Raw genomic sequence first — 110,889 nt, 5'->3', positions numbered from 1 at the left:
GAATAATTTGCGCTATTTTTATTAATTTTCTATGGAAACCATTTTTGTTTTGGTTTCTTACACAAAAGGTCTTTATTATTATTTATTATAAAATGGTTAGTGGACTTACAGTAATGGCAAACCTTTAGGTCTGTTGGATGCAGATGTCAGTATAAAATAATACAGTCTTTTGTATGTACCCAAACACCAGCAGAAGACTACATACACAAAAAGACTCTTTCTAAGTCAAGAATTTTATTCCTCTGAATTTGTCACACAAGAATTATTCTCAAGTAACAGTGAAATGTAGTGTGCAAAGGCAGCCAACCAACATTTATTAAAGTTCTTGTTCTACAATTTAAAATTTTGGTACATATTAAGTAGATATCATAGAAACAAGAAAAGATAATTAAGTTGCCCTCATGTTTGGTTGTGACTGTAACTTGCCTCATGTATATTTCCCAAATGGACCTAAAAGAGAGGAAGGCAAGATAATGCTTATGACACCAATGTGTTTGGACGCATCACTTAGCAGCCACCAGGGTGTCTAACGCCTCTGATTATAATTGTTTACAGGTTCTTTTAATTAAATAGAAAGCTGGCACACTGCAAAACAAAGTAATTGCCTCTACCTTAATATGATTTACAAGAATGACTCTGGATTCACATAGACCAGAAACATATTTAGGTGGTGGGGGGAGAGAATGGATTATTTGAGCCAGTGCTTTGTTTGCAACTCTGTCTGACTGTTCAGGAAAAAAAAGAGAAAGAGAAAAGGTAAAAAGCATTTTGAGGGAAGAGTGTGGGAAGGAATTTTACCACATTGCCATCTGATGACAGAGGGTTTTATTGCTGATCCATCAATACAGTCACTTTGTGAGAACATTGATCAACATGCTCTCAGTATTTGAAATGATGGTCTATCCCTGCCTAAATTGTTTATACTGATGAATCCTTATTGGTATCATTAATATAAACACCTCTGGGGGAAACTTTAAAGGCAGGTTGTACTTGGCAAAGCCTAAGCTTTCAAGGAAAAACACCATCAGCTAGTTTTGCTGGATATATGCAGTGTATGTGCGCTTTTCTAAAATAGCAGTGATCTTTTCCTGCAATGAATTTGAAAAATATTTTCCAAATAAATCATGATGTCTGATATCTAAACACAATGTTATGATACTTTGTGTAATTGCTGGTAATATTTATGGTGCTTATACAACTGAATAGATTTAATAGCTCCTTGTAATTGTCCACATTCTACTCTAATGCTTCCAGCAATTAAAAATTGATCTATTATGTAATGTGTATAAATTGGGTTACTGAAGAACCAAGGTATTAGTCTATGTTCATATTAGTATATAAATATTATGAAAGCCACACAAAATAGTTATAAAACTTTAAGATGTCTTTAACTATGGCTGTTTGACTTCTATTTGAATTTACTCTCTAAGATGTTGATTATTAGCATATAGAGAGTAAAGGTCAGAAAAAATGAATAACCTCTGACATCCTTTTTCATTGTTGCCTCAATAAATTGTATTATACCTAACCTGCTGTGATACAATAAAAAGAGATAGTGCTGGTCATAAGAAATAAATATATATATTTATATATCTATATATTAATTTTATATATATATTAAATTTAAGAAATCAAGGTCTTTAATGTATACCAAGTTTCATATGCAGGCATTCTTGAAAACAAAACAGCTGCTCTCTATTTTAAAATTGTCTTTTAAAGTTGTTACTTAAGATTTGGCTAGGCTGCCAAAATATCCTTTCTTTAAAAAGGAAAAATGAGTAAAGGGGAGCAGACAACATATCCTTCCAAAAGCATATTGTGTGAAGGAAGCAAGTGCAGTGTTAACCATAATGAATTGGAAATGAAGTTCTAAGATGAAGTTTTGGCAATGTAATTTAAAGAAAAATCCAGGGCCTGCAAACAAACATTCTTTAAGCTCATGATCAGGCCAATTTTCCAAGCAATGTTCTCTTCTTTTAAGAGAACTGTTCTAAACTTCTCTTTAAATGTTACTTTGATGAAGCAGTTGTTACAGACTTTGTTACTAAAATATCTTCTGTGTTAGTTTGCTTGTCACTTTTATGAAGAACAGCTGCCAGCTCTGGGAACTGAGAGAAATAGTTTCTTGCAAGCATTTGTTTGTGCCTTACTCTGTGAATGAACACCTTTTCATAAGCCTGAAAGAAAGAAAAAATAGAAAATGTTTTGATTGGTTATATGTTGCCATAACAGATCCTTAAACTATGAGTGGCATTAATTTTTAAATTTAAAACTCTAGTAATTATTTTGTGTTTTAAAAAAGATAACTGTTAGGTTGATTAGCTCAGAGAGGCAATGCCATTTACAGTGAACTACTATAGATGTTAACAAATAGGTATAAGTTATTAGGATGTGATTAATTCCTGCTCAGTTTTTGTAAATGATTGGTTTGGAATACCAACGTTCCTGTTCAAAAGGCAACTGGACTTTCTTGGGTTTTTTTTTCCTTGAAGACATTTTACTTCTCATCCAAGAAGCTTATTTAGTTCTCCAGAACTGAAGCAGCTTTTTGGAGAAGCAAAACATTTTCAGATGTTTTCAGTTCAGTTCTCCAGAACTGAACAAGCTTTTTGCATGAGAATTATATAAGATAACAAGCTCTATCTGGGCCACTCTAATCATGCTTTTAGGGTCTGAGGCTGCATGGGCTATACTGGGAGGAACAGACTGAGCTTGACAAGATCAAGTGGCTGCAGATATTTGGGTCTCTGGGTTTGGGAATTATCCATTTTTGGTCCTAGATAGAGTTGACCTTCCCTGTTAAAAACTGTTATACAATCTGAGGGCTGTCTTTGATTCACAGCTCCTGCTTGAAGAATAGGTAACAGGTATGGTCATAAGAGCCGTTGTACAAATACATCTAGTGTGCCAATGTTTTCTGGAATGTTGACAGAGTTTCCTGGACCCGGAAAGCTGCAGACAGTTTCTCCTTAGTAATTTCATATAGTACTTTACATGGGGCTACCTTGAAGACAACTCAGAACATACAGCTAGTCCTGGATGCAGCAGGCAGGCAGTGATGGGCATGTTTTTTATGTCCTTGTGACCCCACGGTTTTTGAAGCTGTTCTGGTTACTAGTTGGCTTTAGGATATGATTTAAGACACCGTTTTTCCTCTACAAAGCCCTTCATAATATAAAGGTAAAAATTCCCCTCGCACATATGTGCTAGTCGTTCCCAACTCTGGGGGCGGTGCTCATTTCCGTTTCAAAGCTAAAGAGCCAGTGCTGTCCGAAGACGTCTCAGTGGTCATGTGGCCGGCATGACTAAATGCCAAAGGCGCATGGAACACTGTTACCTTCCCACCAAAGGTGGTCCTTATTTTTCTACTTCCATTTTTCACGTGCTTTTGAATTGCTAGGTTGGCATAAGCTGGGACAAGTAATGGGAGCTCACCCCATTATGCAGCACTAGGGATTTGAACTACTGAACTGCCGACCTTTCGATTGACAAGCTCAGCATCTTAGCCACTGAGCCACCACATCCCCCTATATTCATAATATAGAGCCTTGTTATTTGTGAGATTTACCTGCCTTGGGTTCTTTCTGTTCAGTGAGACTAGGCAGAGTAGCTGCCATTTGGGTCCCATTAATTAACCATGTCATCTAGTAGGATTCTGGAGGTATGACTTCTCTATTGCAGAGTCTGCCTTCTGAAATAATGTTCCCAGAAATTCAGATGGTTTCCATCTTGAGACGGCTATTAAAGACCTGGCTATTCTCCCAGGCCTGGGGGATGGGGGTGATAGTTTAGTCCCTGGTGGATAGTTGTTTTTCCTTTGTTTATAAATCTGTCTTCAGACTAGTCATAGTTTCTTCTCTGATCCTTTTTTGTATTATTCTCATTTTTAAATTGCAAGCCCCCCAGAGTTGTTGAAAGTCTAGGAGCTATTAAACTGTATTAATAAGTAAATCAACCAATTTATTTATTTTCCCATTTTTGCTCCTAAATACAAAGCAATAAGCATGCAAAACACTCAAAAACACTCCTAAACAACATGATATAAATGTATATACATGCAGAGGCTTCTACAGGTAGTCCTTAATTTATAACCATTTGTTTTCTGACTATTCAAAGTTAGCATGGCACTGAAAAAGGTGACTTACAACCACTCCTCGCACTTAGGACCATTGCAGCATACCCACCATCATCAAGTGATCAAAATTCAGGCACTTGGCAACCAGCATGTATTTTCGATGGTTACGGCATCCTGGGGTCATGTGATCACCATCTGCGACCTTTCCAGCTAGCTTTTCACAAGCCAAGTCAATAGGGAAAGCCACATGATGACCACATGTTTCACTACACTGCAATATTTGCTTAAGAACATGGCAAAAAGGTCGAAAAATGGGGCACAATTCACCCCAACAATGGAAATTCTAGCCCCAATTGGGGTCTTAAGACAAAAACTACCTGTATACATTCTAATCTGGAATGTCTTGTCAATCTTGTCAAACAATCTGCTTAACAAAACACAAATGTTTTGCTATCCCTGCGTTCCTGTGTACCTTTTTAAAATTGAATCTGAAGGATTTAAAGAGTACCATACTTGATAGGATTTCCAGAGGTAGGTTTTAGCAGGTTCTGACCAGTTCTGGGGAACCAGTAGCGGAAATTTTGAGTAGTTCGGAGAACTGGTAGTAAAAATTCTGACTGGCCCCTGCCCCCATCTATTCTCTGCCTCCCAAGTCCCAGCTGATCGGGAGGAAATGGGGATTTTGCAAGTAACCTTCCCCTGGAGTGGGGTGGGAATGGAGATTTTTCAGTATCCTTTCCATGCTATGTCCACCAAGCCATGCCCACCAAGCCACACCACGCCCACCAAGCTGCACTCACAGAACCGGTAGCAAAAAATTTTGAAACCCACCCCTGGGGATTTCTCCCCCTTTACTGGATTGAATTTATTTACTTAAATGTGTGTGGGGTGGCACATTTAAATCAATACCTTCTCAAGATCAGTTAGTTTAAGATGAGCTTCGGCTTCATCATCTTTGAGGAGAATAGTGTTCCAGGGAGACCATTCTTGCCACTTATTCCACCTAACCATGACCAAATCATACAGATCATCCCAAGCACTAAGAACTGACTGAGAACCCCAGAAATGTTCAACCATGTAGTGTAAGTCTTGTAGCTGCAATATAAAAACAAGAGGAAAAATTAATAAAAATTAATTTAAAAATTTATCACATTTATAAAGTTGTTGCTTTGAATGACTATTATTGCATGCCGCACACAGTCACTACATTTTAATTACAGATTAAAATGCTCTCAAGGAAACTATTTCTCTCCTCTCTTTCTTTCTGCAATGGCTGTGATAACACACAGTCAGTTTATTTATTCCAAGAGACACATTGCCTCAAATACAGGTTTTTAGAAGTTTATGGTAAGGTTTTTACGCAGATGGCTATTTCTGCTTCCTCTTTTGGCAGCTTGGGTGATTATCAACTTGCTGTTAGAACATTTTCTTGCTGCAAGCTACTTCCCAAATCCATGCTGTTAGTAAAGAATTAATGATCCGGAAAGCACAAATAGAAATCGTACTTAATTAAATACAAAGTTTGTAATATACTACTACTACTGAATTCCTCTCTTTTTTTGCAAATGTACTAAAAGTTTGAATTTCCAGGTTGGAACTCGGAAATTTTATATCTAAAATGGCATAATCCATATAAGCAATATTAGTATAGCTTAAATAATGTGGCATTATACTACAGTATATAAACAGCTGGCAAGTCACACTGGGTTTAAAATTATAAGTAAATAAGTATGATGATTCATGATGTATATTTTAGTTATAGGATTTTATTACTCATCATGAGAAAATGTATTGCAAATGAGATAATGATATTACATAGTTACATAGTTTGGCAACTATGTAATATCATAACATATAGCATAAGGTTGCCTTGAACTAGTGTACAATTACATTAATGAATGTTGCGATAAGGTATCTAGAGAATAAATATAGCCACATGATTTGAGCAAAATTGTATCTTAATTGATCTTCATAGGTTCAATCCATTCAATGATTCATAAATCATTGATCCAGCAATGTACTTATCATTACCAGTATCATTACCAGCAGATTTCCATTAATGTATAAGAGAAATTTGTTATGAAGAATATGCTTTAGATTCAAATATACTTTGAATTGAATCTTATATAGACAAATTTTAGTGACATCTTAATACATTGAAACAAGACTCATCAATGCAAAACAGAATCTACATTTTCCTGAAGCTTTCATAGCGATTCAATTTTCAAATGAAAACAAACCAAAAACAGATCAATTTTCTCCCCAGGTGTGAAGGAAAAGGTAAAGGGAGAAAAGATGTGATATAAAATGATGTGATTTATATCAAGATTCTCCAATCATAATACTTTGATTAAGGGGCATTGAATAATGTAAGACTATGCAAATATGCAATGCATTTTGCTAGATGAGTTTTAAGTGGAAAATTCACTTGGGACCAATTCATTTCTGTTTGTAAAGTGAAATAAACAGAGCTCATTCATACATATCATAGTGCCTTCTACAACAATGCACATCTTAATAAACAAACCTGGGAACATATTGCTATTTCTGGATATTAATAATTATTTTATATTTTTTGCACTCAGATACAGATACCTTTTCTATGAAAATGAGATTCCCAAATAATATAATTTCCTTTTTGAATTCTACATCATTATTTTCAGCACAGGACATTATTTTCAACTAAAATACAGCAACTTGCAATTCTGTTTATAACTGTGGATTAAATGCGTAATTGCTGTTTAGTAATACAATTTAATTCTGGAACCTCATCATCTAATCCAATTTGATGTTAAATTGTACTTAATATGTTTTAATTATTAAAGTTGTGTAGCAAATTTAAATTTGGTGAACATAGCTTATTATTTACTTTTTCATCCTAAAAATAAACAAAACCAAATAATGCTTTAAATTCACTATGATTCAAAATATTCACAAATATTTATCTAGTATAAAGTTCATATTGTCTTGAGATTTAAATTATGGTAAAGAGCCATTTATGAAAAAGTTAAGATAAATCTATATAGAAAGTAATGTCATCAGCTCTGATGTAAACCATGTGCAAGCAATTCTGGAACTACAAATGCTCCATAACCTTGAATTTCCTTATGTCCAGTAAAACTATAAGAGGCAAGATTCAGATTATTGTATTCAAACTATTTATTTATAATAAACAATAAAAATCCTACCAGTTTTATGTCTTCTACCCTTTTTTCTTTCATATATACGATACTTTCTTTCTATATACTGCATACCTGAAGTATAAAGGCAATCTTAGCACCGTCGTTGTATTTCATTTCAGAGTCTCTGAGATTTCGAAGCATCCGTTTGTACTTCAAAAAGGCTTCCCTCTTACGAGCCTCGTTATCCAGCTTGCAGCACTGACGACATCGGCCGATGGTGCAAGAACTAACAGATATGGCAAAACTAGTAGAAGGTAGATATTTTTTGCAGCCCAGGCAAAAATAGATGTTGTGATAAAGCTTCATTGGATCAGCTGGTACCTGCAAGAATGCTATTATGAGGTGTTTTTTTTTCTTTTCATAATGAATCATAAGCCTAGCCCAGGGGTTTCTAACATCATTGCTTTCAGTGGATGAAACTGAACTAAAACAGAAGATGAGCTGAAGGGTTTTTAGATGAGGAACTGATCTGGATTCATCTGCAAATGTGAAATATTGTGAAGATAACAGAGATGGGTTGCTCTGGTTTGGACCGGTTCTATAGAACCAGTAGTAAAACCGGCGGGAGGCTCCACCCACTGACCCGGATGTCATCATAGGCAATCTGCGCAATCCCATTGCGAACTGGTAGTAAAGGTAAGTAGAATCCATCCCTGGAAGATAACATTGAACTGCACTAATAAAATCTGTAAAAACTACACTTATACGAGAATTTGTGGTTATATTTGAGCACACACTAGGCTTCTGGATTGCAATGACTGAGACAAGCATGCTATTATCAGTTAGATAGCTAATCCTTAGTATGTAATACTTCGCGTCTTCAGAATTCACTTTTATTAACCATAATTGCAATTTCAATTAGAAGTAACAAAAATAAATTGTATAATTATTAATAGGTAACTTACCAACCAAGTTCTAATGATCCAAATTAACTGCTATCTCACTGTCAACCTTACAAATTAGTTGCTCTATGGATTTATTTACCCACCTTTCACAAATTATGAAGTGTACCTTATCTCTCAAACAATTACTGTGATGTAACACAACATAGTAAACCTAGTGATTAAGAACATACTTTAAAACTTTGGTATCTGTAGCTAAGTTTAAAAAAAAAGAAATATTCTTTATGTGAAACACTGTTTTAGGCTTAAATATATTTACCCTTGTAGTAGGTTGTATTGCTATCATCCTTCTTATCTTCTCATCTTTCTCATCTTTCCTATTATCTTCTCTTATTGGTATCGTATAATTTATCATTTGTTGTTTGTATCTTATGATTAATTATTGTAACTATGATTTATAATCTATGACCTATCATTTTGTTATTTGGATGTACACTGAGAATTTATGCACCGAAGACAAATTCCTTGTGTGTCACACTTAGCCAATAAAGAATTCCATTCCATTCCATTCCATTCCATTCCATTCCATTCCATTCCATTCCATTCCATTCCATTCTTTGAAAACTGCTTAGAGATATGGGTTAGTATAGGATACTGGTGTGTGTGTGTGTTTGTGTCAATAAATAAGCAATTGTCTTGAAAACCATGAAGGAGAGTAATACCTGTGTAGTTAAAATGCCCTATTCGAATTTTCTCTACTGTATTTTCCAAAGACAGCAACTACCCAGCACTCCAGGGCATTTTGAAGATACAATCAATGGTAGTACAATTGTCTTCATTCTGTTGATTTTGGAATGGACACAAATGCAAACCTAATCTTACATAGCTTCTTCTCCAAAAACATTATGGCTTCAGTAACAGAGTTGTTAATGCTTGGAATACACTACCTGACTCTGTAGTCTCTTCCCAAAATCCCCAAAGTTTCAACACAATACTGTCTACTATTGACCTCACCCCATTCCTAAGAGGTCTGTAAGGGGCGTGCATAAGAGCACAAACGTGCCTACCATTCCTGTCCTAGTGTTCCCTTTCATTATATCCAATTAATATAGTTATTACATACTCATACTTATATATATGCTTATATATTGTAGTTATTTCATGCTTATGCTTATATATACTGTGTGACAAAATAAATAAATAAAATAAAAAATAAAAAATACTCCCTTCAGGCAGCAATACAAATGCAAAAATTCCAATGAGTCTGTGCCCTGCTTCCAGATGAAGGAAATTTTTATAGTATGGGAAGAAGGAAATGCTCACAGAAAGGCGCATTTTATTCACTTTCACATAAAAAGAAAATATAAATGATTAGCCCCACTACCACTACTATAACCCCATGCTTTGCAGTGTGTACAAACCATATCTGGCTACTTCCACAAAATATGAGTATGGTATAATATATATAAATTTCACTAATACTGCAAATGATTGGATGACACTAATACTGTGATGAATGGACAGCCATTCAAGGCTGGTTTTCCTCATCATGTTTGCAGGTTTCAGTGCCCAGCCCTTAGGAGGCTAAGGTGAAAGGTAGTGTCCTACTTGAACCCAGAGAAAATAAGATAACATTGCAGTGTATGCTCCTTACATAAGCAAGAAAAATCAGCCCACCTATTTTTAAAGATGTTCTGATATTGAGAAGAAACTGACTGAAGAGTTAAGGTTGTCATTGAAACCTACTAGCAAGTTCAGGCAGAGATGAGGTAAATCTACTAGCAAGTTTCAGAGTCCAAGATGAGGCAAGTGTGGAATCTGAATGGAAAAGGGCTTGCCTCCAGGCTCACTTCAGATTGGAAGTTTTGCAATTTGACCTATGCTGCGCCTGAATGAGGAGGAGATAAACTTCAGTACCTGGGGATAGCACTGTGGGAACAAAATCAGTGGTGGGTTGCTTCAGGTTCACATGCTCCCATGAGCAAACCGGTAGTGGCTGAAATTGAAACCCACTACTGAACAAAATGATATAGTGTTCAGGCCAGATCAGCACAAATGTCATATGTGCAAGGGCTCTGGGTGTCATATTTACAATGTTTACTGAAGAATCTACCTGTTTGCCATAGTGCAAATAAAACTCTCTAAAAATGAACACTGAGGAAATTATTTTAAAATTCACTTAGTTACAGGACAAATAGTGATTCTGTGTAGAGGGCAGAGGGAATAGTCTTTAAAGAAAGGAGGAAGAGCCATTCCCAGGGCAATAGTCTCACAGAAGTGTCCTAAGCCTGAGCCAGGAATGTTATATGAGTAAATATCTTAGACAAGCCTCTCCCTAATTTACATAAAGATAGAGAGAGGGAGGGGAAAAGCACATTCTGACATGCTAAGATTTTGCTGCTATAGCTTTACAGTAAAAGTAATACTGACCTACATGGCATTGGTTTTCTAATCTGATCTACCTCAAAGTACTGATATTCTATACAAAGGCAACCATCATCAGGATCAAACTAAATCCAAAAATTAGATGGGCTCCTATTATGAAGTTCAAACTTCCTGTTTCCCAAGTATTTTTAAAAATGTTTCTACCTTTTCATTAGCTGATCTATAATTGCTTATTATGCTATTATTTTATTGTGAAATTTGTGTATGTCATTTATTTATTCACTTTATTGTTCTTTACTATAATGACATGTTAAGCATGTTGAATAACTACACTGGGGTTAAGATGAATCTTTACTTTCGTTAGCCTTCTTATAAGGCACTGTAATATTATAATCACAAGATCACATCAGGAAGAGAACTTAAAGAAATAGGGGAGGTGGGGAGTGTTTCGACTAACACAGAGAATAATAAGATCTGACTTTGATTTCACTGTTCACAATTCTATAGCAGAGATGGGAAAGTTGTGGCCCAGTAGTGGTTACTGATTTACAACTCTTTAGTTATTGTCTGTGCTGGTTGGGGATTCTGAAAGCAAAATTTGGAGCACTCTAATTCTTTAGCTTTGCTGTGTGTATTTATTGGCAAGCCCATTTTCTTCAAACACACTTATATGACGCAAATGCCATGTTATATTAGCATTATTTGAATTGTACTCAACTATTCTTCTTTCCTGTCTACTAGGTGGCAGACAACATCCTCCACCTGGCTGTAACAACTCATATTTGGCTTTCATGTCATTTTTTCATACAGAATACCCTCATCTATTCTCTTGTGTTTTGTATATGTATTTCTTAGTTAATCAATTGTACTCTACAACAATAATAATAATGGACAATTTGAGATACTTATTTAACTAGTATCATATTCTTGGCAATTTATAATATAATATAATGAACATGGTGACACAGTGGTTAGAATGCAGTATTACAGGCTAACTCTGCCGACTGCCAGCAGTTTGATTTTGACCAGCTCAAGGTTGACTCAGACTTCCATCCTTCCAGGTTAGTAAAATAAGGATTCATGTTGTTGGGGGAAGTATGCTGACTCTGTGAGTGTATAAGATGCATTCATGAACTGGAATAGACATGGTAACAGGTCAGCCAATGGGGACTGTTTGGTGACCCAGATGGCTTGGAGCCTGGGTGTGGCTTAGGTTCACTGATATTTATATATATGAGTGCTTCTGTGATGCTATAGCTTTTGTGATTATTGATTCTGTACTTCTGGATTCTGAGTTCTGGTTTCTGGCTCTAACAGACTCTAAACCAGGGGTCACTAACCTTTCGGACCTCAGGGACCACTAAATTCATAATTTTAAAACCGCGGACCACTAATATGATTTTTTTAAAAAAATAAATAGCATTTTTATGTGCCGAAGCGAGCACTATAAATAGTATTTAGTTCTATATAAAAAATGCAAATAATTCTTCTGTGGACCACCAAAATTTTCTCGCAGACCACCAGTGGTCCACCGACTACCAGTTACTGACTGCTGCTCTAAATCATTAAGAGAGGGCTGTAAAACACTATGAAATGGCATATAAGTTTAAGTGCTATTGCTATATAATAACATACAATAGTACTGCACTAATACAATATTAGAACATCTATAACAATATAAGAATGCAATTAAATTGCATCTGCCATCAATGGCTCCACAATATTTTCTCAAAGGCTTCAGAAATGCTAGGTTTTTGCCATTTTTTGGCAGACCATAAATGCAAGGCCATCCTTATCTGGGGGAAGTGTTAAGCTGTTTCATAAGAGGGGAGCCCCTACAGAGAATCTTGAGATCCCTTCCCATCACGTCTCCTAGTAGGAGAGGTACCATGAATATCTGCTTTCTGGCTACCCAGACTAAGGTGGTCATAATGTATCTGGGAAAGGAGATTTCTCCAAGCCCCAAACCATATAGGGCTTTAAAATTAGTGACCACTATGTTAAATTGCACTCACAAACATACTGGTAACCAATGTAGCCTTTACAACTTCTATGTAATTGTAACATGAAAGTATCAAGAATAGCCAGGAAAACTATGAGCCACTATACTCTGGACCAGCTGAAGCTTTAGGATAGTCTTCAAGTTGGCTCTATATAGATGAGAGTTATTCATCAATTGGAGAGCCAATGGACTATTTAAACAGAAAAGGAATTTCGTTTAGCTCCACATTGCATTACACATATATATGTAACAGAGGCGGAAAATACCTTGAGAAGTCGTGCAACCTCTGGATTGAAAAGTGGTGTTTTAATATACTGAAGAAATAATGTACAGATTCTTTGTCGAAGTCCTTGTAAATTACATTCCTTCACTGCCCTCATCATGAGGTCTGCTTCTCTATCAATTAATTCCACTATTTCTTGTGTGAGTATACATTCATGTTCCTGAAAAAATAAACAAAGTGATTAGCAAACCATAGGCAGACAGTTCCTTATACTGGCTGTAATTCTTAATAAGGGTTGCCAGTTATAATAGTTTACAGGCTGCAGGGCATCTAAAGTATCAGAGAATGGCTCTGAAAACAACAACTGAGAAAGGGTCAACAAACAGCCAAAATGTCAGATACTGTTCAACATTTCAGAAACCCTTTGCTTTTAGAAATGTGAATACAGTACTTTTTTCAGCCATTAGTTGTGATCTTTAAGCACCTGATTATCTAAACAGATAGGTTTTATAGTAAGCTACATGTAAAACATCTACCTTGAAATGAATAAAGAATTTTTGGAGTTTTTTTTTTTTACTCAGTGAAAATAGATTGGAGACAGGCAAATCTTAGGGGAGACACCATTCCAGAGGGCAAGGATCACTAATGAAAATGCATGCCTCCTACGTCCTGTCAGATGGCATGTTTCAGGGAAGAGGCCAGGAATGTGCCCACTCCATTGTAATGTGTGGGATGGCCAGAAATAACCAGACACAGAGATGATCCTGCAAATATTGAAGTTCTGGGAAATGAATGTGGTAACCAGCATCTTGAATTGCATCTGGGAGCTTACTGGGAACCACAGCAGCAAGCAAAGTAGAGGTGTTACCTCCACAACAAAAAGGAATAAAACATCAAATATTTATTTCGAAGGGCTCAAGGCAACATTACACAGTACCTCCTCTCCTATTTTCTCTACTACAACAGTCCTATGTGGTAGAGGAGAATGCTTGCTTGATATACACAATAAGCTTCCAAAACTGATGAGACAGCTGAACCTCAATCTTCCTGGTTTCCCTGGTCTTAGTCTGACATATGAATCACTACATACTGTTGATGTGTGACATCAGTGTGTGTGTGTGTGTTTAAAGCCTTGGAGAAACATACCTTCACTGTATGTTTCAGAGTTAACAGCACATCTAACCGCTCATCCTGGGGAATATCTTTCATACTAATGCTGCGGTAGATTCCAAGTAATTCCCTGGCCCGCAGTGTGAATTGTGTATCCATTTCTGTGGTTCTGCCATCAAATGCTTTCCATCTCTTTGGTTCTGCACACTGGAGAAACAATTTGAACCCATGATTATAAAACAAGGAGCAGCACATGAATAAATACAGTGACAGAAAGTTTAATGGAGCCTCACTTGTTGCTTTTACATATTTAGCATTTCATTTTAGTTAATTAAAGAATAATAATTATTCTAAGAAATCGACAATTACTAAAAAAAATTGATAAATTTTTATAAATAATTGTGAAATCCAGTGGTTTACTGTAAAATTGTCATTTCCTAATAAACCTAACAAATTCAAAGGACAGTACAAAAAATAAGAAAAAGACTTATTCATACATTAATAGATTTAACAGAATGCAGCTAGAACCAGTATCATCATATAATAACAGTTTATTAATCCTAATTTATTGATAGAAGAGAATAAAACATTTTTCAAAATGTATCAGGTTTGTCCAAATTCTTGAAATATGGAAGCCTTAAACTCTTTTCTGAAATAATCAACTACTCCTATAGTTTCCATATTCTAGATTGAAGTTTTTACAGATTTTCTGGCAATCATGCTTTTTAAAACATGGATGAGCAACAAATAAATGAAAATAATATAAATAAATAGAGCTTTAGGTTTGCAGTCAGATAGGGGAAATGGGAAAGACTGGGAAAATAAAATAGTGAGAGGCCATTAATTTCATGCAGTTGAGTTAAATCTGATGTTCGCTTCTCCTTGTCTTCGAAAGATTTTTTGAATCTGACTATTTAGCACCTTTTAGAACCTCAGTGGCATGATCTTCATTCACATAAACCAATTTTCATGATTCTTTTCATAACAGGAGATGCACAGCTGTGCACAAAAATTGGGTACAAACCTAGCATAACAATGACTATCCAAGTCCTGGAGCTTGGGTTGCTTAATGAAGCTAGGTAATTTTAGACTTTCGATTTAATAGTTTTAGATTTAATAGATTGGGTTTAAAAAAGGCTTTTTTCACACGACAGATATTGCTTGAGAATAAATGCCACTTTGATGCAGACAGGAATAATAAATTATTTGTAATTAATAAGTAAAAGAAAAGAAAAAGCAGCCTTAATAACATTTATTGCATTTAGTCAAACAACCAGAAGGAAAATAACATATTGCATTGAGTTACTGGGTTGCAGTAACCTGTTTCAAACCAGGAACTGACAAAGGACTTGTTTGTGGTTACACAAAATACAGGGCCCAGGTTTTGATTGTGCAGTTATGGCTACCATATTGGCTTTTTAGATCTCTTTCCATGAATGCCTTCGCATAGTTAGTAAGTTGAAGAGCCTTAATATCACTTGACCCCTGCACTTGAGTTATAAGCTCCTATACTTTAGATCTGTGGTCCATCCACACACTATGGATTCCACATAGTGGAGGAGAGAGAGTCATGCATATTAATTTTCTCTGAGAGAATTGGAGATAGAAGAACCATAATAAATTGTGAAAAAGTAACTCTCTCCTGATTTAATTTAATTTTTTTTTAGAAAAGCAGCCATGGCAATATTCCTATCTTTTAAAAGCTCCTTTTCAGTATGACTAAATCTTCAGCCTTGGGTTACTCCTTACTTCCTATGTAAATGCAAGAGATGGAATGAACATGGGTGGGTGGATATTAGGAGATTTCTAGTCCTGGCTTACGGCAATATTCTCTCTAACCTGTCTTGGCCTGTTTAATAAGCATCAGCCAGGGCAGATTAGTACCTTGGAGCTCTCTTCTAACTGCCTTGGCCCCCTCCTGCTGTAAACTATATGCTTGGGGAAAGCAAGGAACAAAGCTGACTGCGCTGTGTTGTTGTTTTTTTGAACTTTAGCAGTTCTGTTCCCTTAGCTCTATACATCTTCAGGAAGCGTGAATGCACAGGAACTGTTTGCTACTGGAAACAGAAGTCTGTACACTATTAAGAAACTTCTATTTTTCAAATTATATAAGCATTAAAAAATTAAAATAGAATTTCATAAATATGAATTTGGCAGATTTTTACTGGGTTTAGTTCTATAATTAAATGAAGTGCAGATAATTGGAACTGATGGACTGAAGCCAAAACCAATTTTGAAAATTGATGCAATAGATTTTTGCCTAAGTAAATAAAATTCTACATCTTTCAATTAGAGCTAGCAAGCACTTGACAGAATCAGAAACAAAATGTTGTTGCTCCAGCATAATTAAAGTTGTTTTAATTTGTTTTCTTGTGCATGCATGGTAACCCAAACCTTTTATATGTATCATGAGACACTGTAAGCCAGTATTATGACACACAGAGTAGCTAAACAGATTTAAAGTCACTGATCACACATTAATATTCCCTGTATACAAAACATTTTAAAGAATGTTTCCCAATCTGGTTTGCTCCACTCTAGGATCAGTGCTATATTCCCTATATTCCCAAATATCACGGGACTCCAGAAACACTCCTGCACCAAAGCCAGGTGGGTTTTTTGTTTGTTTGATTTAGCAAAAAAAGAGACCATGCTATAAAGTCAGCATTGCAGGATTAATATTGTAGCTGAGGGATGTGTAGTTTTCCATAGGTGGGAATTCTTGCCTTCTCCCAGAACCTCCTACTAAAATCAAGGTTCTGTGGTGGCTTGATATCATTCTACCTATGATTAGTAAACTGAACTTGAGGCTGCTATATTATGAAGAATTTTAGCAGGCTTTATTAAACCAAGTTGAAAAATAAAAATAATGGGTTTGCATATTAAGAAATCCATGATAGACTTATATAAGTGCAATTTGATATGTTCCAGAACCTCCCAAGCTCAACTCTGTAAGACATACAACGAGGCACTCTTAAATGTTTCCTAATCCAACTTTTCAATATGCAGAATAAATTGAAATCCAAAGAAATTGCTTGAACATCCTAAAATGTCAAAATTGCTCTATTTATGCAGTAACTACCCATCCTTTATTACAAAAAGATCTTACTGATTGCTCTTTCACACCAGCTTTTGGGCAGAGAGCCCATTTTTAGGATGCAGATGTGAACTTGATATACATTTGTCTGACTCCAAGCTAGGTGTGAGCAATACATACAGGTAATACCAGTATGTCAGATATATCATCTTTATGGTTATTGATTAAGAACTAAAACTTAGGTTACATAATGAACAAGAATATATTTGCTGTTTCTTGTCTCAGGTAAGACACATACACATGTGAAGTATGTTGGAAATAACATATCCTGAACCTAAATATTTTCATTTCTCCTAAAATATTTAGGGAGCATCTTTAAGAAGCAAGAAAGGTTTAAAAATGTATTCATTTTATGAATATTTTTACATATGACACTTAGTGTCGTAGATCAATCACAAGGAAAACTAAAAAGGACTTTAGTAATTTACAGCAAAATAGGCTAGCTTCTGACAAAGGAGTGAGAAAAGGGTACATTCCAGGGGTGAAATCTAAAAAATTTTCCCGACCAGTTCTGTGGGCGTGGCTTAATTGGTGGGCATGGCTTGGTGGTCAGGTGACTGAATGGGCATAGCCAATAATAATAAATAATAAAAATAATAAAGTGTACAAAACTTGGGAGTGCACCGGTCTATCTTCTTTAAAAATAGAGGCACTGATCTACTAGCTGCTTACAGTGCTGATCAGCTGTAGCAGCCCTTTGAAGCACCACGGCAGTCATTTAAGGCCAATTGCAGCTATATCACCACCAAGAGCTTCAGGGACAGAGAAGAGGAACAGCGAGGTGTGGGGGGGGGCAGGGATTTTTGCTACCGGTTTTCCGAACTACCTGTCCCCATTGCTACCGGATCGCACGATCTGGTCCGAACCGGGAGCATTTCACCCCTGGTACATACTCTCCTCTTATTTATTAAATCTATACAATGAATATAATGTGTGTGCGTGTGAGAGAGAGAGAATGAGAGAGAGAGAGAGAGATCAATTAACTAATTGCTTAATTATGTGCATGTATTTTAATGTGGAGTGGTACATGTATAAAAGACAGGCCCCAGCTGGAAAAAGCCTAGGGAAGTGAAAATAAGGTACATCAACCTAGGCAGTTGAAACCTTGAACCAAAGAGAGAAAGAAAATTGAACAAGATTCTCAAAATACGGTTTGTGATTAAACCACAGTCTTAAGTAGAATCAGTAAAACCAGAATGAGCTACCAAGTCATAAGAGAGTTCTTATTCATCTTGTGGAACCTTTGTAACAATTTAGAAGATGTCAGCTTTCACTGAATAGTATGTTTTTTTATATCTAGTTTTGTGTCAACTGCATATGTCATGAGCATGCTTTTCACTGTTTTGTTTTAAGCATTTATAACTTTTTAAGATAATATTAGACCTGACATTACTCAACACATTATTCTCCCTCCTGCTTGAAAAGAATCTCTTTATTCATTCCATTAGCCAGTGGCAATTCCATTGAACCTTTCTCTTTTCTTGCCCACATTTTAGCAGACATACCAATATTGAGTGTCAATTGTCAGCAAATTATAGTTAGATAGCTGTCTCTTGCACTGGGATGGGAAAGGGAGATTTTTATTAAACTAAAATATGATTTTTGCTGATTAAACTGAAGTTAACTACTAACTGCTTCTTCCATCTAATTTTCTCTTTTCAGCAGGGAATTGGGTTTAGAGCATAAACTTGGTAAGGTTTCCTATACATTTTCTCCTGATACAAATAGTCTCTAGCAGGGGAGAAGTCTTATGAGGGAAACTGAAGAACAGAATTGAAGCAATTTTAACATTAAGGAAAGCAGTATTTATGGATATTGTACATTATTGTATGCTGTGTATTTGGAAGCATCAAAGCTTCTAAGTTTATTTCAAATATAGTGTTGACTGCTAGTGACATCTAGAGGTGGATAAGCAATTTAAGACATTTACCCTAAAAATAATAATTTCTTATTCTTGTCTTTTTCTTATCTACTGCTCTATTGTTATTATTTAAATTTGAATTATTTGCTATTATTCCAAAGTAATGGTGAACTTATTTACTATCTCTACATTCCTACTTTTAATTTCAGTCTGAAGTTTCTTCTAATGAAGAATTCATTTTAATGTTAGAACTGTTAAGTTCATAAGATATCATTATAAGAAAACACTAATATAGAAATGAAATACTTGGGTGTTTAGTTCAAATCATATATGTGAGTAGATTCAGATGTCCTCTGAAACAAAAATCACACAGAATACAATGCAGAACAACAATTTAAATTTACACTTTACTTCCTTTACTTTTTTTGGCTTAAAGTATACTTGGTAATTAAGGGACACGGTGGCTCAGGGGCTAGGACGTTGAGCTTGTAGATCGAAAGGTTGGCAGCTCAGCGGTTCGAATCCCTAGTGCTGCTGTGTAATGGGGTGAGCTCCTGTTACTTTTTTTTTAAATTTGAATTTATATCCCGCCCTTCTCCGAAGACTCAGGGCAGCTTACACTATGTTAAGCAATAGTCTTCATCCATTTGTATATTATATACAAAGTCAACTTTTTATTGCCCCCAACAATCTGGGTCCTCATTTTACCTACCTTATAAAGGATGGAAGGCTGAGTCAACCTTGGGCCTGATGGGACTTGAACTTGCAGTAATTGCAAGCAGCTGTGTTAATAATAGACAGACTTAGTCTGCTGAGCCACCAGAGGCCCTTGTCCCAGCTTCTGCCAACCTAGCAGTTTCGAAAGCACGTAAAAATGCAAGTAGAAAAAATAGGGACCATCTTTGGTGGGAAGGTAACAGCGTTCCGTGCGCCTTTGATGTCTAGTCATGCCGGCCACATGACCACGGGGACGTCTTCGGACAGCGCTGGCTCTTCGGCTTTGAAACGGAGATGAGCACCGCCCCTTAGAGTCGGCAACGACTAGCATGTATGTGCGAGGGGAACCTTTACCTTTACCTTATACTTGGTAATTAGAATAAAAGAATCATAGGGCTGGAGCTAAAGCTCATTGCTGGCTCATATTTAAGTGGTAGCCCATCAGGACACCTAGATCCCTCTCAGGATTACTAATGTGGAGATAGGTACTGCCTTTTCTGAACCTGTGCATTTGGTTTTTCCTGTCTAAATGCAGGACCTTATTCTTCTCACCACTGAACTGTATCTTGTCGAAGAAGGCCCAGTGCTCATGTTTGTCAAGATCCTTGTTGGAGATTTGAAAAGGAATAGGCCACTGGAAACTTAAACACGAGATAAGAAAAGGATTTCCATTAATTATCTGACACGTTACAACTTCAAACTATCCAGCAGCAATAGGATCTACACAGGAAAGTCAGACCAAAACCAAATTCTTCTTGAAATGCAACTCTACCAGTTTCTTTACTTGAAGAGAAAACAGGATGATGGGTATAGATAACTTATATGATGTTATAGTCTTCCCCTAAATAGTTCCCCTCAATAGAAAATTTATTTTACATGTGAAATAACTAGTTTTCCTGAAAAGCCTTACACAAAATTTCAAATATATTTTCCTCCAGTAGAACCAAAGGGGTCTGGTGGTGTAACAGTGACAGAAATAAGATATTGTAGAATATAAATCCTGGTAATGTGAATGAAATTACTATAATAAATTTACCCCACGTGCCTATAATACAATATTAATTAAAGGTTATAGAGGGCATAGTTAGCATCGTTTTCAATAAGAAGATGTAATTAAGTAAATTAAGATTTAAGTGGTGGCTTCTCTGTACATAGGTGAAAAGAAATTCTCATCAAATTTATGAGTATACATAAAGACTTTTAATAACCATATCTAATGAGCCAATTTTACTGCCAGACATGCATAAAGCTCACAAATCATAACTCCAACTGGTAAGTTAATTACTATGCTTTTCTTCAATATGCTGTTAGTTTGCAAATGTTAATTTGGGTTTTTGAACTCTGGGTACACTAAGACAGAAATTATCTCACTGACCTTTTCCAGAAAGGACAGGATTGCTTTTTCGTGGTTGTCTTCTACTGCATTTAGTTTGTGTCTCCCAATGCAAGCAATCAGCTGGGTCTCTTTTTCTAGAAGTCCACAGAGAGCTGCTTTCCGTTCAGCTCCAGTGAAAGCGCTGTTGATACCCTCAAGTTCCTCTTTTCTCCATACTGTTTCAACACAAAAAAACTATACTGATTTTTTTTTTTAGCTTTCATTTTTTGATTAGCCTTCACCAAGCATTAATACAAAATGAATCTTTAAATAGTCAGGTCTTAATAAACAGAAGCCATGTGAGTTGCTATTTGGTTATTCTAAATTATTATTTACTAGTTAAGTGTTTTTGAGATACAACAGTAGAACTAGAAACATTTTCAGGTTATTCAGATCAACTTCATAATATGAGAAAGTTCTTCTGTAATATATACAGCTCTTATGTCATTAGCAATATGTGATAATGTAGCTAAAAACAGTGGTGGGATTCAAGTAATTTAACAACCGGTTCTCTGCCCTAATGATTTCTTCCAACAACCAGTTCATCAAACTGCTCAGAAAGTTAACAACCGGTTCTCCCGAAGTGGTGCGAACTGGCTGAATCCTACCACTGGCTAAAAAGAAAGCAGATATATAGGTTTCTTACTGTGGATAAATTAATTTTACCTCAATAGCCAGATTATGCTTCAAGTAGGACCAATCTATTTGCTTTCAAACCAATGATATTGATGATATTTCTATATGAGATTATTTGGGGAGGAGTGCAGAGTTAGACTAGGACACTTTTTTTGGTATTTGCTTCTTCATTATGGAATAATTTTAGTTCAGAGTCCAATGGCATAGTCTCTAATGATTTTTAGAAGTGCAGGCAAAATGGAAGTGTTCTGATCTACAATATTCCCAGGAGTGGCAACTAAACAGGCACACTAGTTTTAATGGGAGGTATTTTTTATAATTATAAATTTTATGGATATATGCTGTATTAATATGTGAAAACAGCTAGTATCATAGAAAGGCAAGGCAAGGCAGCTGTCAGTGTGTGGATGGCGTGGCTGCGGGGGCCCTGAAGTAACCCAGTGCGGGGTGTGTGGGCACCTTCAGCCTCCCTGCCTCGCGGCAGAGGCATTCGCATGCCACATGGCCTCCCGCAAGCAAGCAGAAGAAATGTGCTTCCCATAAATGAAAAAAAAAAAAGACACACCCTGAAAATAAGCCCTGGTGCTTATTTTGCCCCCCCCCCAAAAATAAGACCCAGTCTTATTTTCGGGGAAACATGGGTATTTATTTTTAGATTTATATTCTGTGTTTCAGGAGTTTAAAGTGACCTACATAACATTTCTTCCTCCCATTTTTGCCCAACACAGTTATCTTGTGTGATAGGATGGCCTGAATATAAATGACTGGCTCAAAGTCATTTGAGTTTTTATGGCTGACCTCATCTTCCCTGTTGCCAGTCCAGCATCGTACTGTTAAAGAAATGACACAATTTTTCAAAAGTTTGCAAATGTGAATCCTATGATCATGTGGCTCCAAATTGTTACACTTTCCCTTTCTAAAAAGAAGTATGGACAGGACACTTTATGATTCAATGACCAACGCACCTATCCTGAACTGAAGCATGTGATGATGAGTTAAAAATGTTGTCCACGAAATGGCTATAGTTGTTGTCTGTATTTGTGATAATCTCATTAGTGTTCTACCTTACAAACTAGGACAAGGTTGAAACAACTTCTGACATTAAAATACTTCTCCCTTTTTAGAATTATTTTATCCTTTATTACAATGTTTTTTTAAAATACTGTGCTACTAATGCATTGCTCATTTAAATAAAAACAAATTCTAAAAAAAATCTTTAAAGATCCACAACTTATGTTAAAATAAAACACATCATTAAAAATGAAGCTCACATTTTGGGAATTTGCATATAAAAAGCCTGCACCAAAGTCATTTACATGCTGAAGGACAAAAGCATAGGGATTTTTGTAACTTTCCTGGCCAATTTTAAGAGCTTTACACTTTAGCAATGTGAATTTAAAAATGATTAGAAAAGTGTTGTATAATTTGTCTTTATCATTGGGGTGGGGGTGGGGGACGACAAAACAGTAAAAAAACAGAATTTTATTTTCTATTCCCTATTATTTTCAATCAGCCTTTTAGGATACATTAAATTGTCAAAAAATTAAGTATTCCTACATTCCCAAAGTGCACCAAAGTCCAAAAATATAAATATATTACAATGCATTGGTAACAAATTTGCACTTTTAATTACAGCCCTTTTAGTTAGCATTCCTAAATAAATACTTACAGTATTTAAACAATATATATATATATATATATATATATATACAATATATACAATGTTACATTGATTTTTTTTAGTTTCAGCAGATTCTTCATTTGCTATAGTCATCAATCATCAAGTAACTGAAATGTTAGTGATGTTACAAGATATATTATCCTTTTAATATGTTTATTGATGTGCTGCATTTCTACTTTTTAAATGCTAAAAATTAGAATGTTAGCTCTTCATATGTATCATAAGCTTTGTGATCCTTACTTATAGCAATTTTCTTCCTTGCTATAACCACACAAATACTTCTAAAGTAGCTATGTTCCTAAACTGTTGTAAACGTCATATGTCAGAACTTATTAGGCTATATTTCACCAACTGTTGATGGTCAAATTATAGATAGCGTTCTTTTCAAGAAGCACTATGGAAACAAAACAGAGTAATCAATTTCAAGTTGATTTTGGTTGTCCTGAACTTATGCCTTGTTGGGATAACTAGTTTTTCTATAATTCTGTAACATAAATTTCATAGTTGCAAGGGTGAGAAGGGCATGGACTCCTTTGTCAGAGACAGCAAAATATCTCAGGCTATATGTTTGTATCTCTCTCTCTTGTTAATAGTATTTCTTAGAGGTTATTTGGAATAAGGGAAAGCAAAAAAATCTCTTTTCCTGTTCTATTGTCTGATCTAAACCACATTCCCAATCCTTTTGTGGTTCTTTTTATTTTTAAAGCAAACATGAAGACTCCCAATGCAGCCAATATCTTAAGACAAAGGATGTTGTCTCCTCTGTATGGTCCCATTTTGGGAGCACTACAAGTATGTGCCAGACTAATCATCTAGAACTTCTGCCATTCACCAAATTCCCCAACCGCAATATTTTAAAACAAATAAACTGAAAAAGAAATATAATCTAGATCTGCTGATCTGTGTTACATATACACTTATATTCTGGATATGCTTCTCATCCTTGGATCTTATATATAAGTATGATAAACACAGTTCAGCACTGATTCTATCCTCCTTATCAATGGATTCGTTTCTGATGCTCTGGGCAAGGTTTTACAGCCATCACATATGTGGAAATAAGGGGTGGCTCTGATTGATTTAATCATGTATCCTTTTGCTTGAAACAAAATAATCGAAAACAAGCTAAAGTTATAACCAACCATTCATCCATTGACAAGACAGCTGAAGTAATGACGTAAAGGATGGGAACTTGCAAACTCATAGTTTACACTAAGCAATGCTACATCGTAATATAGAGTGCTAGATTTTAATAACCAAGTTGGCATTCAGTTGAAAGTGTCTGACAGCCTATTATAAATTTATTTTTTCTGCTATCAGCAAACAATAAAGGCGATGTATCAGTGAAGTCAGGCAGATTATGTCACAAAGCAATATGTGCAAAGTCTCTCACAAACCACTTTCTCTTCCCAGAACCATGTGGATTACTAAACCCCATTTAATACACAAAGAATTGAAATCCAGTACTGGAAGTTTTTCAAAGATATCCAAGCAGAGCTGAACTGTGAAAACTGGAATGAATACACTGTCCTTTTGCCAGCTCTACAGAATGGGCCAAGTCAAGAAACAAGAAGAAAGACAATATAATTAATATTTGCTATAGTAACAGGATCTTGAAGCCTGGCAGCTTTTGTCCTTCTTTCACTCTTATATGAACCTTAAGACACAAGGGGGTTATCCTGACTTTCTCACTCCTTTCCAAGCAAAGTTTCTCAAAGTTATGACATAGTTTCTTCAAGGCTCTCTCCATACTGCTCTACCTATTATCAAAAGCATCAAGACCATAATTCTTACATGATTTTGAGAAGCTTTTAAAAATGCTAGTTTCAAAAAACTTCTTATTGAAATTCCATTTTCATCTAAAAACTGAACCATTCTTTTTCTTCAACCAAGTGACAAACAGATCTCTTACTGGTATAAATTATCAGGGTCCATGTCAGGATAGTAGTCACAATAATCAATCACTATTTATGAAGCAACAAGTTTAAAAAAACTGACCTTCAAGTTACAGGGAATCAGATTCACCTGCAAGCTATTTATATCTTTGTATTGCAATGAGTTACTCTGTCCCAGGAGTGTCAAACTCAATTTCATTGAGGGCCACATGAGGGCTATGGTTGACCTGGGGGAGGGGGGGGCAGGTGTGGCCGACTGGGCGGGCCAACTTGACACCACTCCCCAAACCTATGGGGAATGATCCATTGATAGATCACTGTCCCAGCTGTGTAGCTTGATGGCACTATAAAAATTTGAAAGTACTTCTATTAAGGTATCAAGTGCTTCCTTTAATTTAATGCTTTCTTATTTGAAGATAAAACAATTAAGTCACTTATTGAGGAAGCATCCAGAAAATAATGAATAAAAACAGTAGCAAACAATCTGAAGCAGCACAATTCAAATATCTTATTTCAAGACTGGTAGCTACTATTATGTATTCAACACTTTACACATAGCAATTGGATTACTGTCCCCATATCTTGTTTTAGCAGCAAATAAATGTTGCATCTATTTCTAGTAAGCAGACCACTAAATCTCTACAGAAATAAAATATGGCACTTTGAAGAAACAGGACAGAAAAAGTATTGACACTTTTGAACTTTAGGATTACCAAAGGCTCTTGAGAATACCATGCACAATCAAGACAGCCAATAAATAGACCAGAGAATAAAACCATCCAGAGTTCTCTCTTGAAAAACATGTGACCAGGTTCAAATTATTATATTTTAGACACACGATGCAAAGATCCAGATCCTTAAGAAGACCATAATGCTGCGAAAGAGGGAAGGAAAGAGAAAAAAAGAAGGCAATCAGCACCAAGGAGAACGGGTCTGATTAGACTAGTAATGGTGCAATTTTGGAAGACCTAAAGGATCGGATTGGGGACAGAGCAGTGGTGGGCTTCAAGTAATTTAACAACCAGTTCACCTATTGACTGGTTGGGTGGGCGTGGCTTGAGGATCATGTGACTGAGTGGGTGTGGCCAACTCAACATCACTCAAGGCAAAGTGGGGCGATGCAGGCAGGCCGATGCTGCAGAGACAGGGCGATTTCCTACATACCATTCCGAGCCCCTCCCTCCCCCCTTGGGCTGACAAAATAAAAGCCCATTTAAAGATTGTGACTGCCTGATGAGCCTGCTTGCACATGCTGGCAAAGGGATGCGCTCAATCAGGATGGGGAGCTGGGGGGGGGAAGCAAAAAGGCCACTCGGTCCATACGTATGACGCACCAGCATGATGGAGAATCTCTCTTCCAGCTCGCCGTTTTGGGCATTGGGAGCTTGAGGAGTAGATTGTGCAACCTGAACTCCATCTGCTACTGCTCCAAGTCTGGAGCCTGGCTGCAGCTGACCATCAGCCAGTTTTCTTCCAGCACTCATGCAAGGAACCTGTTGAGGTCCACCAGCAGCCAGCAGAGTTGGTAACAAATTCGGACAGTGAGGAGGTTGGGGAGGAACATGGGCATGTCCTGGAGTCTGGGGAAGGCTCTGATGAGGGGTCTCCATCAGAGGCAGAGAGGGGGCCAGGGCTGCATGCCAGTTATCAGCTGCCTTTGGAATCAGACATCAATGAGGCAGACAAACAGCTGGAGCCTGTTCCCAGTGTGCGCATGCACAGAGTTGCCAGACGAAGGGAACAGCTAAAGAACAAGGGTCGATTTGGGAGTAAGGCCACAGGTGGACAATGAATGTGTTGTGTCCCACTCCTCCGCTGACAGCCAGGTCAGGGAAGTCCGTATCAAGTGTGCCTCTGCAGCTCTGCCAAAGTCCTATCAGAGTTCTCAAGGCAGGCAGGAGACCAAGAAGTGACTTCAGCAATCCAAGTTAGACTTTGCCTGACTCAGAGAATGCCAGAAAGCAGATCCTTTATATAGGCCATGGGGTGTGGCTCCATGACTCAGCACTTATCCAGGCCTGCCCCTCCCTTCCTTTTGCTGACGTCGCCTCTCAACTCTCTAGAAGCGAGGATCTCTCCAGACTCCAGCTGTTGGCAATCCTAGCTCATGACTGGCTTCACATTCTTCAGGCTCACATGCTGTGGGGGAGGGGTTTAGTTGCTCCGTTTGCCTGGGCATGGTGCCAGGACTGGGGGCTGAAGGCACGTCAGGCCCTTCGTCTTGCTCGGCCTGTCCGGGCATGGTGCCAGGGCTGGGGCCTGGAGGCATGCCAGGGCATTCTTCCGAACTATCAGCGTCCGGCAGGAGATAAGAGGGTCCCGGCTGCGGCAGGGGGAGCGGGCGAGACACAACAGAATGGCCCCTCCCAGAGGGAATAAAAGAGGAGTGAAAGGAGAGTGGAGTTTGCAGGAGAAAATTAGTTCATTACTTCATTCTTGCCAAGTATTGTGGTGTCTGAAAGGTATCGGCCTGGCCACTCTCCAAGCCTGATAATGGTCGGTAATTGTAAACTATCTTGAAAGACTGTGGGAGAGGAAAGACTTTGCTGGAGAGGAATTCACTGTAAATTATATAAAAGGGGTTTATATAGGATTCGGCTTTGTGCTGCTGGGGAAGCCTAGGTCAGAACAGAACCCTGGAGGAGCTTAGTGGCAGCATATTGCATGCTTTTCACTCCAAGCAGCCCTGGAAAACGCATGGCTGGGGCAGAGCGGTTCCTCTTAACAAATTCCAAACCATTGCTACTGCTCCAAGCCTGGGTTCCCTGCATGAGTATTAGAAGAAAGGGAGTCCAATTGTGAGGACGGGCTTTTCCAAGGCTGGTCGTAGAGGGAAACACTTAGTGCACCTTTCCTTCCTGAGGAAAAAGTCTGGGGAAGGCCAGAGGTGGGAACTGATGCGTCCCCGAACCCAAGATGAAGGGTGAGCAGGAGGCATCTGCCCACAGGCCCTGGAGAAGACCAGAAGTGGGAACTGCCATCTTACCTTCACAGGCAGCTACAGTGAGCAGAGCAGGTGAGGTGCAGAGATCAGCTGGGTCACATGGTCTGGGCAAGCGAGCAAGCGAAGGCGCCAGAGTGTAGCTGGGTGTGGACATGACTCTAGCCACTGGCCAAGCTGGGCAAGGCGAGATAGGGCAGGGTGGGTCAGGGTGGCTGGGGCCAGCCAGTGGTGGGATTTGCCAGTTTGGCGAACTGTGCAGAATCATAACAACCGGTTCACCCGAACCAGTCCAAACCAGCAGCAGCCCATCTCTGGGACAGAATACTATGAAGAGAGTCTATCTATATGGACATTAGGACTCATCACTTACTTTATGACATTCGCACCTTCAAAGCAGTCTATATTTTACTGATATCCAGTCTGATATCTATAAATAGTGCTAAGAAAGACTGATAGAAATTCACAATGGCACTTTTTTCAGACTAAATTTCATAAAATTACTTTAGTACATTTTTGAATAACTCCTAAAAATAGAGCAATTGTTTTCATAACCAGGTCAATATTTTTCTAATTTGAAAAGATGAATGGTAGGTAACTGGTGCAGTAGGTAACTCTTAATTAAATTATCACTTCAAGGGAATAGTCTTCTAATTTCCAGGTAATACACCGCCTGCTGCCACCGACTACCTCCCACCGACCCGTACACTCTCACAGGGAGGGACTCCTCGGGGTGCCGTCCGCCAGGCAGTGCCGACTGGCGACACCCAGGGGAAGGGCCTTCTCTGTGGGGGCTCCCACCCTCTGGAACGAGCTCCCCCCAGGATTACATCAACTTCCCGACCTCCAAACCTTCCGCCGCGAGCTTAAGACACATCTATTTATCCATGCAGGGCTGGCCTAGGGTTTGATTTTTTTTTTTTTAATAAATTTAATTTTAATGGGGTTTTGTATTTTAACTATAGTTTTAAATTTGGCCTAATGGAATAAGTTTTTTAAATGTTGTTTTAACATGTATTTATATTATATTTTATGTTTTATAAGGCTGTAAACCGCCCTGAGTCCTTCGGGAGATAGGGCGGTATAAAAGTTTAAATAATAATAATAATAATAATAATAATAATAATAATAATAATAAGTGGATGTTTTCCATTTTTCTTATATTAGGTTTTAAATTTACCTCTGAAACACTAGCAAAGACATGTCAGATGATGAAAAAGAAAATTGTGCACTTTTAATTCCCTAAAAGATGGGTTCTTTAAAAGAGAACAGAAAAGTTATGCCTCAACATAATATGCACGGAAACAGAACCTCAGTGTAGAAGAATCAACATCACCAAAAATGTTGCAGTCATTTAAGCCAATGGTAAACTAATTTAGAAGAATCGTATTCCTTAAGGAAACAGAAAAACTATTTTAAAAACCAGCTTCCCTATCTCTATATAGTAACCCAAAACATCAAGCAGAGGTTCCTGCTAAAATTAGTTTTATATTATACTGGTTTTATATTGGAAGCAAAAAAATATGATTCTCCTTCAATTATAAATGTTTTCATTCAAAACTTTCTCACCATGTGGGAAGCCCTCCCCCCCAGAAGAAAAATTTTGAGCAATATTAAAAAGACAGAATATTATATTTCCCCAAAAGGAGAAATGGAGAAACATTTTTAAGAGGCAAAAAGCAGCCCCCATTTTTTCTTAATAGCCCACAGTAGATGTCAACACTTAAGAGATAAAGACCTTATTGAAAGAGGAAGGTAAGTATCTAGATAACCCTATTCATAAACAACGCAAATAATACATTCAAGACAGGATATTTTAAAACTCCCTGCAGCAAAGTCTGAACAAAGGCAGAATGGTAGAATTAGAAGCAGCCCCTCACCCAAGATACAACATTAAGTCACAATAGGAATTGCCCAACACCCTTTCAGACACAAGCTCCTTCATTGCACCATCCCAGAGCAATCCAAGCATTTCCTCTTTTGCCTATAGAGCCAACTATGACCCGTACATGACCCTATAGGAATCTGACAACAGCCAATAGAATACATGTTCTTGCATAAGAGCAGGAAGCTCAAATACAAAGCCCAAAGGAAGTATAACACCCACCACCCACTCTCGACTCCATTTTGTCAGATACACCAGAACCATAAATGCTGGTGGTTCTGTTTATCATTAAACCATCTTTCCAATCAGCCTCCATGTTTCCAGTGTCTTTCTCCCAGCTTGGAACTGAACCAGATGGATATTCCTTCCAACAGCCTATAACTGCCATCCTACTTTGCATATGTACCTAGAGCATCTCTGACTATAATAGATAGTAGTTTACAGAAACTGGAATATGTCTTCTAAAGAAAGTGCAAATGGATCTGGCATACAAAAATCTAGAAGACCAATAGGTGATAACAAAGATTTATAGCTTGCATCAAGACATAATTGTAGGGATTTTTGCAGCCTAGATCTGGCAATCCCTACCAGTTATCCCTTCTTCTTCTTTGTCTTGATATAAGTTACTTAATTAATATGTCTTTAAAAATAGATACTTTGTGAGCAACAATGTAGACATAAAGAAGAGAAGCTCATTTAGTAAGGCTTCATAATAGCTACAATATTGAAAAGGTCTGAAACTTTGCTGATCTGCATGAGATATCTAATCTACCATAAATGTTGGGGAAAAATGAGAAAGTTTGTGTTTACTTATTGGCAATGAAGAAATTGGATACTTACATTCTAAGGCATGATAAAGTAATTCAAAATCATCCTTTGATTTGGGATGCATTCTTCTATTATATTCCCTTAGCAATTTTTCTTCCCTCTCTCTCTGTTTTCTTAGTTCCTCTTGCCTTTCCCATTCCAGTCTCAGTCTTAATTGTTCTTTTAGTTTCTTTACCCATTGAATAGCTAGCCATCGTCGATAATAGGTTTGGATTACAATGGTCTTTACATAGGGAGAAGAAACAAAGGGCAATTAGTGTTTCTAGAAAGCATACAGTACTGTAATATTTCTGCAAAAACAGTGATTCTGTCAATCAAGCAGTTTATTTATTTATTTATTTATTATTTAAATTTATATACCGCCCTATCTCCCAAAGGACTCAGGGCGGTTCACAGGCATATAAAACATCGATACACAAAATTAAAATAATCTTTAAAAAACTTATTCCAATGCCCTATCATTAAAAATAGAAATATAAATATTAAAATCAATTTAAAACCCCTATAAAATTTAAAATCTAAGCCAGTCCTGCACAGATGAATAAATGTGTCTTGAGCTCATGACGGAAGGTCGAAGGTCCGGAAGTTGGCGGAGTCCTGGGGAGCTCGTTCCAGAGGCGGGAGCCCCACAGAAGGCCCTTCCTGGGCGTCGCCAGGCAACACTGCCTAGCTGACGGCACCTGAGGAGTCCCTCCTGTGAGGCGCAGGTCGGTGAGAGGTATCTGGTGCAGTAGGCGGTCCCGTAGATAACCCGGCCCTATGCCATGGGCGCTTTAAAGGTGGTCACCAAAACCTTGAAGCGCACCGGAAGGCCACAGGTAGCCAGTGCAGCCTGCGCAGGATGGGTGTTATCACGGGAGCCACGAGGGCTCCATCTATCACCAGCAGCCGCATTCTGGACTAACTGTAGCCTCCGGATGCCCTTCAAGGGAGCCCCATGTGAGGCGTTGCAGTAATCCAGGCGAGGCGTCACGGGCGTGAGTGACCGTGCATAGGGCCTCCCGGTCCAGAAAGGCGCAACTGGCGCACCAGGCGAACCTGGTAGAACGCTCTCCTGGAGCGGCCGTCAAATGATCTTCTAGAGACAGCCGTTCATCCAGGAGGGCGCCTAAGTTCGCACCCTCTCCGCCGGGGCCAGTGACTCGCCACCGATGGTCAGCAGCGGTTAGCTGACTGTGCGGGATGCGGCATCCACAGCCACTCTGTCTTGGAGGATTGAGCTTGAGCCTGTTTCTCCCCATCCAGACCCGTCGGCCTCCAGACACGGGACAGCACTTGATAACCGTTGGGGTGGTCCGGTGTGAAAAGTACAGCTGGGTGTCATCCGCATACAGCTGGTACTTCACACGAAACCACTGATGATCTCACCCAGCGGCTTCATGTAGATGTTAAACAGAAGGCGAGAGATCGACCCCGCGGCACCCACAAGTGAGGCGCCTCGGGGCCGACCTCTGCCCCTGTCAACACCGACTGCGACGGTCGGAGAGATAGGAGGAGAACCACCGATAAGCGGTGCCTCCCACTCCCAATCCCTCCAATCGGCGCAGCAGGATACCATGGTCGATGGTATCGAAAGCCGCTGAGAGGTCTAATAGGACCAGGGCAGAGGAACAACCCCTATCCTGGCCCTCCAGAGATCATCCACCAACGCGACCAAAGCCGTCTCCGTGCTGTAACCGGGTCGGAAACCGGACTGGAGCAGGTCTAGATAGACAGTTTCATCCAGGTGCAAGGAAACTGATATGCCACCATACTCTCTACAACCTTCGCCGCGGCGGGTTGGAGACCGACGATAATTACCTAAAACAGCGGGTCAGGAAGGCTTCTTGAGGAGGGGCCTCACCACCGCCTCTTTCAAGGCGGCCGGAAAGACTCCCTCCACCAAAGAAGCGCTCGTAATCGCCTGGAGCCAGCCTCGTGTCACCTCCTGCGTGGCCAGCACCAACCAGGAGGGGCACGGGTCCAGTAAACATGTGGTGGCATTTAGCCTCCCCAACAACCTGTCCATGTCCTCGGGAGCGACAGGGTCAAACTCATCCCATACAATGTCACCAAGACCGCCCTCAGCCGTCTCACCCGTATCACCGCAATCTTGGTCCAAACCATCCCGAAGCTGAACGATTTTATCGTATAGATAACCGTTAAACTCCTCAGCACGTCCCTGCAACGGGTCATCCCGCTCCCCCTGATGTAGGAGGGAGCGGGTCACCCGCGGGTTCATGTCACACTAGCAAATTTTAAATATTTTTCTCTAGAAAGAGGCTTAGCCACCAGCAGTATCTGAATGGCTCACCGAGCAAAGTGTTGATTTGTCATGCAATATGCTTCAGGAGTTAAATTTATTACTTTAGAACAGGGGTCTCCAACCTTGGCAACTTTAAGACTTGTGGACTTCAACTCCTAGAGTTCCTCAGCCAGCAAAGCTGAAGTCCACATAGTTTGATGCAAACTATGATTCAAAAGTATCAAAACTGTGATACGCAATCTGACAATCTGACAAACACACAAGATATAACATATAAATAATGTGTATCACATTAAAACAATAAAAAAACAAAAGTATCAGAACTGCTCTCCTATTATCTAGCACTGGAAAAACAGATATTTAATGGTTCTTAAATTTTTCTTCATTTTTATAAGAAGGGGATAGTCATTCATAAAAGTTAAAACAATAAGAAGAAATGTAGTATACCAAAGTTTGTAAAAATCTGTTCAGGATATTTAAAATTGTTGGGATCTTGGTGTTCATAAGCTTGCTTGTTCTATGAGGTTTTCTTGCCAAATTAGGTAATACTGCCTCTAATTTGTCTTTAACATACTGTTTAAAATTTTTACAACTTTCTATCATTCAACAACATAAAAGGAAACTTACAATGAAGCTATAAAGTGATGGTGAACCTTTTCAGCACCGAGTGCCCAAACTGGAACTTGCGCATGCGTGCCAGAGTGCCGGAAACCCAAAGACCAGCTGTCTAGAGCTCCAGTGCATGCAAAGACTAGCTAGCCGGCGCGCATGTGCATGCTGGAAACTAGAAAACCAGCTGGTGATGGCACACATGCCCACAGAGAGGGCTCTGCGTGCCATCTCTGGCACGCATGCCATTCGCCATCACGGCTATATGCTATGGTCAATTAACAATAGATCCCACCTTTCTCCTCATCCTGCTCCCACCCTTCCCAACTTTTAATTGGGCTACAGTATTTGGCTTTTTGTATTAACTTATTTATATTTTTAGTTTAAATAGTTGTTACCTTTAATGACTGTAAAACCGCCCAGAATTACTCTGAGGTAAGATGGGAGGCCTATAAATTTTACAAATAAATATTTTCAAAATAGGATAAAAATTAGGGTTTGCATTTTCAGACTACATTCTTTTACAATCTGCAGAGCTCATTCTGATTTGAGAATGGATAATTGTATTAAGCAACTAAGAGTTAAAAACCAACAACATTGTCATCTCCTTTTCTGGCATAGCTGGTATGATTTCACCCAATTATTAACTTGGGGCCAGAACCCTGAAGGTTTTTGAATCAAAACAGGAAGATATTTTTTGTCTGAAATGGTATAGGGTTTCCTGCCTGAGCCAGGGGATTGGATTATAAGACTTCCAAGGTCCCTTCCAACTCTGTTATTCCAAATATGGATCCAGTCCCACCTTGGATAAGTTAAAATCTATCCCAACTTGCCTCTGATTTGGGTGCCATCTTGAGCCAGAACATGATAGTCACTAGATTTGTGAAGTGGTAGGAGAAAAAAAAAACCATTGCCATTTATTAAACAAATTCTCAATTCTGTGAAAACTTTGTTACAATCTGATCTTTAGTACAACCTCTGCTATGTTCAGTGACATTTAATTTGTGGAAGAATTGCACAAGGAGGTGACACTGGAAATGCATCTATATTTGACCTACTTTTTTATATATCCCAATGAAATTATATTTTGTGCTCAGTTCCCCACTGCAGGGTGAAAGGAATTTTATTTGTTATATATGTGAATGCCTCTTGTGCCAAAGTATAAGAGATCCTGAATGGCAGCATCTTAACTGATAAGTATCTCATTAACATAAAGGAAATGAAAATAAATATTTCAGAGGTAGAAAATGTGAAATAAATGTATCATAATGTTGTAGAAAAGTTTTTGACCATTTTCTGATTACTTTAATCTTATGGAATACTGAAAATAAATCCTAAAGTACCAGTAATTCATAGACCAGTTTAAGAATCAGTGAAAGGTTGAGATGGTCTGCTAGGAAAACAAACAAAACTATCAGTTGCTTTAATTGGGCTTTGCACCTTCTTTGACAAATAAATAAAATTGTCCATAACTTCAGTATACAAATATACTTTGTATTTGTATACTATATACAAATACTCTCAAATGTAGCTCTCTACTTCTCATTTTTAGAATATTTAGACAAAAAATGTGTATTAAAAGGAATTTGGAACTTATTTTGAAATGCAAGATTCAAATTTCACACGTTAAATTTCACATGTCTGAAAGACAATCTCAAAGACACAGATGTACAGAAATACTCAGGGGAAGGTATGATACATTGAACTGGGGGAAGGTAGGAGCCATGCTGTTCCTTTAACCAACCCACATAGCTTGCCTAACTAATTAATTTAGTTTGGGCTTATTTGGAGCTGAGCTATTTGCAAGAATATTTCAAGTGACAATAAAAATGGAATTCTTGTAGAGTCAGTGATATACAGTGGTGGTATTCAAATAATTTAACAACCGGTTCTCTGCCCTAATGATTTCTTCCAACAACCAGTTCACCAAACTGCTCAGAAAGTTAACAACCGGTTCTCCCGAAGTGGTGCAAACTGGCGGAATCCCACCACTGGTGATATATGAATGTGATTAAACCCAATTTAGATTAAGGGCTTTAATCACAGGAAAGTATGCAAAACTGCAATATTTTTTAATGATAATAATTCAGTTGACTATATACTTACCGCCTTAAGTCGTCGTTCATGATATTCTTCAGCTGTCACATAAGGCTTTGGTTCTATAAGCTTATCAGTGACATTTGACACATAAACACCAATTTTTGTCATTTGTGTAGAAGTTGTATTTGTGGTCTCTAGTAATTTTTTTCTTTCTACCACTGTCTAGAATTAAATAAAATATTAATTTTAAGAAGTTTGAGCATTCTATGTATAAATTAAGCTGAATTAGAAACTAATTTGTGAATGCATTAAATTAACAAATATATAGAATTATAGAATGGAATTATTTAATTATCATCTTCTAATAGACTGGAACATATTTAACTTCCAAATCAATTTTTCTGGCATGTATCTCAGGGTCTTCATTCTTTCTGAACATACCTGTGTTGACCTACAGAACTCTTCATATTCTTTGTCTGGCCGTTTTTTGGGATCTGTCTGTGATCCTGCATTATGATATTCCGTGCCTGTTTCTTTATGTCTAAATCCACCCAAGAATGGCTTTTCAAATGATGGTCTTTTAATTTCTATACATACATCCTGAAAAGTATCTGGCTCTGTTCAGACAAAACAGCATTATTAAATTAGACCCAACATTGGGTAACATGTAACCAGACTATACACTGATTGTTCTTTACCTATTTGAACTCGAACCGATATAACATCAGGCATATAGTATTCTTGCAGAAGTTTGTATGCTTTGAGTGGAAAGTTTTCACTGTCTAATGAGTACATATCAAACTGTATTGTCCCTTTAGGTTGCACACCAAGATTCCAGAGGGTTTCAAAGTTTTCTATTACTCTCCCTAAAAAGAAAAAAAAAATTAGGTGTCACAATTAATTAAGAGGTCATTTAGCTTTAATCATTTGAGTAATGTGACAAATCCCAAGAAAAGACTAAGGAATGCCATTTTGTGTAAGGCAACTTTCAACCTTCTCAAGTTGATAGACAGGAATCACAACCAGGTAAGCTAATTTTATTTTACTGTAAGGCTGCATAAAAAGAATCTTGCAAGTCAGATGGTACAAACTTCCCCACATTTCTATACATACATCAGTCTGAAAAGTTAGGCAGGGTCCATTCTGAGTTTCTTTGCCCTTTATGCAAACTGCAGGGATGTCCTCCCCTCCTCCCCTCCTCCCCATTTGAACATACTATTACAGCAACTAAATTTCTTTTAAAATTACAAAGATTTGCTTTTCCACCTCTTCCAAAAATACCTGCTATAAAATAGCCTGGGGATTCTCAAACAATTATGCTTCGGTAAGAAGGAATGGGCTGTGAATGACAACTTAATGTTATACAGTGGTGGCAGATCTCAATATGAGAATAGTACCTGAAGGCCAAAATCAGTATTCACTACTCATTTAATGGGTACCTTGTTTAGCAACTGTTTGTAAATACAAAAACAATAATTTTTAAAATATCATTTTCTGACTAATGCACACATTTAGGACCAAATTTTGTGTGACTGACAAAAAAAAAAGTCTTCAGTGTGAATAGGATTAAGGTCTGATAAATTTCAGACAGCAGCACCAGCAGGTCAGAGGGTTCTGATCAACTAATTAAGACCACAGAGCTGAGACTGTTAACTTGCAATTAGCACTTAGGTGAATACTGTGGAGAAAAGCAGCAGAAAGCAGGAAAAAATTGTTTAAGCAGTTTCTCTGCTCTGTAAAGGGACCAAAAAAAGAGAGGAAAAAGGGTCAGACATTGGATACTCTGGAAGAGATCTTTATCTAAATGAGACAACAGCAACCAGTGATCTTCACAAAGTCTCTCTCTCTCTCTCTCTCTCTTTCATTTTCTATTTAAGGAATGCATTGTGATCACTAAGTGAAAACAGGGTACATAACAATTTTGGGGGGGGTTCAGTACATTATATTCAGTTTGAGTAAGGCCCAACTGATGCTTGCATTTTTGTAAACTAACTTAAGGATATTCTTTATGTACACATGGATTTCTGTTGTTATTTATTTATTTTATTTATTTTTATTTATTTATTTGTTACAACAGTATATATAAGCATAAGCATGAAATAACTATACGATATATAAGCATACATATAAGCATAAGCATGAAATAACTATACGAATTGGATACAATCAAAGGGAACATTAGGACAGGAACGGTAGGCACGCTGGTACTCTTATGCACGCCCCTTACAGACCTCTTAGGAATGGGGTGAGGTCAATAATAGATAGTCTTTGGTTAAAGCTTTGGGGATTTTGGGAAGAGACCGCAGAGTCAGGTAGTGCATTCCAGGCATTAACAACTCTGTTACTGAAGTCATATTTTCTGCAATCAAGATTGGAACAGTTCACATTAAGCTTAAATCTATTGTGAAATAATTATATAAATTATATATAATTATATAAATAATTGCTTCTTTAAATGTTACAACCATATTTGGAGCCCTGTCTATACTTATATACATGAAAAAAACAAACCTCTTGTATTGATACAAACCTAGCAACCTAAGTTGTAAAACATCCAGTGGTATTTTTAATCGCTTTACAAAGTACTGCTTGATTTGCTCCACATTTTGATTAATGTTAAAAGACTTCGTGAAAATCTGGATTTCAGGATGCAGCATGAATTTAACTGAAAAACAAATACATCAATCCTTATTGTGGTCCTTCATTAATTTCATTATGAGTTTCTAGTCAATTAGTAAGAATTAAATTTTGCCTGTGCATATTTTTGTCTCTTCAAAAGAATTAAAATCAATCATTTTGATAACGCAAATAAATAAGTAATATTTATTTAATACGCAGTTATATGATACAAATCAGCTCTGGATGGTAAGCATAAAACCAAATTAAATAGAAAAATGACAAATATAGTGAAAACAAAAAATAAACATTTCTTAATCAAGCAAACCAAACACCTATGGCACCCGTGCGCACGTGAGCCATTGCTCCAGTTCGGCTTTGCCACGCATCTCCTCCTAGCCAGCTGCTCGTCAAGTCTCTGCCACACATGCACGGGGGGCAGGGCGTGTCCAGGGGGCCATGCACATATGCACGGGGGCGTGCAGGGGGTACATGCATGCACTATGGGGGTGCATGCGGGGGCGCTCAGGTGTGGGACAGGGCACATGTGGAGGGCCATGAACGCGTGCGCAGGGCACATGCTTGGGGCCGCACATGCATTGCATTTTGGAGTTGCACGTGCATGCTTTGGCCACTCCATTATGAAGGTTAGCCATCACTGCCCTAAGGTCTGAGAAAAATATTAAGTTTTCAAAGACTTCAGAAAAACCAACAAGCAGTCCTAATCTTGGGGAAAGGCTGCTCAGTATGGCAGGAGCCATAAGAGATAATCTACATTGCTTTCAGGGTTCCATAAGATAAGATTGTTTCATAGAAGCAGTGAAGCAAGAATAGGCCTATTTTGTTGAATTAAAAAGGATGGACTGAAACTGCCCCTCCAACGCTCCATTTGGGCCTCCAGAGGCCTCGCCCGACATATTGCAGGCCAAAATGGCACATCGGAGGGGTGGATCCATCCCTTAGAAGCTCCATTTTGGCCGGCAATGTCAAGACAAATGTTGCAGAGCCTCTGCGGTTGTTTGTAAGGGCAAACAACAGCCGTGGTGCTGCAAGATTTGTAGTTTCTGGACTTGTTCGTAAACACTAGGGGGCGTTTATCGTGTAACTTTGAACGTTCACTAAGGAAATGCTAGTAACCGGGGATTACCTCTAAAGGAAAAATTATTTATAAACACTTTCCCCAAAGTAGGGTTCTCTAATTTGTTCAGCCTGTAATTGCTTGATTTTCCAGTGAGAAATTTGAGTTGAGTTGGGGAAGACTGACTGCTATATCAAACATAATATATACCTGTTACGATAGCATTTTTTATCATTTCTGAAAGCTGAGCTGCCAAATTTTCCATGTTTATGCTTTCTGGAACAACAGCTGCTAAACCAGGTTGCTGTTCAGAAACACCTTCGCTGGCACCTGTACTTTCAGATGCTGTTGCATCCGTCTCAGTTTCAGTTGGTTTAATTTCGTGATCAAAATCTTGGAAATGTGAATCATCTTTCTGAAAATCTGGGAGTTTTGCATCAAATTCTGTTTCTGCTGTGTCCAACTTCAATGCCAGTTCTTCAGCAACAGCCACACCCGCAACTAGCTCTTCCTCTCTGTCTGGTTCCTTGGTTGTGGTTTGATCTTCTGCAGAACCTATCCTCTGCATCTGCTCCTTAGCAATACCTGCATCCTGTACTGGTTCCTGACTCATGTTCAGGTTCTCAAATGCATCTGGCCCTTGTACTTGTTCTATAGCAGCATCCTGCAGTTGCATTGGTTCCTCAGCAATACCCAATTCTTGTGTTGTTGAATCTATGTTGTATTCCTGCTGTAAAGGTAGACCTGTTTCATTCAAGGGTACTCTATCTGCCTGCTCCTTGTTAGAATCTGCAGCATCTGTAATTTCTTCTTTTTGTTTTTCTGTAGAAGTGCCTTCCATATCTCCTTCAGCCAGATCAATTACCTCTTTTTCTGAATCAGCCATTTGCCTGAAAGGAATGACATAAAAAGCAAAATGTACAGGAAACGAGATTTTAAATTTAAGCAAATTGTCAGTATGCAGTCTCAATTGACTAATTGTCCTCATATTCTTAGACAGAAGAATTACAGCTAGCTATGAAACTTGCTGTAATTCAATGCCCCGCCACCCCCAAGAAAAGCCCTTCAGACCAAATACATCTGAACTTTGCCATTTTAACTAAGGACTTGTACATTTAAAGTTCAGTATCACAATTTAACCACTTGAAATGAAACTGATAATGCTTGTAACATATTGCCTTCAAACTGTAATGGCCTGCAAATGATATCCAGCTAACATTCCCAACAGCTCAACTTTTCTGGAAATTATCAGCTTTGTAAACATTAATTTATAATTTTATCTATGTGCATAGTTTTTTTTTGTTTATTTGCATTTATATCCCGCCCTTCTCCGAAGACTAGTTTTGTTTCTTGTTCATTTCTTGTTTTTTCTCCAACATTGTTTTATAAAGAATCAGTTCTTTTTAAGCCCATTTTTCATAAATAGTATCTGAGAAGTAACTATCCTTATATTATTTATTTATTTATTTATTTGTCACAACAGTATATATAAGCATAAGCATGAAATAACTATACGATATATAAGCATATATATAAGCATAAGTATGTAATAATTAGATTAATTGGATATAATAAAGGTAACATTAGGACAGGAACGGTAGGCACGCTTGTGCTCTTATGCACAAGCTCTAATGCTTTTCTAAAATGTACTAATTAACATTAGTACATTTTAGAAAAGCATTAGCAGAGCATTTTTTCACTTAATTTTTAATTAAGGGTGAATAATTAAAGAAGGAGAAATATTTAGGAGATAATAGGGCATTAAGAATTTCTAATGATAAAGAAATAATCAAAAACCATTCAAATTTTACAAAATGCTAAAAGTAGACACTACTGTATCTAAGTATCTGTATTAATTCAAATTTTACAATAATATCTCCTTTGAATCCTAATGTCATATGGAAATGGCTTAAATTGGTTACAGTAATACCTTCTCCCACAAACCCTGATAACATTTTTACTAAATGCTATCTTGTTTCATTCTTTTCCTTTTGTTTGTTGAATTTATATAGCTACCCATCTCACATACATGACTCAGTTTACCTTTTTAACAATTCAGGTAAAAATAATAAACAAGAAACAAACAGAAATAAGTAAGCAAAACAAGAAATCCATTAAAACCAATAAAACAATAAGAAATAAAACCATAAAACTCTATCTGCCAGAATGTGCAATCCATACCTGACAGACATATAACTAATTCACAGACCCTACATCTTCACCAGTTTCCCAGGCCCATGGCAGTTTCCAGTTTCTAAAAGATTAATAGGATCAGGGCCAGTTGGGAGGGGGATGATGTTCCAAACAGCAGGTGTCTTTTTTTTTATTTAAAAAAAAATGAGTGCTGAATATTATGAACGAGAAAATGTGTATGATATATTTGTCTGAAAATCCTAAACAAAATTCAAGAGAAATTAGCTAATTACAGGAAAGTGATAATGATAGAAATAACAATGGAGCTTTAAATACTATTTATCAATCCTGCATTGTAGAGAATACAATTCAGAATGGGAGCTGTAAACTTGACCATGGACAATATCATTGAGAAGTAAAAAAAAAAAAACTATGGTGATGATCCTGCTTGGGATCTCCCCTATAGTGCCAGTTCAGTGCCCAAATCAATTTCTTCAATCTTGTGATGAGAAAATGGGTGACACGTCCCATTACTCTCAACATGTATACTGCATGATCCTTTAACTCAGATGTAAGCCTATTTTGATCTTTTAAAATGTTATGATCATTTAAGGAACAACATACATAATTAAAATGATACACTAATCCAAGTATGCTTCTCATCTTAAATAAATAGAATTCTTTATAGAATAGAATTCTTTATTGACCAAGTGTGATTGGACACACAAGGAATTTGTCTTAGGTGTATATGCTCTCAGTGTACATAAGGAGAATAAAATACATTCATAAAGAATAAAAAGATACAACACTTAGTGACAGTCAAGGTTACTAATAAGCTATCAAATTGTGCTAGGAAACAAATAAAAACAATATAATTGAAAGATACAAGCAACATGGTTATATAATAAGTGGGAAGAGATAGATACTAGTAAGAAAGAGAAGAATGATAATAATACAGCCTTAGTAAATTATTTGACAGTGTTGTGGGAATTACAGTAGTTGTTAAGCAGAATGATGGCATTCGGGAAAAAACTGTCCTTGTGTCTAGTTGTTTTGGTGTGCAGTGCCATATAGCATCTTTTTGAGGGTAGAAGTTGAAACAATTTATGTCCAGGATGTGAGGGGTCCGTAGATATTTTCACAGCCCTTTTTTTGACTCATGCAGTATACAGGTCCTCAATGGAAGACAGGTTGGTAGCAATTGTTTCTTCTACAGTTCTAATTATCCGTTGAAATCTGTGTCTGTCTTGTTGGGCTGCAGGATGTTCTGTTTTGAGAGGCTACTAAAGGAATAGATTCCAATGGATACCCTTCTGCTCCTGATTACTGCGAGGATTTCTTATACATCATTCATGCTCACAAAACTACCAGATCTGGATTACTAACAGATAGCAAATACAGAAGGCTTTTCTTCCTTTTTGGCTCATCAAAAAGTTTTTATCTGTCAGTAAGTTTCACACACTAATCGATTACATTCATTTACTTATTGTTGTCTTTTTGTTCCTCCCAAATGGTTTACAGTTAGGGTTATCCATTCAATGGTTGACAATTACTTCTGCAAATTTATGTACCCAACCACACAATATCACACCAATCAATTACACCTGCACTGGGCAAAGTATTTTGGACCTGAAATTTTCATACTTCGAAAGGGGGGACGACGACAAAATCCATAATCTACTTTTCTAAACGTCCAAATTTTTGCACTCCACTCCCAGCTCTAATATGTAATCCTACCCAAATTAGGGGAAAAAAGGAAGGGAAAGAAGAGCATTGCGAGTTTTTCTTTTAGTATTATCTTTATTGAAGTTTTAAACAAATGCAATCTAGTAAGAACAAGAATAGCAAATCAAATTCAACTCTTATTGAGTTCAACTCTTAAGGAGTTATAAGAAACTAATCGCAGAATTATAAATGAAAAAGTAAAAAAAGAACAGGCAGACTACAGAAGAAATCAAAAATAAAACAGGAAATTATAAACAAGAGGGAAAAAAGCCAAGTGTACGATATATACAATACAGTTCAAACGTTGAGATCTCAAAGCACTAATATTACGTTCATGACTGTCGTTGCAAGAATGAAAGTATCGCTTCCTGCGCCTCTCCCGGTGCCACTACGGTACTCCGACTACAATTCCCAGAATGCCACACTAACCCATATCGTTTTCGAGGGAAGCCCTCACCTTCTCTTCGGCTGACTACCCTCCCAAAAGTCTTTGCGCCGCTGTCGCCATTCTCGAGCGTTTTCAATCGCGTCCCTACGAAAAGCATGCTGGGAATTATAGTCCCGGGCTCAAAGAATCATACCCTATTTTTTCGCTATTTCTTTTAAGCATAATTCCGTCCCAATGCCTACTCCTCTCATAGTCTCTATTTATCAAATCAAATAAAAATAAAGTCGAGCCGGATTTTACCTCAACGCAAGTTTCCCCGGAGTGATCCGTAGCCTATCTTAACTCCAGAGACAACAGCATTATGTATCTATAGCAACCACGACATTGTAGATTCTCGCGAGAACTCGGGTTCTTGAAGACTTCGGTAAAAAAAAACCCGAACATGCCTTTGAAGTCCGATGAGGCCACGTGACCTCTTTCAGGCTGGCTCGGAGCCTCATTCCGTTGTCAGAGGGTGGAGGTTCATTGTCAAGAATTGATTTTGTATTTAAATCGCACCTTATTGAGCAAAGTAGTGTTAAAATTCAAAATCAGACTAGGATTAGTACTTGGACGGGGAGATTGCATTATACTTGCTTAGAATGGGAAAATTAAAATATTCAGAAAGAAACTGGTGAATCATTTCCAAGGACACAATAACTATGTAATCACAGGGGATTTAACTAAACTTGAGGGAATTTTTAATTTTGATAGGTTTAAATGTTTGTCATAAATGACAATACATGTTTTTAAAATGTACAAATACTGCAAGTAATACCACCTCATCTGGTGTACTTTGCATCTTATTTAAGTTTCAGAACTCCAAAAGTTGAATACAGTGATAGAAAATACAATATCGACTGTTTTCAAGTGAAGCAGTAGAAACAAGCATGCCAGCTATACCTAAATGAAAGCCAGTTCTATTTAACAGTAAAATTCTATGCAGTTGTAAATTTACAGCTGGCAAATACAGTGGTTTTAAATGCTCCACAGAGCTTAATTCTCACCTTTAACCAATCCACATTCTGAAAAGAATGCAGCATTCACTATACATACAGGGCCCTCTTGTGGCTTGCTAAAAGACATATTTAAAACCCTCACACACAACTGAGTGAACTTGATTTAGCAATTAATCCCACCAAACCTAATCTATAGTTATTACAAAATGACAATACTTTACAGATATACTAATATTTCTAGAGATCACTGCTTACATGCCATAAAGTTGTTGACTCTTAGTGACCACATAGATTTAAAAGCTTATAAATGTGCAAAAACTCTAATTCCAGTTGCAGAAAAATACCAGCACATTATCTTTATGGAGATTCTCAGTCATCCAGGTCATGGTTGTCCTAAAGGTGCTTTTTCAAGAGGCAACTTGACTTTCTGTTTTTTTCTTTGAAGATGTTTCACTTCTCATCCAAGAAGCTTCTTTAACTCTGAATTGAGGAGTAGGAGTTCCTACTCCTTCAATCTGCAATTGTGCCTGCCTGCAATCATGGCTGATTTAAGGTTTTTTTTAACAAATTGAGAACTATAGATTGTTGAAACCATACTCTGAGATAACGGAGTTGGTTCCGAAACATCCTTACTCCAAGATGAAAAAAGAGAGGCCAGTTTACAAAAAATAAAAAATTCTATTCCCTTTAGAAATATATTAAATGTTTCAGCACACTTTTTGATAAATTTGATAAATAATATAAACATGCATTCAAATATACTCCTAGTCTTTTTAGAGAAGCAGACTTAAACAGATCTAGTAATTGCTATCATCTAAAAATGTTGAGATCTTAATCTTTCATGTATGTGTATCTGGTAAGCTGGGGAAGTTGTAATAATGTTAGTGCGTGAGGGTATATGTATGGATGTAATATACAAAGTACACAGTTCACTCAAGAATTCATTCTCAAGAATGCTGCCAGAACAAATTCATACACAGCATAACAATAAAGCATAACACACATTTATCTGTTTTCCCTTTGAATATAGTTAGGACCTAATGCAGATAGTATGTTTTTGGTACTGTGCTTTTAATATAAACTATGTTTACTGTCCTTTATTCTCAATAAATAAATGTGTATATTTTCTCAGTACTTTGGTGGAGGAGTACAGCAAAACAGAATCCTTTGAACTCTTTTTAAACTTTGTTCTACCACTTAAGAGTATAAACTTGAAGCAACAGGGAAAAATAAAGTTATGTTATTCTACAGGGATATTTATATATGTAGCTATTCAAAGAATGTAACATTACCCTGAAAAACATTTCTAACTCTGTGATGAATGTAATGACCCTCCATTTTATTGAGACAGATAATGTTTGCATAAATAGCATTAAGACAATTTCAGTCATGTCCAGCATTCATTTAATGAAATAATTCTGTTTATACTGAAGGTTGAAATAACGTTAATTTACACTGGCCATTTCCACTGGTTTTCTGGAGGTTCTTCAACTAAAGGTTCCCAAGGACGGTATTTCAACATTTTCTTCGCTAAGGAAAGTTCATTTTCAGCCTGTTGACAAAATATAGACTTTATTTTAAAACTGTCTGAAAGATGGCACTCCAAACTAATTTGCATACATGATAAGAGTTACTTTCCCAAATCAAACAGAACTTAAAATACCAAATCTCCTCATTACGATGGTGCCACATTTTTCTTTTACGTTTTAACTAGTTGCATTTTATAGTTTTAAAATAATTGTATATGTTTTTTTAAATCTTTGTTTGGAAGCAGCCCAGAATTGGCTGAAAGATGGGTGGCTATAACTTTTGAATAAATTAATTAAATTAAATTAAATTAAATTACAGTTTGTATAGGAAAAAAGAAATTGCCAGACCACACTGTTAAGTTTACAAATTCAGTTTAGTGGACATTCTCCCAAAGCTTCTATACCTGATATACTTAATCATTGCTAAATACCTGCAGAATCACTTCTTCTAGCTGTCCAGAGTTTAATTTGTTTTCCAGCCTTTGTACATTAGATTCCTGCAAATAAGTTCAAAAATAAATAAGAAACTCTGGTGCAGCATATTCCTCTATCTCAGTGTTTCTCAACCTCAGCAACTTTAAGACGTGGATTTCAACTGGCTGGGAAATTCTGGGAGTTGAAATCCACATATCGTAAAGTTGCCAAGATTCAGAAAAACTGCTTTGTTACTGAATGAAGAATATTCAAAATACTGTAATTCTGCCTTCTCAGAATAAGAAAAAGAAAAGCTACAGATTCTGGCCATATTCATACATCTTTTCAATTAGCAACAGGTCATCATCTTAAATACGTCACTTTTAAAAAAAATTAAAATACTGTTATTGCTATTTACTTATTCAATACGAAAAACAAAAATTATAGAACAGTAACTCAACAGAAATGCAGGTTTTTGATCCTGTTATTTTGAATAGTTGTTAAATTATGATTGTTATATTTTATCATAGTTCCATAGTTTGATTTTTGATATATTTTTGTGGGAATACTTAGCTATTTCTAAACAACTCAAGTTATGCAACCAAATGTAATTGAAGCAATGCAAGATGGATATAGAATTTATGTTACTATCCTATACCTGCTGAGCTAAAATTTATAAACAATAATCAAACAGTTAATCTTTAGGATTGACTGTGCTTGTTGGAAATAAAGTATTTGCAGATATCTCTTTACAACCCCCCACCCCCCACCCCCATTTGCTGAAATGAAGTTGACTCTGAATTTAAGGTCACCTTTTAAGCCTGAAAGCTATGTTGGGTGAGGCTAGTATTTGAAAGGGAAACAATCAATATCAGAATAATAGACTACTTTAGGATTACATTGGCACATATATCAAGTCACCCAGAGTTAAGTTTCTTTGAAAAAGACTATGTTTCCCATCAAATGGACACACACAACTAAATAACAATTATGCATAATATTAAATATTTCCTTCATGTCAACCCGGTTTGCCTGCTCCAGCTGAAATAAATCCTGGAAATTTTCCCATCATCAAAAAATATGGACTCATGCCACATACCAATGTATATAATAAATTATATAAAAGGAAAAAAAAACCCAAAAAGGGATACACTTATTTAACTAAGGTGCAATTATTTTCTCCCCTATATACTAGACATTTATCTCACACAATCCATTCTTGCACAAAAGCGTACAAATATGTGCATGTATGTTCCTCATTTTTTCATGCAGAAATAGCAAAAATAGGGGAAAACATGATGGAGAAGCGATAAGGGATTAATAGCAGCCAATTTTCAGGCTCAACTTTAAAGTACCCATGTTTTTCAGACTATCTGGGCCCCCTGCCCATACTTCTGTTTTCAATTATTTATTCTGTTTTCATCAGAAAATTCACATGTGATTATCTGGGGGGGAAAAAGCTTGTTCCTTACAGAAATTGAGAATTTAAATCCTATCTGATCATTAAGAAACCTAATCAACTGAATATAAACCATAATTAAGAAACACATCTAAATAGCAGCATCAAAAATTATAATTTGATAAATGCAACTTGTCAAAAAAGTTAATGAATTCAATTATACTTACTGCTTTTACTATATCAAAACGTTCATTTATAAGTTTCTCTGTATATTTCCTATATGCTGCATCCTGAGGCATAGTCTCTAAAATACCCAGAATTTTTGTATATAGTATCTTGAGGCGCTGAAAAGATCATATGGCACAGAGCAAAGAGTAATTTTAAGTCAGGCAAATTGAATATAATGAATGTAAGCTACTGCAAGATTTTAAAACCTAATGAAATCTGGTAAATTAATGTACTGCAAATTAAAACAAGAAAAATTATTCAATGATTGTACTTAGAAAAAGAGTTCTACCACAAAACTTTCTAGTGAAGTTATAGCAAGTGCATTCAAGGCACATTCAGAATTGAGGAATTGCTTTACACAAAAGTTTTCTTTTCATAAATCCAAAAATGTTAATTCAGTCATGTATTTGCTTTTCTAATGTTTGATTATAAGAACTTTCCAAATGAAATGTGTCTACCTTTCTTACCCACTGAATATTTTAGTACGATTATACCATATCTTTCCTTATGCACTCCTCTTTGCATTTTATTCAGTCAACTAAATCAAGGAAATTCATCCCTCATCCTTCAGATACAATTTATATTTAAATTAACAATTCTAAGATATCCTAAACCTCTAATGCAGGAGTGTCAAACTTGATTTCATTGAGGGCCGCATCAAGATTGTGTTTGACCTCAGGGGGCCAGGATGGGTGTGGTAGGGTGGGCGTGGCCAGCATGAAATCTTTTGTGTCGGGGGTGCCTGTGGTGGCCCGAGCGCTCTGCCAGTGAAAATGGGCTCCAGAGCTCCGTTTTCCGTTGAGACAGCCACCTTTAACTCTCTGACAGTGAAAACGGAGCTCAGAGGGCCACATGCAGCCCTTACAAGCTCCATTTTTGCTGGCAGAGGCACCGCAGGCCAGTCCTTCACTATTTCTAGGGTGGCCCTGCAGGCCAGATCTAAGCACCCCGTGGGCCAGATTTGGCCCCTGGGCCTTGAGTTTGATACCCCTTCTCTGATGTGATTGGATGAGACAAGACCATTAGGAATAAAATCAATCAACTTTACAGGAAAGGAAATTCCAATATATGTCCAGACCCAGTTACAAATATTCTCCTTTATTGGTACATGGCAAAGTATCTTATACTTACTTCATGTGGATTGTTACATACAGCTAATCCCACAAGCCCAGTAGTCTGTAGATATGAAGAAACATATATTAAGTTGAGCAGCAGTCTAAATCAAGATATCAGATTTACTTATCTGAATGATCAATTAATTTGCATATGGTTAAATCTGTATTTGTAAAGCATGTTATTTATGGATATTATATACACACTTTCAAATTCTCCAGAATTTATGAAGTTAAAGTACATTTAAAAAAACACAAGAAGCAAAACAGAACACAGATAAAAGAAAAAGAAAACATAATAAAAGTCAAAAACTTATGCCAGGCATTTGAGCCTGAGAATATACCATTATAGACAAAAGCTGAGATTTTTAAGAGTACTAAGCAAAAAAACATTTAAATCAAAAGTGTAAAAATTCCTCTATAATTTTAGCGTAGAGTCATGTGGATTAACTCCTTTCTATTTTCATAAGAAATCATTATCCAGAGGTATTAATGCAGTTACAGGGAGTAGCTTTAGACAGCCATAAAGGTCTGGATTCCAAGTGGGCTAGGATGCCTCATCTAAAGGAGTCCTCTCTGCCTAAAGGAATGGATGTAAAGTGATGCAGCTACTAGGCATCTTTATAGGCCACATATTTCCCTTTCTTTGAGCAAATGGTAAAGGATGCACCTGTGAACCAATAAAATAATTGACAATAGAAAAATGACACTGGCTGCAAATAGCAGATTGAAAAACCTACCTCCGTGTGCACACAAAGAAGATTTCAGATTTATATAGTATCAATAACAAAAACATGCAATTAGAACATGGCTCAGCACAATTGTGAAAACTACACCATTTAGAGAAGTGACCAGCGATTCCTTCTACGGCAGGGGTCTCCAACCTTGGTCGCTTTAAGACTTGTGGACTTCAACTCCCAGAGTTCTGGGAGTTGAAGTCCACAAGTCTTAAAGCGACCAAGGTTGGAGACCCCTGTTCTAGGGCACTGATGCATGAAGATGCACATCTCCTAGTTTTAGCCAGGAAGGCTGGGAACTATAAATGTTAGCTAACGTACCTTTTTTTTTTGGTCACAACAGTATACACAAACTATCATATAAGCATACATATGAGCAAAAGTATGTAATAATTGTATTAATTTGATATAATGAAAGGAAACATTATCTGCGAATCCTCCTCCCCCCTCCCCCGCTATCTCGACTCTCACCTTCTTCAGGACTCCCGCCATTGCCACTATACTAAGGACTAGGCGCAAAAACCAGATTCACTCAATCGCCAGCATCGAGGAACGGGAGCTGAACGGTCTTCTCACTCGCGTAGAGTGACAGAGGGCAACTTCTAGGACAGCGCAGGGCGCATGCGCCCCGACCACATTGGAAACAGGAAGCGAACGAAACGTAACAAGTGGATTGGTTCCCGATTTATGCTCGCCGCACATGCTGAGGGAACGTCACTCAGAGCTGAGGCCGGGACGCACCGCCTATCGGCCGTGCGTGGGGGAATGTGTTTTGGGGCGGGGCTGACAGAGGGATTGTGTTTGCTTTTGTTGGGGAACCTGCTGATTGGTCCGCGGTTTCAGAATGGCGCTGAGTAAGAAATGATATCGATTCTAGTTGAAGTTCGACTTGAGGAATTCTGGGAGTTGAAGTCCGCACATTTTAAAATTGAGGAGATTGGTCTTTCTTGGAGATTGGTTAATGTGCTTTTATTAGGAAGCTCATTATCATCATTGTCAAAAACTGGACAATTATATGCTTATAATTATAATAGTATATATGCTTATATACTATATAATCCTTTTTATATGATGTTGTGACAAAATAAAATAAATTAAATAAATAAATAAATAAAATAAATAAATTGATGCTGTATCACGCGAGTGAGTTAAAAAAAGTGATTTTTATTACATGGATTGAGTTAAGGATTCTGCAACAACAAATGTAAGATAACTTGATAAAGGCTGACAATTTTATTGTAAGCTTTTGCAAATAATAACTGATTTTAATAGAAGATTAGGACTTTTGGTCTGCATTAGAACAATCTGAAGTCATAAAAAAACAGCAAAATTATCTCTTCACTGTAGAAAAAAATAAAGTCTTACACTTGGCCAAGAAAAACCCAAAATACACATATAGATTGGTGGCGATTGCGGGTGGTGGTAATGTGACTGGGTGGGCATGGCCAGCTTTTTTTTTTTACTTTTAAAAGCATGTTTTTTACAAGCTCTTGGGCTAAAGAGGTTGTAAAAAAATGCTTTTAAAGGGTTCTAACGATCCCAGCTGAGCTGCGCAATCATCAGCAGCTTTTTTTTTTACTTTTAAAAGCATTTTTTTTGGCTGAAGAAAAAATGCTTTTAAAAGGGAAAAAAAAACTGATGATCACATGGCTCAGCTGGGGTGGGGGGGCCAGGGAGTTTTGCTACCGGTTCTCCGAGCCACCTGCCACCATCGCTACCGGATCAGGAGATCCAGTCCGAACCGGGAGCATTTCACCCCTGGACTGGAGGCTAAAACATGAAGAACAGTTGAAGAACTGGGCATGGCTAGTCTAGTGATGAGAAGGACCAGGGGACACATGATAGCAGTGTTCCAATATTTGAGGGGCTGCCACAGAGAGGAGAGGGTTAACCTATTTTCCAATAGGAAAAAAGTGAGTCTAATACGTTTGTGTGTGCCGTGTTGTGTTTTGGTAAGAAGTAAACAAAGCCACTTGCGTGCAGCACGCTCTCTCAAAAACAATTCTCCTGTGTTAATAATAATAATAATAATAATATTTTAATTTGTATACCGCCCTTCTCCCGAAGGACTCAGGGCGGTGAACAGGCAGATAAAATATAAATACACACAATAATTTAAAACAACCCTTAAAAAACTAATTTAAATGCCCAAAATGTTAAAAAACATACTCCCCTGTAAAATAACACAATTTAAAAAACCCATCCAATAAAAATAAAAATCAGGCTAGTCCAGCCATATGAAATAAATAAGTTTTAAGTTCACGGCGAAAGGTCCTAAGGTCAGGTAATTGTCGAAGTCCAATCCCATCACTTGGTGTAAAAGTAGATGCAGTCCCGGGGCGGTTAAATCAACTGTTGAGTGCATGCGTCTCATAATCGCCCGTTACCGCACTTTACCGAGCCTTGACGAATCATCATGTCAAATACAAATACGTCACATCACATGCAACGGATCAACTCGGCATCAATCAAATATGGATATTTACAGATTAGTCTTCAAATATCGAGAGAGGACAAAACTTACAAAAGAAGGACTGTCCTCCCTAAAGGAGGACGGTTGGTCATCTTAATATGTGTGTGTGTGTGTGTGTGTGTGTTGTGTATGTAAAGTCATACATTAATACAGGCATATATCATTAAAGATAAAATATGGTTTTTCAGGTAATGTTTCTCCTTTAATGATGGACATTGTTAAGGATAGTGGCATGTAATATTTTAAGTTGAATATATAGGCCAAAAATGACATAATCTGGGGCTGTACAGAAATACCAGTAATTGGACTACAATTTAGATTATTTCTAATCAATATAGGATGAGCCAGCTACATAGTAAATGGCTTCCTTATCTTTAATATAGCTGGCAGTATTATCTCTGTGCCTTAACTTTTTCTTTTACAAAAAGAATCTTCTTCCTGAAGAATCTCAGCAGATGGCACCATCTTCTTGGTCATATTTGTCTGGAAGGTAAGCAGGGTTAGGCATAATTAGTATACAGATGGGAGTCTTCTAAGGAACTCCAGAGCTATAAATTAGACCGGGAAATAAAATGAGGAAATATAGAAAAACAGTGTGATCTCCCTTCCATGTTGCTGCCAAGGAAAATACAAAGAGTTGTGCTTAACCTAAAGATTTTATATGTTTTTTCCCTCCCAAAGTTCAAGTAATGGTGCCCTTGTCAGCCTCCCAACTGTACTCCTGTAGTTGGTTCCACTGATAGGAAGTCATTGGTTTAAAATTTTTAAAATTTGTAAAAGTGCTATTGTGCTTCTATCATACCTATAACTTCTTATAAAAACCAAGTGGGCCACTATGGGATAAAATGCTGGTTGAGTTAGCTGCTTAAAATTGTAAACGTTTTCTGATGATGGCTTTTATATCATACATTATAGAGCAACTTCCACTGTGGAAGATATTTGATTGTTATTGTACATATGCCAACTCCTTCCATTTTTCTCCAGCAGCATTCCTTTTTTATTAATATTATGCATTTAATTTGCAGCTCTTTCCAACTTCCGTTTACCTAAAGAAAGCTGTTTTTCACTGTAGGATTGTACTAAGGCAGAACATATGTTTAACCTTTTGACTGATTCCAGGTCTGAGTTCCCACAATACTGAACACAAATTTAGGATACAAGCTGATTCATATAACATACTATGTCATAACCTGGTAGCTTGTATTTATTCTATATTGTGCAAACACTAGCTTTACATGTTGAAGTATGCCATTTAGCCATGTTTTTTTTTTACTAAGCCACAACTGACAGTACAGTAAATTCCAAAGTGGTTAGATTTGCACAACATACTAAGCTACTACATGCTGCAGCAGAATAATAACATTAAACATTGATTGCTCTGGTTAATGACCATCAAGACCTTGCCTATCATGGGGCAAATAGTTGTATTTTATCTGTTAAACTTCAGATAACCTTTGATGAGACTTTGGAATAATTGTGTGTCATATTTTCCTGTAGGCTGCTTTTATTTCAGTTGTCTGAGGTCAAACCTTAATTTAACTATCAAGTACGTATTTAATTTTAGAAATACCACATGATCCAGCCGTTCCCAAGGCCTGTGTCTACATGTTTGAAATTCAGTGTTCAATGAAACAATGACAAACTTTTGAAAGGTAAGTTTTTTTACCTTCACTTATAGATTGTTAACTTAAAACCAGAAATATTATGCTATGAATAAATTCAGACAGCGATTGGAAATAATGACAGATTTGTTTTGTGACTAATTTATGTCTGTGTAGTTACTCCCTTCCTTTGTTATTATGGAGAACTTGATGTGCGTACATTGTTAGTGTGTTAAATCATCAACAATTATTTATAAAAAATAATAAAGGCAGAGTAAAAATAAATATTTGATCCATGCCTAACTACCGTGAGATGTATGTAATTTGATTTTAAGCAAGCTTTGGTACAAATAAAATCCTTTTTCTAGTTTTTTTTTAAACACCAAGCAATCACCATTCGTGGATATGAAAAACTCAATATATTCACTTTTAGTAAAATCTGTACTTTGAAATGTTTCATTTTAGTTTTAGAGCTCAGGAGGATAAGTCAGTGGCAGTAGTTTCAGTTTTATTTTCATGTGAAAATTAAATAGCAATATAATGAATTTGCTGTCAATTTTTTTGGGAACAGGGTTATAAATGTGGATTGTTCTGAAATAGTAACACATAAGCGTTGATAGGTTGTGTTTTTTTCTGGTGAAGTGTATCAATAGGAGCAGAGAAAGCTAGGTGACAGTCGAAACAGATGACTCCAAATCTCTATTGCCTCCTGACAGTTTTAATCAGGAGCAGGGGTGGTATTCACTTACCTTCGCTACCCATTCGCAAATGTGAGCGCTCGCATGCACCACCTCCGCGCATGTGCAGGGTTTTCCACACATGCACAGAGTGTTAAAACCAGGACATGATGACATCTGGGCTGGTGGGTGGAGCCTCCTGCAGCCGCCGCTACCAATTCACTCAAACCGGATAGAACCAGCTGAATATTACCGCTGATCAAGAGGTCACTGAAAGAACACACTACAGTTCAGATGAGATAGAAATCTGAGATTGGGTTTTATGAACATGCTGTCTTCCGAGACTTGTGATTTTCAAACTGTTGTTCACAGATCATTGGTGATCTATGGAGGTCCACCATGTTCTTCCCTAGTCACTAGTCAGAACCTGCTTTCTGCCCCAATTCCTGCCTTCCTAAGCTTAGTGCTGATCAGCAAGTTCACACCTGAACCATGCTGACAAATGGGGGCTGATAACTGATTTGCTGAAGCATTTCAGTAATTGGTCAAGTAGAAATGGAATTAGTAAAATTCAGAAAACTGACGTGGGGTTGCTGGCTAGGAATCCATACACACCACATATTTTGAATAGTGATTTTGCATAAACAATCCAAAAAGAAAGGAAAATATCAATAAGAAATGTGACAAAATGAGATGTAAATGAAAAACAGAGATAGAAGAACCACTTATTTTTAACCCATCACCCTTTGAGATTTCTGTTAGAACAAAATTTAGCTTAAAAGTGCTTTTTAAAAATGGAAGGGATGAGGAAGCCTACAGATAGTCCTCACTTAGCAGCCATTTGTTCAACGACTTGACCTGTTCTGCGCATGCGCAAGATGGCGGCACCCTGAGGATCGGCGTCGACGGTTTTCTTAGCTCTGACAGGATGGCAGCGCTCCTGGCCGCCTGCTTAACCGCTCATCCCCCGATGAGAAGATCTGACGTTTCAGGCAGCCATGAGAGAGGTTTTCGGACCTCTTAAGCCCCACGGCTGCCAGGAACGGACCCGGGAAGGTGAGCGGCGGATGGCGGCGGCCATGTTTGTGGCGCCGGGAGGGTGGTGAGCCGGCCTGTTTTCTACCTTGGCCGGGGATGTTGGGCCCTTTCCCTCGGCTGTGAATGCGAACTGCAGTGGAGGGGAAGTGGCGAATTGGAACAGCAGCGGTTTTTCTTTTTGGCATTTGGATAGCTTCTGCCTTTTTTCCATCTTCGCTGCTGTCGTTTCCACTATGTGGCTTTGGCCATGAAGGCTTTATTGACTCATTTCTCTGCGGCCTTTGTTCATCCTGGTGGCCTTTTTGTGGCCTGCTATGGCCTGTTGCGGCCTCTATTTTCATCTGGGCGTCCTTGTTTCCTCCCGTCCTTCGGCCCCTCGGGGGAGGCCTTGCCTTTTTGTGAGGCCTCTTGGAGGGATTTTGGAGAGACTTGGAGAGACCTGGTCTCTGGAGCGAGCCGGACCTGGACATCCCAGGGGTGTTGGTGGTGGAGATGGAGTAACCCCTGGTGGGCATGGACTGGACGGGTCTGGAGCCGGTTATTGGAGGATTGCCTGAGGCCGGCAGAGAGTGAGACAATGGAGGTACCTTGGCCTGTTTCCTGGCCTGTTCTTTCCCCTGATACTGTGATATCATCGACAGTTTCCTGGCCTTTTTGCGATCCTTATGGCCATATACCATGTCTTTATGGGTCATCAGGAACTGAACTGAGAGGAGACTTGTCCGGGATCAGCAAATTTCATCGAGAATGGACACGAAACACCAACCCCACCCTTTTTTTTCCTCATGTTTAGGACTTGGCTTTGGACTACCTATCCTGGATTTAAGAACTTATATTTATTGGAGCAAACTAAGATCTGGGTCCTGGATATTGACCAGGAGATTCATCATGACTGTCCATTGACCGGATTATTATACGTCCGTCCTTAACTGAGGACTAATTTTATATTATCATCTTAGCCAATTTCGAGATGGAGCTAGTTTTTTCGCCGATTTTATTATGCGATATTCCTCAATTGAACTCTTGCGCCTGCGAGGTGCCCCCGCCTCGCAGGAATGGCCCTCTACGTTACCGAGGGCTGGCCTCAATGACGGGTCTTGGGATCCACAGAGGTGGCATGCGTGTAGAAAGAACTTGTGGGGATTTTTAGATAGGGAATTTTTAAGGGGGGGAGGGTAAGGGCGGGTGCTGGGGGTAGCCAGCCGAGGGAGGGGCCAGTCACTGCGCGTGTTTGCGGCGGGGTTTTAATAGGTCCGAAGGTTTCGGGGGAGGGTGAAGTTCCTGACGATAAGTGTGGTTCCATCTGTGTGGTTAGTGGGAGAGGCAGATATGGCGGAGGGGAGGGGGGTGTATCGAGAGTTGTGAGCACGTGTTCGATGTCTGAAGGCGATCACGTGCTCCGGCCCCTCAGTTCCTACCCGTTCCTCAGGCGGCCATGATCCTCAGAGCTTGGATCTTCGGTTGATGTTATGTAATGCCCGGTCCGTGGCTAATAAAGCTCCCCTGATCTGCGATCTTATTCAGGGGGAGTCCGCGGACCTTATGGGCATTACGGAGACCTGGTTGGGCCCAGAGGGGGGGGTTCCCCTTGTTGAGCTTTGCCCTCCAGGTTTCCGAGCATTTCATCAGCCGAGGGTCCAAGGTAGGGGTGGGGGGGTGGCGGTTGTCATTAAGGAAGATCTAGAGCCGAGGGAGGCCACTGTTCCTCAGATTGCCGGCTGTGAATCCCTCTATGTGAGGTGGGGCCATAGGAATCAGTTGGGCTTGTTGATCGCGTACCTGGCTCCTTGCTGCGTGACCACAGCCCTGCCCGAGCTGTTGGAGGTACTTGCCGCGGTGGCGGTTGAGACCCCCAGACTTATAGTCATGGGGGATTTCAACCTACCATCAGCTGGCTTGTTATCGACTGCAGCTCGGGAGTTCCAGGCTTCCATGACGGCCTTGGACCTGATTCGAGTAAATGATGGCCCTACACACATGGGGGGAGGCACGCTGGATCTGATTTATATCTCTGGACAGTGGCTAAATGATCTGGAGTTAGGTGATTTAGTAACAGAACCTATGTCATGGTCTGATCATTTTCTCCTTCGCCTAGACTTCCGGACCGCCACTCACCACCGCAGGGAGACGGAGCCTATACGTTGGTTCCGTCCCAGGCGCCTGATGGACCCTGAGAGGTTCCTGACGGAGCTTGGGCCATTCCTGAGGATCTGGCCCACGGCACGACTGAGGAACTAGTCGCGGCCTGGGAACAGGCCGCGGCTGGGGCCCTGGACCGTGTCGCGCTGCGACCTCTGACCCGGCGCAGATCTCGTCCGGCCCCTTGGTTCTCTGAGGGGCTGAGGGAGATGAAACGCCGGAGAAGACGCCTAGAGAGCACTTGGAGGTCCAGTCGTTCCGAAGCTGATCGGACACTAGTTAGGTCCTATTCTAGGACCTACCTGGTGGCAATGAGGGAGGCGAGGCGTTCCTACGCCTCCACCCTCATTGCGTCGGCAGATAACCGCCCGGCCGCCCTGTTTCGGGTGGGCCGCTCCCTCCTTCATCAGGAGGTGCGGGATGACCCTTTGCAGGGACGTGCCGAGGAGTTTAGTGGTTATCTATACGATAAAATCGCTCAGCTCCGGGACGGTCTGGACCGAAATTGGGATGATCCAAGCGAGGGAGAGGAGACACGTCTTGTTGAGCCGGTTTGGGATGAGTTTGACCCTGTGGCTCCCGAGGACGTGGACAGGTTGTTGGGGAGGCTTCACGCCACGACATGTTTACTGGACCCGTGTCCTTCCTGGCTGGTACTGGCCACTCAGGAGGTGACACGAGGCTGGCTCCAGAGGATTATCAACGCTTCTTTGTTGGAAGGGGTTTTCCCTGCCGCCTTGAAAGAGGCGGTGGTGAGACCCCTCCTCAAGAAGCCCTCCCTGGACCCAGCTATTTTGGGTAACTATCGTCCAGTCTCCAACCTTCGCTTCGTTGCGAAGGTTGTAGAGAGTGCTGTGGCGCGACAGCTACCCCAATACCTGGATGAAGCCGTCTATCTAGACCTGTTCCAGTCCGGCTTTCGACCCGGATACAGCACGGAGACAGCTTTGGTCGCATTGGTGGATGATCTCTGGCGGGCCAGGGACAGGGGGTACTCCTCTGCCCTGGTCCTATTAGATCTCTCAGCGGCTTTTGATACCATCGACCATGGTATCTTGCTGCGCGGGTTGGGGGGATTGGGAGTGGGAGGCACCGTGTATCGGTGGTTCTCCTCCTATCTCTCCGACCGGTCGCAGACGGTGTTGACAGGGGGGCAGAGGTCGGCGCGAGGTGCCTCACTTGTGGGGTCCGCAGGGTCGATTCTCTCGCCTGCTGTTCAACATCTATATGAAGCCGCTGGGTGAGATCATCAGTGGCTTCGGGTGAGATACCAACAGTACGCTGATGACACCCAGCTGTATTTTCCACCCCGGCCACCCCAATGAAGTTGTTGAAGTGCTGTCCCGGTGTTTGGAAGCCGACGGGTCTGGATGGGGAGAAACAGGCTCAAGCTCAATCCTCCAAGACGGAGTGGCTGTGGATGCCGGCACCCCGATTCAGTCAGCTGCAGCCGCGGCTGACTGTTGGAGGCGAGTTATTGGCCCCAAAGGATAGGGTGCGCAACTTGGGTGTCCTCCTGGATGATCGGCTGTCCCTTGAAGATCATTTGACGGCCGTCTCCAGGAGGGCCTTCCACCAGGTTCGCCTGGTTCGGCAGTTGCACCCCTTCCTTGATCGGGATGCCTTGTGCATGGTCACTCACGCCGCTCGTTACCTCTCGCTGGATTATTGTAATGCTCTCTACATGGGGCTCCCTTGAAGTGCACTCGAGGCTTCAGTTAGTCCAGAATGCAGCTGCGGGTGATAGAGGGAGCCCTCACGTAGCTCCCACGTAACACCGCCTCCCGCGCAGACTGCACTGGCTACCTGTGGCCTTCGAGTGCACTTTAAGGTGTTGGTTACGACCTTTAAAGCGCCCATGGCTTAGGGCCTGGGTACTTACGGGACCGCCTGCTGTTACCACATGCCTCCCACCGACCCGCACGCCTCACAGAGAGGACTTCAGGTGCCGTCCGCCAAACAATGTCGGCTGGCGGCCCCAGGAAGGGCCTTCTCTGTGGGGGCTCCCACACTTTGGAACGAGCTTCCCCCAGGCTTACGTCAAATACCTGACCTTCGGACTTTCCGCCGCGAACTGAAGACATACCTTTTTATTCGCGCGGGGCTGGCTTAAATTTTAAATTTTAAATTTTAAATTACATAAATTTTATCGATTTTAAATTTTCTACTAATTTTAAATGGGGTTTGGTTTTATAAATTTTAAAGTTCTAGGCTAATTATAAGTTTTTTAACTTGCATTTTAAGTTGTATATTGTGGTGTTTGTATTTTATTGTTGCCTGTACACCGCCCTGAGTCCTTCGGGAGAAGGGCGGTATAAAAATCAAATAAATAAAATAATAAATAATAAAATAAACAACAATGAAGATACTGCAGTGTGTATTTCAACTCCCCCCCCCACACACACGGGTGAAATGCTACCGGTTCACTCCGGTTTGGGCGAACTGGTAGTGATAAAAAATCCGGTTTTAAATGCTTTAAAAAGTTTCTTAAAAGGTTCTGACGATTGCGCAGCACAGCTGTGATCATGGGAACCTTTTTAAAAGTTTTTAAAAGCATTTTTTTACTACCAGTTCGGCCGAATAGGTAGTAAAAAAATGCTTTAAAAAAGTAAAAAAAAAAATGTTGGCCACGCCCACCTAGTAACATGACCCCCCCCACCAAGCCACAGAACCAGCAGCAACAAATTTTACATTTCGCCAGTACCCACACCTATCTCTCTACTGCCTTTCAGCACTCCTCTTTCCTTGCCACTCTGCACTCCCCCCTACAGCCCTGCCATCCTGCATTCCACTGCCCCTACTACCTCTCTGTTGCCCCAGCTGAACTCCTCCATCTTCTTCTTCCCACTGCTGACAAGATGTGCCTGGTCAGGGCCACTACTGACCCTTCCCAATACAATGAAGAGCCAGTAGCTGCCTTGGCCAGGTATACTTTGTCAGCAGTAGGAGGAAGAAGATTGTGAAGGTCAGGTGGAAGTGGAGCAGCAGAGCGTAGGATGTCCAAAAGGGCAGAGATAGGCAGGGGGAAGACATGGAAGTGCAGGTGGGCATGGCAGGGTGGTTCGTCAGGCCCACCTGGAAAGGAGGCAGCTGGATAGAATAGGCAGTTAGGAATAGAATAGAATAGAATTTTTTATTGGCCAAGTGTGATTAGACACACAAGGAATTTGTCTTGGTGCATATGCTCTCAGTTTGTATAGAAGTGTGAGATCCTTGCCTACCAACCACAGCTTGAAGTACTGAAACTGCCATTGCTAAGCAGTTCGGTTACATAGTGACTGCTTCACTTACCAATGGAAATTCCAGTCCCAATTAGGACTGTTAAACAAGGACTACCTGTACAGATGAAACCCTAATTGTTATTTACTGAAAAACATTTAACACTCATATTGTTAAAAACAAAAGTGTATAAAAAAGACCCAGTTTAGTAAAGTGGTTACAGCACAGGATAGAAACCGGGAAACCGGGAATTTTAGTTCCACTTAAGCGACTTTGGACCAGTCACTCTGTCACATTCCAATTCACTTTGCAGGGTGGTTGTTGTGGGGAAAATAGCAAGAGGACAGAGTATTAGGATACACTCACCCAGTGCTGGAATTCAAATTTTTTTACTACCGGTTCTGTGGGCGTCGCTTGGTGGGTGTGATGTGGCTTGGTGAGCATGGCAAGAGATGGATCCTGCAAAATCTCCATTCCCACCCTATTCCAGGGGAAGAATACTGCAAAATCCCCATTCCCTCCCATTCCTGGAGGCAGGATATTGCAAAATCTCCATTCCCACCCCACCCTAGGGCCAGCCAGAGGTGGTATTTGCTGGTTCTCCAAACTACTCAAAATTTCCGCTACCGGTTCTCCAGAACCTGTCAGAACCTGCTGTATAGCACCCCTGCATTCGCCTCCTTGAGTTCATAAAAATAATAAGGATAGAATAATTAAAAAAAAACATTGAAGTACTCACATTTTCCAAACAGCTGCAATTAATTACAGAAATTTAGAGAAGCATTTCTTTAAATATTTGGCATAGGAAGAATGGATTTCAATGAATTTAAATTTTGCTTCTGCTGATGCTCAGTCTTTATATTGCTGAATAATAAACTTTCACTCACTTCCTTTCAAAGGAAACCAATTCTGAGTAAATTCTGTGCTTTGCAACTTTCTGACTGATTGACAAAATGGAATATATGTAATGAATGCTAAAGTATAATGTATTTTGCTTTATTTTTTTATACTTCAATTCTCGCACTTACCGTATATACTCGAGTATAAGCCGACCCGAATATAAGCCGAGGCACCTAATTTTACCACAAAAAACTGGGAAAAACTATTGACTCGAGTATAAGCCGAGGGTGGGAAATGAGGCAGCTACTGGTCAATGTAAAAAATAAAGATAGAGCCAAGTAAAATAACATGAATATTTATTTGAACGAAAAACAATAAAAGTGCAAAAGGGGGAAGGAGGATTCCCAGCTCTAAACAAAGGGAAATCCCGGAATGCCAGCGAAGGCGGTGCTCGCTCCTCCTCCCTTGCTCAAAAGCCCCAACATGATATTGGAATAGCATGCCATAATATAGCAGCTGAGGGGAACATTTGAATAACTTGAAAGATATAAAAGCTCTAAACATATTTGTTTAAACATCTAAAATCTATACTTAAAATAAATGAATATAAAGTAATAAAGTTCTTTAAAGTTGTAATTCACTTTGCTGCTGAAAAAGAAAGGAAGCTTAACACCTTAAATGGTATTTATTAACTGAAATATCATCAAATCAAATATATAATGAGGTATATTATAATGACCTTTGTTTTCAGAAAGAAGCATGATGGAAGTTTTTCAATAAAGGGGAAATATAGAAAAACTTAGTGTCATGCTCATATATCATCTTTACAGATGTTGTTAACACTATACTATGGCAGCATATGATGGTACAATGTTTCAATCAATTTCAGGATGAAAACTCATCAATGAGGAGGAGGTATAATTTATTAACCTTGTATGATATCAGTTTCTCAAGGACTCTAGAAGGACCCGAGGAAGAAATCTCTGCCCCTCCCACTTTCCCTTTCCAACCCAGCCTTCCAAGGGGACCCGAGAGGAAGAAATCTCTGCCCCCTCCCCACTTTCCCTTTCCAACCCAGCCTTCCAAGGGGACCTTTGAGGGAGAAATCTCTGCCCCCTCCCCACTTTCCCTTTCCAAGGCAGCCTTCCAAGAGGACCTCTCGAAAAGAGCGAAAGCTTTCTCCTGGCCGTTTTACCACCACCATACCCTCACGCCGGCCATCCTAGGCTGGGTTAGAAACAAGGAGGGGGAAGTTCAAGGACCACATCGATGGCACGAGCTCAGATTGCCGGCTGGGGATGATGGGCGCTGCAGTGCGATCTCGGGAGAGACTAGGGGGGAAGAAAGAATGACTGTTTCCCCACACCCTAGGATTGGGGAAAACATTGACCCCCCCCCTTAGTTGCGGGAGAAGGGTTGCGCTTCAAAGCGGTCGCCTCCATCCATCAATCCATCCTTCCTTCCTTCCTTCCATCCATCCATCCATCCTTTTTTTTTCCCCCAGCGAGCGGTGCGTGTGTGTGACATGCAAGCAAGACGTCTCACGGGGCATGTGAACTGGGTATGTCTAGTTTAGGGGTGACATGATAGGAACATTCCAATATCTCAGGGGCTGCCACAAAGAAGGGGGAATCAAACTATTCTCCAAAGCACCTGAGGGCAGGACAAGAAGCATGGGTGGAAACTAATCAAGGAGAGAAGCAACCTAGAACTAAGGAGAAATTTCCTGACAGTTAGAACAATTAACCAGTGGAACAACTTGCCTCCAGAAGTTGTGAATGCTCTAACACTGGAAGTTTTTAAGAAGATATTGGATAAGCATTTGAAGTGGTATAAGGTTTCTCATGTAAGCAGGGTTAGACTAGAAGACCTCCAAGGTCCCTTCCAACTCTATTATTCTGTTTTTTGTTCTGTTTTCTTTCTAATCTATCTATCTATCTATCTATCTATCATCTATCTATCTATCTATCTATCTATCTATTCATCTATCTATCTATCTATCTAATTAGCTAGCTAGCTAGCTATCATTATCTCGCTCAAAAGACAAAACCTAAACACGGTTGTAGCTGAATAGCCCTACATAATTTAGCTTTTTCCAAGCTGGTGATTTCCAAAGGCTTTGAAATGCGACTTTCCTCATCCTCTGCCAGGATAAGCTGATGTGCTCAGAAGGCTGGGAATGGTGGCATTTCACATTTCTTGTGGGCAGAAGGTGGACCCCTATGTTTCCTTGAAAACACCTCCCAATATTTATTAGAGTGACGTCCCTCCCCAGAAGAAAGGTGCGAGCGCTGTTTAACAATCCCGTCAGCTAGATCCTATCGAGTCAAAGGGGCCAGTCAATGGGGCTAGGATGAATTCTGGGTCACCAGGGACCCTTTTTTTGTGCCTGCTCTCAACCAGGGCGGGCCAAGCAGCCGCTCTTTAGCGGCTCTGGAATGGATGTTGAGGTAACTCAAGAGGCAGCCTCTTTTCAACTCCCCGCCTTTTTTAAACGCTGCCTGCCGGGCGGCGACAGGGACGCTGACACCAAAAGCGGCGCCTGCTCTTCTCCGCTTTATTTTATTTTAGTATTCAATCGGCAGCAGAGGCTCGAGCCTTCTGGGGCGCCGGAAAAGGAGCCGAGGAGCTGCAGCAACGTTGCAAGAGAGCAGAAAAGAGTGGGTGGGGAGAGAAGCAAAAGAAGAAGAAGCAGCAAGCTTTCCAGCCGACTTCGTGTGGCGCGAGAACTGATCCACCGCCTCCTTCCCCGGCCGACAGGGCTGAACTGCCGCTGCACCACCACTTCCCAAAACAGATTTCCAGACTTGGAAGCAGCCCGCCACGAAAGGAGGAGGAGGAGGAGGAGGAAGCGGCGAGCGCCGGCTGCTCCTGCTGCTGTTTCGCGCCTCCGCCCCTTCCAGCGCCTTGACGAGAGCGAGAGAGAGTAGAGAAAGGAACCGCGCCGTCCGACCGCTGTGTGTGTGTTTGTGGTGGGGTCTGCCCCAGCCACCCACCCACTCGCCTCCCTTTCCTCTTCGGAGCGTGGCTGGTCTTAGAAGCCCCGCGGGCCGCCGCCTCCTCTTCCTCCACGCCGCTCCTCTTGCACGCCTCAACCCCCATCCCCACCCTCTCCGCGTGAAGGTCACCTCCTCCTCTTCCAGGCGGCGGCGGCGGCGGCTCCGAGCGAGCGCCACAGCCGGCAGCTCCGCTTCCTCCCACCTTCCTCCTTGCTAAAGGGCCAAAGTCGGCTCCCCGCCGCTGGGATCGAGGTCCCAGTCCAGCCGAACGGTGAAAGCGACATGCCGAGCGCCGCCCGCCACCGCTCGCTGACTGGGACCGCTTGGCTCGGGTCCGCAGTAACTCCCGCCAGGCTGTGCCGCCAAGAAACCATTTAAAAGCCCAACTTCTGAAGCACGGAGGAGAAGAAAGAAAGCCCTGGCGGGCTTTTAAATGGTTTCTTCGCGGCACAGCCTGGCGAGTTACTGCGGACCCGAGCCAAGCGGTCCCAGTCCAGCCGAACGGTGAAAGCGAGCGCGCCGCATGTCGCCACCGCTCGCTGACTGGGACCGCTTGGCTCGGGTCCGCAGTAACTCCCGCCAGGCTGTGCCGCCAAGAAACCATTTAAAAGCCCAACTTGAAGCACGGAGGAGAAGAAAGCCCTGGCGGGCTTTTAAATGGTTTCTTCGCGCACAGCCTGGCGAGTTACTGCGGACCCGAGCCAAGCGGTCCCAGTCCAGCCGAACGGTGAAAGCGGAGCGCGCCGCATGTCGCTTTCACCGCTCGCTGACTGGGACCGCTTGGCTCGGGTCCGCAGTAACTCCCGCCAGGCTGTGCCGCCAAGAAACCATTTAAAAGCCCAACTTGAAGCACGGAGGAGAAGAAAGCCCTGGCGGGCTTTTAAATGGTTTCTTCGCGGCACAGCCTGGCGAGTTACTGCGGACCCGAGCCAAGCGGTCCCAGTCCAGCCGAACGGTGAAAGCGGAGCGCGCCGCATGTCGCCACCGCTCGCTGGACTGGGACCGGCTTGGCTCAGGTCCGCGCGGCGAACTGCTCAGCCTTGGGCAAATCCCGCCGGACGATCTCGCCGCCTCTTTGGCGTCTCCTGTGCGGGGTTCCCGAAATACATTGAGACGTAGACTCGAGTATAAGCCGAGGGGGCGCTTTTCAGCACAAAAACCGTGCTGAAAAACTCGGCTTATACTCGAGTATATACGGTAATCCAAAGGATGAAATTAAACTTTACTGAGCATGTGCTTTTCTCATGTTTTAGCATATTTTTCACGTAGCATTATCTTTTTTATGGCTTGGAACAGCTCCTAAACACCTAAAAAAAGAATGGAAGGAGATGAGGAGTCTGATGAAGATCTCACTGAATATGCTGTTCAATTTAGTATCCAGGAGTCCCTCAATACTGAACGGAATCAGCAAAGGACTTCTCCCAGTCATGAGGCAAGGTAACTAAGTGATGTGGTAGGCCAAACCCTGTTTTGAAATTCTCTGATTTAATCTCTGAGTAGCTCAGCCTTTTCATATGTGGTGCTTCACCTATTGCTTTAAAGGTCAATGTTGGGAACATAATTAGGATATTCACTCATTTTTCAGGAGTTTAAGTTGTGGTAACTTGTAGATGTGTTTATTACTTATACTACTTTGATGACTTACAATCATGCTAATCTATTTAAAACAGATATTTTAATAAGTAATACAGGATTGTAGTGTTAATTGACATTCTTATTGAGCCATTTTTGTTTCCTGATTCAACATTGATTTTTTTAAAAAAAAAAACTATCAGGTTTCTGAAAGCAGTGAGCATTCCTGAAGAACTTATATTTGCACTTCATTGTCTTCAGGTTGGACAAATCACTTATCTTAGGTGGGCAATTTTAGTTAATTTGTAGAGACATGAGATGTAAGAAAAAAGCTGGAGAAACAATGAATCTGACTGTAAAAACATATAGTAATCCTTCCAATGCAATTCACTTCTAACTAAAGTACTTATGCAGTTTTTTCAATTCACTTATGAAAAAAGCAACACACAACTAAGTAATAGCATCTGGTTTTGCTGGTTTTGAAAAGCTAAGCAAGGCTGATTAGCATTTGGTTGGGGGACCACCTTAATATTCCAGGATGGTAGGATAGACTGGAAGAAAATGTTGGATTGTTGCTGAAGAAATTATGTGGATGTGTCCATGAAGTCACCAGAATTTGGAGGTTGACTTGAAGGAAACAAGTATTGCAGAAGCAGGAAAATACCGGTAGGTATGTTAATGAGGTTACAGAAATAGCACCCAAAATGTGAGATTCTATATATGCTTTGTTTGTTTTTCTATAGGTTTGTACCTGTCAGTGATCAGAACAAGAAACTTGTAGCTGCCATAAGAGAAGGTATATACGCCAAAAGACATTGTTAAGTTAATTGTATTATTGTGGGCCTGTTTTGCTTACAGTTGTTTTCATTGGGAGTTGTCACATACTGTATTCTTTTTATTTCTTTGCTATCAAGCCCACCAGATCAATTGTTTGCCCATATATTCATGGGTGTGTATATCTCCTACCTGAGCAAAGTAAAACCTCACATATATTTTATCAGCTTGTGCTTTTACAAATTGTGTTAATCTTTAGTACAAGCCTTTCTTGCCTTTTTAAAGATAACAGTAGCCTGTCCTGAATGCTTGCTTCATTTCACCTTAGACTATTTATTTTAGGAGTAGTCTTTGATCTTCAAAACTATGTAAAATACAAATATGCTCTGGATGAGGCTGATGAGAGAGGCTGGTTTCCTTTACACGAAGCTGCTGTTCAGCCAATTCAGCAAATACTTGAAGTAATCTTGGATGGTAAGTTGGCCAAGACTTTGAAGCTACAATCAATACGTTTGAAGAATACAGAGTTGTGTCCAGTCAGCGTTCACCTAGGATGCTGAATGAGTTCAAGGTTATTTCCAGAAAGTGCACCAATAAGCTTATTTAAGTTTGAGCTCCACTTCAGGTGTGTTCACAGATACGTCTACCGGTATGTACTTTCGGTGATGAGGGTTCATTAGTGTTACCAACTAATTTATATTTAGCCAGTTTCGATTGTGGCAAAAGCATCTATTCAGTGCAAGTATTATGAGATTTTGATTGAACATGATCTAATATTAAAAATTTCTAAAGCAAGTATATGTATTGCAGCACTGAAAACTTAATTTATGTTTAATTCAACCTAGCATCTTATAAAAGTATGTGGGAATATAAGACATGCGATGGAGAGACACCATTAACATTGGCAGCTAAATCTGGCCACGTGGAACATGTCAGGACCTTGTTGGCAAAGGGAGTTTGGCCAAATACCATGAACAGAAAAGGAGAAACGCCTCTACTGATTGGTAATTATTTTGTAAATGGCTTTGGGGATTTTAGCCTGTTGCAAGAGCTTGTAGGATCAGAGATTGAACACTGCAGAACCTGGAAATTGGTTACACAAACCTTTAATCATATGAGTTACTGGTGTTTAGCTCATTAAGCTTTACTACACATAGCCTGCCTTTATAACTTTGCTTACACATGCAGGTTGATCTCATGACATATGGTAAGTTCTTTAAAGTCCTGTTTCCTTAGGTCTCTTTGTAAATGAGCCCCCCTCCTGCCATTGATCGCCAGAAGGGGTACACCAATGTTCATGTCATTCTTGTGCTTCTGGTATATTCTCTTGAGCAGCGACCTAATTTCCCCTTTGTGTTGATAGCATAGCTCCAGGGGAAGCCTTCAGCACATGAGAAAGTCAAGAAGTCAAAGAAGGGAAAAGTACATTTGAGATGATTTCCACTTGGATAGATAGAAATGTAACAGACTTTATTATCAGTTGCTCAATTATGTTTCATTTTCTTTCACTTTCAGATTATTCTTGGTCCCTGTATTTTTTAGAGAATTTATGCACTAAAACCACTGTAGGAATTTAAAAAAAATATTTGGAGCATCCGTTGGGTTTCCTTTAGTTTCCGAGATTGAAGAATGATGACAATAGGAAATATTTCCTTTATTTGCATGCCACCAATTCCTGTATGCTTTTAATTCCTCTTTTTTATTTGTAATTACAATGAAATTTTGATTTAGCAGATTTTGATATATTATGACATCAGCATAGATGCCATCCTTTTCAGATGAATAGCCAGTAGCGAATAGCTGAATCCCTGCCCTCAGTGGTCTTTTAAGTTGAATATTTGTTGTACATTCTTCAGCAAATAAAGCAGAGGAAATATCCTTAATTCTAAAATATTTTTTATTATTATCAAAATCAAATGTACATGTAAATGTGAATAACAGGTTGAATTAGAACTACATTACAAACTAAGCTAAAGTCATCATGTATTTTTATTCAGTGAAAACACAATATTTTTCTACAGAGATTGCAGTGGGTTATTTTGAAATATATGACATCTAAACATTTCCTCTCTCTTTTCTTTGTCTTAACTTTTAAGCTGTAAGACAGAAATCACATGAAATGGTTTCCATTCTGATTGAATACAATTGTGTCATCAACCAACCATGTGTTAAACGATGGTCAGCAATGCATGAAGCTGCAAAACAGGGCTGCAGTGATATTGTTGCCCTTCTTGTGAAGAATGGTGGAAATGTCCAACAGAAAGATGGATACGGAGTAACACCTTTAGGTGTGGCTGCTGAATATGGACACTGTGATGTATTGGAGTATTTAATTCATAAAGGTGTGTAAATAACAATATTTGTACTGCAAGAAATATGACCTTTAGCTGTAACAAGAGTTGACTGCCTTCAAAGTGTTTATGAACATCTTTCTTAATTTCAATTTACAATTGAAAATACATGCTAGCTGCCCAACTCAGATTTACTTAAATCCACTTATTTTCTACTTTTCGGAAAGCTGAAATGGGTATTAAAGAAGTCAGTAACAGATTAGATGGCTTTTATGATGACACAGGCAAGGGCTACTAAAGTTTGTTTGTTTTTTACATCTATCAAGGTTACAATAACAGTGTAGTTAGAAACATCAAACTGGGGATAGATTGGAAAGAAGAGAATTATCTCCTGAAATGTAATTCCCATCTTTCTTCCCCCCGGACTGGGTGGGAGTTATAATTCATTAACATTTGGAAAGGTATATATTTTGAAATGTGTACATTTCCCACATCTACGTTAACTATCATAAAGTCATTGAATTTAATACATAGAGTTGTGGCATAGATTTACTAGTAACTAGAAGTTACTGTTCATATTGCCTTGTTAATGCAAGCAGATTCAATGAGTAGACACTTCCCTTCCTCTGTAAGGCTGTAGCAATTCATAAAATATTTCAGAACAGGGAAATCAAAGGAAAAATGCTTGGATAGTCTGCAACTTGGATAATAAGCAATTGATTAGAGCACAATGATCCTGTACACAGATTTCCAAAATTGAGATGAATAAGTAAAATATTGAGACGTAAGTCTACTTTCTCTTGTACCACTAGGTGGTGATGTTAACATAACAGCTGATGATGGATCATCAATACTCTTTGAAGCAGCTGGTGGTGGCAATCCTGATTGTATATCTTTGCTGTTGGACTACGGAGGAAGTGGCAATTTGCCTAATAAGGCAGGGCATCTTCCAATACACAGAGCAGCATATGAAGGACACTATCTGTGAGTGTGTTCCTTTTATATCTCTTTGTCCAACAACTTTACATAATGAATGATGACGGTTTTGTTAGTTATTTACATTATAAATGGACATAAGGGTTATAAGATAGCATATGCAAAAAAATAAAGAAGAGGGAGCTTTCCTGGAAGTGCCTTCAAACGGAGACTGCATTTGTATACAAACTTTCCTAAGAATACATTCCACTGAATCCTGCTATGCTTTTTTTTTAAAGAAATAAATAGGATTGTGCATTTCAGGGCTGAACAGTAGAGTATGCTGCCTTTAGATGATCAGGAATATCATACATGCTTGCATCTTTCCATAACTGATGGTCGTTCTTAAATCCCTCCCCTTACAATAAAGTTTTTCCTGATTTGTGGCTGATACAGAATGTTGGGACAGAGAATGGCTAAGTCTTGGGATCTACTGGGTCCACAAGTCCTTCCCCATCCCCAGCTTTTTTCTCAGTGTGCCTCAACACTAGACTTTGTGATCAAAATCTGGCTTAGTGATAGAAGAGGGTTCTGATATAGGGGTTGTCATTTTAAATTTAGAACCTTCTTTTTTTAAAGGTGGAAATTAACCTAACCCCTCCTACAATTGCAACCTTCTTAATTTGTTTTAGTATTTATTTATCTGATTGTCCTACCTAAGTTATATACATCTCTATATTCTCATTGCATTATTGCAAGAGTAACTGACTTTTCCAAGTTTCATTGCCGAGACTACCTATTTGTAACTATACAGTTGGTCATGCAATCAAATTAAATAAAACTGATGCAAGTATTCCAATTTATTAGTTGGGATCTCTGTGCATGTTAAGGTACGGTTAAATTACATGCTACAGTCTTTTGTTCTGAATTGTAAGCAAATTCAAGATGTTGTAAGCGCAAGCTAAGTAATACTTGAATTCAAAGAATAAGATTTTAAATCTCTCCTGTTGGAAGAAATATCCATCTGGTTCAGTTCCAAGATGGGGGAAAGACACTGGAAACATGGAGACTGATTGGAAAGATGGTTTAATGATGAAGCAGGACCACATGGGTGGTTCTGGTGCAGCTGACCACATGGAGTTGAGAGTGGGGGGTGGGTATACCTTCTCTTGGGCTTTGCACTTGAACTTTCTATTCCTGTGCAAGAACATGTATTCTATTGGCTGTTGTCAGACTCCCATGGAGCCTTGTAGGAGTTATGTAGGGGTCATAGCTGAGGTTGTCTGATCTCCCAGGTTTGGTTGAAGTTTGAACTGCTGAGATGAAGCACTGAAGAAGCTTTGGGCAATTCCTATTGTGGCTGAGGGCTAAATCTTTGTTAGATCTTTGGTGAGGGTATTTGCTTATGAATAGAGCTATCTATCTCTTTATCTTTTAAGTGCTGACATCTGCTGAGTGCTACTAAGAAAGGTGAGGGCTGCTTTCTATCTCCAAAAGCATATTTCTCCCTTTAGGGAAATACAATATTCTGCCTTTTTAATATAATTTTTATTGAATAGAATTTTTATTGGCCAAGTGTGATTGGACACACAAGGAATTTGTCTTGGTGCATATGTTCTCAGTGTACATAAAAGAAAAGATACCTTCATCAAGGTACAACATTTACCACACAAATGATGGTCATAGGGTACAAATTTAACACTTAATGATACAACACTTAATGATAATCATAGGGTACAAATAAGCAATCAGGAACAATCAATATCAATATAAATCATACAGATTACCAGCAACAAAGTTATAGTCACAATCATAAGTGGAAAGAGATTGGTGATGGGAACGATGAGAAGATTAATAGTAGTGCAGATTTAGTAAATAGTTTGACAGTGTTGAGGGAATTATTTGTTTAGCAGTGTGATGGCCTTCGGGAAAAAACTGTTCTTGTGTCTGTCTAGTTGTTCTGGTGTGCAGTGCTCTATAGCGTCATTTTGAGGGTAGGAGTTGAAACAGTTTATGTCCAGGATGTGAGGGGTCTGTAAATATTTTCACGGCCCTCTTCTTGATTCGTGCAGTATACAGGTCCTCAATGGAAGGCAGGTTGGTAGCAATTATTTTTTCTGCAGTTCTAATTAACTTCTGAAGTCTGTGTCTTTCTTGTTGGGTTGCAGAACCAAACCAGACAGTTATAGAAGTGCAGATGACAGACTCAATAATTCCTCTGTAGAACTGGATCAGCAGCTCCTTGGGCAGTTTGAGCTTTCTGAGTTGGCGCAGAAAGAATATTCTTTGTTGTCCTTTTTTGATGATGTTTTTGATGTTAGCTATCCATTCTTAAAATATTTCAGTCTTCTAGGAGAGGGGTAGGTGCTAACTATCTACACTCCCTAAGTACCTTGCTACCGATAACTTAGTTCCAAAAGGAAAAAACTATAGATCTCTGCAATTTTTTCTTCTAAAGAATGTGAAATAGTAGGGGGCACAATTTTGAATGGACAAATGCTGAAAGGAAAGGTTTAAGCAATTTCTTCCTCTCCTTTCTCTTGGAAAGCTATTTTATAAATAAAAACAAGAGGAAAAAATTTATAGCAGAGGTGGGTTTCAGCAGGTTCTGACCAGTTCTGGAGAACTGGGAGCGGAAATTTTGGGTAGTTCGGAGAACCGGTAGTAAAAATTCTGACTGGCCCTGCCCCCATCTATTCTCTGCCTCCCAAGTCCCAGCTGATCAGGAGAAAATGGGGATTTTGCAGTATCCTTCCCCTGGAGTGGGGTGGGAATGGAGATTTTACAGTATCCTTCCCCTGCCATGCCCACCAAGCCACGCCCACCAAGCCATGCCACGCCCACCAAGCCAAACCCACAAAACCAGTAGTAAAAAAATTTGAAACCCACCACTGATCTATAGGAATCTCAGTATCTGCTGGGTCCAAAGATCTCTTCAGAATGATGAAACTTGCATTGTGATATTGAAATGTAAGCTCTGCTTCTTATATAAATATGTGGACTTTGTCATTTCCTCCCCTTGCTCCCCCCCAAGATATCCATCGATTTGAGTATACTTGTATTCGAGTATACTTGTATTCTTGTATACAAAAAAAAAAAAATGAACCAAGACAAATTTCACCGATTCTGCTTCCTTCAAACTACATCCTAGATGAGTTTGCATCTAAATGATGACTAATTGTTTTCTACAATACTTACAGGCCATCTGCACTGGTGCTTCTAGTTTATGGAAACTGTCCTAAAAATACAGGAATCTATTTTGTTTTCCATCATTCATTCTTCAATTTTAGGTTTGGGTTAGTGTTAATTTAATGATCAGACAGAATTATGTACCCCAGGCATGGTAGTTTATGGTCTTCATTATTCATTCTAATGGAGAAGAAAATTTAATGCTGAAAAAATTGACTGTTCTCCCTATCAATTATTATTTATTTGGTTCTTTCTGACATTAAGAACAGTGAAGATGGGAACACTAAGAAACAGGAGGAAATGTATGTTAGAAACAGCTACATTCCACAAGATACATACTTTTTTCCACTAGGTTTTCAATCTAGAAATACTGGTTTAAATTAATTCCTTCTTTAAAATAAGGAGGACAGTTTTGCTGTCTCCTGAGATGAACCTGATGGTGAATTGGATATATCTCTAGTTTTAATATCAGAAACTTCCAAAGCTGGGTTTCATCATCATTCAAGGGCGGATAACAAATGGTTCAGACTTGCTTCCTAAAATGCTGATTGAACATTTCCCCGGATTTATTTACAAGGGGGACAAATCATGTTCAAAAGTTAGGTGACAAAGTTTAGTTCCTACTTTTGAGCTCTTTCATGACAATGAACGTTTTGAAATGAAAAGAGATTTAATGGGCAAAACTTTATTCCGAGATCTCTTTCTTACAAGTGATTCCATTATCTTGGATGCATGAGTACCAAGGGCAAATTCTTAATACTAAGCAGTAGTGATAATGCTATAAATCTGGAAAAGTTTGAGGTAGCTAAGTTGCATGGCCCCTGACCACTGTACTTAGTAGTCGTTGAGAGTGCAAATGCTTGCTTTCAAGTTATAGGCTAAGAGTGAAATTGTTTTGACTCACAGATGATTGTCACTAAATTGGTACTGTCATCAGAGTACATTTTTCAAGTGCAGAAGGTTGTTATGGGGAAATTGGTTCTTTACAGAATAGAGCTATTTTTCATCACAGAAACATCACATCAACACAAGGTGAAGCAAGTAGATTTATTTATAGTCACAGACCAATAAAACACAATCACAGAATTAAAAACACAAAAAACACTAATAAAACACATTAAATTGTAATTTATTGATTAGAAAGAGAGCTAATCTTTTTGATAATCAGATTTAGGAGTGCCAGTCTCCATGGGTGGTATAATGGGCAAGGCAGCAATAAGTGGATTACTTCTGTATCTGAGCAGGAACATGTAAAACTGTTGCATGGAAGACAGGTAGATTTGCCTATAGTCTCCATAGTAGGTAGTGCACCAGTTCGAGCCAAGACACAAAGATGAATGTAGGCTAAATACTGCCATTTAATACTGTCTAATTTCATTGGGAATCTAACTATCTGTATAATCTTCAACCAAAAACTGTCTACTATTGACCTCACCCCATTCCTAAGAGGACTATAAGGGGCGTGCATAAGAACACAAAAGTGCCTACTGTTCTTGTCCTATTGTTCTCTTCATTATAATATTATATGCATACTTTTACTTATACTTTTACTTATATATACTTTTTCTCTCATGATGAGTTATTTTTATGTTGATGATTGTATATGCTGTTGTGACAAAATAAAATAATGTCCTAGTCCTAAGATTTTTTTATACTCTACAGGTATCAGCAACTGAACCTGACTCTTCTGAACACAAAAGTACACATAGTCTGCCTTTATAACTTTATAATTTAAAGCTAAGCTTTATCATTGTAACTTGTGTATTGTCTGTATTTTAGCCACCATATTAAATTCATCTTCCCTATTTTTGCAGGGCCTTGAAATTCCTGATTCCAGTTACATCCAGAAGTGCAATCCGGAAAAGTGGGCTGAGTCCCATCCATTCAGCAGCAGATGGCCAGAATCCACAGTGCCTGGAACTCCTAATTGAAAATGGGTTCGATGTCAATGTTCCTCTGGCAGGACACATTTCACAAAGTTATGATGATGAAAGGAAAATGGCACTTTATTTTGCAGTTTCCAACAATGACATTCTCTCCACTGAAATATTATTGCAAGCTGGCGCAGACCCCAATAAAGATCCTCTCAATTGCCTTCTTGTGGCTGTGAGAGCAAACAACCATGAAATTGTACGGTTGCTTCTTTCTTATGGAGCAAATGTCAACTGTTATTTTAACCTTGTGAATGACACTCATTTTCCCAGTGCCATTCAATATGCTTTGAATGATGAAGTCATGCTAAGGTTGCTGCTTAACCATGGGTACAACGTGGACCTCTGCTTTGACTGCATGCATGGCGATATCTTTGGAAATTCTTTTTTGTGGCCAACAACAGAGGAAGAGATATTACCAGGCTGGACATCTTGTGTAATAGAAGATAATCCCGTAAGGAGATATATATATATATATATATATATTTATTCTATTCAATATAGGGAGGGAGTCAGACTATTCTCCAAAGCACCTGAGGGTAGAACAAGAAGCAATGGGTGGAAACTAATCAAGGAGAGAAGCAACCTAGAACTAAGGAGAAATTTCCTGACAGTTAGAACAATTAATCAGTGGAACAACTTGCCTGCAGAAGTTGTAAATGCTCCAACACTGGAAATCTTTAAGAAAATGTTGGATAGCCATTTGTCTGAAATGGTGTAGGGTTTCCTGCCTGGGCAGGGGGTTGGACTAGATGACCTCCAAGGTCCCTTCCAACTCTTATATTTTTTATTATTATTATTATTATTATTATTATTATTATTATTATTATTATTATTATTATTAATAGTAATAATAATAATAATAATAATCCGTATTTGTTAAAGTGAGGTTGGGTTGACTATTGTTGGGTTTAAAATCTCAGATATTTCACTTTGATTGTATCTCTTCCCCCAAAGAAAATCGTGACTAAGATCTGTATGAATAATGTTCATTCCTTCATCTATTTTTAGGTGTAATGACAAAGGCCAAGTGTAGAGTGAGGATAGAAGCTGTTGTAAAAAGAAAACACTGGCACATGTTTGTGTCCTTGTCTCTGCTACTGATAAGCATACTTAGAGATGCAGGCATTACATTACTCTGTTAGATGTACCCTTCTACCCTTCTTCAAAAGAGTGAAGCCAAGGAAAGAACTATCGATAGAACAGTGCCAGCAATATTCCTAGTGCTATTTGGGAAGAAAGGAAGAACAAGTTAATCCAATGGAAAACTTAGATTATCTGGCATAAGAGGACACTTAGATTTCCTGCAAAACTACAATTCTACATCTTGGCTGTCAAATTTATTAATTTCATTATTTAGGTACTTTTAGGCTACCTATTTAAACACAAGGTATCATATGAATCTCCACTGTATTATACAGGTAAAGAAGAAGTGAACTATCTATGCTGCTAACAAGCTTAATGTTTAATGTTTTATAAGTCATTAGATATGCCCGTAAAACAGGGGTGAAATGCTCCCAGTTCGGACCGGCTCGCGCGATCCGGTAGTGATGGTGGCTGCTGGTTCGCAGGACCGGTAGCAAAAATCCCTGGCCCCGCCCCCCTGCCTCTGCTGAGCTGCACCATCAGCAGAGGTTGTTTTTTTTTTACTTTTAAAAGCCGGTTTTTCTTCAGCCAAAACATGCCTTTAAAAAGTAAAAAAAAAAGCCTTTGAGGATCCCGCCCCTCAGCTGAGATCGGCAGAGCCTTTAAACTTAAAAAAAAATTTTTTTTAAAGTCTCCTCTGGCGATCTCACCTGAGTTCCTCATCAGCAGAACCTTACTTGTACTCTTACTTGTAGAAAACATGTTTTCTACAAGTAAGAGTAGAGATTCTAAGGCACTTACCTGATTACTGATGAACACATGGCTTTTTTTCCAGCCCCAAAGCCCCAGTTTCACTTTCAGCCAGACAGAATCAATTGCTTAGCTAATCTATTTCTTCAGTGATCAACTAATGCTGGCTGGCTTTGCTGGCTGAGGAACTCTGGGAATTGAAGTCCACAAAAAAATAAAAAAAAAATAAAAATAATAAAATAAAATATTTGTGCAGCTTTCTGAGATTTGGTGTGTTTCTGTAGTGTTTCACTCTAACTACACAAACACACAAAATCTCAAAGCTGTATGTGGAATTTTTTTTGTGTGTGTGTGTGTCGTGTTGTGTGTGCGTAAAGTGTGAAAGTTGGTTTTTGAGCTTTTTGTGGCTGTGTGAAGTGTGAAGTGCAGCTGCTTTTACATTGTGTGTTAATCAGTTGTGTTGTGTTGTGTGTGTGTAAAGTGTGAAAGTTGGTTTTTGGTACCTCTAATTGTTTTTTATACTTTGTTTATTATTTTTATTATTTATTGTTATTGGCCACGCCCATCCAGTCATCTGACCACCAAGCCACGCCCACCAATTAAGCCACGCCCACAGAACCGGTAGGGAAATTTTTTAGATTTCACCCCTGCCATAAAGTTAAAGTATTTCAGCTCAGAATATAGCTTTTCAATTTCTTCCCAAAGAGATATAGAGAACTGCAGAAATTATGAAATGGCACTGTAATATTTTAAGAATTCTAACAAGCTTCTCCTGCCTTTTAAAGAAATGTTTGGATTAATGCATCTTGTTTTATGATGTGATCTGTTTGTGAATGTTCTGCACCATATTATAATAATACATTTTAGAAAATAATTTCATATAACACTGGTTGTATCTCCTTTCAGTTCTGTGACTTTATTACACTTCCTTGGATGAAACATTTAGTTGGACCCATTGTCCGCATTTTGATAGATTATATGGATTATGTTCCTCTCTGCACTAAACTTAAATTTGTCTTGGAGACTCAGAAAGAATGGCCAGAAATTCAGCAAATATTAGGTAAATGAATACTGTTGGTTTGGAATTAGGCTAGCTGTTTAATCTATGAAAATAAAAGAAAAACGTATTTGTGTTTGAAGATATCAAATAATTTGTGATTATTATAAGAGTGTGCCCTGCTTTTTACTATCTTCAGACTTAAAGCCTTGTGAATAAATAAGGATTAGGTGAATAAAGGCTTATTATAGCAATAGAAGGGAGAGCTTGATCTTGGGATATATAGTATTATCCAAATGGAATCCAAGGGAAACTATAGGTAGGAAGCCTATTATAGAACTATAGTTGCAGAAAAGAAAATGTGTAATACAAAATCAATGGCAAAGAACAATAATCTATGATCTAATGTACTTTATTTGGTGTATTTGGAACTTCTAAGCCACTTCTTGTAAGTGGAAACTCCACATCCTCTTGAAGTTCTAATAATTATTAGTTTAAACGGAGTCAAAAATAAATGGCTATCCTTCCAAACTGATATATTTGAAGTACTGAGTAGGCTTTCTAGTATCTGAAAGCCAGACTAGATATAATCAATGCTAGTTTAAGTGATATCATTTCTCTAATACCAGCATAGAAATAATAAAATTTGAAATGTATGGTAAAGTCAAATACTACTCATTTATGCTACAGAAGCATTTTTTAGACAGTGTTGGCAGCTGGCAACAGCATGTCTCATTTTGGTCAACATATATCACGTGATGTGATGTTTTCATCATAGTTCTTACCATGCTTGTTAGGGAGAAATGTAGCATTCTGCATTTGGGTAGAAAACAAGAAAGGCACTAGGATAGAAAGGCAATAGTACATGTGAAAGGGATTTGGGTACCTGCCATTGATCACAAATTAAACATGAGCCAGAAGTATGATGCAACCGTAAAAAGGTGAACTCTGTCATAAGGATGAATTAATAGAAGCAAAGAGTTAGGATAATGGGAATTTATATTCCGTTCTTCATTGCACTCTTCAGATTTCATTTGGAGTGCTGTGTGTAGTTCTGGACATTACAGTTAAAAAAGAACACTAAAAATTGGAGCAAAGGAGAGCTACCAAGTTCTGGAAGTTAGGTGTAATTACAAGACAACTGAAGGAAGATACGATAGCAGCAACTATATGAAATCACGTGGAAAGAGAAATAAAAATATTATCTCTTGCTCCAATGACCAAGACTTGAACCAGTGAATTCCAAAAGTAGAAACAAATAGACATCAGGAGAACCTTCCTGGTTGTATGAGCTGTTAGCCAAGGAAACAGGCTGCCATATGACGTGGTCAGTTTGGCTTCAATGGAGGTCTTCAAATGGGCTGGATGGATGGTTATGCTCTAATGCAGGAGTCTCCAACCTTGGCAACTTTAAGCCCGGTGGACTTTAACTCCCAGAATCCCCCAGCCAGCTTTGCTGGCTGGGGAATTCTGGGAGTTGAAGTCCGCCGGGCTTAAAGTTGTCAAGGTTGGAGACTCCTGCTCTAATGTATCCGGCACTGAGTAAGGCATTGGTCCAAATTATCTCTAAGGTTCCCGCCCATTGTATGATCCTTCAGTCCTAAATCAATAAACATATTTTCCATTCCATTTCTTTCCTTTGTGTCTTTCAGAGAATCCTCGTCCGCTAAAACATTTGTGCCGCCTGAAAATACGTAAATATATGGGATTAGTGAGAAGAGACAACACTCTATCCGTGAAGAATCTTCCTCTCCCCTCAATTTTAATGGAATTTATCCTCTTCAAAGAATATGACCTTTATGGAAGAGAATTACATTTGGAATGATCAGAATCCTAGACACATTCCCTTGCTTATTAAATTTAACAAAGCTTTGGATCAGAATATCTAAATTGCCAAATATGATGACTTCTAAAGATTTCCTTAGGCCCATGGAAGAGATTTTTTTTATACCTGATGCTTGAATGTGTTTGTTTTTTTTTTGGAGGGTGGGGGGAATGACACCAGCTCCATTGCTTCATTTCCATTTGTGTCATAGAGACTTTACATGTGGGAAATCTTATATCAACTTCATACTTATATACAGTATTTGCAGAACTATGCTAATTTTCCCTCCTGCCTATGCATCTTGGTTTTAGTGTCTTTCCCCACCATCTTCTCCATTTCCGTTTGAAATAGAGATTGTTCAATTGTCAAAAATTAGTGGTTTTTTTCTTAGCACACATCATAATTAAATTCTAGATATATTTTAATATTCTAAAAGAAAAGTATTTCTTATTATGCAATATAACGTGTAACATTAAATTGTGGAAGAGTTAAAAGATGTGTTAAATATTATGTGGATTGTATTTAAACAAGAATCTTCTTTTGCATTTTTCCCTATTTTTCACAGCTTGCAAATTAGAAGCATAGCACTCATATAATTCATTTTGTTTTAGGATTATTTTGCAGGGCAATTTACTATATCTTATCAGTGGTCAGATAAGACAAACATAGATTTCTATTTATTTGATGTGCACATCTCAGTTTCTTTTTTATATACATATATAAATATGTGTAGGTGCACACAAACATATACATATGTACAAACTGTTCTTATATAAAGCCTGTTTGTTTACAGGTAGTTTATCACTGAACATACGAAATGCTTGTTCTAAAGAGAGAATGCCAATTTCAACATGCATACTGAATTTTTTGAAATTCTGACATACGTGGATGCCTGCTGGATTTTCATGGTTTTCACAATCCGGAGGCTTAGGCACACCCTGAACAATTTCCTAAAGTGATCATACAGTTATTTTTAATGAGACAGAAAAACAATTCAGTTTTTCTGAGTAGTAATATTATTATTTTTTATTTGCATTTATATCCCGCCCTTCTCCGAAGACTCGGGGTGGCTTACACTATGTTAGCAATATTACATAGTAACTATAATGAATTCTTATTGAATGTGAATGAACTTAACTTTAATTTTTCCTAAATTTTGGGGAGTGTACTTCTACCATTCAAAGGTTAATAATGGTCTAGAAAAATAAATTACTGCTTTTATTTTTTTAAGTGGTTAAATTGTCAGTGGCTGTCCTACCTTATATAAGGAGCAGATCTAATTGCTTATGAGTATTATGCAGACAAGTTCCTGAAGAACCAGATTTGGATCCGTTCATGTGAAACGGGACAATATAAAAACTGGTCCATTCATTAATTCGGATTGTCCATGCAGTGTTTCATAGATACGTTTAGGAATTTTACTGAAGACACGTTTAGTTCTTCTGTCTTTTCATGGTATTTGCAATCCTTAATGTTCCAATTGAAGGGAACCTATATAAAAATGAAAGACTACCACTTGGGCACTAACACATTTTTGGATTTGCCATGTTGATATTATTAGAAGATACAATTTAACATATTTAATCTCACAAAATATGTTCAAGCTTGAGTTGATTACTTTTTTCCCCGCTTGGAAGTCTTCCAATTTGTTGTTACCTGACTGCAAACTGTTTGCTTTGTGTAAGTGTGTGTGCACGTGCGCACGTGTAGCCAACACAATCAAACAGTGCAATCAAAATTCCATTTATTTGTTATGTGCAACACCTAAAAACACAACAAAAGTTTTGATTACATGGTTGCAGCAGCATCCTGACTTTTTTGACCAGAGCCTGCAGACATTCTAGCTCAGTGAAAAAAATACAATTATTGAAATGCATTTCAAAGGAAAAAAGAACTCATACTGATTTTAAATTGTACACTAAAAGGGATTAGACTTCAGCAAGACATTCAACAAAGTATATCACAAACTATTTCTTAGTAAGCTACGGAAAACTGGGTTAAAAAGCATCACTTGCGAGATGGACTCGCAATTGGCTGACAAACCATACTCAACGAGTAATCCTTAATGGGTCTAAGTCTACATGGAGGGAAGTAAGCAGTGGGGTACCACAAGGTTCAGTCTTAGGCCCAGTACTCTTCAATATCTTCATGAACGACTTAGATGAGAGAATAGAAGGGGAATTTACTAAATCTGCAAATGCTGGCAGGAATAGCTAACACTCTAGAAAATAGGCTTAAGATCCACATGGATCTTGACAGACTTAAACACTGGGCCCTATTTAACAAAATGAAATTCAATGTAGAGAAATATACACATATAGACTGGGTAAAACCAGGCTTAATAGCAATAACTGTGAGAGGAGGCTTGGAGTCTTAGTGGACAATGAGCTAAATACGAGCGAGTAGTGTGCAGTGGCAGCAAAAAAAGCCAATGCTAAATTGCATTAATAGAGGGATGCAATCAAGTTCAAATGAGGTACTAATACCACTCTATAAAGCATTAGTAAGACCACACCTACATTACTGCATGCAGTTTTGGTCACCATACTATAAAAAAGAAGTGTTGAGACGCTAAAAAATGTGCAGAGAAGAGCAACCAGGATGATTAGGTGACTGGAGACTAAAACGTGAAGAACGGTTATAGGAACTGGGCATTGTTAGTCTAGTGAAGAGAAGGACATGATAGCAGTCTTCCAATATTTGAGGGACTGCCATAGAAAGAAAGGGGTCAAGCTATTTTCTAAAGCACCTGTAGGCCAGACAAGGAAAAACAGAAACTGAACAAGGAGAGATTTAACCTGGAAATAAGGAGAAATTTTCTGACAGAACAATCAACCAATGGAACAGCTTGCCTTCAGCAGTTGTGGGATCTTCATCACTTGAAACTTTCAAGAAGAGATTGGACTGCCTTTTGTCAGAAATCTTGCAGGGTCTCCTGCTTGGGTGGGAGGTTGGACTAGATGACCTGCAAGGTCCCTTCCAACTCTGGTAATCTGTAATCTGTAATTAGATGTTCAACTAACCATAATAACCCTGCTGTTCTATAAATGTGCCTGGAAAGTAAGGAAAGCAGTTTGTATTATATGCTTCTTAGTAAGGTATTTCTGGGGCATCCAAAGTAAAAAAAATAGAATACACAATATATCTTGTAGGTTTTATATTGGCCCTTTCTTGTTGGCATGTGCTTAAATTATCCTTACTGACAGTCACAGAAGCTATCTAGCTGGATGATCCACAGACGAAGCATGTGGACATAATCTCTTGTTGACTTGTTGCCTGTTTTGGAGTGAATTTGGCTGGTGGAGAAGGCCAAAGTGCCCAGCTCCAAGGTTGTTTGGGGCAAACATAACATTATTCAAAAGGAGGAGGGATAAACCTAAAACTAGTTGAAATTGGCATTTGATTCTCTGCCCAGGAATAGAGGGAGATGAAGGATGGTAAACTATTTTTGATATGATATTTCTGAGTTTTGGCTGACATACAGGAAATGCTGTTTGTTTATATTTCCTGCCAAAGACACTTTGTAGTGAAGCATCAGCCAGGTTGCTATTGAAACCTTCGTCCCCAAACATAACATTGCAGTCAGGAATCCCCCACAATTATCAGCCACTCTGTTCAGGCCTGGGTTTCCTATAGGCAAGAGAAAGAGCTCATTTAACAGTTCTAGGATGACAAAAGATGCAATTTATCTAAATATCCTTATTTTCATACTCCACAAAGTTGCATTTCCACCAAAATATAGAAATGTGGGTGGGTTTTAACATGAAATTTGAGTGTACTGTATTTGGTATTTTTTATTTTCTTTATGCTTAACCGAACACAGTGAAATAATCTAACTGTAAAGTTATTGCTGATCATTTACATAATGGCTTTATGAACTTCCAGCGGCATAAGATACCTTTTTTTAATGCACCTAAGAGTGAATACAGTGATTAATACTTTGCTGCCCTTTCATGATATTCCAGAACCTGCTGTGTGAATTGAGTCCAGTTGTCCTACTTAGAGTTCATTTGGCCATACTCTTCATTTTGCATCTGAAATTCTAGAATTTCTGGGGGGGAAACTAGGCATTACACAAGGAGTCCTTTGTACCTAACAGCTGCTTCTGTCTATTCACAAGGGAACCAGCTGAACTCAATGCGGTTTTCTCCAAAGTAAGCAAGTATAGAATTACTGGCTAATTTCCATTTGTTTTTATCTCAGAAGAGAAAAGGCCAGTATTCTCACCTGACTTTGAATTTACAAAGTCATTGCTGTAGATGACCCGAACAATAGAATCACTTGGCAAAGTAACCTGACTGAAAAGTTATTCCACAACATACTTTTAGTGTGTGTTTTTATCCAGTTGGCTTACTAGCGTGAGTGTTAAATATAGGTGGTGACACGTTGGTTTCAAAGACAATCCAGTATGCACAATGTTTGGAGTTCACGTTGATTCAAAAAAAAAAAATCTATATAATTTGTTCCATCTGCCTAAAATATGGTGACCATATTTATATGTCAGAAATTATTGTCTCCAGGAACTCAAGATGGATTATCTGGGATTTCTCTTCATTTTATTCTTGTCACACTACTTTGTACAGTATGAGAGAGTATGACTAGCCAAAAACAACCCAATTATTTACCAAGGATGAGAAGGGACCTGAATATGGGTCTCCCAGTCCCAGTCAAATGTTTTATGCATGATTCCAGACAAGGTATGTCTAACGCTTGAGAGTTGTCAAAGTGCTCTGAAACAGACTGTGACAGCGTCCATAAGGTGAAGAAACATAATAATTACATTATTCTAAATCCGAGTTTCTTGGTAGCTTTAAGACTTGTGGACTTCAACTTCCAGATGTCTGGATCTTGAGACTTCTCAGGAGTGAAAAAATACATGTAAAAACCATGTCACATGAAGGTCAGCAATCACCAAAACACTAACCTGCTTTTGATGCAGGGGTGAAATGTAAAATTTGTTACTACTGGTTTTATGGGTGTGGCTTGATGGGGGTGTAATGTGACTGGGTGGGCATGGCCAACTTTTTTTTTTTTTACTTTTAAAAGCATTTTTTCTCCAACCTCTTTGGCCGAAGAGGTTGTAAAAAAATGCTTTTAAAAGGTTCTGGCAATCAGGCAACTCAGCTGGGATCGCCAGAGGAGCCTTTTAAAAGCTTTTTGAAGGTTGAAGAGGTTGGAGAAAAAAATTCTTTTGAAGGGTTCTGACAATCCCAGCTGAACCGTGCGATCATCAGAGGCTGTTTTTTTTACTTTTAAAAGCATTTTTTCGGCCAATTTTTATTCCTCTTTCAGATGATACCAATAATTAAGAAAGATAAGAATCTTGAGGAATGGCAGAAGGGAATTAACAAATTTATATGGGAAGGTAAAAAAGCTAGGGTTAAAATGAAAATAATTCAAGATTCTCGGGAAAGGGGAGGTTTAAAAATGCCCAATTTTAAATTATACTATGAAGCAGCTGCTCTCTCTGCAATAAGTGATTGGTTTAATTTAACGGAGGAAAGAATTTTGAATATAGAAGGTTATGACTTTCTATATGGATGGCATGCGTATTTAATTTATGACAAAAAAGTGGATAAGGCCTTTAAAAATCATGTGTTAAGGACTGCTCTTCTGCGTGTTTGGAAAAAATACTCTTATAAACTAAATTATAAGGTTCCTATATGGGCAAGTCCTAGACATACAATAGAGAATATAAATATAGAACAGAATCAGGAAATGATTACATATAAAGATCTTTTGTATACTGAAAGAGGTAATTTGCAATTAAAATCTCTGCACGTACTAAAAGAAGAAGGGAAAAATTATACTTGGTTTCAATATGAGCAACTACGTGCTAGATGGAAGGAAGATCAGAAAATTGGTATAGAGCAGAACGAGGGAAATTTGGTAAAGCAAATTAGAAATCAGTCTCAGGAGCATATAAAGAGATTGTATAATGTGTTACTTGAAATAGATTCTGAAAGGGACTTGGTAAAGGACTGTATGATAAAGTGGGCACAAAATTTTCAGGAGCCAATATTATTGGAAACTTGGGAAAAAATTTGGGTTAGAAATGTTAAATTCACACAGGCACAGAATCTGAGGGAAAACTTTTATAAAATGTTTTATAGATGGCATTTAGATCCTAAAAATTATCGTATGTATCCAGATATGCAAGCAAAATGTTGGAGATGTAATTGTGATGACGCTACATATTTTCACATTTGGTGGACTTGTAAGGATATAAAGGCCTTTTGGATAAAAATTTGGTGGATTTTACAAAATGTTTTGAAAAAGAAGATAAAGTTCCTGCCGCAATTTTTTCTGTTGGGAATTATTACGGACTGTACAGTAATTGAGACTAAATTGATTTTAAATCTAATAACAGCAGCAAGATTACTAATAGGACAATACTGGAAGAAAAAAGAAGTACCTACAATAGAAGAATGGATATTGAAAGTTGCCAATTTGGCTGAGATGGCGAAGATATCAGCCTTTTTGAAAGACAATACGCAAGAAAGATACTTAAAGGAATGGAAAAAATGGATTGACTATATTCAAAGTAGATATCAGACTAAGAGTTATCAGACTGTTTTTGAATGACTATGATGTATTATTTTTGATTGTTTTCGGGGGAAGTTAGGAATTTATGATTGTAGGGGTATAATTAAGTTGGGACGAAATTTTTTTAGCATATGTTTGTTTTATTTTTAACTATACCTTGTGCTCGTTCCGGGAAGTTGGGGGGGGGGGGTAGGGGGGTTGTGAAGGGAGGGGGGAGGGGAGGTGGGGGGAAAGGGGAAAAAATTTCTGTAAAACTTTTTGAATAAAAAAAAAAGAAAGAAAAAATGTGAATAAAATAGATGAATAAGTAAAAAAATAAATAAAAAAAAAAGTAAAAAAAAAAAGTAAAAAAAGACAACCTCTGATTATCACGCAGCTCAGCTGGGGAGTGGGGAGGGATTTTTGTTACCGTTTCTCCGAACCACCGTCACCATTGCTACCGGATCGGGGCATCTGGTCCGAACCAGGAACATTTCACCCCTGTTTTTGATGTTAAGAATATGCAAACATAAGAAAAGCTCTCCTGGATTAGACTATGGACCTATCTGGTACAGTCTGGTACAAGTAGTCCATGTATTTAGTGATGGTTCAAAGTTACAACAGCCCTGAAAAAAGTGGCCCCATAGCTGTTTTTCACACTTAAAGCTGTTGTAGCATCCCCATGGTCAGTGACTAAAATTCAGATGCTTGGCAGCTGATTCATATTTATTTATTTATTTATTTGTCAAATACATATTAAATAATATATAAGTATAAGCATGAATTGAATACATTAAATGAATACAACTAAAGGGAACATTAGGACAGGGACGGTAGGCACACTGGTGCTCTTATGCACGCCCCTTACGGACCTCTTAGGAATAGAGTGAGGTCAACAGTAGACAGTCTTAGATTAAAGTTTTGGGGATTTTGGGATGAGACCACGGAGTCTGGTAGTGCATTCCAGGCATTAACAACTCTGTTACTGAAGTCATATTTTCTGCAATCAAGATTGGAGTGGTTCACTTTAAGTTTGAATCTATTGTGTGCTCGTGTATTGTTGTGGTTGAAGCTAAAGTAGTCATTGACAGGAAGGACATTGTAGCAGATGATTTTATGAGCTATGCTCAGGTCATACCGAAGGCGGCGTAGTTCTAAATTTTCTAAACCCAGAATTTCTAGTCTGGTGGCATAAGGTATTTTGTTGCGAGCAGAGGAATGGAGGACTTTTCTTGTAAAATATTTCTGGACGCGCTCAATTGTATTAATGTCCGATATGCAGTGTGGGTTCCAGACAGATGAGCTGTATTCGAGAATTGGTCTAGCAAATGTTTTATATGCTCTGGTTAGTAGTATAATCTTACCTTACATATTTATGACAGTTGCAGCATCCTGGAGTTATGTGATCACCTTTTGCAACCTTCTAACAAGCAAAATCTGTGGGAAAACCAGATTCATTTAACAACTGCAATTTAACAAGTGCAGAGATTTTGCAACTCTGGCTAGAAAGGTTGTAAAATGGGGCAAAACCCACTTAACAACTGTCTCATTTAGGAACAGAAATGTTGGGCTCAATTGTGATTGTAAGTCAAGGACTACCTGTATTACACAATGGTCAAGCTTGCGAAGCTCATAAGCCTGAACTGAAGGGCGATAGTTCCTTTTCACTGTTGGATCCCAGCAAACAGCATTTGAGGCATACTGAGCATGCTTAAGAGGCAGTAAACAGCTATCAATATTAGTAGCCATGGAAGCGTGATCCTCCCATAAACCTCTCTAGTCTCCATTTAAGATCAGTTACAATTGCTAGCAGCAAATTCCTCAGTTTAACTATGTTATGTGTAAAAAAGGATTGAGATTGAGAGAAACTATCTTGCTTATGCAGTATAAAGTATTTTATTTACCTTAGTCACATTTCTTGTTATTCTTCTACTTCAGGCTTGAATGCCCTCACTGCTGCTATCTATCTTTATGGAAGGTATGCTCCAGTCCCAAACCTCCTGCTGTGCCGTTTCCCATTATAATAATATCCTTTTAAAATTGTCATGGCCAGAACTGAACTTAGTCCTCCAAGTGTGGTCACATCACACTTATATATAAGAATCTTATATAAGAATCGTTCTAAAGAGGATTGTTGCATAACTGCACCAATAGCTATTTTCAATTGTCATCCTAAATAATTTCAAGCATAGAAATCACTTCTTAACAGTAACTGCACATTATCTTTTACCTTTTTATGGGAGTGCTGATGATGACTCCAAGATCAGCATTCTGGTTAGGTTCTTTGATGGATTTAATTTATTTATTTATACATACACTGAGATTTATGTACACTGAGAGCATATGCACCAAGACAAATTCCTTGTGTGTCCAATCACACTTGGCCAATCAAAATTCTATTCTATTCTATTCTATTCTATTCTATTCTATTCTATTCTATTCTATACATACAGTGCAGTGGACCCATTTATACACATACGGCTCTGTAATCTCTTAATTCAGGGTAGAGTCAGGACAGCTGGATGGAGCTGAGCATTTACCTGCTGGATGCCCTTCTTGATGCCATGCAAAGTTCACAGTAAATATTTTTTTTGTGCCCTAGCAGAGAAATATCTGCTGCTATTAGGATCAAATTCTCAACCTTCTGAATGGAAGGTGAGCATCTTCACCACTAGGCCACCATACTGCTCCTACATATGTATATATACTAGTTCACAATAAACTAGATTTATCATAATAAAGTTGACTTTACCAGTCTGGAGATGTATTTTGGAGTTCTTCACAGTATCTTGTTGATTTTACTACTTTGAAAATTTGGCATCCTCAACAAACAAGGGATCTTCACCAGTTAACCATAGCAGATTAAAAAACACCAGCACCAGCCCTGAAATTTGGTGAACTCCACTTTGACATCACGCCAGAATGTCCATTTATTTCAACTCTGTTTCATCGTTTCTTTTATCCAGTCACCAGTTGATGACAACAGCTTTCCATCTTATCACCCACTAGTTGAATGTATTCAAGGGTGTATAGTCACAAATATCACCATCCATAAATATCTATGTAGTGGCGAGAGGTCCGGAGCCCTGGAGCTTCAGCTGAGGGAGGAAGAGGTGGAAAAAAGAGAAGAAGGGGTTCAGGTTTCCCATCAGGTTTTGGTGGGAAGACTTTGGGAGGAGAGATGTGGCTAGAATCTGGAAAGGGGAGAGGAGACAGTGAAGGAAGCTGACCCAAATGATTGGGTGAGTGGGTGACCAGAGGGGGTGACCGATGCAATGGAGGTGAACTGACTGAGGCAAGTGGGCAAGCCAATGACCAGAGAGGCACCAGATACCCCAGAGCAGGGGTCTTCAACCTTGGCAACTTTAAGACTTGTGGACTTCAACTCCCAGAGTCCCTGAGCCAGCTTTGCTGGCTGAGGAACTCTGGGAGTTGAAGTCCACAAGTCTTAAATTTGTCAAGGTTGGAGACCCCTGTTCTAATATTTAAGTGAAAATTACCCCTCACAGATCTACTTTTCACTCATTGCCGGCAACAAGCAAAATCAGTGTTGGACAGTTTTATCAGAGCCTCATTCAGCTTTCTCTTCTACATGTTGAATATAACCTCTTCCTCCAACCTTCCCCCATATGACATGTTCTCTGTAGTGTCATGCTTTCTCCAAAGATGTGCCCATTTGTGTTTAGTTTTATGAAAGTTGTGATACAGAAGGTTGAGTTAAAACTCCAGATGAGGTCTGGGTGAAGCAGAGGAAAGCCTGGTTATGTGATTAGTGCTTCTTTTGAAGTTTTTGCAGTGGAATATTAAATGTTCTTAAAATTGCATTCATCTTTTTGAAACCAGATAACTCTGCCAACTTAAGGGAAGTCTGTTCTAGGAAGGCACGAAGAAGCCATACTCATTGTTCCAATACAAAAATAGCTATCTCCAGAACACCATCTGTCAACATAGAAATAGCTGCTTCTTTTTTTACAATTTTGGACTAGGCTTATGTTTAGTACTTTAAGGAGACATCACCACCTAACGTAACTCTTATACTTAACAACTCCAGTTTAAATGATGCCAACAAGCCTGTATGTTTCAAAGAACTTACCCATAAACAGAGGAACCTTTACTACTATTAGCATTCTTCTAGCTGGAGCACATTAATATATTTATTGTCATTTAAAAGTTATTGTATTGTTTTAATCATTATTTTATTATATCTCGTCTTTTCTTCTATACGCTGCCAATATCCTGTTTCTCTAGAATTTTGCTCTCCAATTCTAGGCATCCAGATACTTGCACAAAATAACGGAATAAAAATTAAACCTGAATGCTAGCTTGTTTTATATATATATTTTCACAAGATTAAGAATAATAACCTTAAAAATGTTTATTGAAATGTAATGAGATGATTGATGTTGATGCTATAGAGATTGAAAAGAAAGACATTAGTAAATGGGAATATAGGGTTTTAATACAAATGGAAAGAGATAAAAGAGGGGGCAAAAAAAGGGGATAGATTTGATTAAAGATTTAAATTCAGGACGGAGGGTTAGACTAGAATTTTTTTTTTTTTAGAGAAATGCAAATAGTGAAATTAAAAACAGGGGAAGGGAAATATATTGATAAAATATATAAAAGGGTGGGGGAAAACTGAATTGGATGTGATTATATACTTGGCTGATATTTTGTTAAAAAAAATACATTGTATGTGGTTTGTTTTAAAAATAAAATAAAAAATCCAAAAAAAATATATTAAACCTATGAACTATACAGACCAAAGAAATATGCCCATTTAAAATCTGGCTTTAATCAAACTACATAGAAAATGATTGAATTAATACAAATATCAGATTGTGAGAGTCAGCTGTCAGAAAAATGGCTCAGTAATGTATATGAGCTCTGGGTTACCTCATGATTAAAGATAATCCAGATTGTTGTATATATGTTTTAAAGATGAAAGATGAAAGTCTTTATAAACAAATCAAGTGTAGTCTGAACCACCATTTAATACTGCTGCTACAGATGTTTGCTTAAATATATGCAAGTGTTTCAGTGTTATTTAGAGAACCTGCAATTACAGGACGATCATTTAGCCTAATATCAATGCTTTATATTTATATTTGTAGGAAAAAGACAGACAAGCAGACTTAGAACACAGAGCACCTGAGAGTCAAACATGCTTGAAACTAATTGAAATAATGAAACTATAGCTATTTTTCTCAAAACTTGTATTTAATTATTCCACTGATAATGCTAACAACCTACGAACAACAAAATATCCACAGAAATGCAGGCATTTCCAACCCTCCCCCTTATTTTTAATCTTCAGATGAATACAGGAAAATGCACATTATGTCCTTTCATATAAGAGTTTACAAAGATCAAGTCCATCCCCACAAAATAATTTTTATCATAGCAATATTGTTGTCCCAATATGCATCTTTAACAACTTTTTTTAAAAAAGGCTTTAGTTGTCAAATTCAGATTCATTTCCATATCTTGATATTTTTAAAAGAAAAAAACTATATTATAGCTGAGTTACTATATTTTTATTTTTAAATCCTTGCCTAATTTAGCGGCATATTCCATAATCTGGGGAACATGGATTTTCTTATTTTCAAGACGTACCTATTTCCATCTTAAAATGATCAAAATTAGTAAATCTCAAGTTGAACAGTTATTATCCATTCTCTTACTATGGGGCCATGAAAAGGAGGGGTGTCCCAGCTAAGAAAATATTTTGTCGCACTTTGGAATGATCCTAATCAAGCTGAACAAAGCACCCCTTTCGTTACCTGGTCTTGGTTGCTTGGGTAGACCACAAAGTCTTGTGTGTCAAAGTAAGTGTGCTTGTTGATTTATGAACAACTATCTTCCTGGGCTTCTAAATCTACAGATGAGCATTCATTTTCCTTTTATCAAACCACTCTAAATATGGTTCTTGTCAGTGTCTCAGTAATCCCTGTGTTTAAGAGACATAAGACACTGGTGCACTGGGACATTCTTTCTGCTCAACTCTTGCTGACGTCTGATGCTTAAAACAGACCATGCTTTCATCCTTCCGTGCATTGTCGCAACCCCCTAGGAATATTTTTAAAAGGTGCTGCAGTTACTGGGGGGGTGAACATTTGCCAACCAAAGCAGATGAAGGCGCCTTGGTTTCAGTCTCCGTGAATGCTGCATTGTAGTTTCAGCTTTACATCAGCCTGATAACAGAAGGGACCATGTCTGGCTTTGGCTACAGGCGAGAGCTTAGTAAATATGAAAGCTTGGATGAAGATGAACTCCTTGCTTCTCTTACTGACGAGGAGCTGAAGGAGCTGGAGAAAGAGTTGGAGGATATTGAGCCTGACCGGAGCCTTCCTGTGGGGCATAGGCAAAAGAGTCTAACAGAAAAAACTCCCACAGGAACTTTTAGCCGGGAAGCACTGATGGCCTACTGGGAAAGGGAGACTAAGAAACTTCTGGAAAAAGAGAGAATGGGGGCATGTGAACAGGTAGGAGAATAACTGCATTCATTTGGCCCAGAAATGACTCTTATTCAGTAGAATGGTTTCCTTGCTCTGTATTTTCCATCAAATTAAACAGCAAATTGATCAAGAGTAGAAACTTTAGTAATGTATATAAGTTGTAGAGTAATATACATTTTCTTCCTCTGTGCTATTAAATTATCATCCCAATGAGTTCATTGCTTCAGAACTCTGCTTCCCAGGATGTTAATTTACACTGTGAAGATCTTTTTTACATACAAATATTCTTTTTGCTTGAAGGAACATCCAAAAACGTCATCAAAGCACAAGCTGAGAAGTACTGACATGGCCACAGTTGGAATGATTATGTATTTTTGTTAAATGTCTCACTCATATCTCAGTTTCAGTTACACATATAATATCAAATTCTGTTTAGCATTGTGCTATAACAGATGTGTCCTGCCACATTTCAGACTCAGAGCATTTAATCTGTTTTAAGGAAAAGTCCAGCAACAGAAGCTAGTACAAAATGATGACTCAAGGGAAGAGTCTAATTATTGGTTGCCTTTCATGTATTATTATATACATGGAGAGGACCTGAATATTTAAGAGTCTTATTTAGATTTTCAAATAATTCATGTGATGAGGGCCTGTGGCGATATGCATGCTAACTTCAATCTACTTCTTTCTATTATTTTGTACATCACATTTTCCAGGATTTCAAATCGTACAAAAGTGGTAGAAGTTAAGAAAGTGGCATACATAAGTCTGCACTTCAAATATTTACTTCTGGCATATTGAACATATAGCAAAGTGAGGACAATGCAAGTATACTTCCTTCTTTTTTATCATCAGAATAAATTTATTGCCTGAATAAGGCCAGGCATAAATCTCATCACAAGTATTAAACATGGTGGTAATTGAAGTTCTTTACTGATCTGTTGAAAATTGTTTCTTGATGTATCAACAAGTCTCTATCAATTTTCTGTCCATCACTTCTCCTTCCCCTTCCCCTTCTCCTTATCCCTCCCATTCTGTCTCCAGCTCCCCAAATCTAAAGTTTTTTTAAAAAGTTCATAATACAAGCTTTATAAACTCAGAAAAAGGTCTGGAGCAATTTGTTAAAATGAGATGGGAAGGAGCACTGCAACTTCTAACATGTACAAAAAGTATTGTAATCAAAACATGTATGCCACCCAGAGTCACTTGTTGAGATGGGCAACTATAGTAATCAAATAAATAATAAATAAAAATCATACAAATGACTGTTTGACATTTATAGATGATTGATGAGACAGGTAGCTACAGTAGATAAAAGATAGAAAGAATGATAGAGAGATACATAGTGATAGTCTTCAACTAATGACCATAACTGAGCCCAGAAGTACAGCTATAAAATGTTAAGTGGGTCACTATGTCTCTATACTCAATTTTGCAACCCTTTTTGCGGTGGTCGTTAAGCAAATGCCACAGTTGTTAAACAAATCCATTTTATCTAATGCTCAATTTTTGCCATAAACCTGAAGTAAATACCAGCAAAAATCATGGTCACATGACTGTAGAACACTGCAAATGGCCATAAATAAATAAATGCAAGCCAGTTGCCAACTGCCAAAAATCTGATCACATGATCATAGTGTGTGTGCAGCCATCAGAGTTCTGGAACTGTGAACTCTTGTAATTTTGAACTGTCACAAAATAATCAGTTGATAAGTGAAGACTATATGTAGAAAACAGATAATGAGCAAGCAATAGAGCAGGGGTGTCAAACTCAAGGCCGGTGGGCCGCATCTGGCCCACAGGGTGTTAAATCAGGCCCATGGGGCCAGCCTGGAAATATCAAAGGACCGGTCCGCAGTCCCTCTGCTGGCCAAAATGGGCTGCATGCACCCCCACACTCCCACGGCCTGTTTTTGGTTTTCTCATGGCCCATTTTTGGCCAGCAGAGTGCTGCTGGAGGCCATGGAGGGGGAAAATAAGGTGTGGGGAGGGCTATACACACACACACCGTGCCCCATTTTGGCCAGTAAAGGGCTGCAGGAGGCCATTCAAGCCAAAAACAGGGCATGGAGGGGGCGCATGCGGCCCCCCCATGCCTTGTTTTGGCCGGCAGGGCGCTGCAGGAGGCATCCGTCCAATCTCCTCCCCCTGCTCCCTGCCCCCTGGCTCTTGGAGGAGATCTACAATGTTGATCCAACTCTCGAAGAAATCCAATATGACACTCCTGCAATAGAGAGAAAGAACGAGAGAGCTTAAATGACTCTAATGAGAAAATCTATCTTTCGACAGCTTTTTTAAACTGTGCCTTTAAGAAGAATTATGGACATAAATGGCATGTGTGGTGGCGTGGCAGTTTCCTCAGTACCTGGAGGAAGCTGTCTATCTAGACCCGTTCCAGTCCGGCTTCCGGCCCGGGCATAGCACGGAGACAGCTTTGGTCGCGTTGGTGGATGACCTCTGGAGGGCCAGGGCCAGGGGTTGCTCCTCTGCCTTGGTCCTGTTAGATCTCTCATCGGCTTTTGATACCATCGACCATGGTATCTTGCTGCGCCGGTTGGAGGGGTTGGGAGTGGGAGGCATCGTTTATCGGTGGTTCTCCTCCTACCTCTCTGACCGGTCGCAGACGGTGTTGACAGGAGGGCAGAGATCGACCGCAAGGCACCTCACTTGTGGGGTGCCACAGGGGTCGATTCTCTCGCCTCTCCTGTTCAACATCTATATGAAGCCGTTGGGCGAGGTCATCAGTGGCTTTGGGGTGAGCTATCATCTGTACGATGATACTCAGCTGTACTTTTCCACCCCAGGCCACCCCAGCGAAGCTGTCGAAGTGCTGTCCCGTTGTCTGGAGGCCGTATGGGTCTGGATGGGAGAAACAGACTCAGACTCAATCCATCCAAGACGGAGTGGCTGTGGATGCCGGCATCTCGGTACAGTCAGCTGCAACCGCAGCTGACTGTTGGGGGCGAGTCATTGGCCCCGACGGAAAGGGTGCGCAACTTGGGCGTTCTCCTGGATGGACGGCTGTCGTTTGAAGACCATGTGGCGGCCGTCTCCAGGAGAGCTTTTTACCAGGTCCGCCTGGTTCGCCAGTTGCGCCCCTTTCTGGACCAGGATGCCTTATGCACGGTCACTCATGCTCTCGTCACTTCTCGCCTGGATTATTGCAATGCTCTCTACATGGGGCTACCCCTGAAGTGCACTCGGAGACTTCAGCTAGTCCAGAATGCAGCTGCGCGGGTGATTGAGGGAGCACCACGTTGCTCCCGGGTAACACCACTCCTGCGCAGTCTGCACTGGCTACCTGTGGTCTTTCGGGTGCGCTTCAAGGTTTTGGTTACCACCTTTAAAGCGCTCCATGGCTTAGGGCCCGGGTACTTACGGGACCGCCTGCTGTTACCCTATGCCTCCCATCGACCCGTACGCTCCCACAGAGAGGGTCTCCTCAGGGTGCCGTCCGCCAAGCAATGCTGGCTGGCGGCCCCCAGGGGAAGGGCCTTCTCTGGAACGACCTTCCCCCCGGTTTGCGCCAAATATCTGACCTTCGGACCTTTCGTCGGGAATTAAAAACTCACCTATTTATTCAAGCGGGTCTGGACTGATTTTTTAGACTTTTTAAATTTCTAAATTTTAATTTTAAATTTTTAAATCTTCTGTAATTTTATATGGGGTATTTTAGGTTTGTCAATTTGATGGTTTTAATTCGGCCACCATTGAATAAGTTTTTTAAATTGATTTTTAACTTTGTATATTTATTGCTTTTTATCTTGGCTGTACACCGCCCTGAGTCCTTCGGGAGAAGGGCGGTATAAAAGTTTAATTAATTAATAAATAAATAAATTCACCTCTTCCTATTTTAACTTCCAAAACAAAGGCCATACATTTCAAATTTCAGCCCAGTCTCTATCAGTGATCTCATCATAAGAACACTGTGCTGACCCTAACAGCCATAATAAGAAAGGAAAAAAATTGACCCATGTCTATCAAAAGATTGGGATGAAGCAAAATATAAGGAAAATTACAAATACTTGGTTGGACAATAATAAATTAAACTAGAAGAAAAAGATGTCTAAATAACTACAGGTAAGATGGTCTCTCTAGCTAGCCAAATATTACCAATTTTTCCCAGAATATATATTCTGAGGTTTTCGCAGGTGTTTGTATGTAGGTCTTTGGTTATTCGAGTTTTCTCCCGCGTAAAATTGGAAGTGTCTTGGCGACGTTTCGACGAAGTCTCATTCATCATCTTCAGGTTTCAGCTTCGTGCTTCTGGGAGGTTCTGGGAGCAAACAGCTGCGATCACACATTGCTCCCAGAAGCACGAAGCTGAAGCCTGAAGATGACGAATGAGACTTCGTCGAAACGTCGCCAAGATACTTCCAATTTTACGCGGGAGAAAACCCGAATAACCAAAGACATATATATATATATATATATATATATATATATATATATATATGCAGTGGTGGGATTCAAGTAATTTAACAACTGGTTCTCTGCCCTAATGATTTTTTCTAACAACCAGTTTGCCAAACTGTTCAGAAAGTTAACAACCGGTTCTCCCGAAGTTGTGCGAACTGGCTGAATCCCACCACTGTGTGTGTGTGTGTGTGTGTGTGTGTGTGTGTGTGTATGTATGTATGTATGTATATATATATATCTTTTATAACAAAACATTGTTTTTCTAGAGCAGAAAATTGGAATGAAACATGACAACCAGTAAAGAGAGAATAACATTCCTAACAGTATCCAGATTACAGGTCTTTATTTAACTCTGAACTGATAGAGTCATGTTTCATTCTTATCAGAACCAGTCTGAAGGAATTTATCCTGGTGCTTGAGCCAGGGTGTTGGTATGTAGTCCAATACTTATAGCTACTGGTCATCCCGACTTTCCAAGGGCAGAACGAAATAACAGTAACAAGCAATGATAAACAATTATAATCCAAATAAGAAAAAAGTAATGACGAAAAGAGCAGGATTTAGAGTTATGTAATTCAACAGTATACCTAAATAGCAACAACAGTCATTATGTCTGGAACTGGGAATGTACAAGCACAGTTAATTCTAGACTTAATTTCAACCTACACTTGACATTGCTTGGCACTTCTCTGAAATTGTTCTGTGTTTCAAGCCCAATGGTTGTAATTCAAGCTTCAAACTTTTAAAGACAAAGCACTAACACTGCAGGCTTGGAGCCTGCCTAGATAATATTCTTTTACAGTTCAACAGTGTTCTAGCTCCCTGTCCCAACACACACACACACACACATGCACAAGCGCACGCATACACAAACACACAAACTCTGTGGGTGTCTGCCTGTGTAACAGCAAGTGGAGAACAATGACAGGTTAGGCATAATTAATGGCCTTGAGTATACTGCTGATACTCCATTTTTCATCTGGGAACTTCGCATGGTTGGAAGAAAACTAATTGTAGCATCTTGAAGAGGAATATGCAATAATGGGAGGTCTAAATTCTCTGTGCTTAATTGCTGGATCCAGAATTTGAATATCAGAGTTTTTTCATGGCCTTGCTTATTAATATAGATATTTGTATTCTTCCAGGATTTTTTCCCTCATTTCAGTTCTAGAACTGATAAAGTGAGGCTAGGGCTAGCAGTTGGGGGAGAAAGTGATAAAACTGCTTATACAATTAAGAGGGCTGGATTAGGATCCTAATGCTTTTTATGTGGAGAGGAGTATTTTGGTGAAATTTAAGCAAAAAAAAGAGAGGTTGTTGTCAATGCAAGTTTAGCAAAGAAGGGATCCAAATCACATAATTAGGAAGCACTCACTGAAGAAACAAAACTGATAACATCAACCGTTTTTTCCTTTCATTGACATATCTCTATGTGAGATGTCAACACTGAAATTGTGTGTACTGATTTTGTCCTGTTCTAATAGTGTAGAAGACAGCTAGACAGATTAGAAGGGGACGAGCAACTTTTTCTTGTCCAAAAATCTGACCTGGACTTTGAGTGGCATGCTAAAAATCTATAAATAGGTCATATACACAAATAAAAACAAATGTATTTATATTCATATTTATTTACAATTAATTGTGTTCTATAAATTTACTCTTGTTAAAAATTTATAGTCTGGTAACAAAATCAACCAGAGCCAATATAATGAGTTAAAGGCCTAGACTAGAAAGTGGGAGACCATGAGTTCTAGTCTTGTTTTAGGTACAAAGCCAATAGGGTTATCTTGGGCTAGTCACTCTTTCTTAGCCATAGTGAGGAAGCAATGGCAAACCATTTCTGCAAAAGTTACCAGGAAAACTACAAAGACTTCTCTGTGTAGTCAGCAGCTATCAAGATTGATTTGAAAGGAACAAATAATTTAAAAAAAACACCCACTGAGCTAGCTTTCTAGGAATTTTCTGCAATGCTTACAGGGATCTTCTGCAGGATAAAATTTCAGGCTATCCCCTTTTGGATTAGAAGAATAAATGAATTACATGTTATGCTAAGTAAAACATTTTAGAAATTACTCAATTACCAGTCATTTCTTATTTTCCTCATTCAAGATCAGAAACATGGTGGACATGGTAGAACCTAACTTTCTCTCTTTGAGGGATTTTAAAATCACCACTTGCAGCTGTCACTTCCCAGAGTGCTGTTCACTGAAAATATCCAATATCCAATTACAGGCAAATGGAGGTTAGAGCACTATTAACCCTCAGTAATATTGTGAACACTTTCTAATAGATGTTATGACACATAATCACAACATTCTTAAATTCAAACATCTTCAATAAATTGTGATCAGATGCTTAAATACACGGAGTATTTTTATGCAAAACTGAATTTGAGAGTACTGCTTCTCAAAACTCATCACGGCGCATAATTTTTCTATAATAATTATCTGGGAAAGATCATCACGAAAGTTCACTGGAATGAAATTTGAGGACCTTTATAGATAAAATGTATTTTTATCATTTACTTTTGATCATAACTAAACCTTAATTCCCTTCTAGGATTATAAGCAAGAAGAAGAAGAAGAAGAAGATGATGGTGATGAGTCAGAAGAAATTAAAGAAGAATATTTTACAGGAACCAACAGTGAAATTTCTGAAGAGGCACATAATGAAGAAGATGATGAAGAGGACAAAGAGGATGAGAATGAGGAGGATGAGAAGAACAATGAGGAATATGAGGAAGAGGAAGAAGATGAAGAAGATGACAGAGAAGAAGAAGCAAGTACTACAGATGATGAAGAGGAATCCGTTGAAGAGTTTGAAAAACTTCCAAATAGTAAGAAGCAAACTTCACTCAACATTAAACTTAAAAACTACAATGAAAATGAAATTGTTACCAATGGTCACAATGAAAAGGAAGCGGAATATTTGAACTACAGGATGGGAGCCATGCATCCATGTGGAAATCCAACAGTGATTGAAGATGCATTAGAAAAAGTCAGGAACAATGATACTGAAACTACTGAGGTCAATTTAAACAATATTGAAAATATGACACCACAGATGTTAACACATTTTGCTCAGGCCCTACGGAATAACACTGTAGTGAAGACTTTTAATCTGGCTAATACTCATGCTGATGACAATGTTGCAATGGCTATTGCAGGTATGCTAAAGGAGAATGGACATATTGTGAGTCTGAATCTAGATTCTAATTTTGTCACAGGCAAAGGAATTCTTGCAATCATGAGGGCTTTACAGAACAACAAAGTTTTAACAGAATTACGATTCCATAACCAAAGGCATATAATGGGCAGTCAGGCTGAAATGGACATGGTTAAACTTTTAAGGGACAATACTACTATTGTGAAACTAGGCTATCACTTTGAGCTTGCTGGACCAAGAATGAGTATGACAAGCATTCTGACAAGAAATATGGATAAACAAAGGCAGAAACGAATGCAAGAACAGAAAGAACAACAGTCCAGTTGGGATGGAGCATTCAATCCAAAGACCAAAGCACTGCAGAAGGGAACTCCTGGTTCTTCACCGTATTCATCTCCTAGAAGTTCACCTTGGTCTTCTCCAAAGATTTCTAAGAAAATTTCAGCTCCTCAAAACCAACTTTCACCTCCCAAAAGTTCACCTATGCCTTCTCCAAAGGTTTTAAAGAAAGCCACTGCTATTAAAAACCAATCTCCATTCCCATCACAATCACCACCTCCATCACCAACTCCACCTCCTCCTCCTCCTCCACCTCCACCTCCTCCTCCTCTTCTTCCGCCACCACCTCCTCCTCCTCAAATAGTTGTAGAGAAAAAAGCACCCACCAGGAATATTGCTGAGGTTATAAAACAGCAGGAAAGTGCCAAGAGGGGTCTACAAAATAAGCAGAAGAAGAAAAAAAGCAAGAAAAATAAACAATATGAGAATACAATATTAAAAGAAATTAAAAATTCATTAAAGTCCATCCCAGAAAATATATCAGAAGAAGGGTCACGTCCTTCAAGTCGACCTTCTACCCCAGTAAGATCACTCCACAGTGATCTTATGGAGGCAATTCGTGGAAGTAATATAAAGCAGCTAAGGCGGGTAAGTAATTGTAATTTCAGGAGTTGATTTAGAACTGGAAGTAAGTTGGTAAAATAATCACTCTTTTTTCAAAGGATTATCTATAAGGTAATAATTTTTTTTATCACTTTGTTGAAAAAGAGAAAGTACTTCCTTAACTTGCCTCTGGGAATTTGTAGGAATTGAGCGCTGATAGTGAGATCACCTTGATAGATAAGAACCCTCAAGAAGGAACTCCATAGAAAGAGATTCTTGCTGAACAGTCTCTCAAACCCTCTCAGCTGGCATTTTTGGATATGAAACAAAATTACACTGCTCCTACAAATCATTGATTTTTCATTGCTGTTCTTTCACATTTCTCCTTTGGGCTAAAAAATAACTTTTCTGCAAAATAAGAGGTCTACTCATCTTTAGATTCGTTCTTGATTCCCACTTCCATCCTACTTTATTATTTGATCCAATTTTGTGTCTTAAAGTGAACTAGCATTTAAAGATAGGACAGCTAATTTGGTTTACAAGAGAGAAATCTTAATTACAGCCAGACATTCAAGAGTCATGTAATCTTCTCATATCAAGCGGGAGGCACCAGCTTTGGATTTAAAGATAGGAGGCAACCTCAGTGTTCAAGATGAATTGGAAGCAAACCATTTCTGGTCCCTCAGTGGTGAAGGTTAAGTGATTTTTCGGACAATTGCTCAGTGAAAAGAAAATGGAGTCATCTTTCCCCTGAATCGTACAAAGGGAGGAATTTTGCAACGTAAAATATATATTTTAGTGTCTTAAACTGCTATGTAGTTGATCATTCCATCTATTTCACGCAGTCCTAATGACATTCATATTGTACAGTGACAAGAACAAATCTAATATCTAATAGATATTATCTATTATATATTATCTATATAATAGATAATAGATTTCAAAATGACCTTATGGCAAATAATCAATCAATCTTTACTGAAGGACCTGAATTTCTAATATAATTAATAATCTGTAACCTTTATTGTGGTTCAAAAGCTATTTGCATTTTTGAAATTGTACAGGGGAAATCATTTTTGTTCAGTCATATTTCTCTTATATTAGCAGATCACCCCACATTAGGGATGATAGAATTTGACATTTGTAAGAGCACTCACACAATTGATTTCGGAAAATGCTTCACACATCATGTAAGTCAGTTTCTCTAATTGGAATGGTAATGTTATGGCAACAGGATGTGAAAGCAAAACAACAACAACCAAACCCACCTTCCTATGGGTAATCAATTCTATAAAGAGGACACTTACTATATATGTCAGTGAGAGTTCTACAATTCAGTTCTAATGTGCTAAAGTAATTGATAGATATCCAGAAAAGTAATATAAAAGGAAGATCTGATTTTTATTGTGTATCTACTTACCCTTTTAAGGGAAATGTAATCATTAAAAGAATCAGCTCAGAAATCAGGTCTATTTTAACATTTGGTTGATCTACATTATAATATTCTGCCAGTTGTCCATTTACTTAGCTTTGTTGTTTGTATTTGCACAGATAAGCAACAATGTGCACTTGACAAAGTAAGGCATTCATATTATCCAAATAGTCATTGGAATTAAGTATACTTGCTCCAAGAACAGCTTAATTTAGGCGAAAGAGTGAGCAAATTCTTTTGTAGCCTGGAGTCACTTTTTTTTTCAGCACAACAGAAATAAATATTTATTTATAAAAAATTACTTATTTATAAAATTTACTGCCTGCCAAATATTTACCTTATTTATTATAAGGTAAATATTATTTATTTAGTTATCAAAAATACTTAGAGAGGGGAAAATGGAAGGAAAGGAAAAGAGGTATAAGAAAAGGCTACAAACAATGGGAGAGTTTATTTTTAAAACCATATAACAATGATTCAATTTTACATATTAGAACATTTTGTATTAATTTAAAAATTTAAATCATTTTTTAAAAAGTTATCTTGGCTATTGAGCACTGGAGTAATTGATGATCTGGTGTGAGGGTAGATATATATGTAGGTATGTATGTATGTATGTTTCAGGAGGGATTCTAAGTACAAAAGTCCTTTCAATTTCAAGCATTTATGGCATTTTGACTAACTTTCCATGGAAAAAATCAACCCCAATCTGAAAAGGGGGAGTTGAGATGTATAAAATGCCCATTTCATCTGTTCAGTGCTTCAATTCTGTCCTCAGATTAGCCAAGCCAAACTCACTGTAGAAGCTGTGGCCCAAAATTTGGGGTCTACTTTTGAAAAGCATAAATAAAAATAAAATCATGTTATTCCAAGTGACATGGCTACCATGACTTTTGCAGATCGTAAAGGCCATTCTGTTCCAATAGTGCAGGGGCCTCAAAACTTGGCAACTTTAAGACTTGTGGAGTTCAAGTCCCAGAATTCAATAACCAACCTTGCTGGATGAGAAATTCAGGCAGTTGAAGCCCACAAGTTTTAAAGATGCCAAGTCTGGAAACCCCTGCAATAATGGATGGAAAAGTCCTCAATTTAAGAGGGGATTTGATGAGTTTTAAGGAATGAATCTATGCAACTTAAGATATACATTTTGCTGCTTCTCCTCACCTCTCAGTAGGGATTCTAATTTTTGATCACATATGCTCACACTAAGATCACACTGTTTTACATCCTTGTCATCAAGCCCAATATGTTTCTAAAACATCTATATGTTTTTACTATTACAATAGGACATTGAAATCTGTGGGGTTTTCTCTACTTGGATGATTTATTCTTTTAATTCTAGTTCATGTTCCTAACTGAAACAAAACACTTTTCTTTTTAGGTGGAGATCCCAGAAGCTCTGCGGTAAAAGTCAGCCAACACAATGAAACGAAGATTTGTACAAATTCTCAGAGAGGTACTCAATCATTCTACAGTGATAAAATGGGCTTCAAAAGTACATTCTTAGATTTGAGATATAAATAAAAAGTGCCTTTGAAACTTTGAAGAATTCAACAGTGTTTTTGTAAATATGGAGAGTACTTTTTTTTAATTTAATAAGATTTCTCAGAAGAAATAGTTTATGTAGTTATTTATGTTGATATCAAGTAGCACTTCATGGAACATGTCTTTTCTATTAAAAAAGCACCTGTTCAATACTCTGTGTTTCTTTGCCTGCATCATACATTTGCAATAAATACGTTTTGAGTTTCCAAGTGGAAAAAAACAGTTTCTGTCTTGGTTTGTTGTGAAAAGTATTATATGGGTTAAGGACAGTAGGCGAACCGGTAGTGGCAGCGGTGGGAGGCTCTGCCCACCCACCCGGATGTCATCATGGACGCTCCGCACATGCACAGAAGGTTCTGCACATGCACAGAAGCACCGCAGGCGACCAAAGTATGCATGCACACACGCTCACAGTTCTGAATCAGTAGCAAAGATAAGTGGAACCCACTACTGGTTAAGGAGTACTAAGTGATAGCCTGAGAAGAATCTTTCTATGGTGAAGATTTGGTGAGGATTTGTGTGGTGTTATGATCATTACATGAAAAAGTGCACTCGGAGGCTTCAGTTAGTCCAGAATGCAGCTGCGCAGTTGATTGAGGGAGCCACACGTTGCTCCCGGGTAACACCGCTCCTGCGCAGTCTGCACTGGCTACCTGTGGTCTTTCGGGTGCGCTTCAAGGTGTTGGTTACCACCTTTAAAGTGCTCCATGGCTTAGGGCCCGGGTACTTATGGGACCGCCTGCTGTTACCTTATGCCTCCCACCGACCCGTACGCTCACACAGAGAGGGTCTTCTCAGGGTGCCGTCCGCCAAGCAATGTCGGCTGGCAGCCCCCAGGGGAAGGGCCTTCTCTGTTGGAGCACCTACCCTCTGGAACGAACTTCCCCCTGGTTTGCGTCAAGTACCTGACCTTCGGACCTTTCGCCGTGAATTGAAAACGCACTTGTTTATCCAAGCGGGACTGGCCTAAATTTTTAAATTTTTTAAATTTTTTAAATTTTCTGAATTTTAAATAATTTTAATTGGGGTATTTTATTTATGGGTCAAATTTGACGGTTTTAAATTTTTGCCCACTTATATAATATGTTATTTTAACTGTTGCTTTAATTTGTATATTGTATTGTTTTAAATCTGGCTGTACACCGCCCTGAGTCCTTCGGGAGAAGGGCGGTATAAAAATCTAAATAATAAATAAATAAATAAATAAAATAAATAAAGGCTAGAACTGCTTGGTGCCATGATCTGTGTGCATGGTAGCAGTTGTAAATAGCAGCTATAAAATTCAAAAGTTGATTTCCCCAGTCAAGTGGAGCCTTATTATAGTATGTCATATTAGCACACATTTCATAAGAAGAATTTTGTTTTACAAGAAGGATTAACAAAATCGATGATTGGACATTGTGGTTCTCTAGTGACATATGACACATAGATGAAACATCCCAGTGATTTTCTTGTAGACTGAGCTAGATAAAATTGCACTAGCAAGTTAATTTTACCAGTTTTCTATTTCTCTTTGAACTAGAGAGAATTATGAGATTTAGTGGCCTGTCATATCATTGTCCCTTCTGAGCTGCCTATAAGGATTGCATATGAGATATACTGCTTCCAATAGTTTTCCTTGGTCTGCTCATTATGACATGTTTGACAGGGCTTGGCAGCTTCCCCTCTCCAGGTTAATATTTACATGAAGTCACTGACAAAGATCATCCATAAAGATGAGGTGGGTATCCAGTATACACACTGCATATATGCCAGTAATATCAGGTTATGCTGTGCATGTCCACTCCATGAGACATGAACAGGAGACCATAAGAACCTTGGTGGGTGAGGCTTACAGTCAATTCCAGCAAGACCTTGATTCTAGGAGTCATTGCAACACAGTAGAATCCCATCGTTGATAGATGGGCTCCCATGCAGAGCAGGTTACCTTGAACTCACAGCTTGGAAGATCAAGTGGAGTCATGGCCAGAAAGGAGTTTGATCTGCTCAGAGTCATTTTTGGTTGGAGACACATATAAGCCTTGGTGAGAAACCAAGTATATAATAAACAATCAATCAAACCAATATAACTGTGGCTATACTGCAGTACTGCATTATTAAGACCTTGAAGAAGAAATAACATTATACCCAACAAATAAACCATATTTACTAAATGGAAGGCTGCCAGAGATGATGATGATGATGATGATGATGATGATGATATTAAATTTCTAAGCTGCCGAACACACAATTATTATAATCCATGTAATGCAGATAGAGAAATAGATACTTAAGATGAATTTGCTATCCATAAAATAATAGATAATATATACATGGTGGAAGACCATAGTTAATTAGGCATCACTAAAAACATGCAAAAAACAATGTTGCCATTCAAAGCATGCTTGCTATTGAAAACATTGGTGTTTAATGGCAAAGCTACATGTCCAAAATGCGGAAGCTAGCAAATGATTTCCTCCTTGAACTTTGTGACTTTCCTTAATTTCAATTTTTTCAAGACTATGGGTCCTTGGGTTACAACTGTTCATTCAGTAGCCATTCAAAGATATAATGCTGCTAAACGAGGGGGATTTACAACCAGTTCTCAGACTACCCAGTTTAGCCATGGTCATGTGATCATAATCTGGGTGCTCTGGAGCCCAGCTTGTGATTATGACTTTACAGCAAGTCATGTGACCTCCATGTGTGATCTTCCCTGCTGGTTGCCCACAAGCAAAATCAATGAGGAAGCCAGAAGGAAAGGTTGTAAGTTGCTTCTCTAAGTTGTTCCCACTGTGTCCCCCACCCCCCTGGGAGCCTCACTATGAAGTACAAGAACCCAAGGATCTGACACTCCATAGAACCTCTCTGTTCACTTGCAGTCAGAACCACCAGCCTGCAGCACACCCCCACCTGCTCAAAGCTCTTCCCATCAACCGCTTGACTCCAGCCACAGGAGATTCTCTCTTAATGACCAGCACAATATTTGAGTTACAATGGGAACCCGGATTGCTGGGATTGCCATTGTTAAACAATGCAGTCATATGCATTATGCTTTAAGATTTGTATGGCTTAATGACAGAAATTGCATTCCAAATTGCTGTCATAACATGAGGACTATCTAGATTAAATTCTTTTGTTTGTTTTAATCTTCAGGAGAAGTGGATAAAAGCATGTAACTAAGCGTGTAACAGGCAATTAGAGAAAAACTAATTTGGGAATGCATAGAGGCTGCAGAAGTATGTGCTTCCATTGTACTTTTTCTGTGATCAATAGTTTGGAAACAAATGAGGTTGGAGGAAATATTTCAGAGGTGCTCCTGCTGCCTCTTATTATTCTTAGAGTCATTCCTGTGATTAGGAGAAAATTACAGGAAGAGTATTTGCAAATTCAATAAAAACACATAAATCTCCTTTTCTTTCCATAGTTGAAGCCTATAAAGCTACAACAAAAAGTTGCCCTCCTCTGCCCTCAAGCACACATAAAATTTACACAAATTCAGCATAATTTGTTGAAAGAAAACAAAATGTGTGTTGGTAGCGTACAATTAGAAGGTTTAGCACACTGAAAGCATTTCGGTTTTTAAAGCTAAGAACTTCTAAAGAATACAGTATTGCAGTACACTTTCATGCTTCCTTTCATTCTTCTATCCGTTCAATGCAGATACTTAGCTAGATTGCATTATTGATACAGGATTAAGCAAAAAGAGTAGCTGCATCAGCTTGATCCTTCATTATTTATACATTTAAGTCCAAGTGTATTCAGAGGAATTTACTGCTCACTATAGTGGATCAATGCAATATAGGTAGTACTCCGCTTACTGATGATTATATGTTCAATGACTGTTTGTACTTAGATACTGAAAATAGAGATTTATGACTGGCTCTTGAAGTTGTAACTGTCATAGCGTCCCTACAATCACGGTCTTGTCAACCAACTTAGAGTCCTACGGTCACATGATCACCATTTGCAATCTTCACAGCAGCTTCCAACAAGCAAAGTCAATGGCTAAGCCAGCAGGAAGTTGCAGATCACAGTCATACGATATCATGCTTAACGACTGCACTGCTTAGTGATGGAGTTACTAGTTCCTACTGCGGTCGGTAAGCGAGGACTACTTGTAACGATCTTAGAAAAAAATATTCTTGTGCCACATGACACAGCTGGTTGCTTTGGATAAGTCATATTTCCCATTTTACACTGAGAATACAGTCCCAGCTGAGAAGATGCTTCTGGCGCGCACTGCGCATTCACGCACATGCAGCGTGCTTTTGGCACACACCGTGCATGCGCAGGCAGCGAACTGGTGGAAATCTGCTGAGGGTTTCACCACTGAACTATATGATTCAATTAAGAACATGGTGATTTGTTTAATAACTATGGGGGGAAGGTCATAAAATTGGATACAACTCAATGACTGCATTGCTTAGCAATGGACATTCTGATCCCAATTTTGGTCATAAATTGAGGACTACCTGTAACCTGGCAATCTACCTCCCAATTGGGCCAACATATTCTTCGCTAGCTAGACTGTTAGTTTTGAGTCATGAATGTGAAATGGGCAGCTATATAAATTGAATAAACATTACTTTATATTTACTTTTGGTTGCTAATACTGTGTGGTATGAGAATGAGCTATGGTGCCCAGTGAAGATCTCTCAGCTGCTGTTCCAGTTGCATTTTCATTTGCACTCAGAGCTTGGGACTATCCTAAGGTCAGAAGTATTTGACAACTCAAGTCCCTTTGTTGTTCATTCTGCTGGCTACTTTTTCATTCAAACACACAGGGAAAGTTTCCAGATTGATAAAGGCTTTACCGGTATAGCATTAGGGCTGCAATGAAGTAGATTCTTTTTTCCTCTTCTTTCCAATGATGTAAAATAGATAGCACAAAATTAGAACCTTGGCTAGAGTAGAATAAAAACGGAAGGTCGTATCTGAAGGGCTGTCCTTGGGTTTCTTGGAAGAACTCCTAGCCTCTAAAATGACAGCACAGCTGTTCATAGAAAATTGTGCACAAAGATGACTAAATTCTGTATCTAGTTCTTGGACTATGCAATGCTGCTAGTTGTCATACTTGTAGCAATGATCAAATAACAGCTGCTGTGACAACCTGGCTATAGTTCAAGCACACCCTGGCAGAGATTCAAATTGGTTCCACAATTAATAAGGGTTATAATGGGGACCTTATGTTCCTCTTTTTTATTCTTACCACTTTGGATAAAATCTCTTATTCAATTTTTTTTGGTCTAATGGTAGATAAATTCCAAAAATCAAGTACTGCAAATTTTTATGAACAATCAGTTACATGAATATTGCACAGATATATCAAGTAGAATTCATTCCAGGTAGCTGAAATAAGTGGCCAAAACTCACTAGTGGGCAAAAAAAGGAACAAGAGTCTATTGAGGGAGTCTATTGGGAAAATCAAGATCTTGTTTTAAATTGTTTTCTTATTGTTTCAAGGCTGAAAATATCAATATTTTTTTAATAATTGCAGTTCTTTCACAGCTGTACAATTCAGAGTTCTTTGAAAAATTCATGGGCTCTTGATTTGCAGCCAGAAAGCCTCATTAAGAAAGGCAATGTTTATGGAATCTGCAAAGCAAATTTTTTATTTTATTTTTTATTTTTTTATTTGAATTTATATCCCACCCTTCTCCGAAGACTCAGGGCGGCTTACATTGTGTTAAGCAATAGTCTTCATTCATTTGTATATTATACACAAAGTCAACTTTTATTGCCCCCAACAATCTGGGTCCTCATTTTACCTACCTTATAAAGGATGGAAGGCTGAGTCAACCTTGGGCCTGGTGGGATTTGAACTTGCAATAATTGCAACCAGCTGTGTTAATAACAGACTGCTTAGTCTGTTGAGCCACCAGAGGTCCTATTGAGTGAAAACAATAGATTTTATACAACCTTGAACCACCAAAGAGGCTATCTTTGAAAATGGAAGTTGAGATTGTCCTTAGATTTTATCCAGGTGGGAACTTCAATCAGAAGTAGTTTCTCAGTGGTTACTCAGCTCTTTCTCCTATAAACTAATTCTTGGCATCTGTAGAACAGAATGAAATAATTAAGATAAAGTTATTGTAGTATCTCTTTGGGATGATGTTTTTGTGTGTCCATGGCATAGCAGATGTGTATTACAAACAAGACCATAAAATTAAACAAGACTG

The 110,889-nt window shown here is 38.7% G+C and overlaps 4 protein-coding genes and 2 long non-coding RNA genes across 12 annotated transcripts; 3 read left to right on the top strand and 3 right to left on the bottom strand.

Moving 5' to 3' along the window:
* Positions 1 to 286: 286 nt before the first annotated feature.
* On the bottom strand, positions 287 to 45,821 carry IQUB (IQ motif and ubiquitin domain containing). Its single transcript, XM_058189899.1, has 13 exons — positions 43,512 to 45,821; positions 39,534 to 40,213; positions 38,160 to 38,294; positions 36,328 to 36,495; positions 36,071 to 36,246; positions 35,696 to 35,851; positions 30,748 to 30,958; positions 20,870 to 21,045; positions 13,856 to 14,026; positions 12,753 to 12,929; positions 7,330 to 7,578; positions 4,985 to 5,170; positions 287 to 2,177 (listed from the first exon to the last, which is right to left on the bottom strand). Exons 2-13 carry the CDS (start codon positions 40,207 to 40,209, stop codon positions 2,010 to 2,012), a joined length of 2,649 nt encoding a protein of 882 aa, XP_058045882.1. The 5' UTR covers positions 40,210 to 40,213; positions 43,512 to 45,821; the 3' UTR covers positions 287 to 2,009.
* Positions 7,439 to 25,921, top strand: LOC131201743 (uncharacterized). Of its 2 annotated transcripts, none has more exons than XR_009155985.1 (4): positions 7,439 to 7,893; positions 20,030 to 20,301; positions 20,650 to 20,766; positions 24,600 to 25,921. It is a non-coding gene; the product is annotated as an uncharacterized LOC131201743 (long non-coding RNA). The 2 variants fall into 2 exon arrangements; XR_009155986.1 differs by lacking the exon at positions 24,600 to 25,921 and adding an exon at positions 22,234 to 22,668.
* On the top strand, positions 42,615 to 80,800 carry ASB15 (ankyrin repeat and SOCS box containing 15). 5 transcript variants are annotated; one of them, XM_058189902.1, is made up of 11 exons: positions 42,618 to 42,903; positions 54,024 to 54,111; positions 66,269 to 66,409; positions 67,288 to 67,340; positions 67,661 to 67,792; positions 68,164 to 68,322; positions 69,415 to 69,660; positions 70,422 to 70,593; positions 75,528 to 75,843; positions 78,387 to 78,540; positions 80,130 to 80,800. In XM_058189902.1, the coding sequence occupies exons 3-11, from the start codon at positions 66,291 to 66,293 to the stop codon at positions 80,300 to 80,302; spliced, it is 1,524 nt and encodes a 507-aa protein (XP_058045885.1). In that variant the 5' UTR covers positions 42,618 to 42,903; positions 54,024 to 54,111; positions 66,269 to 66,290; the 3' UTR covers positions 80,303 to 80,800. The 5 variants fall into 5 exon arrangements, with proteins under 5 accessions (XP_058045886.1, XP_058045888.1, XP_058045885.1 ...); XM_058189901.1 differs by having other exon boundaries at positions 42,619 to 42,903; positions 75,528 to 76,098; XM_058189903.1 differs by lacking the exon at positions 78,387 to 78,540 and having other exon boundaries at positions 42,615 to 42,903; positions 75,528 to 76,098; positions 80,130 to 80,289.
* On the bottom strand, positions 45,955 to 50,631 carry NDUFA5 (NADH:ubiquinone oxidoreductase subunit A5). 2 transcript variants are annotated; one of them, XM_058189906.1, is made up of 5 exons: positions 50,458 to 50,617; positions 49,269 to 49,313; positions 48,137 to 48,253; positions 46,528 to 46,593; positions 45,955 to 46,119 (listed from the first exon to the last, which is right to left on the bottom strand). In XM_058189906.1, exons 1-5 carry the CDS (start codon positions 50,476 to 50,478, stop codon positions 46,018 to 46,020), a joined length of 351 nt encoding a protein of 116 aa, XP_058045889.1. In that variant the 5' UTR covers positions 50,479 to 50,617; the 3' UTR covers positions 45,955 to 46,017. The 2 variants fall into 2 exon arrangements, with proteins under 2 accessions (XP_058045889.1, XP_058045890.1); XM_058189907.1 differs by lacking the exon at positions 48,137 to 48,253 and having other exon boundaries at positions 50,458 to 50,631.
* Positions 80,445 to 92,771, bottom strand: LOC131201742 (uncharacterized). The gene is made up of 4 exons (XR_009155984.1): positions 92,611 to 92,771; positions 89,580 to 89,925; positions 88,192 to 88,264; positions 80,445 to 83,932 (listed from the first exon to the last, which is right to left on the bottom strand). It is a non-coding gene; the product is annotated as an uncharacterized LOC131201742 (long non-coding RNA).
* A 134-nt stretch (positions 92,772 to 92,905) lies between these two features.
* On the top strand, positions 92,906 to 104,948 carry LMOD2 (leiomodin 2). Its single transcript, XM_058189900.1, has 3 exons — positions 92,906 to 93,312; positions 100,264 to 101,796; positions 104,565 to 104,948. The coding sequence occupies exons 1-3, from the start codon at positions 93,040 to 93,042 to the stop codon at positions 104,589 to 104,591; spliced, it is 1,833 nt and encodes a 610-aa protein (XP_058045883.1). The 5' UTR covers positions 92,906 to 93,039; the 3' UTR covers positions 104,592 to 104,948.
* The last annotated feature ends 5,941 nt before the right edge of the window (positions 104,949 to 110,889 follow it).

Source organism: Ahaetulla prasina, chromosome 7, assembly GCF_028640845.1.
Source record: "Ahaetulla prasina isolate Xishuangbanna chromosome 7, ASM2864084v1, whole genome shotgun sequence".
NCBI classification, from domain to species: domain Eukaryota; kingdom Metazoa; phylum Chordata; class Lepidosauria; order Squamata; family Colubridae; genus Ahaetulla; species Ahaetulla prasina.
The sequence above is the reverse complement of the archived record's forward strand: the minus strand, read 5'-3'. Positions and strand labels throughout refer to the sequence as shown.

Coding starts and splice junctions, on each gene's coding strand:
- LMOD2 (XM_058189900.1), top strand. CDS start 93,040: ATGTCTGGCTTTGGCTACAGGCGAGAGCTTAGTAAATATGAAAGCTTG. Junction 93,313..100,263: donor GAATGGGGGCATGTGAACAG/GTAGGAGAATAA, acceptor ATTCCCTTCTAG/GATTATAAGCAAGAAGAAGA. Junction 101,797..104,564: donor ATATAAAGCAGCTAAGGCGG/GTAAGTAATTGT, acceptor TTTTCTTTTTAG/GTGGAGATCCCAGAAGCTCT.
- IQUB (XM_058189899.1), bottom strand. CDS start 40,209: ATGGCTGATTCAGAAAAAGAGGTAATTGATCTGGCTGAAGGAGATATG. Junction 38,295..39,533: donor AAAAAATGCTATCGTAACAG/GTATATATTATG, acceptor TTTGTTTTTCAG/TTAAATTCATGCTGCATCCT. Junction 5,171..7,329: donor AGATTGCCTTTATACTTCAG/GTATGCAGTATA, acceptor TTTATATTGCAG/CTACAAGACTTACACTACAT.
- NDUFA5 (XM_058189906.1), bottom strand. CDS start 50,478: ATGGCGGGAGTCCTGAAGAAG. Junction 48,254..49,268: donor TATGTAACAATCCACATGAA/GTAAGTATAAGA, acceptor TGATCTTTTCAG/CGCCTCAAGATACTATATAC. Junction 46,594..48,136: donor GTTTTGATATAGTAAAAGCA/GTAAGTATAATT, acceptor ACTTATTTGCAG/GAATCTAATGTACAAAGGCT.
- ASB15 (XM_058189901.1), top strand. CDS start 66,291: ATGGAAGGAGATGAGGAGTCTGATGAAGATCTCACTGAATATGCTGTT. Junction 69,661..70,421: donor GGAGTATTTAATTCATAAAG/GTGTGTAAATAA, acceptor TTGTACCACTAG/GTGGTGATGTTAACATAACA. Junction 78,541..80,129: donor AGAAATTCAGCAAATATTAG/GTAAATGAATAC, acceptor TGTGTCTTTCAG/AGAATCCTCGTCCGCTAAAA.